The sequence below is a fragment of the Emydura macquarii genome, unplaced genomic scaffold, assembly GCF_026122565.2.
Source record: "Emydura macquarii macquarii isolate MOO-44397 ecotype Brisbane River unplaced genomic scaffold, CSIRO-AGI_Emac_v2 contig_1390, whole genome shotgun sequence".
In the NCBI taxonomy this organism is placed as follows: Eukaryota; Metazoa; Chordata; order Testudines; family Chelidae; genus Emydura; species Emydura macquarii.
The window spans coordinates 13,978,945-14,089,064 of NW_027131527.1; the positions used below are offsets into that span (position 1 = coordinate 13,978,945).

The 110,120-nt window shown below is 43.0% G+C and overlaps 1 protein-coding gene across 1 annotated transcript; it reads right to left on the reverse strand.

The window, feature by feature from the left end:
* Positions 1-6,041: 6,041 nt before the first annotated feature.
* ADAMTS14 (ADAM metallopeptidase with thrombospondin type 1 motif 14) lies at positions 6,042-108,972 on the reverse strand. The gene is made up of 22 exons (XM_067552955.1): positions 108,891-108,972; positions 107,145-107,566; positions 87,373-87,529; positions 82,501-82,697; positions 56,259-56,342; positions 48,603-48,759; positions 39,771-39,876; positions 34,069-34,212; positions 32,328-32,460; positions 31,524-31,637; positions 27,549-27,697; positions 25,893-26,068; positions 24,361-24,494; positions 23,361-23,484; positions 21,110-21,193; positions 17,737-17,900; positions 16,548-16,713; positions 13,600-13,732; positions 12,677-12,884; positions 11,485-11,614; positions 9,589-9,699; positions 6,042-7,287 (listed from the first exon to the last, which is right to left on the reverse strand). Exons 1-22 carry the CDS (start codon positions 108,970-108,972, stop codon positions 6,665-6,667), a joined length of 3,798 nt encoding a protein of 1,265 aa, XP_067409056.1. The 3' UTR covers positions 6,042-6,664.
* Between the last annotated feature and the right edge of the window lie 1,148 nt (positions 108,973-110,120).

Sequence of the window (110,120 nt, forward strand, 5' to 3'; positions counted from 1 at the left end):
AAGCCATGTTAGCAGGTGGTGTGGCAGCCTCGGTTAAAACAGGGCCAGATAACATGGCTTCAGTTGTGTAAGCCTGGGTCTTGATGGGGCTCTCCAATCGTGTTAAGCCAAGTTGAATGAGCGAACCCACTTCTTGTGCAGCAAAGCAGAGCCCTGATAATTAAACTATTCAGAGAACAGCGATAGAACTGCAGTGAGTTACAAATACACTTGGATTCCATCCAGCAATTCCAGTGACATCCTAATCTGAGAGTGGAGGTCATGATCTGTCCATGAGGTGGGATTTCCTGGTGTTTGCATTGCTACACATTTATAACTAGGATAAACCATACTTACTACTCCAAAATAGTAGCTCAAAACCACTTGGAGCAGTTTCTCTGGCCCTTTAACTAGCATGGGCCCTTAGAAATGGTAGTCTGTTTGAATGAAGCCATCCCCGTTTTGCTCAATGAACAGAGGGACGCATGTCTCACTGCACAGAAACTATGAAACATAATTAAAAACAAACATTGTAATAGTGGGTCAGACTGCATGAACCAAGCAGGCTTGTCTGGTTTTTAGGAAATGTAGTTATTACAGCCGTTTCAGTATGCTTGCTAATTTGTAAGTGTGTGTGTTTGTGTGTTTCTTGGGTCACTCTCATTTACTGAATAGAAATGCTGCCAAAATGTCTCTAAGATTTCCTGGGATCCAGCCAGGTGTGCGTCTGTGTGTGTTTTGTTGAAGTTAAATAAAGAAATGAAATACTGTTCTTCTTAAAGCCTGAATTAACTGATACTGCCTGTGATTTATATCCCAGCCAGACGGGTGGACCAGATGTGGGGAAAGGATTATTGAACACAGTCCCCAAATGATGGAAATATGAACAAGGCTCATTCTTTGGATGTTACACTCCACTGCTCCAGACTCAGTAGTATTGTATACTCACTTTAAACAGGTGCAAGGCAGTGGAGAAAGAGGCCCATGCAAGGGCCTCAAAATGCTCTACAAACTAGTGCAATGGGCCTCTGCACTTGGCATTTTACTTCATCTAACAATGGGACTTTTTCCTTCATTTTTTTTTTAAATAACCGTTGTCCCCTTATCATTCTTCCTGAACCCAGAATAAAATCGACTTCCTGCCTGTTCCTTCCCTCTTGCATAACATGCAGTGAGCTACAATTTGGGACTACTGCCCATGACCCCTAGTACTGCGCAACCCACTTAATAACCACACAAAGGTTGCATTACTCACATGGTATATTTCCCCCCTGCCCTCAAAAATAAACCAACAGAAAAAGATGGGGATCTTGTGTGGACTTTTTACATTGTTAAAGAGTTTCAAAAAAACCCAACAACAAAATTAATAAATATTAAAAAGCTCTGAATCTTATATGTACAAAACTTTATACATCAGAACACTGGACAAGGTTACATCACAGGAATGATTTGATGTGTTCATCAGCCCAGGAGTAGATGGGAAACCATCCCAACTTCCAGCTCTACTCACCGTTAGGTATCAGCTGCAACAGACAATCTTCTTGTTGGTGGGAGTGGTGGGGGTAAGGGGAGGCACATCTTCACTGCAGTGGGATGGATTGTTTACAAGACTTGGCCCATACACAGTCATTAGCTGGTGTGTCACAGGTACCTCCCTACGCAAGGCCTCTAAACTGTACCTCCTTCATATACATTTTTGAGTCTCGTTGTGCCCAGCTATGGTGCTGACTAGTGTTTTCTCTGGCTTTGCAAACCAGGTTTGTATTAGGACCTCACCAACATCAAACAAATGCCCAACTCACTATCGATCTGTCTCCACTAAGCATTTTCGGGACATCAGGCGTATGACCTGTTTTGTTGTTTTGTTTGTCCTTGCAATGTTGATACTTTTGCAGAACTGTCTGGGTACAGCCACAATCTGTCTCATAACCGTCGTTGTACCGATGGGTTCCCCAGGACCCTTTGAAGCACCATCCTATAGTGCTCGGGAATGTTGCAGGGGCTGAGGGCTTTGGGGTAATTTCCAAATGTGACGCACTGCACTGTGGAACGTAGGTGGCAGGAACGGGTGAATTGGTGTAACTGCTAAGCCTATAGCTTCCTGCTCACAATAGGGACTGCGCTCATTCGGTCAGACCTGAGACAAAAACTTGCTCCCAGATGCTGCAATGCAAACTTGTGCAACACCTAGGACAGCTGTTGTGTGTGGTGTGCAAGGGCCTGCAGGTGTGCAGCTATCTGGAGACGTCCCAGCCAGTGACTGTTAGCAATCTTTTTTTTAATGCTTGATGTAAACATGGCTGGGTGTGGGGCAAAGGGCAAATGTGTTGAACCAGCCTGAGAGAAAAGTTTTGCATCATGAGGAGAAAAGCTAAAGAACCTACTATGTTCATTTTAATCCCAACAGTGTATTAAATTGCCAAGGGCCACAGAACTAGCAGGAGAAATATGTTACCGTCTCCACCAGGGAACAGTTCCCTCCTCTCAGCTTTTCCCTGTGGATTCAAAGTAACTGTAGCAAATATGGCCTACAAGTTACCAGTTCACCTTAGGACTTTGGCGCTGCTCCAGTGAGTCATCACAATTATGTACAATGTTGCGATGCATAATTTATATTACTTAGGTGCTATATTTATATAAGGTGTCAAAGCCACATCCTGATCTCAGGGCTGTCAGTTTGACTCCACTTATGATAGGTTTCCAGACCTTACCCATGTTGGTGCACTAGGAGTAGTTGCTGGGGAGTGGAGAATTGCTCCTACCACACCCCAAACTCTGCAGAGGCTGGGGCTGAAGTGGAGTGATGGTGTTTTGGCACTATTCAGCCGTCTCACAGTACTGACCGGGGATGACTGCTGGCTACAGACAGTCATTGTGGAGGGCGATGCAGCATTTCCCAACCCATTCCTCCCAGTGGGTGTTGCCATCAAGGTAACATACACTGGGAGATATCAGCTTCAGGTTAGAGTCTGAGGGTATGTCTACACTGCCATGGCGGCAGGGAGCGATGAAAGCAGCATCAGTTGAGTGGGTCTATGTAGACCCGCTCAGTCGATGGGAGAGCATTCTCTGGTCAACTCATTAGTCCACCTCCCCGAAAGGCGGAAGGCATCTGCCGTCGAAGCAGCGCCGTGAAGATGCTGTCGTAGGTCAATGGGAGATACGCAAGTTACGTTATGTCGACCGCTGCCGCCAGCGTAGACCAGCCCTGAGAAAAGAATGCTCCTTCAAGAGTAAACAACACACAAAACGAAGGATTATCTTTGGCATAATAAATAAACGCTGATGCTCAATCATCACCATATTTAAATTAGGGGGACAAGCCACTATTGTTGTGTGCAGTTTGCAGTAAGAAGAAGTCTAAGGGCCAAATTCTGATTTGTTACACTAACATAAAAATCTGGCGTAATGCCAATAAAATCAGTGAGGTTATGCCAGACTTACGTGAGTGAAGCTGTTGGCAGAATGGGGCCTGACATCTGCAGCAAACCTAGGAAAGGGTCCGTAACGGTTCCAGAATCCTGCATGCCTCTATCACAGACATCCTATTACTGCCTTTCCTTACGTCTGGTGTTAGTTTTAAGAATGCTCGTTTGTTACATTCTGGTAAGGGGTCTGGGACGGTCCATGACTGAAATTGCACTGGCTACCTGGATTAAATGTACCTTTGTAAGCCAGTCAGGTTTCTGCTTTATAACTAAGCCTGTTTGATACACTGGTATAGCTCAGGGCTGAGAAAGTACTTCTGAGGGACAGTGGGTCACAAGCAGTTCGCATTCAGGGATTAGTTGATCTGATCTCCAACAGCCTCAAATTCCTTACAACAGAAACGAACCAGCTGCGACAGACCAGGCAGACGTTACTGATACAGCATGCACAGTGTACTAGGCACTCTGTACATGGCTTCCCTTTCTTGGGCTAAGTCCCTAACACCACACTGGCCTTTAAATACTTAATGTAGCCTTCAGAAGCTGGAACTCTTAGTTCCATGCCTGTCAGTGACCTCATCTCAGACCCAAAACCTGTGAGCATCCCAGCTACCCCTCCCCTCTCTCGGACTGAGAGAGGTAATTCCCTACCCACCTTGTCAGTCACATGTGGGGGTGCAGAGAGTCGCTACCAACCCAGACACTCAGCATTTTTTGCCCTTGGCTAGAATGTCACGGCAAACCTTCCAATGCGGAAGGTTAAAAAAAAGAAAAATGTAAGAGTCAGTAAAGAGAGAACCATTTTTCACTGCTCCCCATTCCTTCCAAAAGGCCCCAAAAGATTCTGTTAGTTTAACAAATTATTGGGTTTTTTGAGTGTTTCTTCCCCTTTTGTCACTCTGCTGTATATACACTGCATTCATATTATATAGTCCCTCCTCTTGCAAACACATCATTAAAAATTAAAGTCTTAAAAGCACTAACCAACAATATATGGTTATGAACTGGGTTAAACCATGTTAAGGTTTGAGTTAAAGCCTCATTGAAACTGACATATGAGTGTGCCTTCCACTTAAGATAGCTGTGAGACAGTTACGGGACCCCACTTGAAACAAGGCCGAAGAGAGCTCACCCAGGAGTTTTGGATTGTCTATGTAGCAGGAGAGGAAGAACACACAGACAAGAACAAAGAGAGAGGCATGCAGAAAGCCAAGCAACAGCCAGTCAGCCCAGAGTGACCCTGGAAAAAGCTAGTGAGAAAAAGCTTTTGGGTCTGTTGGCCAAAGAAGCTTAGGGCTGTGAGCGAAGAAACTGCTCCTTTCACTCTTGGTTCCTCCTGCATTCAGAGAAACAGGGACTTTGTACATTCCTTGTAAATAAACAAGATTGTATCGAAGAAAACACCAGACTACATCAATTGCTACTTCCAAATCCCTAGGGCCCTGAAATTTGACTAGCTGCTCGAGTCAAAAAGGGGCAACAATATCTTTCTATTCACAGCATCAGTTTGAGGCCAGTGAGCATCCTGGTCTCTGACACAAGAGGAAGATTAGCTAGGACCCACCCCTTCAAGATGCTACGAAGGGCTGACCTTCCTCAGCAGCCCAGTCAAGAGGAGGTCTGACTCTCAGCCTTTCACATGAGGTGGACCTGATGCTTACTGAACTCTGAACACTCCTTAATTCCATGGGGCTTGCAGTCCAGTCTGAGGGAATACCACAAATCAGCTGACTCAACTCTGCACCAGACACAACTATAGGGGCGCAATCCTGCTCCCACTGAAGGCAGCAGGAAATTTTCACACTGATTTCAGTGGGAGCAAACGCAAGCCCACAATGAACATGGATTTCAGAAAAATGTTATATTTTTGTGAACAGATGTGCAGCTGGACTCATGTCCCAATACCCATCTGCCAAGCGTGGCCTCTCCTTCAAACCTTCCTTCAAATCCACCTATTCCAGCCATCCTTCCCACCTCGTTCTCATTTGCAATGATCAATCACCTGCCTTTGCCTGAACTGCTGTCTTGTCTTATTTGTGTCCATCTTGTCCAAATTAGGCCTGGCTCCTGCAAAGTACCGAACACCAGCTGCCATCTCCTGAGAGTCCTCAACTCCCACTGAAGTCAGCCCCTCTCAGGAGAGGTTCAGCACCTTGCCTGACTGGGCTTAATCCTGCTCGGGGGAGTTTTAGGAGAGAAGCACACCCCCCCACACACACAGCCAACATTTCAAATGAAGGGAAGTGCATTGTGGGAGCCACATTTCGCTAACCAAACTGTTCTATGCAGAGGCTGCTCCTCTCAGGACCTTCAGAGCAACACATTTCTTCCACAAACAGAGGAATTTGCAACATATTTATATATGGAATTCCCTGATTTTCTCTGCAGTTAAGTCCACCCTCCTTCCCCCACTTCTCCATCTTTCTCCGGTGACTGACCTTCCAATTGTCTCACTAAATAGGGCCTCCAGAAACAAACACAGGCTGCCAGCCTTGGAAGAATACCCTACGCAGCTGGAGAGAAGTTGTGAGTGTGGTGTGGCCCAAGGACCAGATACCCCCTCCCAAAGGACACCCCACCAGCTCTACCTTCCCCCTCCCAGCTGGGTCAGGATGCTGACAGCTCCTCCCCCTACCCTGCTTCCAAAACTGGGTCTCCCCATCCCACACGTAGGGAGTACAAGTCAATCTGGCTTGCTGTTCCCCTGCCCCCTGCACTGCACTTCACTGAGGTTAAGAGTAGAAAATCTGTTTTCAGCACCATTTCCAACAGGATTTTGGAGTCCACGCGGTCCTTGCCACGTGGGTAACAGGTAAGTGAGGACTGAGCTGAGGAGCAAAGGTCCTGTCTGTTGCTTTTTGTTTTATTGCTTGAAAAATCTCTTTGTAGCACCTTGGAAGGAAATGCCCGATTGATTGAAGCCACACTCTGAGGTAACCAGGTGTGGGCTACACAAGCTGTGTACACTCAGCCACTGTTTGTGGTTTCTTTGCAACAAAGTGGCCATTGCTGTTTCTTCCTTTTGTTTGTTCCTTTGATTTGATCCTTTTTTTTTTTTTTTTTTTTTGTTATTTCAGTAAAGAATTTTTTAAAAGTGCCACTGCTGAAAAGTCATAAAAAATGAAGCCTTTTTTTTTTTTTCGGTAGCCTTCTGTTTGGTTTTTAAATCTGTGTCTCATCAGTTTCCAAAAGTGGCTCGGGAACTTGGCTGCTCTGCCCATGTAAACCGTCGACAAGAGACACCTTGGGAAAATGTTTCATGTCACAACAGGGGAGGAGGTCCTGAGACTGTTCCCCAGCTGCTTGGATCCCGTACTGTGCCTTCTCCATCGGGTTACACCCTGGAAGGGAACAGAGGAATCGCTTTCACTGTGTGCACCAGCAGAAGGCTTGTTCGTGGCGGGAGAGAACCACTGAAAGGCCATGCTGCCCCAGAATTCCCCAGAACTCTGCCCTGCTGCAGCCTGCTGGCTAGGAGGTAGTAGTCTTGATGTGTCAACTTGTGAAGTTGGAGTGCTCCGAGACTGGCTGTCAGCAATAGCCCAAGAGGTTCCATGGGCAGCTGAACCCTCTGTGCTGGACAGCGGGGCATGTGCAGCCTGGGATGCATCTGTCTCTTTGTCAGCTGTGCTTTGTATCCTATGTGGGCGGTGCCGGGCTGTAGGATGAAAGGGCAGTGGTGTGATTGGGCTGGGAAAGAGAATCCCCTCCTGAGTTCCAGTCTCTGAAGCACCTTGGTCTACGCTGGGTGGCACGCTGGTGGCAGAGACCTTTTTGCCACAGGACTCACAGCAGAGTTTGTTGTAGCCAGGGATGGAGCAGTAGCGCGCAAGAACTTCCATCTGGCAGAATATGGACTTGTCCCCAAGGCATGGCTCTTCTGTGACAAGGACATTCATAAAGAAGATAGTGAGTGTAACCTGGACATACTATATTAATGTGCATAACATACAATCCAAAATCACTGCATACATGGATTTCAAATGATCCCATCAAGCCGCTGTCAGAGTAAAATAGTGTGACATCATGTCTCGCATTGGCCAAATTTCAAATTCAAGGTTTGGTTTAAGCATCCAAAACTGCGAACACTCCTCTGATCGTCTCTGATCTGTCGATCCTGTGAGAATAGACTTTCTACTTTCAGGCACATCTGAAGCACTCAGCTCCCCAGAGGAAGGTGTTTAATAGAAGTACCAAAATATTATTTATTATTATTATTATTATTAGAAAAAGTGTGCCATACCAAAGGTACAGCTTGCTTCTCTGCAGTATTTTGGTACTCTCCCTTCCTAACAAAATCAAGATGTGCAGAGCTGCACGCGTGTTTTCTTAAATGAACCAAAATGGTGAAATGTTAGGCCCAGGGGATTAGCAATAGGATGTAGGTAGGACCTTTTACCTTGAGGACACCAGTTCAAAAAAAAGAAGGCATTTCAGAGGAAGTTTATAGACTACAGATGCAGCCACATAAACACTGCTACAATTGTCACTACAAACTAACATAACTGGATGACTCCATGGTTTTAATTGTATTAGATGAAGTTAGCACTGAGTGGTAGGAGCTGGATTCACATCGCTGGAGAAATCCATCCACGCACAGGACGGAAGAAGTACAATCAACAGCAGTGGAAGCTCTCCCATGCTAATAGGCCTTGACACTGCTAGGGAAGAATCATCTTTAGGAATGAGACACTAATTAACGAGTCCAGGCTCAATGCAAAGCCCAGTGAAATCAATGGAAGTCATTCTAAGAGCTTTGGATCAGGCCCTTAATCCTTCTCATGTCTACTTCTTTGGCACCCTGATATGGCAAGGTACTTCAGAACATGCATAATTTTTAGCATGTTGTAAGTCCCATTGACTTGAATGGAATTACTCGGTATGCATGTGTTAAATGCCTTGCCAAACTGGGGCCTGGGACAGGGACTTTGTCTTCTTCACATCTACACAAGAATCTAGCTTACTTTTGTCAGTAAGAGATAAAAATGACAAGAAAGTCATTTCTTAGAATTATATAGTGATGTCGACATTTGCCCACTAACAGAATGATAATATCAGTTTAATCCAGAGAGGCCATCATATAACAACTTTCTGCCACTACCTACCTATGTCAGATTTGAACTAACTTAAAAAGTTAAAAATTCCCTGTCCATGAAGCTATCCTGTTTCCTAACAACACACAAACTCTAAGATTAGGAAAAGGCACTCTGACCCAGCTTGTTACTGCTCTTTGTACCACCCCAAGGACATCAAAAATAATGACAATATTCACAAAGGACAGAAGAAAATAATGAAGGGGAAAAAAAGCATTGGTCAAAAAATACTGGGGTTTGTGCATCTGTGTGAGACAGAGAAATGTATTACAAGGGATCCTTTTAAATGCACATTCCAAAAGTGAGCAAATGACACTTCCTATCCATAATGGGAAAGGTCCAGAAGCAATGACTCTGCTTTCCCTTGCAGTGTCTGTGAGGCAAGAGACAGAAACCAAATTGGTGTTTGCCATATGGATGTGCCAGCCACTGGACAGTGTCAGTCTAGGAGCCTAAAAGAACACTGAGATGAACATGAAAGGGAAGAAATTACAGAAAAAAAGTAAGTAGTGCCCAACTTCTTTATAAACAAAGACACCGTGGCCATAATGACAGAGGAACTGAACTACATGTCCGCACCTTCCTATGTAATAGGAAAATCCTGGCAACTGAATATCAAAGGTCACTAGATGGCACCCTAATTTCAGGGTTAAATACAAAAGTGAAACTGTACTTGTTTAACTGTCAAGGGAAAAACTCAGAAGAGGGAGAGTGGCAGGGAAAGAAATGGGGCAGGGAAACTAAAACACTTGAACAGAATAAGTGGTAGCAGTCTAACCTTGATCTCACTAAGCATGAAATAAGGAGATGGTGGAGCAATTCCCAGAGCACCCATCTTAGTACAGTAGCACTTGACACCTTCAGATTGCAACCAAGATAAGCTAAGCTTCTGGTGTCCATTATGGGGCATTAACCTTTTGATTCCCCTTTGAAAAAGTCTCCACGAGCCTTCAAAAAATGGTGTCCTCCATTAAGTTATTTCCACTTCAGTCACAGAAGAGGAAGAGATCAGCTTGTAAACGTTTAATAGCAGAATCCCAAAGAGACTTCTGCTCCAAGAGACAAACTTAAGGGGAGGAGAAACTTACTTGAAGATAGCTTGTTAACAGGATTTTTGGGCCCATCCTGGGGCACCCACTGTACTTTTGGAGTCACATGATCACTGGTGTCTGCGTTTGCTGCAATACTTGGTAGCTTTCCTGTATGTAGATCAAGGTAAAAAAGTTTAGTCATAAAGATCAGCCAGAGAGGCATTTCTTAAAGAATTTGAGACTAGATCATAGAATCATAGAATATTAGGGTTGGAAGGGACCTCAGGAGGTCATCTAGTCCAACCCCCTGCTCAAAGCAGGACTAACCTCAGCTATATCATCCCAGCCAGGGCTTTGTCAAGCCTCAGCTTAAAAACCTCTAAGGATGGAGATTCCACCACCTCCCTAGGTAACCCATTCCAGTGCTTCACCACCCTCCTAGTAAAAAACTTTTTCCTAATGTCCAACCTAGACCTCCCGCCCTGCAACTTGAGACCGTTGCTCCTTGTTCTGTCATCTGCCACCACCGAGAACAGCCTAGCCCCATCCTCCCTGGAACCCCCTTTCAGGTAGTTAAAGGCCGCTATCAAATCCCCCCTCACTCTTCTCTTTTGCAGACTAAACAAGCCCAGTTCCCTCAGCCTCTCCTCATAAGTCCTGTGCTCCAGCCCCCTAATCATTTTGGTTGCCCTCCGCTGCACTCTCTCCAACTTGTCCACATCCTTTTTGTAGTGGGGGGCCCAAAACTGGACACAATATTCTAAATGCGGCCTCACCAATGCCGAATAGAGGGGAATAATCACTTCCCGTGACCTGCTGGCAATGCCCCTCCTAATGCAGCCCAATATGCCATTAGCCTTCTTGACAACCAGGGCACACTGCTGACTCATATCCAGCTTTTTATCCACTGTTACCCCCAGGTCCTTTTCTGCAGAGCTGCTGCCCAGCTCGTTGGTCCCCAGTCTATAGCTGTGCATGGGATTCTTCCTTCCTAAGTGGAGGACTCTGCACTTGTCCTTGCTGAACCTCATTAGATTTCTTTTGGCCCAATCCTCCAGTTTGTTTAGGTCATTCTGTATCCTATCCCTACCTTGCAGGGTATCTACCACTCCCCCCAGCTTAGTGTCGTCCGCAAACTAGATGTGGCATGGAGGGTTCCCTGCAGTAGCCTTTGTCTTCTAGAGACACAAGACATGATTTTTCAAAGTAATAAGGGTTTTTGGGTGCCTCAAATTTTTGAATGAGCCACTTTAAAAAGGAACCTGATTTTCTGAGAGCAGGTGCTTTCTGAAAATTAGGTCCCTGTAAGGAATCTTAGCTTGGGCATCCAAAAACTGAGGCATCCAAAAACACTGTTAAAAATCTTGGCCAAGGATTAAAATCAATTTGATGGTCTCTCCTTAAATCATCTATTATTCATGTCATGAAAACATCAGAAATTTTTACACAATCCCTGATCCTAAAGAAAGGACGAAGACTGGAAAGGCAAGGAGTGCTGTACATTTCGGCAATGATATTCTGTCTGTTAATATTTTTCCCTGCTGATCCTCTAGTTCACTTTTCGCTATGTTGCCATCATTACATTTAACATTCCCCTGAAGTAGATGGTAGAACAGGGCTTATTGACTAGTAGTTAGCAGCACAGCACAGGTCCTCTACCAAGACAGTAACAGCAGCTGTTCTAAATTGAAGCGAACCGGAATATGTGAATACCTGAATACTTCTAAGGAAGTGGATTTTCAGGAACAACCTGAATCCTTAACTTATAGCTTGTAACACCTTCTTCTGCTCCTCAGCATGTAAACTACGCCCATTTCCATAGCCTTACACATCAGTAGAATAGATCTAAGTGCAAAGGGGTCCCACTTGTCCCACATCACTGACCATGTCTCAATTTGACTCCATGACTGACTCTAGAAGAGTCTGCTCCAGTGACATTTCAGCTCCTCTCACCTGGGCACGCTGCCATTTTGCAGACTTGGACAGTCTCTGGTTTCTCACCCTCACATTGCCCAATGCTATTGTCATTGGCCCTGCACACCACCTGACGCTGCTGGATGCCTTCTCCACAGCTGACTGAGCACTGTGTCAAACCACCAAGGAGGGAAAAAAATACACCTGTCAGTGACGGGGAAAAGCAGGGATGGAGACACGGTAATGCACCTCATGCTATAAAGGGCTTCAAAAAGAACGGTGTGTGTGTGTGTGTGTGGTGTGTGTAAGACTATGTATATAAATACACACAAATTAGTATTCAAACCAATGCATAGAGATCTCCCCGGCTCTGGTGAACCTTGTCCCCTTGGCTAGATACTGCTAAACCTTCTAAGTCAGGATGACTTTCATCCCTATATCATAAAGGTACTTCTGGAGATGAAATGTTTGGCTTCTCAAGTGCACCGAAGTGAATTAAATACCAAGTATTTTCCCCTAGCATTGATACCACTGGCCACCCATTATAATTGCCTCCCTATTCCCCCATCCCTACTCTGCCACTATTGACTTAGCTTTCTTCTGGGATGGACAGGGGCATTACCTTGGCCTCATACATACCCGTCTCCCTCTAAAGGGACTGCATGGAAAGCTACTTTTCTCTTGTCTTCCTACAAACCCAAACAATAATGTCACCTGCTGTCTATGCCATTATCTAGTTCACTGTAGAATTCATTTGCTATCTAGGTGACTTGCATTAACACACAGCAAATCTGTTACTCCCACAGGTCTCGTTCTCCAGGGCCTGATCCAAAGCACAAGGAATTCAATGAACATCTTTCTATTGACTTCACTGGGCTTTGGATCAGGCCCTTAGAATAAAATGTATCTCCCTAGAACATTACAGTGGGTGTGCTGTGTAAAAACATCCTCCTGACTGTGAAAACCTACTCAGGTCCATCAGACTAAGGGAGGTTTCAGTGCTAAACCCCCAGCTACTCAGCATGGCCACGTGACGAGCAATCACCAAAGATTGGTGGCTTTTCTTTGGCAGTGAAGCAGATCCTTTTGCAAGCCAGCAGAGTGCCGAGATGTATGATAATCATGCTTTCTGGAGTTTTTGAATCAGGTAGCAACCCAATTACAGATCTTTGCAATAAAAGCTTTACTATGTCCCAACATCGTATGCATTGCAGAACCTGGGCTAACTCACCTGGGACCAGGCTCCTGTCCTCCATTGGGCTGGACAAGGTAAGCGGCTGCAGGGCCTGCGTGTGTCAGGTCGCTCTCCTGTGCAGTATTTGGTGTGCACCGTCTGGTTCGTGCCATTCAGGAGGTGCTGGACACACTCCACCACCCTTATCTGAACTCCTAGCTTGCCACAGGACTTGCTGCAGGCTCCCCACTCCTCTGCCATCCAGCTGAATCATTAAAATATGATCAATCAATAAAATCAACATGTTAAGGGGGAGAACATTTGGACTTTTTCAGATTCCGATTGGCTTATCTTTCTGCAGCTCTGAGATCAAAGATGTACAGTCCTTGGAAGAGACTTGGCAGCTCATATTCTCAGCTGTAGCATATTCTCCAGATTAAGGAGCAGGTCCTCAGCAAGTGTAACTCAAGATAACTCCACTGAATTCAGTGGAGCTATTTGGTCTACAGAAGCTGAGACTCTGTCTCTAAAAGAGCCTTACAGTTGGGTTTTGTGCTGATCTAATGCGTTGGACTCCAGTAGGCCAAACAATGGAAAGTTTGTCTTGGTCCCTCTATGACAGCCTGCATAACCCATCAGGAATGGTTATGCTTTATATGATTTAAGTCATGGTCAGTTCTCAGATGTGTCCCTCCCTTATTTGGACAGTACTGAATCATCAAGATTTTATCCTTTTGTATTTTTCCAGGATGGGGGTGGCATCGGGGGGGGGGGGGGGTGACGTAAAAGAAAAGAACTTGCACTTCCCTCCACCTCTTTGACTTGGGAGGGAAGAGGGAGAAAGGCTTCCTCATGCGAGCTATGGCACCAACAGCAATAACAGAAAATGACCAGAGCCTCCTGCCTTAACCCTGAGCACCTTCATGCAGGCACAGCAGACAGAGCAAGAGGGTGTCAGGATCGTAGGGGGGAGAACTCACATTGGCTGGGAGCACTCCTGCAGGTTACATCGCCTCCGGATCGGCTTGGGTTTCTTGCCATTATCACAGAAGTTCCGATGCACCATCCGGTTATCGCTTTTCCTCCGACAGCCATACTTGGTGTACTGGATGCCTGAAGGAAACACAGAAAGAAAAATACACAGAGAGTAAGGAAATCACCAGGGTACACACGACTTGGTTTAGAACTCCACTTCATGACCATCAGTTGGATCCTCCTAACTAGCTCCTCTTGCTTTTCTGCTATGACATTTGCACTCAAACCATGGAGTTCAGAATTCCCACAAGGATCTATAATGCAGCCAGACAATAATTCCTCTAGTCTTGGCTGTACACACACAAAGACATCAAATATATTTGCAGTCAGCAGAGAGGTGATGGGGAGTCTCAGTCTGGAACACCCCCCTCATTCCCATATTCCTGCCTGACCCTGGGGGTTGCTGGCTGCTATGCAGCCAATGGGTAATGTCACATCACCTCTGGAAAACTAGGACCAGATCCCTGACTGCATCAAAGTTCTGCTCAGACACAGTGTGACTGTGCAAGGGAATAGCTCTAATTCAGACCACTGCCATAAGGTCCCTCAGGGATCACGAAGTGGATTTAGTGGGCCAGCCCCTAAGCTCTAGTGCATTTTGTCGCTGTAAGTGAAAAGAGTTTGCTGGGCCTCAGTTTTGAGCTTACTGCCCCTGATGGAAAAGAAAAGAATCTACATCACAAGAGAGCCCCAAAATGTCGTTAGAATTTGGCAAACTGGTCACACATGCTTGGAAAAAGAGCAGGTCTGGGCTAAGCTAGCATGAAGCATGAGCTGCCCATCTCTCTAGAGGGTGATCACTCCATGTCAGGATTGTGTTCATTGGTGGAGTAAGTATAAGAGAAGATCATATTGCAGCAGCTTATATCTAAAACAAGGATTTCAGTCCCTAAACCTTCCCAAGTGCCAATATTTATTCCCCCCCACTCCAAAAAAAAAAAAAAATCACAGTTACAGGGAAATGAGAACAAGCTGGAGCCATCAGATCTGCACTGACTTTTTAAAACTGATTTGTTTATTTAAATGGTCTGGATAGAGTTTAAATTTATTTGCTCAATATTTATTATGATTTCACTGCCTTGAAATGGGAGCTGTGAAGATTTAGTAACTCGTACAAGTGTGGATGGAGTCTTATCCATTCATTTTCATAACAAGCACCCCGGAACCTGCACTCAGACACACACACTTCCTGTCTCTCAGTGTAGGGAATGACCCAGGTACTGGAGAGAACAAACCAGCAATGACAGATGGAAGTGTTACTGGGTCTTACAGGTCTTTCCATCTCTAATTTCTATATGTTGCTATGTTTAGGCCCTTCCCCAAATCTGTGAGAATAATAGCGAGATGATTCTCATTTATGTAGTGCCTGGGTCTGTACATTTAAGCGAAAGCTACAGAAACCTGACTTAAAGATTCATGATCACATTTCCAGAGAGCCTCTTTAACTGAGCTCACAAAAATTGCTAGTGCGCCATGTGATTGTGCAAAACCCATATCTGCACATAGAAAATGGCACCTGTGCGCACAATTACCTATTCTGTGTGCACAAAAGATACCCACTCAAACTTCTGCAGGTCTAATTAGAAAAGAATGTTGAAAAATATGATATTGCACATTTGGAGTGGAGCTGTGCCAGAGAATGAGCTGCAATAATTACAAGGGTCTTTGTAATTGTCATGGGGTGCCCCTAGGGTGCCTCCAGCATCGTGCCACAGCATATCACGTGCACATGCATTTTCCCTTACAGTAGATCTCAGAAATAGTCCACAGAGACTTTCCAAGTATACTTAGACTTTACGGGGTTAGTTTATTACCAAATAAAGCCCTGTGCACATAAACCATAACAACAGTCCCACCACCGTAATCCAGAATTCCCCAGCACAGTCCAAACAGTACATTCAGTCTCCAAGCCCCAGTAGTCTAGTACGGCCCATCATCTCTCACCATGCTCAGGCTCTCTGGTACAGCTCACCATGCTCTATGGCTCCGGTGTGTCTCACCACACCCACGCCCACGTCCCCACCCCCCAGCCCTTAGCGCTCTTCTGCTCTCCAGCATCAGTGCTCTGGCTCAGAGAGCTAGCAGCCATCTCTCTCTGCTGCCCGCAGCCGTTTCCAGCCTTCTCTGGCAAAGATGGAAACTCTCTAGCTGAGGAAGGTCAGAAGGCTACCCCCTCCATTGGCTTCCTAGCCCTCAGCCATTTTCAGCCTCCCAGCACTGGCTCTCTGACTCAGGAAGTTCAGCAAACTATTCCTTTCCCTGACTCCCTGACAATTCCTCCGTCTTTCCAGGCAGGGCCTGTACATCTTTCCATTCTGCAGCTTTCCCTGGAGACCTTCTCCAGTCTCCTGATCTCGGACAGCTTTCACTTCCTGATCCCCTGACTGACCCAGTCTGTTTTCAGGCTCTCCCGCTTATATGGCCCAGGTCCCATCTCTTAAAATCCAATTAGGAAGCAGCTGACAGGTCACAAGTGAATTGGACTCTCCCCTGCCCCCATTCAAAAAAACCTCCTAAAGGGGACAATTTCCCTGTAACACTCAAATTACCATCTGGTAAATCCCAGGTTCTAAGAAGCCACAGAAATCTTAAGCAAATGGGAGCATCAGAGGATACATCAAACCACACTCAGAAATAAAGCCATATCTGAGAGTAATGCCAAAGGAAGTTAGATTCTCTCCCCAAGCGTGCTGGAATGTAAAGCTTGGAATTGCTAAAGAATAGAGAATTAGATAATTAGAGGTATATGGATATCTAGAACCCAGAGGTCTACAAGAGTCCAAAATCCCAGAGTCCAAAAAGGATTCATACTGTCCTACAGGTCCAAAAAATCTGACAGTGACATACATGTGACTATATTACAGCTTAACAGACATATAAAAGAGAAAAAGACCTCCTCCGCAAGCCTTTGAGCACTGAGACCAGCTCTTGAGGGCCCACTCATAGGAATCCGTCTCTTCAAGAAGGACATTGTTGTTTCCAATCACTGGCAGTAGGTCTTCATGGATAATGTACTTATACATCAGGCTGCTTTTGGACTCATCTTCCTGTGGGATAACCTGGGATCAGAGAAAGAACAAAGACAGTACAGAGGGAGCAAGGAAGAGAGAAAGAGAATGTGATTGTGAAAAGGGTGAGGGGGGAAGGAGGAGAGGAATTAAAAAAGAGGAAGCAAACAATGAGCATGTAGATACATCACATAAAAAGAAAGAAGAAGAAAGTAACAAGAAAGAAATTAAACAATTACCATAGGTAGAAAAAACTTTTAGTTAATATGAAGAACTCTTGATCCATTCAAAAGATTTCAATTAATCTAAAATGCGGGAAGGACTCTAGAATACTCACAGAATATGTGCTGTACTGGACCACACATCCAGAAAATGCTCATGACACATCAAAATATTATGCTCAAACTCTAGACTTCATACTCCAGAACTTTCTCCCTTATCTGCATAAATGGGAACCTTTACTATAACTATAGACATACAAGGAGGCATAGAAGGGTGGTTTTGTGATACTCTATACCAAAAAGTGAACATGTATTCCAAGAGATTGCGGGGGCATGGAGGATGAACTTTTCTTCCATGGAGGCATGGGGAATCTAGATGTTTAACTCCCATTAATGCTGGTATAAGCCAGAACAGGGTGTGTATTAGTAGGCTATGGCTGTATGCCTTGATACATTGTCAGATACAAGGCCAAAAACATTCAGGCACCTGAGAAGTGCATCCATAGTCTATTCCTGCACATCCTGTGGTATCTTATTGCTATTAGATTAGGACTAGTTAATTTCACTTTTTTAACAACTTTTAAGATTTTTATGGGATTTACGCCATATATCCTTCTACTATGAAATTCCTCCACTCCATTCTACATTATATAAGTAGGGTGACCAGATGTCCCAATTTTACAGGGATATTTGTGGCTTTTTCTTATATAGGCACCCATTATCACCAACCACTGTCCCAATTTTTCACACTTGCTAGCTAGTGCCCTTATGTAACAGTGATTGCACTGTGCTCTGCTTTAGTGAATGATGCGTAAACCATCACATCTCCAGAGTACAAGCCAGTGTGACTCACCAGTACACTGATCCCTTCATGCAGGGGCCCATCGGTTTTCAAGCTCTCCTTCCCATTCTCAACTGTGTATTCCCACTCCAAGCCCATCTCAATGAAGGTTTTGCTTTTGGCTTCCTTGCCCTTGGCATTAAAGATGAAGTTTCCAGTAGCTTGATTCTTAACAGCTGGAAAAAGAAGTTCACAAAGTAATTTTCCCCTGTCAATGTTCTTTAGGGACAGAAGAATGACTTGTGAGCATAATGCATAGGAATTTAACTGACCAAAAGAAATCCCTAAGGATGGGAATTGTATGGTAAATCTTCACGGTGAAAATATTCCCCATTACAGAACAGATATTCATAAAAAGATCTCAGAATTCAGACTCAGCTGGTTGGTCTTCTGAAAGTCTGGCCATAAGTGTCACAGCAGGAGCTGCTGGGAGCTGAGCAATTTGGAAAATCTGGTTCTTATTTAGGTACCAAAATAGGAGCTCAGCACCTGAAAATCTGGCCCGACATATTAACAATTGATTACTATTGACTGTAAGCAAAGCAAGTCCTATTAGCCTTTTGATTGTGGGCTAATCATCTGCCAGAAAGGCTAAAGTAACTTTATTCAAGGATGAGACTGGAGGCCTGCACTGTGCCATGTGTTAATGCACTAAATCTTTTACCGAAAAACATCTGGGTTCAAACAGTAGTTTAAATGGCAAGTGAAATGGATTTACCCATCTCACAAACTGACCATTTAGGGCTATGTCTACACTAGAGAGCTTACAGTGGCACCGCTATACCGATGCAGCTGCGCCACTCTTAAGATCTCTTGTGTAGCCACTCTATGCCAACGGGAGGGACACAATTAAAGCACCCCTGACAAGCGGTGGTAACTCTGTTGGTGTAGATGCTGTCCTTCTGACACAGCGCTGTCCACACCAGTGCTTCTGTTGGTGTAACTTATGTCACTCAGGGTGTTTTTTCACACCCCTGAGCAACGTAAGTTATACCAGCAAAAGTGGTAGTGTAGACATAGCCTAAGACAACACCCCTGGGAATCTCTATGCAGGGAGGCCCAAAAAAGATACAGAAGATGTGTTGTACATCAAGAGTGAGGTACATTGGCAGAGCTGTGCAGGGCCCAGGACTGGAATAGCCTGCGTACTGCTGGTTGGAACTGAGGCCCATTGGCAGAGGCCTCAGGCCAGAATATTAGGGGACACATAGGCAGAGGAAAGTGTCCCTTTTTATCCCTTCTTAAGAAAATACATCCCTGTGGGGTTCTGTCTCTGTGGCGCAGAGAACAGGGCAGTGAGCAGCTGCTCATGGAAGAGCATGGATACATCCCATTGAATGGACAGGCATGTGCCTGTAGGATTGGTGATGAAGAAAGGGGGTCTTGGCAGGGAATAACCTTTTAAATGTGTAAACTCTGGTGACCAAGCTCTCCATTGCACCCCTCCGGCCTGAATCTCTTATTTCCCCACCCTGTAAGAGAGTCAAACCCCTTCCATCCCGCCTCCCAATTGTTTCAGGGTCCCCCTGCTTTCCTAACATTAATGTCTCTAAACAGTCAGTCTGGTCTGACTGTGTTGCTGACGTACCAATCCCCCTGACATTCCAGCTCATCCTTTGAATTAATCGTCTTCTGAGCAGAAAGAAAACACACAGACACATACACACCGTTCCTATGTCTGAAAGAGATTTGGCTCCAACACCCAGCCCTCTGAGAATATACCTCACACAGAGAAGCATTGTGTGAGTTCTCAGCACGGGATCACACAGGCATAGCTCTACTTGCCAGCTTCACTGCAAGGTTGTCTAAGAAGGATTTTGGAGACAGCAGGAAAAGGTGAGCTGCAAATTGAGATGGAAGAGGTAGGGGAACAGCTACCCCCATCTTAACTCCTTGGTAATTCTCAAGTGATTTCTCTCTCTCTCTCTCTCTCTCTCTCTCTCTCTCTCTCACACACACACACACACACACACACACACACACACACACACACACGCACACACACAGACGCGCACACACACACACACACACACAGAGAGAGAGAGAGAGAGAGAGAGAGAGTCAGTCAAACATGTTTTTAAGTAGAGCAGAATATGAGAAATAGAAGGATCACTCTACTGAAAATTTTAAGGGCCAGAATGTTGGCCCCGCTGTGCCTCCCCGGGCCATGCTCTAGCTGCGCAAAGGGGCTGTAAATCTGGCTTAACCAGATACACAGGCTTCCCGTAGCATGGAGAAATCCTCAAATGGCCTATGACCAGCACAGCAGCTCCTATGCTATCTCCTATGCTGCTGGTATAGGCAGGCATGGCCAGGGAGTTGCTATGTGTAGCCAATCCACAGCTGTTGTAAGCAGGGCCGTATTATCCATTAGGCACAACAGGCACAGTGCCTAGGGCCTACGAAACTTTCAGGGCCTACAAAAAAAAAATTGTATATATAATTTTTTTTTTTAAACTATTTATTAATAGCTTAAAATCAAATTAATTATTTCGGTTGGGGGGCCTACGAAGGTAAGTGTGCCTAGGCCCTACAAAGGTCTTAAAACAGCCCTGGTTGTAAGGTCCCTTGGGAGTCATTGCCAGACAGCGCAGCTTAGAACAGCCAGGAGGATGTTCTTAGATGCACCTCAGGACAGGCTTGGCATCCAGCAACCACAGGACTGGGTGAGGTGGGATGGGTATTAAGTTTGCCCCTTAACATCCTTCCCTTCTGAAACTGTGCTAGGCTCAGAAGGCCCCGTCCCAAGGATCTGGCCATAGGACTCTACATTTTCTTCTTTTTCAGCTAAATGTTAGTGCTCATGGAAGTGAAGAAATTAGACCATTGGCTAGCACCAACCATGAAGAAAGGCAAATGTTGTACAAATGTACAGATTCTTTGGCCTCCTGCCCCCAGCTCTGCCAACATACCTCAGTTCTGACATGGAACGTACCTTGTTGTTCCACTCCTGTCTCCCCACCCACCCCAGTTCTGCCAATGCAGTTCAATTCTTCTCCATCCTCTGCTATTCTGTTCCTGGGCCCCTCCTAACCAGCAACTACTAGACACACAGAATTAGGCTTAATTGTCTGGTAGTTTCATGATAAGAAAAAACTGTCCTTCCTTGACTTCAGTGCAATAAAGTGGGCTGAGAGTTACTCATTTCACTGCGATCTGGGTGATAAATCAGCCTTTTGCACTTGTTTCCCATTTTGTCCCTGCACCTGAATATTTTGCATGTGCAACTGCCCCTTTGCACTTCCATGCACATTTTGAAAGTGCGACTAACACATCTATTTTAGATAACCTGAGCCTTAAAGTTTCTTTGATTAAACAACAATAGGTAAAACTGACTAACACCCAGTCCCTGAGCCTGTCTGTGCTCTGGCTGTTCAGTACTCACCAATGCTATGGGAGGCCGGCTCCATCTCTTCTATCTGAATGTATCTGGCCCCAGCTGGAATCTCAAACATTTTCAAAACACCGACTGAAAATGACACAAAAGTAAAGCATTCTCAAAACTGAGAGCAAAACAGTTGTTTGAATTCTGTGGAACACTCCCACTAGGTTTTGAAGCCACGGGATTCTTCTGTGAGAGAAAGGAAATGGAGAAGAGCTTTTTGGTGGGTGCTTTTACCTTGTGCTTTTGCTGCTGATAAAAGACTGGTTTATATAACTCTGCTTGTAAGATCAGCCCCAATCCAATTCTACAGATCATAAATATAGTGAAGCAGTAGGAGGCAGTTTACTGAGTTAACAGGAAATCTGTGTTTTTGTTAACAATGGGTAAAACTCAAAAAATCCAGTGATTCAATTCAGATAATCATCCAAAAATATGGATTCTTATCTAGCACGTATATGAACATGAGCTGTTTCCCCTCCATTTCCCCTCTGTTTCCCCTCCATTTCCTCTCCTGAAACCTCCTCAAGACTTGCCTAACAGTCTCCTGACTCCCCTTCTTCTCCCTACATCTTACTTCAATCAGAGTCTTCCAGCTTCCTATCATTTTCTTTCTGATGATCCAACCCCTGCAAAAGCATTGCACGATCCTTCTCATCTCCTGGTCAGGTTCCCAGCATTCTGTGGCTACCCCTTCACTATTCCTTCCTCCAATCACATCCCTCCCTGCTTGCAACACCACCTCTCTCTAGAAAGGCTCTTGCCTTTCTACCACTTTGTTCTACTCCTAACCCCTATGAGAGGTTAGGCAAATAGATAGACATTATTTTCATATAGATTGCTAACGATACTGTCATATCTTGACTACTCTTATGCAAAGCGATGCCCCCAGCAAAGCTCTCTATCCTTTCTCACTTCCTTTGCAGTGTCTTACTTGAGGAGTCGGATTCCAAGTGGCATCAGTGAGATCCCACCCATCTGCTAGCAAAACACCTGTATGACGACGTATGTCTTGCAAAATGCACTGAGGTTGGTCAGCTTGTGGGTTCAGGCTGATCGACAACACAAGCAAGCTCCATACCCATCACAAGGTATGCCCTGGACTCTATCAGCTAAATGAAGCGGCCACATGTGGGCACAGACAGGGACACAGTAGCTTGGCTTTGTAGATGAGGACCACAACCTTGAACTCGACAGGCAACCGGGGCCTGATCCAAGCCCCACTGAAGTCAATAGGACTTCTTCCACTGATTTCTATGGGCTTTGGATCAGGCCCCTGGTGCAAAGGGAAAAGCAGAGGTTTGATATGATTGTGCCAGTTTGTCCGATTCGGCAGGTAATCCACCATGTGCTGTAAGAACTGAAACTTCTAGGTAGTCTTCTCCAACAGTGCAATTCATTGCTCTAGTCTGGTGATGGCAATAGCTTAAAGCATCATAAATAGCCAGATAACAGATAGGCACAAAGTAACAGATACCATAAATAAGCTGTTGAAATTAACAAATAAATGACTGGGATCTTGCTCAATCAACAGAAGACCAAGCACAGTTGGGAGCTATCACTTTGGCAGTGACAGCGGGCCACAACCAGCATAGCGCCAATGAAGTCAGTAAAGAAATGTTACCTGATGACCATCACATCTGAGCACACAACTAGCACCTGGACATTGAATTTCTGGGCTTTAATATTGTTTGCCAAAGGTCTGCAGAGTAAGACAAAGGTCTAGTTTTCTTCTTTTTATTTATTTTTTATTTCAAAATGCAAAACCTATATATAATTAATAGCCTGGTAAGTAACGGGCAATTGGTCAGGAGCAACATAAGCACGCATTCTGAGCCTATGGGTACGCTTCTGGCTAGTAAAACATGGCCTTCATTTCAGCGGCAATATCACTCTGTCTTTCTGTTCTGTGTTTGTACGGTGCCTATCGCCATGAGGTCCTCGTCAATAACTAGGCCTCCTAGACATCATTGTAATACAGATAAATACTACTACCTCCTACTGATGATAAACTATGAGATGTAGTTATACTTATATCTGTAGGGCCAAATTCTGATTTCAGCAACACTAGTGTAAATCTGTAGTAATTCCAATGGACTTCAGTACAGATACTCTAAAATAGGTTTCCACAGGCAGAATTAAGAGTAAGTTTTAGCCCACAGATTAATTATATTGGTTATGTGCAAAGGTGTATTAAAGAAATCACTTCCAAAATATGGAATACTCTTCTCCTACTCCAGGGCCATACTCTCACCTGGCTGCTTTGGGGACTTGATGAAAGTCCCTTTCACTGTCCGGCAGTGGGAATTGTCACCTCCGCAAACACCGCACTTGTCATCCTGCTTCAAAGAGCCAATTTCCTTGTCACATCCAGCATGCTGTCACCAAAGAGGAAGAGAAAGAGGTTTTAAAAAGTCACATATGTAGAGCCTCAAAATGCTTGGTAGGCATCACACTTCATCACTAATCCTGGGCTTTAGTCACCCTCCAGACTTGCAGCAGTATAACTTCAGTGCAGATGTGTATGGCAGGTGAGGATGGTAGTGACTTTCCAGCACAAGCCCTCACAAAACTCTGCCAGCTGCTGAATCATTGTCACTAGCAGTCACTCATCATGACAAGTGGGGAGATAGATCTGATATCATATGCCCTACTTTTTTTACAGTGGCAAGGAGCTTTTAGGCTGATGTAAGTCTTCAGGGTTGTCCTGTTTCAAGTCTCTGCTCCACTTGACCACCTCCTGGTAGCTCTAAGTTTCCCTACTTCCCTCAGGAGGAGTCCACAGGGGTGAACTGTGCAGATTTTAAGGCCAATTTTGGATTGAAGTCTTAGCCTATCCACCAGTATAAGCAGCCACTCCTCAATGGGCACCCTTGGTTCTCTGTTCATGAAAACAGCGTGACATAATAAAACACAACCTGGAGGAAAGTATTTAATGGGCTCCCCCACACTGCATGTGGAATGCACATGAATTACCTCCTACACACACAGAGCCTCTCTCGTTGTGAGTGCCAGGGAAGCCTAGGTATGTGACAGCACACCTGAACCTTTCCTTTACTTAATCTTCACACAGTGCTCCAGTTTAGAAAGGAATTTTAGACTCCTATGGAAAAGTCTATGAAAAACGTAAAACGTTTAAGATTCCACTGACTCCAGAAATGTGCATGCTTGCTTTCTTGCTCTCTCTCTCTCTCATGTGCATAGAGGACAGGCAAACATGGCCAGCCAGACCCAATGTTCAGTTACGTACGTACCACACAGTCCCCCCGGACACAGACGCTGTATTGGTCTCTGTAGCTGCATCTGGTACCATCATGAACCACCTGGTTCATGAACACGACATCTCCTGTTTCCTCAGACTGACAAATCAGCTCACACTTCTGAGCCTCTGCCGCAAAGGAAACATTGAAAAACCCATGTTCATGGAAACACAATGGAGTCAATAAAAGATACAAAACTATCTTAATAAGAGGAACTTGCTACTTTGAATTATAATATTCTCAAGTCCCATTCCCTTCTTGTCTCTAATTCCCGCTTACATTTGCCATTCGGTACTCTATATTCTCTTACAATAAACCCAGGGAGGTGGATGTTACCACAACATATTAAGATCTGACTCTGGCAGAGCCAGCAAAATGAAGTGATCTCAGAATGACATGACTGGGCAAGCTATTTTCATACTAAAATGATTGTCTATGTAAGGAAAACAGCAAATTCTGCCGGCAGATACGCATATGCAATCCCATTGATTCCCATGGGTATGGACATGCTCGCAACTGCAAACCTCACCGAGTCAGCTGGCACTACAGAATCACTTGATAATTCAATGAGAGTCGTGCATCTCTGAGGACAGAATTTGCCCCACATTGTCTATAAATACTACATATCATCTATCTGTGTAAACTAAGCAACACAGCTTTATGAAATGTTTTAAAACAGGGACAAAAAACAATCTAAAATAGTGCAGACAGATACATTTATTGCTTAAAACAGCAGATTCTCCTATATCAAAGCTCCCCTTGGTGAAAGAAAGTGGGGGAGATATCAGAGCACTGGTTATAGCTCCCTCATTCTGTTGGCTTATCTGCACTCTCTCCAGTCCTGATGTAAGTGAGAGCAACTTACAGGCTGCATTCATGAACACCAGTGGCGCATGGTCTCTATACATCTGAAAATCAGTTTTGCTACTCTTCCTTGCCTGGAACTAGGTCCAGAGGTCTTTATTTCCCCTGCAATTATTGACAATATCACATATAATAAAAAGAGCATTTCCTGTTGTTTTTAGATGCGTGTGGTGTCCTTAGCACTTGCAATGGAAACCCTCAGCATAGGCCTTTATAGGTAAGGGACCCCGAAGGACTGGTTGTGGAATATGGAGCTTTTCACTCCTGGTCTTTGAAGAGCATTGAGATCATACAAGTGTGAAAGATATCACATAAACCAATTCAATTTTTTGCTCTTTAAATGACACTTCAGTGGGATACTTTGATAGCGTCATAGCAAAATGGAAGGCACAATCATGTACACCAGAGGAGCCACTATAGCAGGCAAACAGTGGCAGCAGTGTCATTCCAATGCAAGGAAAAAATATATACAGGTCACAAGTTGTGGTAATTCAGGACCAATCCCAGAACTGCCCAAAGAAACAGCTCTCCCCATTGCTACACTAGCCTATCCAATCTCTTCTGACTGGTCCCCAGTGTATTTACACAGCCCACAAAGCAAATGGAAGTCCAGTCAATGGCTATCCTAGCACGGCCTGGCAGGATGGGCTATCTCCACTCACCTTCATGGTGCTCATAAGGAAGCCAGGTGTGTTTGGAGTTCTGGTGGGTATAGTAAGAGTTACGCTTAGAACACTGCTGGGCACGGAAATCTTCGTAGGGTCCGCGACACTCTTCAGTATTGCAGACCTGGTACTCATAAATGGCACCTGGACAATGGCGCCCACCATAGGCTGGACTAGAAAATAAATAGGTGGATAAAGAATTTTGAAAGTATTTCAGAAACTCAAACCTGATGCAGCACAGTTCTACTTGGGATTGTGTGTGAGGGAGGCTTTCACGACTGCCTCTCTGAAGCATGGGTAGAGCCCTGCATGGATGCGCATATGTGCATCCGCATCCGATCCGCAAGAATAAACTCCTATCCAACCCACAATCCGCACTACCCTTTTAGATGCATCAGCGTCTGCACCACCAATCAGCCCCTCTGCCACCAAACAGTTGTTCAGCCTAACAGCTTATTAGCTGTTCAACCCGGCTGCCGTCTATCAGCTTATCAGCTGTTCTGGCAGTGCCCGGGGGCTGGCAGCTGCTCCAGCCCTGCCCCAGAAGTCCCGGAAAGTCAATCCGAGACCTCCATGACCATCCGATCCACAAAATGCAAAAAATGGTCCATGAATAAAATCCGGATATCCGCATATTTGCAGGGCTCTAAGCATGGGGTATTCTAGTAAAATAGCACAAGGCCCCAGGAAATCTTTAATTGTAGCAATACTGTCTCAAGTCTCCATGAAAGCTTTTTTCTCTTCACTTGACTGACTTTCCCATAGTCTAGTCCAGACTACCATTATGTTAAAGGACAAACATACAAACGTGCATAGAAAGACTTATTTATATTTTGTTAGTCATTTAAAGCACCAAAGTAACAGTGAAAGCTGATGAGCCTCCAATTAACACCTATCACCATCAACGTTGTGCTCCTCTGAGAGTACACGTGAGCACACTTGGCTCATGGGATAGGATTCTTGTCCCTGTTTGCATATAAGATCAATGAAGTGGTACAAAGTGCATGTGCATCGCCATAACTGCTAACTGCTATCACCAGCTCACTGAGTCAAGAATCGGGATGTGTCTCTTTGGAGCCCATCTGCTTTGACAGTGCTTCTTTAATGTCAGTGCTCCTCTGGATTACAGGAAGATGCCCAGATCAGTTTGATTACGTCAAGCTTCAGTCCTATTAGGTGCATGTGGAAAGAAGGAGTTAAATGAACTGTAGCTCGGCATTTAAATTTAGGGATTACACCTGGGATTTTCAAAGGAGCCTAAGGGAGTAGGATACACAAGTCCAATGGGAGTTAGGAGCTTAATTCCGTTAGGCTTTTTGTTGACAGTCCCACCCTACATATCTGACCATAAGAGATGCCCATGATTTATAGCACCAAACTGAGCTTAGTGTCCCAAGCTACAGAATGGATGGACAAGCATATCCCTAAAGCTTGCTAGGCTCTGGGAAGGAGCGTTCCCTGTAATGCTCTGACACTCAGTGCTGTGGTGCTTAAGGACACCCCTTCCTCTCTCTAGCTTACTCAACTGTCCAGAACAACACTCTCTCCTTCCTTGTGACTGAGCCACTGGAGGGAGGAGGAGGAGGAGTTCCTCGTTCTCTGCCAGTTCCAATACAGCAAGGACTATGAGAATTAGCAGAAGGCCAAACTTACGGTGGGTTGTTGCAGTTCCTGCTGCGGGAGCGCACCCCACCCCCACATGTCCTGGAGCAGGAGCCAAATTTGGACCAGGAACTCCAGCTGCCATCCTGGCTGTAAGGCTGCTCTGACGTCTTCCAGATGCAGTGACCCTTGAAACACCACTGGAACAGGAGAAGAGACAGGAGTTACCTGAACACTTGCCTCTTCATAACTGTCCAGTGTTAGTGAGGAGAGCGGTTCTATAGCCACAGGAGCACCCGGCTTTACAACATGGTTTGGAATCTGGTTCTCCCGCTCCCATTGGTCAGATGGACATGGCGGACAGTGGTGATTGTGAAGTCACAAACCTTAAAGTAATAAAGAAAGATCTCAGGGGGCCTGGGTGGAACAATGGATTAATGATTAGCCTGTCACCTCCGGAGATCCAAATTCAATCCCTGACAAAGGTCACCAGTGAAAGTGAGCTGGGTTTGGTGGATTTCATCCTAGTTTCCATTTGCTTACATCACATTGGGTAAAACTTAATCTCTGCTCAGAAGAGGGCTAGGAATAGATTGGCAGGGTTCATTGCAGAGGTACAGCTCTGTGTGTCCCAAGACTGATGCCATAAAGGACATCACATATCAGGGTGCAGGTGCATCTCCAGAGCTTACACAGTATTTGCCTCTGTTATGCTTCATTCTCACTAATGCAACAAACTTCTCAGTTTCACAAACACAAAATTCCATAACAAATTTTGTAACAAAAATCTCACATAAAACAGAGATTAGTCTCCACAAAAATTGCCAGGGCCCAGAATCTCAGCTACAGCCAGACAGCACACAGCTCAGTTCAGAAAAGGGCACGAAGGCTGCCCTAAGTTACAATTGCCAGTGGTCCTAAGGGCTCATCCAGCACCAGGGGAATTGGAGGAATACAGAGATGTCCTACCCCTGTCTCCTTTCTCTCAGCCATACCCCTCACGCTGGCACCCCAAGGCTGGGCGGCTGCAGCTGGAGGATATCCCATGGCTGGCTTGCTAACTGTGGGCCCAGATTCCAACCATGGACTGGCACGAAGTGACTGCATGGTACCCCAAGACCTGAGCCATGGTGTTGGTTGACTTTGGTTTTGGGCTTGGTGCGCTGCATCTAATTATTGCTGACCGTAGGGTGTATCCCACTGATCCTGCGGCGTGAACGGCACTTGTCCCACAACTTCGCCTTTAAGCAACCCAAACCTGTGGCTTTGCCACAAGTGCATAGAATTACTCTGTGGCCAGGACTAATGGTCTATAGTGCTTCAGAGGAACCCTGTCAAGCAGTTTAAACTCAACATTTGCCTTTCCTTAGAACTGTTACAAACTGATGAAGAATATCCTCTTGTTTGTAAATACAATACGGCCAAATCCTCAGCTGGGGTAAAACGGCATAATTCAGCTGAAGTCAATATAATGATTTACACCAGCTGAGGATCTTGCATCTGATTTGGTTTTGGGGGGCTTTTTGTTTTGTTTTGTTTGTTTTAAATCATCACTTTGTATCCGAGAACCTGAAATGACAATGGCCCCTATTTATTCATGACACTAACATAACGTTTGCCCCACCGCTATAGAGACAGAGGCAGAATTTGCAGGAGGCCAACTTAAAGTTTTTTTACCCACGAATACACAAACTTTGCTAGAAGTTGTTGAATTTACAACTCACATCACTGGAGGATTCATCTGCAAGAGATGCCCTTCAAGATCCTTTCTTATGTCAGCTGGTTTTTGGGTTCATGGATTGGCTTTCCCTCAACTGTTAACTTGTACTCTGTCCAGACACCCCAGCATGCACTGCACTGACGATGTCAATAACCCCTGTCATTAGCACTGCAGTCTGCATATGGGGCAGGATAAGTGTTTGCATTCAATATTCAGCCGCTTTTTACATTTTCTGGATTTTTACTTTGAGTTCTGTAGGATATTAAATAAGAATATTCAGCCAAAACATAAAGCGCTTCCCTAGCCCTTCTGCAGGCAAAACTCTTGTTGAAATCAGTGGGAATTTTGCTACAGTAAAAAAATGGAGTATGAATTTCAGTATCTGGTCCTTTAAGGAGAAAACATTATTTTGAATAGAAAATGACTTGCCTTATCTCAAAGGCATTTGGTAACTTCTAATAAAGTTGGCTTGCTTCTTGATAAAGCATGTCCAAAATTATTTGCCAAACTGAAAAGATCCCAATTAATAGGAAAAGAAGTGTTGGGGGCAATAAAATATGGACAATATATAAAACAATTAAAACTAATATGCATTTTTGCAGGATTGGCTAGACTGGGAACCAGAAGACCTGGGTTCTATTCCCAGTTCTTCACTAAACAGTTGTGTGACCTTAGGCAAGTCACGTCACCTCTGTTTCCTCTGCCACCGTTTGTCTTTCCTATCTATTTAGACTGTATTCTTCTCAGGCAAGGACTGTCTCTTACTCTGTATCTGTAAAGCACCTGACACAATGGGCCCCTGATCTCAGCTGAGGCATCTAGATGCTACTGTAATAATAACAAATAATCTGATACATTGCACAGCCTTTCACATCTGGTCAGCCAGTTCGAATCCAGCTCAGGCAGAAACAGGGCGCTGTCTCTTCAAGGGCCTTTTTTGAAATGGGTTGGTCATCTCAGTCCAGATCAGAGTGGACAAGGATTCGCAGCACAAAACTACCACCACCACCACTGGCATTAATTGGACCCTTTTTAGCAGTCACAGGAGAGAGGAAGGGAAATGAACATTCACCTCTAGAAGCGATAGCTTGTGGTCAGGGTTGAGAAACACTGGCAGGACGATATCCCAGCTACCCATGTTATGCTTGTTGTGTGGATAAACCAAGGACCTCATTCTCCAGATGTTTCAGTTTGGCACCTTTCACCACCATTATATGTAACATGCACAAACACATTAACAACCTAATTTTAGACGTTCTAGGCAGGGCTCATTTAAGCACAGGCCACTCAATAAGGCATCATCTTCAGTGAGATCACTGTGATTTATTCTAAGTTATTAGAAATTGTTCATTATTTTAAACATATCCACCCACTGGGAAAAGATTTCATTCTCAAATGTTGGTACAGTGTGGAATAAGAAGCTTAATCCACAACATCTGAACATTTTATATCCCAATTCACCTCTTAAAAGAAGTCTATTTGGCGGGCAGCCTCTCCAAAATGCAAAGTTTTCTGCTGCCATTACCTCTGGGACTTCATGTCTGAATAAGAACTGAGTCCCACACAATCCAGCTGCTCTTCTGGCTGACTGGCACTTGCATACTGTGGTAACGAGCATTACAGGAAATCCTGAAGTAGACAGATCCTGTTATGAAGTCATAATCCTGAATTTATGACATCACAGTCTGTTACCATGGCATTAACTGTAACATCATAAAGTTATCAAGCAGTGCAGCTTCACCTGAGAACCAAGTAGCAGGAGCAGATGGTCTGTAAGGAAGAAAAGCCCTTGTCTGAACATAGAGATATTGGATAATTAGGGAAAAAACCAATAATAACTGCACTTCTTTAAGTGAGGAAAATGTTGAAAGCCACATAAGTGAAAACGATTGAGTTGTTATAAAATAATCCTTAGCATGGAAGCCTCTCTCAAAGACTCACTGTTGTTTCTAAAGGAATGGGCCAGTCCAGTCCTTGTAAATAAAACATATGGTATAGAGCAGATATAAAAAAGAGATATGTTTTTCAAGATGCAAAACTATGCATGAGATTACACTTCTTCTTTTCCTGGCCTGTAATTTAAACATGACTTACAAACAATTTTCGTACAGAGTACAGTGTACGTTGTGTGTGCTTGGATCTGTGTGAGTCAGTGTGTATGTAAATATCTGTTCATGTATCAGTGCATTTGCATGCCTCAGCATGTATGTGCATGTACATTTTTGAATGTAGCATTATGACCAGGGCCATGTCTACTTCCCAGCAACAGTGAATCCAGCCTGTGTCCTGCCCACTACCACAGGTACCTTGCCTGATGAACATTCAGTCCCATCCAAGGGGGGCCCTTTCTTGGTTTTGCAGAAGTAAGGGTTATCTGGATGGCTGCACCACAGCTGCTTGCAAGGGTCAAAGGTTCTGAACTGTGAAGCAAACAAGAGCCCTTCTGTTATTTTAATGGGTAGATAGTTGAACGGCTTCATCCACTCCCAACCCTGAAATTATGAGCACGTAAGAGAAAGAGCAGGTAGAGTAAGAACTCTGAGCCTGTCCCACTGCAGACTCAGATACAAGGGAGGCAGGGAGCAACTTCATGAAATTAGTTTTGAAGAGGAGCTGAGAGTGTCTCTTGTTTCAAATAGCTGTTTTCAACCACTTGGACCCCTCCCCTCTCTCCTCCAAGCTGAGCATGGACAATCCTAGTTCCTTTGTTTTGAAGATTCCTTTCTAACCCCCAGTCCAGAAATTTATTGCCGCTCTTCCATCAGGGCAAACAGAAGATGCAGGGTGCTATCACTTCTGAGGCAATCTGTTGAACGGGAGGGAAAGGAAAAGGCTAGAGCCAGTCCCTCCACCCTAATCTTTCTGGGAACCAAATAAGCCTAATAAACCATACCAGACAATGACCAGAGACACTACAAGATGCTACCAAACCCAAGACTACTTCACACTTGGCCCAGCTCATAAAATCTGTGACAGGTAACCACTACAGGACTGCTAAGCAAAACCCCCTCTGTTTCCTTAGCACTCTCTATCACTGAGGGGACTTCTTTTCATTCTGCAGCAAGACAAAGAGGAAAAATCCAGACCCTATGAATAGGAGCAATACTCACAGCTGTGCACGTTTTGTAACCCACACCGAAGTCAAAGCGGCACTGTTCATCCATAGAGTAATTGATTCCCGGGAGCTCTGGTAACTTGGGCCATTCGTGCTCAAAGGGATCGTCTAGCAGGCAGTCATAGGAACTGCAGTGACATCAGGAAAAACCAAAGTTGGGGTAAATTTTGCAAAATTTACTCTTTCCCCACACCTTTCTTCTTCTTTATTGTTTTGTGGTTTTACATCTCTATTCCTGACCCCTCCCCCCCGTTAAGACATCTTTATTCTCCCCCACAACCCTTACAACAGCCACCACCACCATGTGCAATTTTCCATCAGCTAGGAGAGGACGATGTATGGCCTCCACCAAAGCCACTTCACAGACTGGGAGTGGCACCGTCATAGAAAAAATGTGTCTCTGCTACAACAGCGCTGATGGTGTCCATCATCACCCGTGGACAATTCCTCCCTTGGAGTTAAAAATAGCAAGTTCACAACCAGGTGTCTAACTGTCACTGTCAAGGAAAAACTCTATGTCAGCCATAGGTGCTGTTGTCACAACACATTCAATGTGGTCATAAGATTCCAGTCCAGGATTTATTGCTACTTCCCCTGCCCAAGACATTGGTTGCCCAATGCAACCAAATCCTGGCTAGATTCAGCTGGTTATAAATCTGTCCCTCTTGTAATTCTTCTTATATTTTCCTTCAAACAAATGCACAATTTATTGCTGTGTTACACTTTTCTGCAAGATGCAAAATATTGGCCAAGCTAAAGGTGAGGCTGGGGCATTGCAGGTAGAAACATGTGAACTGCTCAACTCAAACTGCAAAAGCACTTAACATCAGTTTGGATATGTCCTCAAAAGAGCAATTCACTTGAATTTTGTGTGCCCGTCCATGTGAAAAAACCCTCCGTTGAAACTTTTTGCAAACTTCAGCTTCAGTGAAATCTGCATTTTTTCAGACTACCATTTGCACAGTCCTTTGAGTAGGAGCCTGATTTGTTAAGACAGGTCACATGGAGGAGGTCACATATTTTTCTATTGTGTTTCTGAATGGCTAATCCTATCCCAGGTGATCCTAAGTGTCAGTTTAGCAAAAGTCACTTTCATACAAACATTTGTCAATGAAGACATTATCTTTGGAAAGACACAGGGGCTCTCCCTCCAATATGTTTTTTAATGTATTGAATATGGCAGGGGTAGTCAATAGGCAGAACACAGGCCAAATCTGGACCACCAGATGCTTTTGAACAGACCCTGAAGTCTTTTTATTTACTTATTATCATTATTGTTATTTTTTATTATTTTCTCTGGAGTCTGGACCTTGACTATACCTTGACCAAGAAATTTGGACCTTGACAAAAATAATCGACTAGCCCTGCAGTATGGTACATTCTGAGCTTGTTCAGCATTGGTCATCAGTCCACAGCACAAAATTAACACAGGCTTGCCAGTGGAATTCATTATATCACTTAAAGAAGGGAGCATTAACATGGAAGCTAAAGCAAGCACTATCTTTCAAGGGCTGGGTTCAGAGATCAGAGTTAAGGCCCTAAGAGAAAGTTTATATTGTGTCCGTTGCACAAGGTCCTTTTTGGTTTTGCTTTCCTTTCTAATATGTACCTTTGCAATAGGAATGTGTCCATTCTCATTCTTTCATGCATACACGCTAGTCCGTACAAATGCATGCGATCATGTGTTTGTACAGCAAAATGGCTAGTCTAAATCATAGTTGTTGAAATTGACCTACTGTATGTATCGGTTCAGCTCCTGCTTGCTGCATCGGGACCAGTGGTAACGGTGGAAGGCAGCTTGCACCAGTGGTGCCATAATGCTCCCCATGTTGGTCTCATCTGCACACCGGTTCCCCTGGCCATCATGTTCCATACCTAACCTGTTAAAAAAGCCTGTGAGTTGTGTTCCAAAGGGACATGCCAGATAGACAATTATCAGTAGCATTTTGAATATGAACATTTCCTGTAAAAGCCTCTATTTAACTGGATGAGGAAGGAGGCATATTCACTGTCTCTCTTACACTGGCTGGAACAATAGCTGCCACCTTTCCAGCATTCCATGCACTTCCAGCACCAGTCAGAGTGCAGGGCTGCACAGAGACAGAGCAAGAATAAAATGCAAGGACCTGAACTTACCAACTATGGATATTAGAACTATGAGTTGGCCTCTTGGGTATGGCCCAGGCTCAACACAGTGGCATAAGAAAACTCTTTGTGCAAAACAGGAACTTGTAGAAGAGGCATCTACATTTCTCACAACCGAGAGCCTTAGTAGTGATGTGCTAGAATTTCAAGGGTTGCAGACGCTACAGGTCCCAGCAGACAGTGCTCCATTTTGATCCTAGCAGCCCCTTCTCAGTTAAATAGGGAGCATTTTTTGATGGAACATGTGCTCTCTGCCTGCTACACACCAACTGTAAACACGAGCACAGGCACAGACCTTGTTGCAGAACTTTATTGGGCACATTTGACCTGTGGGCTTCAGTTTGGGCATTTTTCCTTTAAAGGAACTTGAGTCAACGATGTCTTAACTTCACCAGATTTATTTTCTCTCTCTCTTCCTCTCCCCATTCTTTCCCAGAGCTGCTCTTACTTCCCTTTTCCCAAACTGTGACAGGGTGCTGAGCAAAGACGGCTAAGTCAGCCCCCTGTCACGACAGCTCCCATTTAGGGAGGTAAATGGGAGCTGGCTGGAGAAAAACAGCACTTAAGTAGAGAATCAGACACAGCTGCCAGTCCAAGTAGCCTGGGACTGCATAAAGTGCTGAGAGGAAGGAAGCCAGGGGAGGGAGCCAGGGATTGGAAGCAGAGCGGTGGTGCTGCGTCCCTCCTGGATGCACATGCTAGAAAGCAAGCGGTGTATGGGAAAGAGTGGTGGGAGCACAACTTGTAAATAAACCTGCGCCAGTAGTTATTGAAGCAGAGGTCTCCAACTGACTTTGTGAACACACCAGAAGCAGAAGCAGGGTAGGCTCGGTGATGCCCTGCTACAAAGACCTTTCTGTATCTATATCTATAATGATTTTTGTGAGTTTAAGACAGTTTCTTCACAGCTGTTCAATGTCTTTTTGTGGTATCCAGTGCCATCATACAATGTATATGTCTGATTCACAACCACTGACTCTGAGGAGACGCAAGGTCAAAGACGTTGCTGCCTTGGACCGCTGCAATGTTTCACAGAAATTTACTGTAAACTAAAATTCATCCTTGCTTCTTCAAGGAACAGCTGTGGGTACCTCTCCAAAGTCATCTGGCTTCATACCAATATTTTATATTTATTAATGGTCTTAAGTGCCTAAACTGTGTTTCCTATTTGTGACTCGATTCACAGTTAACATCATGAAAGAAATTCTGCATCTGTACTAACTGCCATTGGTTTAGTGAGCATACTGAGACCTGCTGATTAGGTTGCATTTCTTTGGTGGAAGCATGTTTTTGATGGACACACAAAGGAACTCAAGGACAGAAGGAAACTAAGTGACTCTACAGGTGGTGTATCCAAAGGTCACACCAAGTGGGCAAAAAAAAAAAATCCAGTCCAGGCTCTTCACTCTTTTATTCCTGGTGAATAAAAAGTGCAATGCAGATTTTTTTACTCATCAATGTTCTTCACTGGACTAGATTTTTCTGCCCACTTGAAAAAGAGTCTAGGGGACACCACCAGAATCATAGCTGCTCCCTAGGCAGAGAACTTCTCAACCATTGTGAGTGTGAGTGGACACTCTGAATTGTAAGACTGTCAACTCAGTTTCAAAACCAGCTGGCTACGTCTCAGTTCCCTTCTTTTCTCTAGAGATTGTTTCATATCCCTTTGAAATTCTTCTAAGGGGAAAAAAAAGCCCTCAGTACAAGCCCGCCACTATCCCACTGGCAGCTGTACATTAGTTTCTGTCATATGGTTTACAGTGTTAGTGAGTCACCAGTTACTTGTTTGCATTAGGGTTAGCAATTACTGTGGACATAGTCTCCTGTATCAGGCACACTATAGTGATGCCAGAGCGACACTTTAGTTAAGCTTGCGTCATGACATCTGTTTAAAGGTCGACCTTTCTAAATCCTCTAAAATCGACGTGCTTAACTGGATTTCTCTGAAATGTGGTGTGCCTTAGAAGGGTGCAGGGTGACCCAAATTTGGAGTCATTTGAGACAGAGCTTTCGGAGATGTTACCTTTTCAGGCATCCCCTGAAAAAATTGCCATTAAAAAAAATGCTCCTGAACAGAGTTTTTTTTGCCCAGAGATAGCGATCAAACTATTGATGAGCTATGGGTCAAAATGGTCTCATTCTGTTCAGTTTTACCCAACGTGGTGCATGACATTCACCAAATTTTTGAGGGACCCAAACTAAGAACAACATTTAACTGCACATGAACCAATACAGAAAACAGCTACTGCATTTCCATTCCCAACATTTTATGTGCTTTAAAGCTCGACTTTGTAAGTGCTCTAAAATGTGAATGATTACTTGGATTGCTTTGAAATTTGGTATGCCTGCTGGGGCTGTGGGGTGACAGCAGTGATCCAAATTTGGGATCAATTGACCAAGAGGTTTCCGAGTTACATGCCCCTGGTTTCCTTCTGCTACTTTGTACTGTTAAACGGTATTAATGGGTCATCATGACTCATGACAGAATGAATCACAGACGTCTTGACTGATGTGATTTCATCCTGCTATTAACATAACTAAGGATAAGTCTACATTACAAAATTAAGTTAACCTAAGTTATGTCGACGTACAGCCACCGCAGTAATTGAATCAGTTTTACACGTCCACACTCCTTGTGTCAACAGTGTGCATCCCCACCAGGAACACCTGCACTGATTTAACTGCCAGAGTGGGACATTGTGGGACGGTTTCTAAAAGGCGGCAACAGTGTATGTAAGCCATGCAGTGTCTACATGGACAGTGCGTTGACCTAACTACATTGACTTAAGCACTACGCCTCTCACGGAGGTGGATTTATTAAGTGGATGTAGTGGGAGTGTTACATTGGTGGGAGCTGCATTTTAGTATAGACACTTACAGAGTTTGGTGGACGTAAACTGTTTTACGTCGACCTAACTCTGTAGTGTAGACCAGGCCTAAGAATAAGTTAATCACAACCTCCCACCTAATAAACACAAAAGGAGTTTTAAAGTGAGTGGCTGGAACTTACTACAATTGTGAGTCATGGGCGGCAATTCTAGTTCTAGGCCTATGAATGTTTCATGGGAGAGGGGAGTTTCGGGGTGGGGGAATAAGGGGAGAAGAGGTTGGAGATGTGGCAAGGGGAGGAGTGTTTTGGCGAGGGAGACACAAGGGGAAGGAGAGAGGTTGGGGGTTCAGGTGAGGGAGGTGTGAAAACCTCCAGCTCTGCCAGTGCACCCCAACTCCATGCACCTGCAGCTCTGCCAATGCATCCCAACCTTCCTGCACCCCAACTACCTTCAGCTCCAGCCCTCTCGGTGCACCCCAAACCTTCCTGCACTCCCATGTCTGCCAGAGCACCCCAACCCCTGCATCCTCTGTCCTGCCAGTGCACCCCAACCACCCACACAGTTCTGGTAGAGCACCCCAAACCCTCCTCACTCCCAACCTTGCTGGTGCCCCCCAACCTCCCTGCATCCCAATGGAGAGGGGTTGCAGCTGTGGAGGGCTTGGGCAATGAGGACGGGCGATAGGCAAGTCTTGGATTGGTTGTCTAAGAAAATCTGTATCTTTCTAGCCCCTGTGGGGCAGGGGAGAGGGTGGCTACTTCCTGATCTTGGGTCAGATTGATGTGTTTCCAAAGACACTAGTACAGAGATTTGGAACTGACAGCACAGGTACCTGGACCACTGAGGGAAAAGAAATGCACGTGCTGGTAGGGTTACCAACGTGGACTCTAAGTGACCCTCGGAACATAAGGTTGTTGAAATCTGCAGGAGAACAAGTATGCCAGGACAGGGGGATTGCTGACTACAGGCTGATTTGGCTCTGTATACAAACTGCAGGACAGGATATGTACAACTGCCTAAATGACTCAACCCTTTCCAATAAGATATCTTGCCCTGTTCAACAAACTAGGAAACTCAATGACAAAAAAACCTACATTAATGCAGAGTTAAGGTTGCTTGGTGGTATGTCATCTCCTTGCAGAATGCTGACTTGAGAAAACCTCAAATTTCTGAAAACCAGAAAATGCAGTGTTAAAATTGTCCAGGCAACTTAACTCACTGATTACCCCTGCACCTGCACCTGGAGTGTATGTAAACAATTCCCATTAGCTATTTCCAGCTTCAGGAAAACAGAGGGAAGGTGGCATGGCGAAACCTTTTTTTAAAAATTTTATCCTCTAACAGTGTTAGATGGAATCCTGTGAGTGACAGTTAATAGATATATAAAGAAGGTGAAGAGCTTGACATTTCACCAACTCTGGGGTTGGCAACGTAAAAGTATGTGTGTTAATGGGGAATATTGGCAAATTTCTGAAAGATGGCAGAGTCCAGACTGCATAAGCCACCTTCACTCTGCATTTCCTGGTTTTCAGAAGTTTGAGTTTTGCACATGTCAGCATTCTGCAAGGAGATGACATACCACCAACTATCTTAACTCTGCATTAATATGGGGGGGGGGTGTTGCCATTGAATATATATACAATTCCCATTAGTGTTGCTGGGAAGAACAGAAGAACAGAAACTAGAGATAGAAGAGGCCTATTCTCATCAAGATTGCTCACTTCAGTATTTTACAGAGTGTTTGTCCAGTCTAGTTTGAAAATACTCAAGCAATTGGGTGTTCTATCACTTTGTGCAGCGTCTAGTGGTTCTCACTGTTTGGAATATTTCCTTCTGTTCACACCAAATATTGCTATAGTTGATTCCATCCGACGATTCCATCTTATAGCCCTTTGAATTACTCTATACCCTACTGCGAGGCTGCTGTACCCAGAGGAGAAGCAGGCAGACAACTTGCTGGTGCTTGTACATACCAGAATATGTTTGGGAATTAAAGGTCTTTGAAGGTTGTGGTTTATATCTATACATTAGTAGTAGGTGAGATTTTATGTTTCTGCCCAGTTTAGAGCACCTTCACCTACAATTCATGTTTAGAAACAAAACACAACATCCAAAGGCATTCAATTTCTAGTTTCATTCTGGTACCAAGGTGACAGATTCTAAGATGTGTAGACTGTAAATTCTACTGCAGAGATTGCCTTTCAGTTGCTCATGGGACTTACTATACTACAAAGTGATTTATTCACTCCTGTATTTGCCAGTTTTAGCAGCCGTGTCATAGTAACTTGGAGGGCCATTATTATCACATCGGGACTTCTCATACATCAGCAAGTCCACTGCATACATCAGTGCTGAGCCTGGGGGACTAAACACCCTTCTGAGCCACCATGCAATGATGTGGGGGAGGGAGGGGGGCAGAAATAAATAAAACATCCAACTGACTGTCTCCTACAATGACTTACACATGGCCAGTCTCATGGGCAACCACGAATGCTGAGGAGAATCCATCCTCATGGTTGAGAGTGCAACTGCGTAGAGGATGGCACATACCCGTGACGGGAGCATAACCTGGAGTGAGACAGAAGACAAAGCAAGAGAAGGGTGAGTGCGTTTATGAGAAGGGAAAAATCACAAGCTAAAGCCGTTCCAAATGTATTTCATGCCCAGCTCCCTGCTGAGGACATGGACTCCACAGCTGCCTGGGAATATAAATGAAGCCTATCAGATGTTCCACTGGCTCATATCTCATGGAGGCAAACAAGCTTGGAGAATATTAGAATTACACACTGTTTTGAACCTAACGCCTTGCCACCTGCAATAACTGTGTTGCATTCATTCCTGGCTCATTCTCACACTAAGGGAACAGAGAACATAGTCTGTGTCTTCAACAAATGCACCAGAAACTGCTATAATCCAACAGCCACCTGTTCAGATGGATTAAAAACATATTTGACAGCCTCCTTCCCCCTTTCTGCACCTATTCACATCTCTAACTGCATGTCTGTCTTGCCAGCTCATTCTCAGATTTATCTCATAGTGGTTTCCTATGTAATTTTCCACAGAAACGTGTTGGGCTAGGTGGCAGAAGGGACCACTCATGGTTTACAAAGTCTTTCACCCTAGGATTGCTGTTTTGACTCTGGCCCAATCCGCAGCTGCTGAAAACTGAAATAATGTGATGGCTGTTTGAACATCTATGTAAAACGGGCTAGCAGTCTCAGCCCCGTTTATAGTAGAGAGATGGACACCAATTGACAATCTCATCAGAAAAAGACTTAATCAGCCTGGAAGCCAATTTACCTTCACAGCTTTTCCAGGTCAAGGAGGCGGATGGTGAGGAGCAGCCTGCGCCCTGCTGCTGTCAGGGCAATGGATATACAAGGGATGGTCTATCTGGCAACTTTCAACAGCACTAAATCAAAAAAAAATCCCTCTGACCCTGAAATGCTCCCTGGCATTTTTACCTCCTGGCAAAATCAAGAGGGCAACACATCTGGCTGGTGACAAAAGGGGAAACCAAACACTACCAAAAAAGAAACTTAAGCCAAGGAGCTGACCAAATAGTTCAACCGGTAATGCTGTTGGTCCGTACCCATTGGGGCAAGAACATGGTTTCCAGTGAGGTCATCTTAGTTTCCAGTGCCAAGAACAGGCTAATATTACATTTACATACCCAAACATTCCTAATATTTTCCATTCCATAATGGTAATGGATCTTGACTAACCAGACTGCATGTGCAGAACGGCACCACTGTTCAGTTTAACCCCATCTCCTCCTACAGGCAGCAAACGACTGTACAGATTCTATGTCAACATTGGTGGCTGCCACTTTCTTAGCCATTGGCAATAAGCACCCAACGCAGCAGATGGTTTTGATTGTTCTGAAGACATTCACTATAAAACAGGCCACGAGAAAGCACGCCAACACGGACAGCAGTTCCTTAAGGGGTGAACTTTTGGGCTGATGAAAGGGAATGATAGAATGGATGAGAGGTTAGCATAATGTGTAATCAGTACATCTTTGTGCTAATCTGCAACACCCCTGAATCTTCATATAGCTGTGCCAGTACAGCACGTGTATCCTGACCTGAAGATCTCCACTATATATATCCTGGTGCTCTTCTGAGCAGAGATTACAAAGATGCCAAATTATGTGGTTGTTTTATGATATGGACAAATATCCACTAGGAAGTGGAATTGGAGGAGGAAGGAGGAAAGGACATGCACTTACCCAGTACACTATCCCTCGATCAAGTCAAGTGCAGTGGGTCAGCTTTGCATACTGAAGCAGAGTCAATTCCAAACAGATTCAGCAATGTCTCATTTTTCAATGTTCGGTTTATTTTTTCATACTTTGTTTCTGCCCAACTCAATTCAAGCTTCTCCATCTTCTAGAATGAACTCTTTGAAATATATGTCTTTCAAAAGACCCTTGTTGACATTCAGGAAAAGGCAGCTAGTGAAGGAAAGGCTTATCAGTCTGACAGAGGTTTGGCCAGATCATCCTGTACCACTCTGTCACCGGGCATATTTTGGACAGTCAGGATATTAAAGGAAGTCTAAGTGGATTATCAATGGAGCTGAGCTACTAATTAGCAGGACATGGGAATTTGGTGGCGATGTTCTCACAAACATCCATGTCCCCTGGGTGCCATGGAGAGGATAATTAGGTGTGGGAGAACAGTTCAGATGGAAATTTGAACCCATCAGAATCAGTCCCATTCATACGTGACAAAGGAACTCAAACATATGAAAGTCTGGGTTCAACAGCTTTTGCATATTGTCACAGCCTGATCATGTTTGCCTAGCAGTGATCTGTCAGCACAATGCCAGCCCAGAAGAGCCTGCCCTCCAGAAGACGGGGCAGGGAAGGTCTCTGTGTATGGGCATGCAGCCAGCTAAGTACCCCCCTGAATGCATGGAGCCTGTCCCCACGTCTGCTTTCCATGCAGCTCATTCCTACACTCCGGAAACTGGTTCTTAGACTATCTTGAAAAGTTAGTATTTTAAAGCACATGGGCTTGCTACAATGGCACTGAAGAGCCAGGAAATGTGCATAGAAACACTGAGAAAATTCTGAATGGCCAGATTTATTACTGTGATCTCTAATCTACTGTCGCTTCCATGTGTAGTCATTTTAGGCCCAAACCTGTTCCCACTAAAATCAATCAATGGTCAAGGCTAGTAATTAATCAGTGCAACTGACCTTACCAGGAGCAGGCGTGCTAGAACATGTGCTCTAACGATTGTTTCAGCCTGACTGACTCCCTAGAACATGTCTGGTTTCCCTATTTTGAACACTGACACTACACTGAGGCTGCTTTTCCAGGAAGCTTGTGACTGCAATGACCTCTCTGCACTATGTATCTTTCAGGCCATTTGTTCCACAGAAACCCAGCGGTAGTGGAACTAATATTAATTACTCTGGAACAGGGTGGAGAGGGGAAGGATGTGAGTCGACTTAAACTACTTCATAAACTCAATGAATGAATGTGTGGGATCAGCGCTTTGTACAGCTGGCCAAGGATGATAAATTAAAGCAAAAGTAAACAGTTTCCTGAGGACTCCTCCCAAATGAAGGTCCTGAACACACCATGGCCACCCAGATAGGACTGAACACCTGAGGTAAAGGCAGTTGTTAAGAAAAGTGGAGTTCAATCAAATCACTGTGTACTTCTTTACATTTTTGCTCCCTGTCTGTGTGTTTACCTCATGCTACAAGAAGCTTCCAAAACCAGCAACCATGTTCCAGTGTTCCTATAGTACTGGGAAGTCAAGTAAGGCAGTCAAATAGGAAAACACGAAACTGGACAAGACATGACTTCTCAGCTCCTTGTAAACAGGGATTTCAAGGAGGTAAATAAGCAGGGTCCCTTCCAGGGACCTTATGGAAAAGCAGGTTGAGCGAGCCATAGAAGCTACATACTTGGAGCGAGGGCCAAAGGTGTAATACAGCTCTGAGTGCTCCATGGTTGGTAACCTAGCAGCCACTGTTGTTAAGCAGGGATTTGGGACAGTGAAAAGAGAAGCTTCCCTGAAACAGTCTGAAGGAAGCAGCTCAAAAACTGAGCCACATGGAGCCGAGAAGAGACTAGGGAAAAGGAGAGGAGGGAAGAACGACAAGAGCTCATGGTGTCTTATTGGGCTGTGCTGGGTCAGATACAGCCAGTCATGGCCACGCTGCTGGACACATAGGCATCACTGCACTACAATCCGAAGCCATTAAAGAGAAATCAGATAGTGGAAGGTGGGGAGCAGGACAGGCGCTAGCAGGGCTTTGAGGTCAACAAAGGGGCTACATAGCTGGCCAGTATCCAGCAGTCTCCTAAACAGCTGATTCCGAACCATTCCTTAAGAAGGAGAGTTCAATAATTGTACAGATAGGCATCAGTCTATCAAATGACTACTCCTGACTTTCAGTCACTTCTATTTTAGCACCATAAGGGTGCAAATGCAGAGAAACCCTATGGCCAACCCTGGTAGCTGCCTCTAAGTCTAGATCAGTAGTGTGCACATCTGAAATGCATGCACACACACACAATGTGTGCCATGTTATGTATGTTTATTGAGAGACTGGGTTGAGTACTATTTGGTGAATATGTTATTTTGCAATTTCATCAGTTTTCAACAAATAATTTTTAATGATATTCGGCCAGCTCAGTAACCAGTCAAATACTACTCAACAATTAAATTATTTGCTAAAAAAATCCCAAGCAATTTTAAGTGAATAATTTGTTTGAATATTTTTTCTGACATTCAGCCAACTGTACTTAGAAACAGAATATATATTTTCTATAGAGCGCGATTGTTCTGGAATTTTCAAAGGATCATAAGTTTCTTAAAATACAAATGTTCTTATTTTTCAAACCAAGCTAAGTCAATAGCCCTATAACAAGGCAATCTCCATGCCACGCTCTTAACAATGTAGCCTTCTTCAGTCAGTTGCACACATACAAAAAGGGAAATTACTCCCTTGGAAAGCATATTGCAGAAAGGGATCTGGGGAGGTCATAGGGATCACAAGCTAAATATGAGTTAACAGCATTACACTGTTGCAAAACAAGCAAACATCATTCTGTGATGCATGGGCAGAAGTGTTGTAAGCAAGACAGGAGAAGTAATTCTTCTGCTCTACTGCATGCTGATTAGGCCTCAACTGGAGTATTGTGTCCAGTTCTGGTTGCCACATTTCAGGAAAGATGTGAACAAATTGGAGAAAGTCCAGAGAAGAGCAACAAAAATGTTTAAAGGTCTAGAAAACATGACTTACGAGGGAAGATTGAAAATATTGGGTTTGTTTAGTCTGGAGAAGAGAAGACTGAGGGGAGACATGATAACAGTTTTAATTTCAAGTGCATAAAAGATTGTTACAAGGAGGAGGGAGAAAAATTGTTCTCCTTAACCTCTCAGGATAGGACAAGAAGCAAGAGGTTTAAATTGCAGAAAGGGCGGTTTAGATTGGACATTAGGAAAAAGTTCCTGAATTGTCAGGGTAGTTAAGCACTGGAATAAATTGCCTAGAGAGGCTGTGGAATCTCCATCATTGGGGATTTTTAAGAGCAGGTTAGACAAACACCTGTCAGGGATGATTTATAATGCTTGGTCCTGCCATAAACGCAGGGAACTGAACTAGATGACCTTGTGAGGTCCCTTCCAGACCTACGATTCTATAATTCTAAGTATGGTTAGAATTTTTTAACGTGGGAAATATGTATTCACCCTCTCCAAAATTAAATGGCTAAAGGGATTTTATTCAAACACAAACTTTCAGACAAAAACCAAAAAATATTCAGAAAAAGACCAATGTGCAATTGTTGACAGCTTAACCAAATCATCTGCTCTAGGTGAGGTGGTGGTCAAACAGCAAGCAAGGTGTGACAGGCTGAATGAAGAAAAAGACAGAGAATAATGCTGAAAGTATAAGAATCCCATTGTATGAGGCACACCTTAAATATTGTGTTCCATTCTGGTCAAACCATTTAAATAAGTACATAGAAAAGGCCCCAAGAGGGACAAAAAATGATTAAAGCCATGGAAAGTTTTTCTATGACAGATTGAATAGATTTTGTTTAAAGTCCAACACTGAATGTACTGAATTTCAAAACAACTAGCAAAAACACACAGAAACTAACAGCAAAAAATGTTGTAAGTACATCAGAAGCAGGAAGCCTGCCAAACAATCAGTGGGGCCACTGGATAATCGAGGTAATAAGGAGCACTTAAGGAAGACAAAGCCATTGCAGACAAGCTAAATTCTTTGCATCCATCTTCACTGCAGAGGATGTGAGGGAGTTTCCCACACCTGAGCCATTCTTTTTAGGTGATAAATCTGAGGAATTGTCCCAGACTGAGGTGTAAATAGAGGAGGTTTTGTAACAAATCGATAAATTAAATAGTAATAAGTCACCCGGACTACATGGCATTCACCTAAGAATTCTGAAGGAACTCAAAAGGTGGTCAGCCATCATGGCCACCAGTTCGCTAACCTGCTGGGCAGAAGTAATGGCCACCAAAAAAATTACCTTCATGGAAAGGAGAGTAAGTTAGCAAGTGTCCAGAGGCTCAAAGGGCGGTTTGGTGAGGGTTGAGAGGACGAGGTTAAGGTCCCAGGGAGGGGTGGGTTTACAGACTGAGGGAAAAGTGTTGAGAAGGCCATGAAGGAAACGTATGGTGGTTGGGGGGGAGAAGGCCGAGAAGCCATCAATAGGAGGGAGGAAGGCACGGAGTGCTGCCAGATGGACTCAAATGGAGGAGTGGGCAAGGCCTGAGGGTCGCAGGTGGAGAAGATGATCTAGAATAGTAGAATTGGAAATAGGGTCTAGTGGAAAGTGTTGATGGGACGCCCATGCTGTGAAGCATCTCCATTTAGCCTGATAGCATATTCTGTGGATGGTTGTCTGCTATGCGAGAGGATGTCATGTACAGGTGATGAACACGCATTGTCTATGTGAGATCCCCATCCAAATTTCATGACGTTAGATGAAGTGGTTCTGGATTGGGGTATTGGATCCAACTAACTAAGTTGGTTTGGGAGGAGGGGAATACGAGCTGGAGAGTGAACAGAGAGGTGGAGGAGGTCCGTAAACCAGTATCGGTGAATCCAAAAGGGGGCAACAAGGATGAGGACTGCCCAGTCTCACCTCACCTTGCGAAAGACCTGTGGGAGGAATAGTATGAGTAGGAAGGTGTAATGGTATTTGGGTGTCCACAGGAGAAGAAGCATGTCGCCTTGAGAGCCCTTGCCCAGAGCACCTGTGGAGCAGAAGAGGAGAAGCTTGTGATTGCCCACAGTTGCAAAGAGGTCCCAGAGGAGGGTTCTCCAGTGGCAGAAGATGTTGCAGAGAGTGGGGTTATGGAGTTCCCACTCATGGTTGTTGTGAAAGGAGCGGCTGAGAATGTCTGCATGGATACTATCATTACCCAGAAGGGGGATGGCATGGAGCGTGATCCCACACCTGAGGCAACAGGCAACAGGGAGTGGCCTAGGCGTCACATGTAGGCTGCCACTAATGTGAAGACCTTCATGAAAATTCAGGGATCCTTAGCTATTCCAAATGGGAGGACCCAGAAGTGATAGTGTGAATGTCCCACTGTGACGTTGGCATCTAGGGGAGCCATGCTGAGGTAGCTTAAACAGGGCAAAACAGCAAAGAATGGATCAGGCAGGCCCCTAAATACTGGTGGGTTTTTCTTCCATAAGCTATACCAAGCCAGAATCAAACAGCTTCTGATCACCTCATTGAATATTCAGAAGATAAAACTATGGTTTCCTTAAAGCCACTCAGTTTGGGCTAAAGAAGCAGGAAGCTAACTAATACTAATACTAACCTATTGACTATTAAGAACTATATACGAAGACTTAAACAGTATTATCTGGATAAGCTGGCTACACAGCAAGGAAGAACGAGGAGGACAAGAGGGTTCTGACTCTGATCATGCGGCGGTAAGAGGGAACTGAAGGGGCATTGACCTGCGCAGCCTCATAGGATCTCGGGTGCACCATGTGGCCGACATATGATGACAGACAATACTACAAATAGTTACAGCTCCAGAACATGGTGCACATGCGCGCCCACATCTGGAATCCACATAGGGACCAGCACTCAAAGAAGAAGAAGAAAGAGATCTTGGAGTCATTGTTGATAGTTCTCTGAAAACATCTACTCAATGTACAGCAACAGTAAAAACACCTAACAGAATGTTAGAAACCAACAGGAAAGTAATAGATATGACAGTAAATATCATAATGCCACTATATAAATTCATGGTATGCTCACATTTGTATACTGTGTGAAGTTCTGGTCATCCCATCTCAAAAAAGATATATTAGAATTGGAAAAGGTACAGAGAAAGGCAACAAAAATGATTAGGGGAATGGAACAGCTTCTATATGAGGAGAGATTAAAAAGACTGGGACTGATCAGCTTGGAAAAGAGATGTCTATAAAATCATGAATGGTGTGGAGAAAGTGAATAAGGAAGTGTTATTTACCCCTTCCCATAACACAAGACAGGGGTCACCCAATTAAATTAACAGGACAGCAGGTTTAAAACAAACATAAGGAAGTACTTTTTCACACAACACACAGTCAACCTGTTTAACTCATTGCCAGGAGATGTTATGAAGGCCAAAAGAACGGTGTTCAAAAATGAATTACACAAATTCATGGAGGATAGGTGCATCTATGGCTATTAGCCACGATGATTAGGGATGCAACCAGAGATGATGACCAGTACCTGCCGACAGTGGTGGAGCAGAGTGAGGGCAACCAGCTTCAGCAGTGTTACGGAGCATGGGAGCATGTTCAGTACAAGCCAAGCAACAAATCTGCGGGGGCACATGACCCCAAAAACCCCTACATGTCACCTCTGAATGCAACTCCGTGCTCTGCATGTCCCTTAGCCTCTGACTGCCAGATGCTGGGACTGGACAACAGGGGATGGATCTCTTGATAACTACCTTGTTCTGTTCATTCCCTCTGAAGCACCTGGTATTGGCAATTATTGGAAGACAGGACATTGTGCTAACTGGACCATTGGTCTGACCCAGTATGGTGTTTCTTATGCACAGAGCAATGGTTACCTTTTTTCAGGTCAGGTTAATACCTCCAAGGGATGCAATTTTGTCTTTTCTCCATTACTTTGATTGATTTTTATAACTTTTTCCAAAACCTTCCTGGACAGTAACCTCAGCTTGTAGGCGCACAGATGGTGTCAGCAGTAAATCCCTTCCAATTGCTGGTTTTCCCCCATGACCAGCAAACTACATATACCTGATTGAGATTAATACAGTACCTTGCATACCTGCAGGACCAAAATCTTGCCTGGTGAGGAATACAGCATGGTCATGGTATTCAGCATGGTCTGGGTCCGAGCGCTGCTGAGAATGGGCCCAGCGGCAGACCTGCTCCAAGCTCCGAGATGGGTTTCCCCGCTCTATCAGGCTGACTGACTGGGGTTAAAAAAAAGGAAGGAGTGGTATTATTGAGAGACAATAAACCTGTCTAGAATTTTGGAGTAGGTGGTAAGGAAGATCTCCAGATAGAGTTTCCGTAACATTTACCATAAAATTATAGTATTTTACATTTCAAAGAATCATAATTTAAGGCAAGAGGGGACCACCAGATCATCTAGTCTGACCTCCTTTACATCACAGGCCACAAAACACCACCCTGCACCTGCACATTAAACCCAACAGCTGAAATTAGACAACCCTCAGGAGTGCCGCAGGGAGACAATAGGCGGGACCAAGGTGCACCAGTGCCCAAAGCCCCTCAAATGGCAGGGAACTGATGAAGATGTACCCAGATGGCAAGTGACCTGCATCCCACGCTGCAGAGGAAGGGAAACAAACCCCAAGATCACTGCCAATCTGACCTGGGGGGAAATTCCTTCCCAACCCTACAAATGGTGATCAGTTAGACCCTGAGCATGTTAGCAAGAACAGCCAGCCAAGCAGAGAGAGAAAATACTTGGTGCCACCTCAGACCCCTGTCCCACTCTTCCCAGTGTCCCATCTCCAGTCATGGCCATATCTGCTGCTTCAGAGGAAGGAGACAAAAAAAACAAAAAAACCCAGACACATTGGGTGGAAAGACTCTTCCTTGCACACCACCTTGCATCTGAACCCCGCACCCCACCCCTCCAAAATTAAAGACATGCAGCATCCCCAGGAATGGAGGCTGTCTAGAACACAGTGAACAGTATAGCAGTATGGGGAGGGGTAATGTTGGACAAAGACTCCAAGGTAAGTGCCTAATCTTATGAAAATACAGGCAAGATCTTCGTACACAGCAAAAAGGACCTTGATTTTTAAGATCTTGTTCAGATGAACCATACACAGTAAACTGCATGGAACTCAATGTATTGTAGAAGGATGAAGGGCTGAGTCAGCCCTGTCAGGATTGCAACCTGTGGCTTCTAATTCACAACTCGACACTTAGACATTAAGCTATCCTGTGCCAACGTAAAGGTACTGCAGGCCTGTAAAAGGCTAGCAGCTCCCAATTGCTCACATTGCTTCTTGAGAGCAGAGCATAAAAAGAAGGGGAAACTGCATCTAAGAGGAAGGTTGTGTCTTTTCCACTTCTGGCTGACTAAAGCCTCTGAGAACTATTGCCCTGTAATTTTTACTTGATTTGCTTTTTGTATGTGTGACTGGTAGATTATAAACCTTGAAGAAACGGCCTGAAAAAGGACTAATACTTGGAGCTTTGTTTTCATTTTCTGACTAGTGAAACTGCTCACTAGTTTACACATCCCTTCCCGCATAGGGACCTGTGCCCAGATTTTTAAAGGATTTAGGTGTTGCTCTGCTCAGCACTGCAAGGCCTATGTGACATCCACATGGCATGCAGGGCCACTGCACTACCCCTACAACTCCACACAAGGGGAATGCACAGACAATCACAGCCACATATACACTGATCTGTGAGAGCCACGGTTGGTATATGTGTTTGTGAAATGAAAATGACTGTTCTTTCCCTTCAAAAGTTCTTTTCCCTGTACTTATAAAGTTTCTTTCAGTTATAAATATGGCTGTTTGCATGGGTTGGAATAAAGGTCTATTTATGGATACTTAATTCATCTTTATTAATTCACAGCATGGCTGGGGCTGACATCATTCAGCTGCATATGATAATAGCAATAGGTGCATTTGCAATGTTACTACACATATAGCACTCATTACAAGATTCATACCATGGTGCAAAAAAACAATGCCAGGCAGAGCACATTACAGCAACACACATTACTGTGGCTCACTATTAAAATGGCCTTTCAAAGCCTCCCTGCATCGTACAGCTCCCCGTTGATCTTTTCTTACAGCCCTGATATCTGGCTGCTCTGCCCTCTACCCCGGTGGAAACTTTTCCCTCTTTGCTTCACAGATATTATGAAGCACAGAGCAGGCAGCTAAAATATCCATTTGGATATCTTTTCCACTGGTCTAATCTTGTGAGTAGACAGCGTCAGCAGCCTTTCAAACAGCCAAAGGCACATTCAACAGTCATTCTGCACCTGCTAAGCCTATAGTTGAAGCGCTCCTTGTTGCTGTTGAAGTGACTGGTATACAGGAGTAATGGGAGCCATGAGAGTAAGTGGTAGGCTGGGTCTCCCAGGATCACTATTGTAATTTCAACATCCCCAGTAGTAATCCTCTGGTCTGGAAAGAAAGTCCCTGTTTGCAGCTTTCCATACAGGCCTATGTTCTTAAAGATGCGTGAGTCATGTACCTTCCCTGACCACCCTGCTCTGATGTCAGTAAAACGTCCCTGATGATCCACCAGCACTTGCAATATCACAGAAAAGTAGCCCTTTCTATCGATGTACTCTGTGGCAACGTGGTCTGGTGCCAAAATAGGGATATGCATGCCTTCTATTGACCCACTGCAATTCAGGAACTACATTTCTGCAAAACCATCCACTATGTCCTGCACATTGCCTAGAGTCACAGTCCTTTGTAGCAGGATCAATTAATGGCCCTGAACACTTGCAACACCCAACAGTCCAAATTCATTCCCGACTAATCGGTAGAAATCTGGCATTACAAGCTTCTACACAGTGATTGCCACTTGATTCTCCACTGTCAGTGCAGCTCTCGTTTTGGTATCCTTGCATCACAGTGCTAGGGCAAATTCTGCACACAGTTCCAGGAAGATGGCTTTGTGCATCCGAAAGTTCTGTAGCCACTGCTCATCATGCCATACCTGCATAACGATTTGAACCCACTGGTCAGTTCTGGTTTCTCGAGCCCAGAACCGGCATTCCACTGTTGGCAGCTGCTCCATGAATGCCAAAAACAACCTTGAATTATTTCTTTCTATGTCCCACAGCAAGCTAGCCTCCAAGGAATCATCATCTTCCCTGTGGCTCCTCTGGTGGCTCTGCAAATACTGCAGGATCAGGCACGTTGTGCTTGCAATGTTTGTCATAACTGTTCAGAGCTGTGCAGAATCCATGCTTCTCCCAGAGATGGCGGACGCGCAGGTTTGTGGGTCTTTTGAAAAGAGGTGCAAAACATTATAGGATGCAGATAAAATCACAGGATGGAGAAAACTGCATCATGGAATGTTGAAACCATGTTCCCAGTCAGCCCTGCACAATTTGTTTGCCCCCAAGAGGCACTACAAACCCTTCCCAAAACACCTTGCGCTAGATGGCAGCAAGTTGCACACTGGGATAACTACTCACAATGCACTGCTCTCTGCATTGTTGCAAGTGCTGGTAGTGAAGACACATACTGCTGGCAAGGAGCATAGTGTGGACATGCAAAAGCAATTTAATTACTGCGGTGGCTGTACGTCAACATAACTCAGGTGGACTTAATTTTGTAGTGTAGACTGGCCCTTAGATAGCTAAGTCTGTGACTTAGAAGGCTAAGTCATTTAAGAAAATGAGCTGCAGCTGACTAAATTTTTTAGGCCTGGCAACACTGAGCAGAGGAATGCCTAAATAAATTTAAAAATCTAGGCCCTGAAGATACCCTCATAGAAATCAGGGTTTGAGATGCTCAGTGACTCAGTTAAAGCAGTTTCCTTGATTTTATTTTTTTTCTTGCCCAAGTAAATGATTTATTGGGGAAACCAATTTTGCAAAATCTCCATAACAATATACTTATCACAAATGCCTGTATTCTTACAGTACCACTGCTTTGCAAACAGCTCCATAGACTTCCCTGGTTATTAGCTAGCTAATGAAGTGGAACAGCTTTCAGAATATAAGAAATATAGCTTTTTCTGTAATTTCACTTTTTGTTTAAGTTTTTATCCTGCAAAGTGCAGATCAGGGGGCAGAAACACTAGGGGACTGTCTTGCAATTCTTGGGACAGGTGGAAGCTTTACCATTAGTGATAAAGAAATAGTACTACACACATTTAAGCTGTGCCACGTTATCAGCCAAGGGCTATGTGAGGAGTCCAGTAGCAAAAGTTCACTACTGAGTGATTAAGCTTTTCCTGAGACTCGCATTCAAACATCTGGGCATTGCCTCCTTGTCATCTCCTGAACACAACCAACAATGTATCTTGAGGAATCAAACAGGCTTCCACAAAGCAGCGATTTAGGAGGCTAAATCACCCAAAATTAAGTCCTGAGGTTTTCCACACCACTGTGACCCTAGGCACCCCTTTATTCACACCCTACACACTACTGCAATGATATTCGTACAAAATATACTTTGTGAGGTATAATATGAAAGCTAACAACATGCTGGTTATTAATGTCATTGCAAAATGCATGTGTTAACAGTATATGTGAAGTCATGAATTCCCTCCAGATGATGTAATTAGAACACGTTTAAGACTAGACAGCCTAGCCTTGGTGAAGGTGATAAACAGATCTGTCCTAGACAAAGGAATGTGCGTTTACCTCAATTTACATATTATCAGTAAACAAAGACATTAAGGTAAAACCAGCGGAAGTTATCCTGTTCCTGAGCTCAAGAGAGACAGAATGAACATAGCTCTTCCACACCAGAGAGACACAGAAGACTGAATTCCCAGGAAGCTTTCCTGACTTATAAGACCAAAACATTTCTTTGGGGATATATATAGACATATATATAAGGAACAGAGAGAGAGAGAGACTTCATCTATATCCTTCACCTTAAAAGACAAGAACCAAGTCATTTGATCTCTGTGATGTGTCCTGGCCTGGCCAGTCCAGCCAGCAAAAGCTGGAAAGGAGACAGTGTGTGAGAGAAACCATCTTGAACAAAGACTATATCATGCTAGATTAAGTTTTAGTTTTTTAGATGCGTGTTTTCACTTTTATTTCCTTGTAACCATCTCTACCTTTATCCCTTTTACTTGGTATCACTTAATCCATGATACTTTTGCCAATAAATGTGTTTTGCTTTCATTATAATTCATGAGTCCTAAGTACAGTAAGCTGTGTGCCTCTACGCAAGCTAACCAGGTGGAGTGTTTTACTGTCTCTGTAAAGGCAGACAGCCTAAACACTTTCTCTGGGAGGATCCAGTGAGAGGGACTGGTCCCTGCAGTAGGACGATTTGGGGGCAAATTTGCGGCTGAGAAGATACTATGCTCAGCCTGCAAGGAGTAACTAGTTTGGGCAAAGCCAGGGTGAGGCTTGAGAACTGCTGGCTAGCTGTTGCGGGTCAGAGCTCCGAACCAAAGCTGTACAGTCAGGTTTACAAGGCAGACAGCAACTGAATCTTACCAGCCTGGGTGAACTCCAAAACATCACACCCACCATCTCCAAATTCTTGGCTGTCACCTTCTGCTTTTAACTCCCTTGCAACTTCAGTATATCATCACCAAGTAGAGGCAAGCATTAAGCCTTTAGCTGAGAAGCCAGACACTCCATCTCCTTCCTCAAATGGAAATGATCTTCTGTTGTCAACTGCCTGGGGGTACTTGCCACACTGTGGCTGCCTCAATCTTTTCCTCATATACCCAGGAAACGGTGCTCACCATCTCAGGAGGGATGCAGTTTCTGCTCACCAAGAATATTTCTGTAGTACTCAGATATTTACCAGGAAATGCTGGTGATCTGTATCTGCTGCAGCTCATAACATCTCTGTTTGCTTCAGTCCAGCAGTAGGGCTATACACAGACAGAAAAACCCTTCCATCGATGTAGGCTGCGTCTAGGTTGCAGAACTATGGCAACACAGCTATGCCAACATAGCTATGCTGGTCGGGCAGACATTCCATTTGACTCCTTAAATGTGTTAAAGGTGTTCAAAACCTCAGAGAATGCATTTTGTTAGAATCCTCACAACACTTCATGCTTATGCTATACATTATAGCACATTTAATGAGAGGATCTCAGTGCTCACATCAGCTGACCAGCCCTGTGATTTAAGTATTATATTTACAGATTGGTAAACAGGCACAGAGTGGTCTAAGATCACACAGCAAGTAAGTGACAAAATCAGGATTTGAATCCATGAGACTTGACTCCCACTCACTAGGAGGCAATGTTGTCCAGTGGACAGAGCAGCAAACTAAGCCTGACTCTAGTCCTGGCCCTGACACTGATTCACTGTGTGACCTGGGCAGTTCACCTAACCTATCTGTGCTTTGATTTCCCCATTTGTAAAATAGGAATTAAAACAGCTATCTGATGGACTGTTGTAAGGATTAGTTAACACTTATCCCATGCGTTGGAGAGGTGAATCACAAGGCCTCAATTTGGGAAAGCATTTCATTAAGTCTGTATGTCCATCCCCATTCAAGATAGCATGTGCTTCACTGGCATTCAATGGGACTTGAGCATATGCCTAAGTGCTGTCCAGAATAGCAACATTTTTCTGAATTGGGGCTTATGTAAGTGCTAATTATTACTGTCATTAGACAGTAAACCACATTGTTGCTGTGCACTTAATTCCCTGCTAAAGGACAAGAGGTGAGTATTGTGCCTTGGCTCTTTCTACAGACAACTACACACACACCCTCCATGTTGCTCTTTGTCTTGGTGAAGAGCTCAAAACAAGTTATAGTGATAGCAAAACAAATGGCCAACTCCACAGAACCAGTCCAAAAAGCTGCTTCTCCTCTGCACAGTGGTGTGACAGAAAATCCCTGCAACCAAAAATTAACCTCGGCTAACCAAATAAGATGTTAATTACTGAGAGATTAACCCTCCTGCCCTACCCCATCCCAAGCCAGCTCAGAGCTGTAGTCAGCAGCAGTGGTGAGGGGGGAGGGTAAGAGCTCTCAATCAAAAACACAGGGGTACTGTAGGGCTGAGATGTCCTCATGTCTGCCTTCTATAGAAGGAAAATCTTTGGAGTCTAGGAATTTCAGCAAGTCTCACGTGAAACTGAGAGAGATTCAAGATAGTTTTGTTTCAGTTTGGCAAAGCCACAGCATGTGACGGCTGCTTAAAGAGGGAATGGAACTCTGGCAATATTTCGTGTTGAACAGAAACCTATTTGCCTTTCACACTTTAGCAAAAGATCGAAAATAGCTCTTCATAGCAGGGAACTCGCCTTACTCTCTTTCTAAAGCACTGTGCGAACTTACAGCACTGTACTGCATAAGTTATTTTGAACAAGAATAATTGTATCTGCATTTAAAGTAAAGCATTTGCTCCTTTGTTTTTCCATCCTAGCAGGTCCTGTGCTGAAGTTACAATGGTGATTGCTGACTTTGTGAGATCCCAGTCATTTCTATGGCAACAGATTTTGATATTACACACATATGCACAGAGGACTGGTTCAAGGAGAAGCTTGGCTGTGAGGGAGAGGATTTCTAATTCAAACACTAATATATAACTAGACTGAAAAAACCTGAGTCATCTCCCCAGACATACACACCAGTTGGAAAGCAGTGGGTGCAGACAGACAGGAAAGTTAGCTGAGGTGTTGTTTTTATAGACATAACCCAATCTGGAAGCCCATTGCATCCCTCAGTCCAAGTCTGAGCATACTGTGTATTGTGACCCCCTAGACAGCATCTTCTGCTTACTCCACCCCTATATTTACCTGTCTGTATCCCACCATGATCATTCTGACCAGGACAATATTAATGTGAACCCCCAGGGACTCATCATGGTAAATTTCATCCACCTATGGAGAAAAACAAAATAGAAAATAAAGTTAAAAACAACCCCAGCTATTTAAAAAAAAAAAAAAAAAAAAAAAAGCAAATGGCTTTTGAAATCCCCTTCCTAGAACAACAGGTAAATCTCTCCAGATTCTGTGACAGTACAGAGGGATCTGCTAGCTTTCTTCATGTGACAATGATCCACTGCACCCATTTAGATCAATAAAGAGGAGGTACTGTCAGACAACGTTTTTAAAAAGCAATTTCATGTTTTGTCTCTCTTGCAATTGTCTTTTGAAAATAACACTTCTAGTAACTGCTGATCCCTGTACAGATGGAGCTGGTATGAGGAGCAGTATCTTGCTGAAGGTTCGCTGAAGGTTCATCAGCTTGTTAACCTCTTTTATCCCATGGGACTATTTGGTCATAGTCCAGAGATTTCCTGCTGACTGATACCTCAAGGATATATTCCAGCCTTGTGTGACAGAGTAGCATGTTCTTTAATTTCCAAATACTGAATACAGCAGTGCCAGCTGTACTCCTCTTTCCCCTCACATGACTGCCAGTATATTAACTAGGTCTTTGTTCTGAGCTCCTATGCCTACATATATACAGATTGCTATTTGAGGTAGTAGTTCTCGTTTGGGGGAAGGATTCCAGTTCAGGGAATGCAGTGTAACAGCCTTTTATTTAGCAGGTATTTCTGTGCATGGCTTTAATTACCTGCATTTGAAATCCCGCTTTGGGAACACAACGCAGTCAACCTGCAAAGCAGTGGTTCCCAGGACTAGCCCAAGATCAAATAGCACCCCAGGCGAGAAGTGACTTTGGTGCCCCCCCTCCATTTGTTAAGCTGTTGAATATCTTGTTTTTTATTGCACTTGTAGCCCATTTCACAGAACACCTGAAACCTTTTACTTCAAACCTTCTATTTTCCCTTTTGTTGCTAAAAACAAAAACAACACCCCAAACCTGGCACCCCCTGCAAACCCGGCACCCCAGGTGGTCACCTGGGTCTCCTGCCCCTAAATCTGTCCCTGGTGGTTCCCTCTCCAAAAGGGCCTGGTTGCTAACTCCTTGAAGGAAAAAGGCATTGTACTTGTTAAGCAGTGAGTAATACCAGCCCACTATTGGGGGTGTAGGCCCAGAAAGGAGACACCTCATATCACTCTCAACTGAAGGAGACAAAAACAGTATGGATGTGCTACTATCCAAGCATGCTGGATTCAGGCCCTTGTCCATGCTAGGGGCGGTCAAGGATTATGCAGAGTCTGGAAAGTTTTGTAAGTCCAGCAATTCAACTGGGTGGATTGACCAGTTAGTGCTTTAGAATGTGCATTATTGCTTTGATACATCACTGCCCTACCCCATCCAAAAGCATTTCACACCCATCCCCCATGGCAAAAAATCAGGAAGAACCTCTGATAAGAAGATTTCAGAGTCTCTCTTCCAGCACAGCATCCTGTGCTGTTTTGGGTTTTGCTGGCAAAATTGTCTTTCTGCCACTGCCAAAAGATCCTATCCGGGGTTATTTCTGAGGGGCAGTTGACAGAAATGTCCCACGCACACCATAGTATAATACAAAGGAAACTTGCTAGACTGCAGATGTGATTGCAGCCCCTCTCTCTCTCACCTCCCCCCTACAGTATACAAGCCCCTTCCTCGCCCTCTCCTTGAACAAAGCAGGCTGAATTCAATCTGTTCCAACTCACTCCCTGAGGTCTCACCAGACCACCTTCTCTCTCCTCCCAGTGCTTCGCCCCTCCCTTCCTTTCTCATATTTGCTACGCATTCATCTTATGAAGTCCTCTAGTTCGGGATGGGAACTTACATGCCTCACGTGAGCAGGAAATGGTTAAAATAATCTTCCCTTGCTTCATTTGAAGAAAAACATTTTGAAGTAAAACCAACGGCAGGATGACAAGGGTAGAATATCCTTCCTTTCCGGGGCGCCTATCACATAACCCACATTAAAATGCCTTTCATTTCTGGAACATAGTGGGCTGATTGTCTCCACAGAGGGCAAGAGACAGACTCTCTTCAAAAGATGTAACACCAAATAAATATTTAAACACACAAACACACACATCTACACACACACTGTTTGAACAGTCTCCATAGCGACATTTAAACATAGCCCCAAAGCCAAGCCTAACCCTACTTCCCCTCCTTTCCTCACTCCTATTCTGAGTTACAAGGTCATGCCTGGCCAGGTGCAGAGTTAGTGTCTTTCTTCTTTTTAATAAATGATCCATTTTTAAAAAGCAAAATTTCCAAATGATTAGGTGCTTTGCTGTCTGATGACATCACTGTATCGTCAACAGACTCCAGAACAGCTACATTTCCCATGGCAATTGCATCAACCTCAGATCATCCTGCAATGAGTGGTTGCCACCAGTGAAGAGTCTGAATTCATCCAGTGGAAGAAAATGTTTCATGTACTAACATCCTCACATTTTATGGCGAAAAATGACATTTCGGTGAGAGGTACATGATTTTATTAAGCTGAGTGAATTAGTATTCTGAAAGTCCACATCAGTTATGATAGCTTGTTAAATCTGACCTACCAATTCACATGCCAAGAAGGAATCCAAATGAAAAGACAATATATTTTAAAAGGCCAGGATCTCCTTAGGAAGCATAAGGTAGAATATCTCAACATTTGTAGTTAAAGGAAACCTGCAAATAAAAAAAAAATGGGTTTGTTGCCTTTTCTTCCCCCTTTCTAGGATGTATAAAGGAGGCCTGCAATGGTATTTCCCAGTGCTTAATTTGTAATATAAGAGATGCCAGGGCTCAAGCAATTAGGTACTGGGGCTTAAGCAATTGTTTTACTTTCACAATGGATGTGGCAAGCCCAGAGGTGCTAGGGCCATGAACTGCTAAGCCTAGAGGTGCCAACAAATTAAGCACTGGGTTTCCCCATCAGCTTCAAAAAACGTTTCCTTCCACATATTTTTAAAAGCAGCTCTTGTCTACCCTGTTTTTCCTGGAAGACCCTATGGACAGCTTGAGAATTAATAGGATCATGACATTACATATACCACGCAGGTGAAAACTGATGGAATGAGGGGAAGTTATTTTTATTCAGATTGTTTAGAACTATTTGTTTAGAGGTTTTGTTTGTTTCACTCCTATGTGCTATAAAACAGCCAGAAGAAAATATCTGTTTCTTAAAATGTAATACCCAGCATCTTACAGTTAAAGTTTAATAAAGGTCTCAAAACATACCAGATGCCGCCAACAAAAACAGAGAGGAAATGACATGACATTCTTTAAATTTCTAAGGTAAATACAAGCAGGAAATAATTTTTTTTTTTTTAAATCAGCCAAGACTTTCAAAAGTTACGAGTGATTTTGGGTATCTCGTTTTTTGGGTGCCCAACTTGAGACACATTAAAAGAATCTAATATTCAGACATTGCTGAGCAGTGCCTCTCCTCTGTTCTGATAATCAGGCCCCTGTAAATTGTCTCAGATTGTGCACCAAAAAATCACTAGTCACTTTTAAAGATCTTGGCCCTCAAACTTCCATTATACTTCATGGAGAAAGGGACAAAACCAAAGTTTATTCTTTGCAGGTCATCTTTAAGAGGGACAAATCCAGTGTCTGAATTCTTACTGCTACTCCCAGTGGTCCTTGCCTTCCATAATTCAAGGAAGGCTTTTCTTTCACTATTTCACCAAGCTATAGGGACAGCTTTAGGGGCACAGGAAATAGTTCACTGAAGTAGAAAAGAGCATTGACATGTGCAGGTACTCTGTATGCTTATTTATCTCATGAAATAATCTATATGTGGTAGATTTCATCAATTTATTACCTGGCCCAACAAAAATTATCATGAAGCTCAAGTTTTGCAGATCTCAGAGGGCTGGGTCTGAAGATTTTTTTTAAAACCTTGCTACTGCTATTCTCCCCAGTAGCCTATTTGTTCTTTCTTTTGAAGGCTATTGGAGAGTCGTACAGCAAGGAGCTACCCAGAATGAAATTTTAGACTAATGCACATGCATCCCAGTACAATTTCTCTAATATACTATTGGCTTCTGGGAGATGTAGTTAATCCAAACCAACTATCCTGGTGGAAACATAAAGGGAGCTGTCTGAAAAGTTAGAGAATATAGTCTGAAATACTGAAAATGCTCTTTAAAATGTTGTCGTTAATGAAGTCAGCCACTGAGCAAAACACTTGCACAGATGCCAAGAAAGTTAGTCTGTGCGTGCAGCTCCAGTGACAAAATATATACAAATGCAAGAGAGACATCTGTGGCCCTTACCCATCCGCAAAACAGATGTGAATTTGGCAGCAAAACTGGTCCATAAAATATTTTGATTTTTAAAACATCAGACTTGCCTTTTTCAAATGCTGATCAGGTTAGCCTTGCTATGGATGGGGGCACACAGCTGGAGTGGGGGTAGGAAAGGTTCCAAAGCTGTTAGAGTTCTTTGCAAGTTCCACAGTCTCCCAACTAAAGTACAAAAGCCAGAGTCCTCTCATCTTCTCCTTCAGATTTAAGCAAAAGGTTTAAACTGGGTTGCCAACTATCAGGAAATATATTTCAAACTGACTGTCAGTAACAGTCAGTAAAAAAATGTACAGTATACCAGTAAAAATAGTAAGCTAATTTAAATATTTTCCTTATTTCATCCAAAAGAGAAATATTTTTCCTTTACTCTTTCATAAATTTCCAGACTATAAGAATATTTTAAATATGTAATCCAGATTTATGAGACTTTTCTCTTTTGATGGCTAAAATTGTGGACTCTCTAAAAATTCAGACAGATGTTGTATGAATCCAGAATTGCAATTTTCCAGACTACACGAATACTTTTTAATGTATGGAATCTAGAATTGATACATTTATTTTGCGTTTGAAATGGCATCAGTAAAAAAGCTGGAGTGTAAGTCAATTTTGAATACAATACAACCTTGCTAGTTCTCTCCAATGATTAATAAAACCCCTGAGAATTACTGATGTATGCAAAGGAGTCATTTAAGCCCTGATCCTGCAACTTGCTGTACACAGGCAGACACAATTAAAGTCAATGGGACTCCTATGCACTCAGCAGTCTGGCCACATGCAACAAGCTGCAAGTTGCCTAAGACATTTAGGGCCTAGTCCTGCAGCTCTTGCTCACACACGTGTTGTTTCAGCGCTTCCTGTGAGACTGACTACTCATGTGAGCAGTGTTTGCACAAGTGGGTCCTTATTCAGCAAGTGCAGTAAGCAAGCAAACAAGCCAAACAAAACAGCAAGGATAATACATCACAAAATGTTCTCTGATAATGTATTCAGCAAATGTAGTTCAGTAGAGCTGTGGTAATATTTCATAGCATATTAGTAAGCATTTTGAAGTATATTTTGTAAAAATAATGAAATCTTATTAGTAATTACTTGCTTAACCTTTCTTATTGGAAAAAGAAAGCTTGGTTCTCTGAGGGTAACAAGTAGTTATCTATTCACCTTGGTATTTCTAGCATATTCATCACCGTAATATCTAAGCACCAAGATCTGAGTGTCTGTTTGAGAGCAGTTCTATCCTGAGCAACACAGTGATCCAAACTGCACTAGCTACTTACAGACATGGAAAATATCCTGGCACTGGGAAGTAGAAGAGAACTGGATTGAGTATGACACATTTCATACTAAATTAATATATATCTCAAATGTGTTTCACAAAGCAATGAACTCAAATTTGATCTTAGAAGTGCAGTGCCTATGGGCAATTGTCGTCGCCATTACCGGCTCAGAAATAAATTGTGTAAAAAGTAGGACAACTGGAAACCATTTTACTGAGAGGGAATTTTATCCCTACTCTTTTTTTAAAGGAATGTTTTGGGATCTTAAACCCCCACCTTGATAGCTATCTATGTGCAGAAGCAACTTCAGTCTAAAGTCAACTCCAGATGACTGCTGCTCTAACAGAGCATCAGCTAGTAGTGCCTACCTTTTATGTACATAGGTGCTAAAGCAGAAATCTAATTTTCTACCACCAGATAGAGATCAGGGTAGTATCTACACCAGAGGTGTCAAACTCATTTGCTATGGCAGGCCAGATTTGAATTAAATGTACTTCAAGTGGGCCATACATACCATAAATCAAAATACTAGGCACAACCATTTTTATGTACTATTATATTTTATTTGCTAGATATCGGCGATATACAAACTGCAGTAAATTCACTTTTACAACTACTACTATTTTACGATTAAAAGAATCGATCAATGATTAAGAATTATAGTACTGTGCAATGCCCCAAGACCACACTGTCCCTCTCCCGCCTTTTGGAGCGTTGTGTCTCGTGCACACAGCGTTCCACGCGCTGCCGCCGGAGTACACAGATCTCGTGGCAGCATGTGACGCCGCAACATCTCACAGCGTTGTACCTTCTGGAGGCTGGACCAAAACGGTTGGTGGGCCGTATCTGGCCCACGGGCTGGATGTTTGACACCACTAATCTACACAGCACATTAGTACGAAAATAAAAGACCCATAACTAATAGATAGATATACTGGAACACACTCAAGTCTGCACTGAGTCGAAAAGCAGAGCAGCTCCTGCTGACTGGAATTTGCTGTGCACTTGTTTCTAGGAGGAAGTCCCAGACTTTTACAGGTTAATTTTTAAAAAACCACGTGGATCAGAATTGCCCAAGGGTACACTGCACAGCATATTTTTAAATCCAGGTTATATAACTGATTGAACAAAATCAAAAGCTTCTGCACTGGCAAGGAGTGCAGGGGGACACTGCTCTCTGATGTGATGAGCCTGACCCCAGCCAGGAAGAGGTTCTAGGAGGAATGCCAGCGCAGCAAGCTCCTCCTGCCCTCGGGCTAACGTGCCTGTTGAGTAGAGGAAAACTGGCAGAGCTTCAAATGCACACCAAACGCCAGCTCCTTTCTGAACCTGACAGCTCTGACCTGAAGTGCCTTAAGAAGCACTTTGGCAGCTTACGCCACCCCCTCAACTGGGCTGGCCTTGGCTGGAGTGCAGGGAGGGAGAGGAGGTTAAGAAAGAGGGCAGGGAAAGGATGGGCTACAAGACTTTGGAAGGGGAGAAGAGCAGAGAAAGAAGGAGGGAGAAATTTGCAACTCGACATCATGAAAAAGTTTAGGCTGAACCAACAAAAACAATCTTCCAGTTTGTGGGAGTCTGTTTCTCTACAACACGTGAAATAAATGCCTTCCTTTGTCTCCACAACTCAAAGATGATTTATCCTTTGCCACATACACTTATGATTTTAACTTGGACTGAAGCTGAAGGGGGCAGAAGGCGGGGAAGGGGGTGGGAAGAATCCTTGACCAGGAGATGCTGTTATTCTCTCCTTTCTAATCAATGGGAGAGATACAGTTACACACACACTGGAATAGACTGGAACACGCTCAAGCCTGCACTGAGTAGAAAAGCAGAGCGGCTACTGCTGATTGAAATTTGCTGTGCACTTGTTTCTAGGAGCAAGCCCCAGAGAATATTTCCATTGCCATGTGAGGAGAATTAAGTGAATGGCATGACTCTTCGTGCCCTCTGCTGTTACCATTAGCTAGTCAAAGTCTTAAAAGAAAATCCCTCTGTGCAAATACCTGCTCAGCAAAAGGATCTGTTAGAGGGAGCAGACTACATGAAAACCGTTGGTGTAAAACTCTTATTATCAAGCTTATCAAGTAATTTATATATCTAGCCCTCATACTGCTTTGATGAGGAATATCTTCCAAACCCAACATGTCTATTTAATAAACAAATCTATCACCAACATTATTTTTTAAATCCCACAGTCTATCTATGATTTAGGTGCCCAACAGCAAGAAAAAGCAATTGGTATGACCCTGAGTGGCTGCACAGCAATTGGTAACATCAAAACTCCTAGGTCTGTGCTGACGTGGTGGATGATGCTGGTGCAGTAGACCAAGGAAGTGAACATTAAAATACTGCATACGATCTCTCCTGTTCGGCACTTGATTAACTTGCTAGTTCCATCAGATCCATTCTGAAGCTGGCTAGTTCTGGAGGTGAACCTTAAAATTCTGCTGTATACCATGAAGAAGCATTCTGATGCTCCCAATTCACAACAAGTATTTTCCCAAATACAGCACGTGTCACTAACATGTGATCATGGCAAGGGGCACTAGAGGTCTGCATGACCACAACAACCCAAATTTGAACTTTCTAGACTTCACTATCTTTGAGCAGTGACTTGACCAAAAAAACAGAACTTTCTAAATGAGCAAAATAACTGACATTTCAAAATCCCAGATCTCAGATTCAGCTTGGTGAGTTTATCTCACAGGAACGTCTTCTGCCCCAATGTCCATGCCAATATGGACTTGAGAAGAATATTTTCTCAATCTTTAGGGGTAGGACCAAAAGCACTACTTACTATAATAAGCATACTCAGAGTTAACACTAGATAGCACCTTACATTTTTGAGTGCCACACAAATTAATTTGCTTTCCCAATACTTCTGTGAGCTAGGTAAGTATTATTATCCAGATTTTGCAGATGAGGAAACTGAGGCACAGAGCAATTAAGTGGTTTGTCCAAGACTGCACTGCAAGTCAGATCTTCCTAGCATCTAGCACCAATCTCAATCCACTAGACAATACTGCTTCTCAACAAAACAAGAGCCTCCTATCCAAACCCATAACCCTCTCTGTTAACCACTTTAAAACACACAAAAGAAGTCTGCTTGAAAGTTATGTTATGACCCTTTTACATTGCACGTGGCTATAACCCAGGTGAATGTGCCCACCACAGAACACCCCTAATGTAAAGGAATTCCCTGAGTGGCACAGAGCTGGCATAATGATTCTACATCACACATATTCACAAGATCAGGGGTAGGAAGTATGGCTAAAACGCCACTGTATTTCAGTTATCTGAGGCTGCTCTGATTTACATCAGAGCCAGGAAAGTTCCCAACCAGTCCGAGATTGAGAAAACTGAAAGGTGGTACAAAGCCTCTTTTCTTTTCCCATTCCTCCTATTTTCTGTGAAGATCATAGCTCTTATGGAACCCAAAATCAGGCCCAAGGTTTCCTGTAAAATTAATTTTTGTTCAACCTTCAGTTAAAAACCTAGACTCTTAGATAACTGATTTTTGCTGGTCCCTTTCGGTGTACACCTCATACAGTGAAACTTGTCTATGAACTTTGAAATAAAAATGGTAGCTAATACCTTGGAGCCCTTTACATGCAGCTGGTTGTGCTACTATGATTAACACTGTCCCTGCTGTTTGTAACAAGTCTTTCCAATAGTAAAGTTACTGTATTGATGACTTTGATAGTCATTTTCTGTATTCACTTAGTCATGGCTGAAGATGTGTGCTTGAATAGGAGCCTCCACATCACATTCAGCTAGTTGGCCCTTGAAAGTACTCACAATAATACTTTAGCTTTGATATTATGATCACGGAAACGATTGTGATCCCAGAAATTCATCATTGTGACTGCACTGCAAGATTAGGCAAAAAATAAAAATAGCCTGAGGAGGTTAACATTCTTCATTAAAACACCAATATCTTGCATAAGATTGTCAAGGAAAATTGTACTACATGAAAGGATGAGTGCAAGCCCATTGTTGTAAAGCTTTTCCCCAGTGTGGCAATCCCCTTTCCAGAGTTAGAAACTTCCAATCCTCAGGAAGTTATTTCTCCAGCAAGATTCTTCCAGAGGAAAATCTTTTCTTTTGAACCTAATCTCTGCTTATTTTCCATAATCACCAGATAATCACAAGTTAAAACAAAATAGGTTTGATTTTTCTAAAATCTCTAAATAAGTTTCACTATAGTTCTGTTTTGCTGAGCACTTACAAACAATGAAATGCTTGACAGAATGGGTGGGTGTTAGTCACTCCTCTAGCAGAACTCTGAGCCAGGAGGTTTCCTTAGTAACCCAAAACAATAGGAAAATACTAAGTAACTTTGTATTATCAAGGAAATTCATTGGAAATATCATGCCACCCAGCTTTTCTTAGTAGGTAGATGCAGAGCATTGATGAAAAAACATCAATGGGAAAATTCGTAGGCTGCAGTCTAGTTCCCGAGAAAGAAATCTTTGTCTACATGCCCACCCCAACACACAGAGGTGTAGAAAATGAAACTCTTCTTCCAGCAACTCAGTTTTCCTCTGCAGAAGGCAAAATTCGTGTTACATCTACACCATCTTTGAATCTAATGATATTGGTTCTACTCTGCCTACTGCATCAGTTCGGCAGGTGGATAACATGCCCAGAATTAGTTCTCTGAGCAGAAAGCATATCCACAATTCTTTCTGCAGGCAGAGAGAGAATGCCAGGATTAGCTCTGCAGGCAGCTTTCAGAACCTAGAATGAGAACTAAATCCAATCACCTGAGTGGATGGATCACTTTGCACCTCATCTTCAATTCATTCCTGTGCTCAGTTGAGGAATATAGTACCATTGATTCCTTTCTGGGTAAATACCCTAAATTCTATCACCTGTCAAATCAAATGCTGCAGTGAACACTAAAAACACAAATGAAAAAGGTGTTTAACATCCAAAATCAGAAGCAAACTCAGTGATGACTCCCAAAAATCTAATTGAGGGGCACTTACAGGGAACCAGTGTGGCCTGAAAGTTGGGAGAGATGGGACCTTCTCCCAGATTAGGGGAGAGTGGAAATTCCAATTCCATGGAAGGATTCTGGCTGTGCTTCTTATAATTCTTTGCACCAACCAAAAGGGAGCAGGAGTCTGAAATCTGATAACAGACCAGGGATTGACACTGAGTAGTCCCACAAGGCTCCTAATCTATGCTTGTTCAAAACCGTTACAGAATCAAGCTTTTTACCATGTCTCTCTGTTTTCTTTGTTATAAATTCACACTCTTTTTTCTTTATTTTTCCTTTTCCCTTTGGCTGCAGCTACTGTAGCTCCCCTGCTGCCAATATTTGCTCCTAGCCAATATGGTCTTGTGCCACATCGCACACTTAGGCTTCTCTGCCTGAACGTGGCCGGTTGCTTTGAGTTAGGTTGTATTTTTAGAATATAGTTTTATCTGTTTGAGTTCTCTGTAGGTTCTTGTTGTTCCAGAACCTTTCCTCCAAACCAGAACCTGGATTCAAACCCCAAATCCTCCCTCCAGCTCCTATTCCTTGCTATTCAAGCTTCCTTAAGAGCAGTTTATTAACCAATTGTGCTCCAACCCATAAATGCTAATGTCCATTTATGTAGCCATAGCCAACTATTTTCTGTATTGAGTGCAAGCCCCTTTCTTCTTTTGTGGCCTGGCCTGATATTAAAAATATAAGCGTGAGTGGACAAATGCTGATGGGAACACCATAGGAAAAAGCAAAATGACACCCTTTATGTGACAATGTTCTCCATGAAATCTCCTTAAAGGGATTAAAGATTCATGCACACATACAACAAAAAATCCTCATACAATGAACAGGATGAAGTTCCTGCTCCATTGGGGGAAGGATATGAAGGGGGAAGAAGCCAACAACCTTCCATCCTTTCACCTCCCAGCACGGGCCATTCTCATCCAACCTCCTTTCAGAAATTCAGTTGGATTTAGAGGAATGGCCAAATCCTGCTGCTATGATATGAATCCCAGCGGCAGCCGCAGGCGGTGATGCTGGGGTAAAAGGAGGAAACAACTCCTTTGCATTATTCTTTAATCCTAAATTCACGTTTCCCATGCCTCAGCTTTAGAATCTCAGAGTCCCAGTCTTAATTGGTTAATTCCCTCTTCATGAGCTCAGTGGAATGACAACAGATTGAAAAGCAAAGCTGGGTACAAAACATTTCCTCTTCTCTGTCCCTCAGACAGTGTTGGATGCAGTCTTAATTCCCATCCCCACCATCCCCCCCCCCCCCCCCCATACAGTGCCTCTCTCACACAAACTATATTGTCACTGAAACTGCCAAATTTTGTACTAACATTAATTCTAATATTATCTGCCCCGCAGGCAACAAACTTTACAAAGTAGGAGCTTGATAACAATACAGATAACCAAATATTTATCTCTAGATGACACCATTCTGGACATATATAGGCATTTATACTTAGCTAATTTATCTCAGTTCTATAATCAAGCTTACACTAAGTTTTTGGTTGCAGAAAATGCTTTAAAAAGAGGTTGGTGAGAGAAAGACAACTGTGGGAGAAGAAGTAAATGGGATGAAGATGAGGAAGAGGGATATGTGCTACCAGATATTCCATGCTAATATTCTTGGAGGATCATGCTATAATAAGGTAAGTGAACAACAAATCTAAGTGCACCTGCAATATATCACACATACATATATCTTCGTAAATGAACTACTGAGTGACTGTTCACTTTTCGGTTTGTATAGGAACATAAGATTTGCTAGACTGGATCACCAATGAGAACAATGAGGGCTGCTGGGTGCTCTATTGTAAAACTGGCCCTAATGGTATAATACGTGCATGCACGGAAAATGTAAATGTTAGATATATGGTATCAGCAAAGATGATGAGAGTAATCAAATCTCAAACTTCTGTATGTAAGTTGGTCAATTATCTCTGGGCTCAGAGAGAACATTTCACCTCATATTTGGCACTGCACAATTGTTCAGGGACATTATGGGAGCACTGAGAACAACGGATTCATTCGGTGCTGAGCTCTTTTGAAAATATGATTGACCCATATATAGACTCATAGAAGATGAGCATGACCTATAACAGTCACACAAATCTGTGCTCCTGTTGCAAGAGGCATTTACAGGGCTGAGTTCATATTATCAGAGGTCATAGTTAATACTCATATCTATTTCACAATCCGATACAGTTTAAGGCCGGAAGGGACCATTAGATCATCTAATCTGACCTCCTGTCTATTCTGATTTCTTAATGAGCCACAAAACATCCTGGATTTCTAAGTGTCAGTAGTTGTTCCTTACTCATTTACTACTTTCTCACATGGGGTCTCTAGTGCAAGCCAAACAGGTGGAAAAAATTCATCAAGTTTTCCCTCCAAGTCATCTGATTTTGGAGTACCAGAGTGGTCATCTCTGGCAATTTTAGCTTTTCAGTGGTTAAGTAATTCAACGATTTAAAAAGAAAATCATCCACATTCCCCCAAAAAACATACACATGCACACGCACAAAAATGAATCCATTAGAATAGCATAAAGAGGCAGCCAAATCAGGGGAGATAAGGTGTTTTATCTAACTCCCAAAGCCAAAAAAAAATCTGCCACCCTATTTTTTCCATTATCTGCAACTAAATAAAGTAAATAAGCAAGTGACTGATAATTTGTCAATACGTTTGATCCGAGCATGAATTCATAATAAAGGGGCTGCCTGGTGCAATTTAGTGCAGCCAGAAATGGTCCCCAGTTGGCCACTGGATCATGATAAAGGAGACACTGACAGAACCTTAACAACTGCAGTGCTCTACTGTGCACAACGAACGCCAAGCTGATAACAACGCCCATGTACTATACGTGACACTCTCCCAACTCCTACCTCTGATGGCTCCAGCTACTTCCAAAACCAGGGTTTGGGACACTGGATAATCAGGCCACCTCGTTAATGCCAAATGGTAACTGTTACAGATTGAACCTGGCTCAGTGTGAGAATCTGACAGGAAGGATTTTCCCTCTCTAATCAGATTAAGGTGGCAGGAACCAGTGGGCCCTCCTAATGAGAAGCCAACATGCTCACAAAGAGCAGCCTAAAGTCCCTAAGCAGAGGATCGTGTGGGAAAAGAGCTTTTTTCTTCCCAAGGTCTGAAAAGCCCAGTGCTGAGGAGTTTACGTGGTAAAGGTTCTGAGAGCCTTCTCTCTCTCTCTCCCTCTGTTTGGATTTCCGTCGTGCGGTTTCAGAGCCTCCAGCCTGTTTGTCTTGGAATACATGAGACACTCACTCAACCAGTCATAGCAAATATATTGGGCCAGATTCTCAGTCTGGCTGATACTGGCTGAGATGATGATACTGGCCCTGAGTCACAAGACCACTCTGGCCAGGAGCCACTTCACCAGCCAGCTGAGGAATCCCCTGACCTGAAGAAAACCCCTGCTGGCATAAAGCCAGCATAGCTTATACTAGGTTACACCCTTGTCCCACCCGGAGCAGGGCTGGACAAAAGGGAGCATGGCCCGGGCGTGAGGGTGCCTCTGCACTCCAGCACTCCCCAGCTGCTGTGCAGTGGCCCTCCTGGACAGTTGGCTGCCTGGTGCAATTTAAAGCAGCCCAGCATGGCCCCCCCCAGTTGGCCACAAGATCATGGCTGAATCTTAATTATCCTTGTGCAGCTTTATTATTACAGCTTTATCTGCCTTGAAACAGGACCTGTGTACTTTGATAAATGGACTGGCAGTCTGTCTACTTTCACTGTTTCTTTAGTGAGCGCTTCTGTGTCCTGCGCTAAGGTGACCAGATGTCCTGATTTTATAGGGACAGTCCTGATATTGGGGGCTTTGCCTTAGGTAGAGGTGTCTATTACCCTCCCCCGCAATCCCTTCTTTTCACACTTTCTATCTGGTCTCCCCATCCTGTGCCAAAATGGTGTTTGGAACTTGTAATATAATTACTTCTTGGTGAAAGACACTTGCTAGAGCAATAGGACACGAAGACACCATTTTCCCCTCACCTTAGCAATGGACGTATCTACGACTGTCACAAAAAGCAGTACTGTATCAGGACACCAGCCCTTTTTAGACTAACACCTTCAGGCCCTGCAATTAAAATTAGGTCACTCACTTCAGCAATGAGATTCCAATCAATAACTACTAAGTGGTGCCTCATAGGAAGGAAGAATGGCACTTTACCACCATTACAACCTCCAGAATTAGTAGCTGTTGGAAAAAGAGAGCCTCATGCTGGTAAAGCCACCAGGAATAAAGCACTGCATGTTTATGCACACCTTCCTTACAGAGAGGCTCTTTATATATCACTCATCTCTCTCCCAGCACAAGATAAGGAAAGATATTTTTCCAAAGGAGAAACCAAGGGCATGCTGCAAATCACAAGTTAAATGGATTTGGGAACAGTTTTCCTAAAGAGACGCTCCTCGCATTCCCAATACAAGAATATCAATTCAAAACAAAACAAAACTTCTGAGGGTTCTCAGACAAACCAAGTTCGATAGGAAATGACATGCCCATAACCTTATACTATGGACCTGTCACAACACAAATCACAGGGGCTTCCTGCATTCATCCTCCAATAAAAATATAGTTCCATTTTACTTAAAACAGCTGATGGGCTAAAGGCACAGTGCAACCTGGCTGCTGGTGTTACACTTCCTTTGTTGCACTCTTTTGCCCTGGGTATTCGCATTAGGCATACTACTGCAACCTGGCTGGCTTTTTACTTTGCACTGGTGAAGTGCCATTATCATTATAGCCCAATTATACAAAGGTATAAAATATGAACCACCAGCTTTTGCTGGCCAGGAGGATCAGGATGAAATTTTAAAATAAACTGCATATATATGAATATTGAAAACATGTTTTTGTTTACTTTTGCAAGCTCAACATACTTCCAAATGGGTGAGGACTGGATTAAGCCAGTGTTTATAGACAGCAATGAACATCTTATTCACCAGATGAAACTATAGTTCAACAAGCATTTGTACAACAGTGTTCTTGGAAAAGAGAAAGTGTTCTCCTGTGTCTCTACACAGAGCCACAAAGGTTAGCCAACACCAATTCCATCCCCCCACATGCACTTCTGATGCACTGCTACAGAAGGCAACAACACACGGCTCTCACAAAGCTCTGCAGAAACCCCCCATGCCATGCTCCTGACTGCAGCACCACAAATAAGCATCCAGATATAAATCTTAAGTTTCTCCAGATCCTCTAACAACCAACCAGGTGCAACATCACGGAACAGCGCCCATATACTTCACTCACACAGCAATAGCACCATTCTGAGGGGCTCCCAGTGCTTCTTTGTGTCTGATCTTTGGCTGTGTACTTAGTCTGTAAGCGTCTCAAGGCAGAAGTCCCATCTTTCTTACAGTTCTCAGTTTTCCACAGCGACAGCTCAATTAGCCTTCTCATAGTCTCTTAAAAGGATAGCCTCTCTTGCTTCTTAGCGCAGGTTGTTAACCAAGTGTGACCTCTGGTGGGAAAGGTCTTTGGAACATTTCTCTTGTTGGTCAGACCACAGGTACCCCAGAAAGCTCACTGACTTGCAATAAGGAACTGAGCTCACCCAGAGGTCAAGCATGTTACCTCAGTGCCATGGATCAGTGGCACCAAATTAACAAACTGTGAATGATGGCATTTGGAGTGACAGTTCCCTGATGAGTTGAGCCACGGTAGTATCATCAGTAAGGGAGATGAACACGGTTAACAATACAGCGCCAAAATCCTGGCAAACCGCACTGGTCCAAAGACTCGGCATAATGGACATTAGCACTGAGGGGAGGGGAGTGGTGGGGGGTTGCTCTTCAGTGGCTGAGAATAGCTCATTAATGTGGAAGGGCAGAAGCAGTGGTGGAGAGGCCTTTGACCCTGCAGCAAGCTAAGAATGGCTCCCATGGACAGAAGCAGCAGCAGAACCCTCATCCTCAGCTGGGAATTGCTGGTATAAATAGATGTAATTCTGTTTATATGTTATAAGAAGTACTTCATAGGCTGTGAACTTTCAGAATCAGGATGTGGGCAAAAACTAAAGATCATTTACATCTGAATACACCTCCAAGGGTTGAGTGGGGCCTGACTTCTGGCAATAGGTTTTTCAAAATATTTTTGGCAAATTAGCCCCTAATTTGTTAGTCCCTAACAAAACACCCTGAATAAACGGCCCAGTCCTCCACTGCCATAAAATACCTTGAGATTCTCGAGGTTACGCCACCCTGAGAGCTGTAATGATTCTAAATTTTGCAAACATTTTCTGCTGAGCTTCTGAATTCATTGCTCATCTAACCCCCTGTACCTAAGATATATTTAGATTTTAAAACTCCAGGAGTTTTGGCTCTCCGATGAGCTCACCTCACTCTTTCTAGTTAGTCATACTGCACTCCAGCCTCGCCATGGCCGAGCTACCAGCTCATTAAATCCTCCTTTGTTACTAGCCTGACGGCACACCAGCCAAGCCTCTCCTCCTTAGCCTTTTCTTCAACTAACAGGATTACGGTTCAGGTGTGTGGTCTCGGTCAAGTTGTGATTTACAGATGTTGACATCGCTCTCTTGCGCGCTCCTTCTCAACAAACTCCCATGCATCTACCTATCCCCTGTGTCCTCTGGACCACGAAGCACAGGCTATGCCACTGAAGTGCACATTCCACTAACGTGTTTTCAGTTAAAAAAAAGGAAAACCAGAGAACTGCTGTAGAGGAATGTTAACATCCAGCACACTCTTGGGTTCCCTCCCCAGTGCCATGACAGTCTTGTCAGTGCTACGACCTGTCCTCTCACTCTGGCTGTGCTGGGTAATTTTCATGGCGCCAAATTTGAGGCCCGTTTTTTGGCTCACCAGGTGCATTTTAAAAGCTTTTTCTGTTGGATTAATGTGGTACTTTAGGGAATTACTGCAACAGTATGTAGAAGGGAAGCAAGGCTATCAAGCTGAAGAGGGGGCACCTTGCCCCCACCCGTACACACCCTGTAGCCCATTGTGACATCATGACATGGCAGGGGACTGGCTTGAAGAGAAGGCTTACAGGGGTCACAGGCCATGATGGATAACTAGCGGGAGAGTCCATTAAACTGTGAGTATCGCCCACTGAGTGCAAAAGATGTGTCAGAGCCAGAAGCAAAAACATAAGAAAGGAAAGAAAAGGGCCTCACTCCAAGGAGCTTTTGGTAAACTATTCATTTTGCATATTACCCAAAGGGGTCATGTTTTCCCCTTTTATTGATCTTTTCTTTTAAACTCATTAAACTCACAAATGGGCCCTTTATTTGAAAAGACAGCTGTCCCTCTTTCACTCAGCATAGCATCCTGAACATTCACACAGTGAAAAGCACTCCCTGCTGCGTATAAACCATGAAATGTGTTTGAAAATAAAGCTTTTGATTAAAACTGACAATTCTGAGATTCCCATGCTGTCCCCCAAGCTGAAAAAATGACATAATCTGTGACACCAGCAGTGTGGGGAGAGACCAGTGTCAGAGCATGTAACCCCATCCCTGCCTGATTTCAGATCAATTTAACAAACAAATGAACTTTAGGGGCAAATTTTTGAAGGGGCCTTATCTCAGCCTCTGTTCATGAACACATAAGAGACTTGCATGTACAATTCTTGTGAATGCAAATGATAGGTACATGAAACCCATTTTCTTAGGCAAACTGAATTTTACAAATGTGACAGAGCAAACGAATTGTTACCATGAGTGAGCACACAAACAGAGACAAAGCCAAGGGCCCCCTAATAAATTGACTTTTAATGTTTCAGGGAAATATTAAAAATATTTTAGTCTCATCCAGACTGTCATATACTTTGATATCTCTTCAGGAAGATAATTGCACTCAGCCAACTAAAAAAGGCAATTTTAACTGAAAACGTTATTTTAAAAGATAGTGAAAGCTGCACTGAGGACTCCCCCTTCACTAAACAAACCTCTCAAGACACCACTTTAAAGTACAGTAGAACCTCAAAGATACAAACACCTCGGGAATGGACGTTGCTCGTAGCTCTGAACAAAACATTACGGCACAATACCTTGCAGTCAGTGTCTTCCAGCTGAGGCTGGGAAAGATCTCTGCAAAGGTGGCACCTGGCAGCACTGCCTGGTTTGCAAGCAGCTCCCTGCCCTATTCCTGTTTCTTGCCTGTGGGCTGAACTGGCCTGCATGCTTGGCACTACAAGCCACAGCCTCCAGTTGTCTCTCTCCAAGACTCACCCTGTTCTGTGCACTGCTCGCCGGGCTCCAGGGGCAGCACATGGCAGGGGATTGGTGCCAGCCGGCTGCCAGCAACAGTCCCTCCTCTGCCTCTTGCACTTCCAGATGTGTTGGCAGGATCCAGGAGTGAAGCCACAGGCAAAGCTTGGGCCGCATCGGTGCTCAGGCTGTAGCCCTTTAAAACATCTCCAGAGCATAGTGTGCAGGCAGTAGCTCTCAGCTTTGGACTCTGGCTCCAGCTCCAGGCCAGATTTTGGCTACAATAGTAGCAGCTCAGTAGCTCCCTGTGGCTGACTGCAGCTTCTTTCCTTGGCTTCTTGTCCCCCTGCTAACAGGTGGTGGTGGTGAAAACAGCTTCCCCCTCCCAGTAGGACAGGGTGGCAGGGGGAGCGAAACAGAACCCTTGGCTTACAGAAAACAGTGCAGCTCCCAGGCTGCTTCTGTTCTGCATGCCAACCTTTTAAGTATAAACCTGTATTTGCTTCCACCCCCCTCCCCCTCGCTGCTGTCTGATTGCTTACTTCCGGTTCCCCATGGTGTTTGGTTGACCGGTCAGTTCGTAACTCTGGTGTTCGTATCTTTGAGGTTCTACTGTATCTCCAGTGTCTACAGTAGTTAAAGTCATCTGACCTTTAGTTAAAAAAAAGATAAACATCTTCTGCTCGTCCCTTTGGTGGTCGCTTAAGACAGATCTCATTATAGAATCCTCAGTTTAAATGCAGTGAGAAGCATGCAGACTTTCAGGCAAACTTGGATGTCAAGTTAAAGTTGAAATGCAGAGCTCTTATAAAAGTGTAATAAGCTATGTAAGGTCCCTGGTCAGTTATCTTTGAATGGGCAATTACGCCTTACATGAATTATTTGGAAATCAGATCCTCCCACGTATGCAAAATCTATCAAGATTCAGGATTTCCTCCACAACAGCTGAAGACAACACAGATACGCAGCCTTCTTGAGCATGTCCCAGCTCTGACATCAACAGCTGCTGTGGAGAAATGGAAACCCAAACTCAGGTTTTGGCAGGTAGGTAATGAAGGAACTGGATTTTCACAAACCTGCTTCATCACTCCATTAGCTTCCTTCTCTCTTGCTCTCCTCTTCATACCTTCTTCCATGTTCACCCTCTCCCTCCCATGTGCCTGGAATACCCTTCCTATTCCAGTACACCTCATACCTCTCCTTTTTATTCTTTGAAAAACTAATTTCCCCAGAAAGTTCACAATACTAAACAATACTAGTAAAACACAGCCTCAAACCTTTACTGAAATTTAAAAAAATACAGAATAAAGTGATGTAATAAATAGTGAACACTCCAAGTCCCTGATCCTGCAAACATTTACCCACATTCTTTTAATTTAGTTTAAACTAAGCTCAATGGGATTATTCACGTGCATAAAGTTAAATAAGTACGTAAGTGTTTGCCTGATCAGGGCCTAAGTTATCACTATGTTGAGGGGTTCATAGTGAATTTTTGAGTTTTATCTTTGTCAGGCTATTTACCCTCCAAGCTCTTGGTGCAGGAGCCTCATATTTCTTTGTGTTTGGGCAGTATTGAACAAACCCTTGATGCTTAATAAATAAATCAGGAGAATGCACGAGAATAAGAATTTTCACAGAGTTTGTTTTAAAATTTAAATCTCTCTGTAATTGTATATGTGGGGATGGCAACACTGTTAAATAATAATGCAGGATTGCAATGAGGGATGATAATGCCACTTAGGAAGGCCTATGGAACTGCACTGTACAGGAGGTTCCCGGTAATCTATACACCTTGCCATGAAGCATTACCTAGCATTACCATGAAGCGTTACTATTTCTTTATTGTTTTACTGCTACGCTTTAAAATTCAGACTTCAGAAGGTAAATAGTTATCAGGTGTTTTATGAATTTAGCTGATTGACTCACACTGACATTAATGGGAAACATATAAGTAAATCCTTACATCTCACACTGATTATTTACCCACAGTCTGATTGACACCATAGCTGTGATTTTGGCTGCATTGCAAGTTAATGCTGTTTTCATTTCTACATTTTAAAAAGTCTTCACAGATTTGTCACTTCAGAACTGGTCATGCCTGCATAACACTTTCCATGACCCTGCAGAAAAGAACTGGAACAGGGAGGAGGGGAAAAGGCATGAAAGGAAGAATAGCTGTTTTCATTCTCCAGTTTCAAACTGTACCAGAAGCTACTACTCAGTATATCTCAGTTGGTCCACTTGACATTGCTTGGGAACCCAGTTATGAGAATTAGGGTTTGGAGCACAGATTCCATGTCTCTAGCTTCCAGACACCAAAGCATCCAATGAGAGAGCAGGAAAGACAACAGGTTTAGAAGGAATTTCTCTTCAGGCCCCATCTGGTGCAAGATACTACATCTACTCTGGGACATTTCATCTAGCATGAGACATTCAGCCAGGGAGGGAGGTGAAGACTGAAGGAGGTGCAGGGAGAGACAGAAAGACCTTTGTGAAGACTGCTCATATACGCAGCTATTCAGCGCAAACACTTTGAATGGCTAATAATAAAATAAATACTCGTTGTCCATGTCCTCCGGCTCTTTGGGAATATGCACATTTTGCTTTTTTTTTGTTAATAAATGATTAAAGGAAAACTCCTCTAGGTCAGTGGGGAGGAAAGCTCTGGAGTAGAGTTCAAGGGAAATCGGGAGAGGCTACTCAGAATTGATGGAGGAGAACTGAGGACTGCCAAAGGGAAACATCGAAATGAGAGAGAAGCTCCTGATTTTCATCATGAATAGCTGCTCTTTGAGTGTAATTTTCAAAAGCACCTAAATGACTTAGGAACCTCTGAAAATTGTATCCTTTGTCAATATGATGCAATAATTTAAAAAACTAAACGCAAGAGGCCTTCCTTTGTTCACTGTGGAAGAACAGCTTTCACAACATTTCCTGGGATTTTGGAGACAGTTTTCAGGGAGATGGAGAAGGAGGTGACATTTTTCTCTTTCCCTCTTGGAGATTCTCATTCTGTCTTTGCTGAAGACAATAATGTGAATGAACCCCACACTTTTCCTCTCTTCCCAGGAGGGACCACCTCACCCTTTCTCCCATTCCACTCACCCAACCTCAGTGCCTCTCAGCCAAACAGGTGTTCTGGACAGCAGCCATAGCCCATCAGGTCTCTAACCCCCCCTACAGCCTGTCAAGAGTTCTGCAAAACCCTGAATTATTTATATACTTGCAGAGAAAGCAATACCATTCATGCTAATATCTCCCTGTAATGAAGACAGTTCAGTAGAGCAGGGTTTCCCAACTAGTGTGCTGTCAGGCCCAAACAGGTATGCCGCAGAATGTTTTGAAAAACTACATGTGAGAACAAAAAAACCTTCCCTTGTATTTTAATTAGTGTGGGAGCCACATCACATTCTTTACTTTTGCTCTCCAGGACGAGGTCCCTTTCAAATAGTATGCATGCGTCACATTCCACTCCCCAAAGCGAGGTTAAGGGAGATAAAAAGTAAACAAAGATGACGTGCCCTGATGAGTGCAATGCACTGCAATGAAACTTTGATGATGATGCACATAAAAAAAGACATACAATTCAAGCCTAAGTTTGATATTTACATTTGACTTGGGGTAAAAGCCAGACCAAGCTAGACCCAGAACAGCATTATAATTAATTATATTGCATTTAAAAACAGCGGGAAATGTTACAGACACTTGGGAAGACTATTTTGGGAATGAGAAGAAATGATTAATTATTAATTGCTTGTCATACCAATCTCCCAATACCCATCCCATTCTCAAGTGTGTATCACTTTCTCCACTGAGCATGCTTTTGTCCAGAGTTCTTATATTTAGGTTTAATGTTAGTTTCCACGGTTGAAAATGTTAATTCTGGCACAAAAGACAAATCGCAATCTAATGTTAGTCACCATAGCTGTTTTCATTTTAACCCTATTGGCCTTGTTCTGGATAGGCTCATAAATATACATGAGACAAAATTAAGAGTGGTCTGGAAAGAAAGGAGATGCAAAATTACGCTATTCTCATATGAACTTAACATTATGGGAGTCACATGGTGGTCAGTGTGTTTTTCAAATCTTACAAATCTCAAAAGTTACAGCAGTGAATTTCAAATTTATGACCCAAAAATGGACAAATATTTGAAGAAAAACGATTTTGGCAATTCCACATCTACTTGCAGTGATAAAGCTGAACATAAAACTAAGAAAGTGAAAATGGTGAATTGACAGTTCTGTGAGAGCTATCTGCAATATGGATTTTCATCTACAGGGGACCAGCTTGCCTTCTTTCACAATGCCTCATGTACAGGGAAAAACTCTCAAACCATGCCATGCTGCCAAGTAAATTAAAACGACACCTTACAAGTAAACATTCATCCCTTGCCAAGAAGGACATAATTTTTTTTTAAGCATTTGAGGGATCAGAATGAAAAGCAAACACAACTGATGATAGACTGTGCACCTGTTTCTGACAAAGCGCTGGAAGCAAGCTACATTGTTGCTGAGCTTTAGCAAAGGCAAAAAAGCCACATACATTGCAAAGACATTAATTTGACCAGTAAGTAAATAAATCGTGAGAATAATGTTAGGTGCACATGCAGTCAAGGAAATTGATAAAGTTCTCCTTTCAGATAACACAATAAGTCGCCACACAGATGACCTTGTCAGGTGATATTGAGATGGTGCTCCAAGAAAAATTAAAATCAAATGGAAAATTTGCACTGCAGCTTGATGAATCAACAGATATCAGTGGCCATGCTCAACTCTCGGCTAATGTAAGGTACGTTGACGGAGACAGAATCAAAGAAAATGGTTTGTTTTGCAAAGAATTGCCAGGTCACATGCCTGGAGAGGAAATACTCAGTGTGACAACAGCCTACCATTAGGAAGAACTTTCCTTAAAAAATTTTATCAGTGTTTGCACCAATGGGGCAACCTCTGTGACTGGCAAGTGAAGGGATTTGTAAGCAAGGTCAGGGAATAAACCCCAGATGTGTTGGTGATCCACTGCCTCCCGCACCATGAAGCTCTCATCACCAAAACACTGCCAGAAGAACTGTCTTTAGTCTTGGATGGGGCAGTAAAGATAGTGAATTTTTAAAAATTGCAGCTCTTAAAGTCATGTTTTTTCTCCTTGCAGTGTAAGGAAACAGGAGCGGAGCACCAAAGTTTATTTTTGCAAATTGACATATGCTGACATTCCCGTGGAAAAGTTCTCTCACAGCTGTATGAGCTGAGAGAGGAAATCAAAGTATTCCTAACTTCAGAAAAATCACTGTACACGGACTTGATCACTGATGTGGCATGGTGCACAAAGCTTGCCTGCCTGGCTGTTATACTCTGCCACCTCAATGAACTGAACAGGAAAATACAAGGTAGAAACGAGCATCTTCTCTCCAGCACAGATAAACTGCACAGGTTTAGGTCTAAATCAGTTAGCCCTCTAGTGTGAAAAAGAAAAAGTAGCAAAAGGAACAATAGAAATGTTTCCCTTGGCAAATGCAGCAGATCCTGCTGGCAGTATTTTGGTCAACATCGTTTCTGAGCATTTGGAAAATCTGAAAGAAAAATTTAGTTCATATTTTCCTTCAATTAATATAGAAGATTTTGACTGGATCCAAAATCCTTGGAGTTCCTCTGCAATGCAAAGCGCTAAGAAGGTTACAATAACGGATCAAGGTCAGCTTGCTGAATTAAGAATGGACCACAATTTGAAAATAAAGTTTGATGATACGCCATCGGACTCTTTCTGCTTGAAGGTGGGAGGTGAATATCCTGTAATATCGTATCTCTATTCTGTTGCTATCTCTATTCTGTTTTCAACGACATACCTGTGTGAGGTAAGTTTTTCAAGCCTGACTTACAACAAGAACAAAGACAGCATCTGAGGTCAGTGGAGCAAGAGCTCCGAGTGGCCTTGTCAACATTTCCTCTCAGGATTAAATGACTCTGCGCATCAAGACAAGTTCAGATATCTCATTAAAAGATTTTTTTGGTTATTTATTTTTTATTTGTTTATATAATTTATGGTCGTTCATCACAGACTGTGAATCACAGCGTGCAGCGCTACTCTATTCATCGGAGTGCCATTCCGCGTCAGATAATGTTAGGTTTGGATCTCTGACATGAAGTTTGGCATTTGATGTTGCTCACTTCCAAACCATACAAAAGAAGAATTTCCTCAAAGATGAAAAAGTAAAACCACAAGTCTTGATACATAATAATATCATTAGTTGATGTTTCTTAATAGAAAAGTTGTATCAATTATTTGTTATTCATCATATAATAATTATTTTTATTTCACGTCTTGGTGTGAATGTGTGAGCCAACTGAAAATACTTGTCAGTCTGTACAATAAAGTTAACGATGTTATGCTGTAACATCATTAACTTTGTTGTACATACTGTGAAAGGCAAGGGACCACCCTTGCTTAAACCAAGGCAATAAGAGGGTGAGTTCATTTGGAGACAATATCGTGCTGTGCCTCAAATTAATTAAAGGTATCAAGGTGTGCTGGCAGAGAAAAGCTTGGCAACCACTACAGCAGAGGGACAGTTCACTTGAGATCTCCCCCAGAACTACGCTTTATCTGTACAGGTTAGGAAGCAGTTTTGAGACAATCTGCAGAGACAATGCACATACAGCATGATGCAATAGCACAACTGGGTTACAATGAATTAGCCCTTTTAACCCACAAGAAAACCACAACCACCAATCAATACAGACCAGTTACATTATGGGGGACATTATATAGTAGTATGCCATTTTACAAGGGTTGAGACAGTCACAGAAAAAAGTTTAAAACCGTTTTTACCACATATCCACTTTTCATCATTGCAAATGCTACACTTGTTAATTGTCGAAGACAACTCTTCCTGAGGCTTGTGTTTAAGAACAGTAGATTTGGGACATCACAATAAGTTTTGTGTCAGACGACAGTAATGACAAAATGGTTGGAGAAGACTTCACTCCAGGACCAAGCTGGGAGAGTATCCTTAACTCTGATCCAAATATCCAAGAAAGAGGGGCAAGTTACAGTAAAAATAAATCTGTTTTTTGTACACAGGTCCTTTTGTCTCCTGTCTGAACCCAGTGTGAAAATTCCTCTTCAAAGTCAAGAAAGGAGAAGCAACAGCCTTCATCAGGCAAATGCATCTCCCTTCCAAAGGGCATACTGAAATGTACCTAGATTACTTGATTTATTCATATTCAGAACTCATCCATACTCCAGTGAATAAACTGGCTATAGAACTGCCACTATACAAAATAATACACATGGCATATGTAGACAAAGCAATGCTTTCGATCATAATTATCACTACCAATTTCTACTTGCATCCACTCACTTCCCACAACCTCCCACATCCCTCTCAGGACCATAAACAACAAAAGAAAAGAAAACCTCACTATGTTCATAAGCGTGAGGACGTAATTCTGGACGTGTTCCTTCCCATGGAAACGCACAACTGAATCGTCCACTGCCAGCAAGACCTCAATGTTGTAGTCATCCTTCTTGGCATGGCGTCTCTTCCGGTCCACTTCACCGAGCCGATCTTCAATCAGGTCCAATGAGTTTGGGAGCTCACCCACACTGAAGCTTGGAACTGAAAAGGTGAGAGAAAAGAGGAAAGGGGGAAGGACTTTAAGGTTGCTGCATGCAGCACAATGTCGCTTTAGCAATGTTTTCTGGCTCTACTAACTACATTTATTGTCTGTTTTCTTATGTGCATGTATGTTCATGTATCTGTGTGAATGCCTGCCTGCTCCCTGTATTGATTCATACCCCCACTCAGTGATTAGGGAGGGAGAAGCTGCCAGTATATTGACTATAGGGGAGGAGTCTGTGGACAGAGAACACCGTGTTTGTTTCAGTTCCCAGCCCCTCCTCCGGAAGGTTCTGGAAAGAAAGACAAGGTTTTGTCAGCCTGAGGAGTAAAAAGGTGGCTGGTGGCTGTTTAGCAACAGAGCTGTAGTGTCTGTTCTTTTATTCCTTTAAGGAGAAGGTGCATGTGTGTGTTCCAGTTTTTATTCACTGGGGAACTGGAATGCACTTTTGCTCCAAGGCCCAGAACCAGTCATTTCTAATGTCAGCTTTCTCTGACAATCATGCTTCTCCAAGCCCAGGATTGGGGTCTTATTGAAGTAGGAGCTGTACAATACACATAAGGAGGATCATAGATGTATAGGAGAATGCAGGAAAGCAAAAGGAGATAAGACGAGGTATCAAAGGGAGACAAAAGGAAACAGTTAAGGCCCAGATCCCCAATCTCATGGAAAACAGGCAGTTAAATACTTTTGAGGATCTGGGCCAAAATCCATCAGATGTCATTTCTGGAAGCAGAATCTTTTAGTGGCCACTGAGAGCAGGCATTGCTAACACCAGAAAGGATTAGTTAAGGACTTGGAGCACGTTTTATTTTAAATGTGACTACCCCGGTGGTGAAAGGTACAAGACTAGACATCAAAGGGGTATGACATCCAAGGACACTCATAGTATGGGAAGCAGGAACACTATCAATTCTACCCCCTCACTTTTATCAGCACTAAATTTGCCCTCAAAGTAAAAAATCTGAATACGTGCCCCCAAATTGAGTATTAAGGGTACTCTGAAGACAGTAATAACTTCTAGGGGGAGCTGGGAGATATCTCCATCACCAGGCCTCTTGATAGCCACATGATTCTCTGATACCAGTGCCCTATTTGGGAGCACATCATCTAGTTAAATAAAGCTAGATGACATTAAGAAAATTTCATTGCTCCAAACAGTGAGTCACATAAAGCATCTCTCTCTTCTGATGTAAGAGCTCTGATCTTCACACAGCACATCCTCCAGGAATTTCTGTATTTGCCAATGAGGGGTTCATTTTCAAACAGACAGATGAAGACTGTGAGGCCCAAGCTGTGAAGCTGTGTTTATCTTGATCAAGAACATTAAATATAGCAAAGCAAAAAGCTAAGCTCTCACCACAACTCACCCTTTAGCCCCCGACCCCCATCCTCCCACCTTTAAAATAACTTATCCAGTCACAATGTTTCAAGAAATTCCTTCTCTATTTTTACCCTCTCTCCTTTTTACAGAGCAAGCTTTGACAGACACATCACACATTTGCACCAGAGTTGTCAATCCACTCTTACATGATGTCTTCATTGGCCAGATGCCTGATTACAGTTTAGAATGTGCAGGCAGATGGGTAGATGGGAAAGATCAACAAGAACACAAGTAAGTAAATACAGCCAGCAGGCTTTGCCTCAGATGATGTATTCAATCTTCCTACTGTACAGCCTTTCCCTTTAAAGTGAATTTAGGTCCTGATTGGCAGCTCTGTAGTTCTTTCTATACCCACTACATAGTCAAGAAGCAATGGCGACTTGCAGGGTCTGATTCCTCCTTCCTGTGCACTGTCATTACTAGTGCAAAGTGGAAGTCAACTTGCTACCATTCTGATGTGGTAGTGATTTACATGCATTTTGCAGTAGTGTAAATAATGACACAAGGTGCAGGATAACAGACTCAGACCGACTGGATCCAGATAGGAAACGGTGATTTCTGGATTGCTTCATCAGTCACCTGCGCATTCCAATCCTCCAGCCTCCTCTAAACCAAAACTGGTAACAAAGATGAAAGCTCTACCTCCGACCAACAGTCATTCATCACCTTCTCTTTTCCCCTATTGTTTCATGGCTCTTTGCAATTTTTTTTATTAGCAATACTGAAAGAACTGCTGACATCACATGGGAAGCTTTTAAAATCCCGTTCTCTTCAGAGGTAATTCTGCTTCCAACATATGCTGCATTTTTGGAGTGTTTCTTGATCTCGTTCTTTATTACTGAAGTATATAGGCTAGATAATAGGATCTTTTCTGTGTTAAGATTTCTCTGCTCCTGCTTCTCTTCCATGCTGTGTTTGCAACATCACAGCTCGTGGCTATGGAAATGAGTACATTCAATTAAAATAAAAACCTGCATCTCCACATCTGTCTTCAAATAAAAAAAAACTGCAAAGTTACAAACTGAACCAGCCATTCGAACCTCAACTCATCCTTATCCCAATTCCATTTTGCCCTGGTGTTTTAGCTCATAAGATGTGAGACCGTCTATTTTCTCCTTTCTTCTTGGCCTCTTCTCTTTATCTCAGTGCTACGAGGGGAACAAGTGGCTGACAGCAAAATCAGTTTATTTTAAAGATGTCTCACCTTTTCCTTTTGCCACTAGGAGGAGGGGGAGAGGGATCTGAAATCTGAATCAGAACTCAGTTCCAAATGTTGCAATTATGGATTCTCTGTACAACAGATCAAACCATCAAATTATTTTACTTAAAGGAAAATCTTACAGAAATCACTAAACATGACTAGTACCTTAACCTCATTTCAAACCCTAATGCAGTAACTCTAACAAAGGACCCTCTAACACAACATAAGAACAGCCATACTGGGTCAGACCAATGGTCCATCTAGCCCAGTATCCTGTCTTCCAACACTGGCCAATGCCACATGCTTCAGAGGGAATGAACAGAACAGGTAATCATCAAGTAATCAATGCTGAATGTAAATCTGCCAAGAAGATATTTGCCTCTGTTTAAGTGATCACTCAAGCGATTATTCATCATTTTAAAGACTTTTTTGTTCATTGTTGTTGATAACAATCCATTTGAGAGTTAAAACTGAAACTGGTTCCCTTTTGACAATTCTGTTTCCTTCAACATTTGCACAGGCTGGCTTGTTACTCTAGGATTTCCCAGATGGGGCTGGGCTGTTGGCACTGATTATTTGTTTCTCTCCTTCTCTCACTCTTATTGTTTTTTAAAGAAAAAGAGCAGACTTCTCTGTGAAAAGTTAAATCATAATGACAGGCACCCTGTAAATAAATAGTGTGTGTCGGGGGTGGGAGGGAGAGAGGAGGAGGAGAGAGAATTAAGCAGGCATAATGTAGGCCTAACAGCTAAACGGCATTATTTACATATATTGTCATGAAAATTAAAGTTCTAGAAAAGCAGGTGTAGAAATGGTGGATGGGAGCATCTAAAAGCATATTGAACAAAGCTGACTTGCACCTCCTGCTCCCCTCACCACTCACCCCTTTCTCCACAGCAGCATGGATGGGAAATGCTCATGGTCCTTATTTCTCCACACCCTGGAAATGATGACTCTCCCTGAGGGTAAAAGGCGGGTCTATGGATATTGGAGGCAGGAGGGATCTAGTCTGGGCTCCAGGCAGTTACAAGGATCTCTCATCAGTTTTGCAAATGTAACGGAATGAAAGTGAAACTGATTACAGCCATGAACCAGATAAACTGAGTTATCCCCAGACACCAGCTCCACTGACACACTCAGATAGAGGGATCCTGGGGGAGTTATGCTTAGAACAAAAGACTGGAAATCAGGAGACCTAATTTCTAATCCCATCTCCGACAATTACCCCATGTGTCCTTTAGAAAATCACTTAACTGTAAGTGTAAAAAACCTACTTTACCGGAATACTGTGAAGCTTAATCAGTTACTGTTCATGAAACACCCTGAGAGTTTCAGGCGGAAGGTGCTATAGGAATGCAAAGTATTACCATCATCATTACTGGTTTCTTAAAACTGACTTCCAATAACGGCATCCTTTACAGCAAGATACCAGATTATGATGGAGTACCAGATCTTTCATAGCACTGAAACCCGTTTTGAATTCAAAAACACACCTTATCATACTGAAAAGATTAAATGAACTCAATGACAGCAGACTTCTCCATTTTGATGGTTTATCCAGGGTGAGGAGATTTGGGGTTTTCTCTGCACCCAGTCACCTGCATTTTGATTTTTCTACAGGTAAAACACAAATCATTCCCATTCATCTGAACAAAATTATCCAGCCGATTCATCCCAGGGTATTTTCAGCAGGATTAGGAGACTCTATCTGCCAAATTCTCTGGTGCTTTAGGGCGTAAAGAGGCTATTAAGCTTAACTGGGTTCCAAAGGATTCCGCCAGCAATCCCACTGCCCAGCACAGGTATCATGGGTGAGCAAACAGCATGGCTAGCTGAGATTGCCGACTGCCAGAAAGTTCCCTGGGAGCTGTGGGTAGCCAAACACAATCTAGAGCAGCCAAAGTGGCCTAAGAAGCATCAGGGACAAATATGCACCTAGTTCAGGGAAATACAAAGGTTGCTGAAAGCTCCCCCATCAATCAGATTTTATGCCTTTGCACAGCAGCTCAGCCAGAGCTAAAGAAGCATGTGCATGCAGGGTGCAGTAATGTGCATGTGTTTAAACACACACACACACACAGCGTCCTACCTTCATTATGAAGATCCTTGTGTGATTCTGCTCTTTCCTGTCTGACAGCAGATCTGCGGTAGACAACATGTGCCCTCCCATTTTCTTCCTTCTTCTGCTGCCCCTTCTCTAGGGGCTCAATGAAAAACTCACTACTGTCCGTCCGAATCAGGCCAGCCTAGAATGCATAAAACAGAAAGGGGAAAAGCAAAGAAAGAAAGAAACTATATATACATCCACAGTACTACTAAAAGAGTGCATTAGAGGGAACGTGCAGACATGGAGTGAACAGGAACCCCAGAGTACAAGACCCCCCTCAAAACAGCGTGGACAAGGGCAATTGGCATTAAACTCTTAACACTAGATCACCACTGTTCCCTGCAAAAAAAGAAAAAGGGAGAAAATGCAAAAACCTCATGTGCAACACCCAACTCTTAGAGTAAACTTTGATACTGTATTTAATTAATAAACTACCAACAATGACAGCGAGTGATGGAAACCAGGATAATATGAAGTCAGCAAACTCACTTTACTTATGACTTCAAATTCAAAGGTACACCTTTGCATATGCATTAACCCTCTACCCCTCTTAGACCTCACATTATCTCCAGAGACATTATCACTATTATTGATGGAATTTTTTCCCAGGAAGGGAAATTAACTAATGAGACTACCTGCATAGAAAGATACTACTCAACATCGGTGTGGCAGTATCAGTCCTTTATGGCATAAGTTCTTGGGAACTGGAACCTGTCTTCTATGAATTTTCTCTGAAGAGCCTAGTACACCCATGTGTACCATAAAACAAAATAAAATGCACATCAACAAAGAGAGAACTTTGGTGACATTTTCAGCCGTTTCTACTCAAAAACACTTTTTTATATTCCATTATCATTTACAAAAACCAATATTCACACATTTACCCTAAAGATTGGCATAATCATTATGATACACCTTTGATCCCTTAGACACTTCTCAAAACCATTGTAAGTATCTTTGAAGTATTTGGAGTTGTTCACTCAAAACTGTGAAGAGATTCCCGTTTCAGCCCCAATGGGACAGATTTCCCCTCCTTGTATCCTCCATTGGCTCCCCCTTCTCAATTGTATCAAGTGCAAGCTTGCTATCTTCATCTGTAGCCCCTTTACAATTTAGCCCTGCCCTATCTATTTGATGCATTTTACCATAATGTCAACCCCCACCTGTACTTTATCAACATACTAGTCTCTGTCATCTGCCAGTATGTTGCTTTCTCAAACACCTGCATGTTTCCTCCCGTGCCACTCCTTAAGAGTGGGAAAAACTCTCTGAAAAGATCCACAAAGCCACTACTGTATCCTCCTTCAAATGGCTCCTTAAGAGTACCTCTACCATCATGTCTACAATACAGATGGTCAGTTTAGCCCTCCTCTTATTGTGCAACGACATAGGCTACGGCTATACCGACGGCGGCAAGTTCACCGCCGTCAGATCGATTTCTCTGGATCGACTGAGCGGTCAGTGCAGACCTGCTCAGTTGATCCAGAAATCAACATACTAAGATCAGCTACACAAGTAGCGTAGCGCTGCGTCGAGGGGAATGCTGTTCCCGGAGGCGCAGCACAGTGAAGATGGAGCGCAGAAGAGAAGAGAAGCAGTCGACAGGAGTTACACAAAATTTTTGCATACTTTGCGTAACTCCCATCGACTGCCGCCAAATCTCACAGGTAAGTGTATACAGGGCCATACTCACTTTACTGCTGCCTTGCCCTCCCCAGCTTCTTTGTATCATTCACCTTTTGCATCTTGTTATAACCTAAATCATAAGTTCTTTGAGCAGGGATTGTTCTTCTACTATGTGTCTGTTGGGTGCCTAGTATAATGTAACCCCAATCCTTGATGGTTGCCTTTAGGTGTTACTGCAATACAAAATAATAATTTCCCTTTGTTTTCCATGCCTATTATTCCCCTTACACTAACGTATATAGGAACAACTCCTCTCTTTCCATGAGGGGCTCTCCTTTTCAATCAGTCCAAATAGCAATACTTTATTTGGTAAACTCAAGAGAAGTATCTATTCAAATCAAATTTGTTTTGCAAAACTGACTGACAATTTATCGGAGAGAACAGACTGAGAGGGCATTTTTTAGCTTCTAAATTTCCTTTGACTCTTGACCACCACCCCACATAAAAAGTTCCTCAACTTCTCCCTGATGGAAAAGAGGAATGAAAAAACAATTTCAATTTATACTCCTTCTGTGGTTACAAAATCCCTTTTCTTTTGATCAGTTACAACTGTTTCTATTTAACTCATCCACACTGTGGGATCCATCATCTACCATGAACCCCTGCCTTCAAACTCTAGCAACCCTCCAGAGCCCTCCCCAAATAGGAGATGGTGAGGACTGAGAGGGAAACCAGCCATTCTACCAAATATATTAACTCCTCTCAGAGTTACAAAAAGATCGTCATCTTTGCTCATGAAGCCTTTTGAGATCATTGGATGGAAACCACTTTATAAATACAAAGCATTATGATTAGTATACCTCCCAGACAAGGAAAAGATGTATGAAAAAAACAAATGTTATTAGAAATGTTTTCTGGCTGCCAGCTGTTCTTGGTTTGTATTAAGCTTCCATTAAATTTGCCTTGAAATTGACCAGATCAGTTATGCCCTGAAACTCCAGCTGTCCAGGACCTTAGGCAATCAAAAGGAAATCACACACTAGGGATGCCTGGTTTTAGCAAACACAAGCACAGTGGGCTAGTGGTCACCATGTCCTTATTTCATATCACTTGTACTTCATCCACTGATCAAGAAGAAAGTTCATTCAGAACACACACATCAACAGTGCCCATGGAGAATCAGCAGCAGCACTAAATATTTTTCACAGTTTTAAAAGATTTTTTCCACTTATTGTTAATCAACAGGCTCCTTCAGGAGTTAGAAACTTAACAGTGTCATGTTACCAAAGTTGTTGGCCTCCATCATATACATGTATGCTAATTTGTTCCTGAAGGCTTGCCCATGAATGGTGGGCTGTCCACACTGGCTTATTACTGTATGAATGCCTGTATCGGGCTGAGCATACCGGTTTGTTTTTGTAACACTGCCTATGAGAGCTGGGGCTGTGCATAATGGATTACTGAACTACATCAGTACTAGGCTACTGGAATTTCTTTTCTTTTTTTTTTTTAAAGCGCATTGAGAAGCACCGTCTTTTACAAGAAGTACAAACAAATGACTGGATTTGGGAAACATATTTAGAAGAGACAGGAACGTCAACTCTGGAGCCCTTCCAAGCTTGACTCTGTATTTGATTCCCTTCATATTCATGTATGGGTGTATTCACTGTGGCATTAGCCAGCCTGGCTTGCTTGTACTCCATCAAATTTCCTGCCCCACTTCAGTTTTATTAGCTGCTTAACTCTTTTGGAAACAAGTTTTTCCCCAGGAAAATAAGTCTGTTTAGTTGTTCTAGGATCATACTAATGGCTTTACATACCATTTCTTAGTCCCTTCCCGTTTTACTACAGCTGTACGAAGGTCTTGTTTCAGGCTAATTCCCACAGCTCTGATTAGCCTGATTACAGTTGCAGGCTCTGTTATAATAGCTGGTGGCACTGCCCAGGACAGACTTGATCAATGCTACTCTGACTCCAATCCCTTCTTTCCTCTATGCCTGCTCTCTTTTTTTTTTTCTTCTCTTCAAATTCCCCTCTTCGGTTCTCCTCTGCCCCTATGATGTTATCCTATGAGAAGCTTCTCATTGGATGGTGCCCTTGTGACAGGGGAAGCTTTTTATCTATGTACCTTGTGCTTTTCTTTAACTCCCATCAGCATAGTATGTAAATGTTTTCCATTCATTTTCTTCCTCCCTTTGAACATCTCATTGTTAACAAGAGGAATAGTAGACTCAGTGTTGTCAGCCAATCATTATTCTCCTCTACTTTTCTCTCCTCCTTTTCACGTCTCTTTGTTCCCCCAACTCATTTCCTTTCTCCTTCCTTCAACTCTTACTATTCTCCACTTCCACTTCCTTAATCCCTTTGCATATTATAATCCTATTAACTAAAATGCCTTAATGGTCTTGATTCTTATTATTAAAACTTAAATATTCTTCCTAGCTGTGAAAATTGTGCTTTGAGAGAGACATCACCAATCCAAAGTGGAATAGGACCCCTGCAGTAGTTTACTGCTCATGGAAACGTCCACTGACCATTCAACATTATATTGGGTTGATTTAGTCATGCAGCCCACCCATTACACAAATATCATTCCTTGGGCTTTTTCTTACTTAACTACTTTAAAAATAGAACATTGAACATGCAGATCTTTGCCTCCCCTATAGTCTCTTGTGTTTCCTACACTATTATTGAAGAAGGCTGTGTCTGGACATGAGCTCCTCGCCTTTGCAAGCCAGCTCCTCCTGTTTGATCATGTAGTGAATTCATTACTTTTGAACCATCCTACTGGCCAAGGAGTGCTGAAAGCCACTTATTAATGGGGGACAGTCAATCCAGTTAGGCCCCAAAATAAACCATTCTTTGAAGGAAGAGATATCAATGGAGGATTTTATTATTTTATAGATTTAGGCCTAAATTTTCAAAAGTAACTAATGATTCTGGGTGCCTCAGTTTCTGGGTGCCCAACCTGAGACACCTTAAAGGAACCTGATTTTCTGAGTGTGTGTTCAGTACTTTCTGAAAACCAGACCCCTTTAAGATGTGCACTTGAGCACCCAAAATCACTGCTCACCACCTAGGACCTACCTAGTAATTCTACTGAAAAAATGCTATCTAGAAAATGTAGGCCATGAACACATACACGTATGTGAAAGGGGCACACAGAAGATAGTTGTATAACTGCAGAAACATATGATATACATTGCATATATCATGCAACCTTCAGCTTCACTGCCCTTCCATGTTTCTGGGTAGTACCAGAGCACCACTTTGTGTGTCCACCATCTCAGCTCTGTACCCTGGTTCTCATACACCCAATTATAATGGCACCAGAGGATTACACTGCCAAAAAACACACAGCCATCCTACTCCATTTTTCCTTTAGATTCCTAACAATGTAATAACATTGCACTCACCGATGTTATACTTTTAAAAAACTCTCTACATTTGAAAACTACTTGAAGACATTCCCAACGACAGTGTGAAACATCCTGTAAGAAGGGCTAATGGGAGCTTCTGGCTCCCTCCCATAATACAAAAAGGGACACTTGTCGATATTAAAAGGCCACACATGTAACATGGATACAATACTTTTCATGCAACACATCACCTGGGAAAAATCCTATGAATCAGCATCCTGGGATAACCATAAGTTTAGTCCAGACAAGTGACATTTAATGACCTAGGCCCAGCTCCCCAATGGTAGTCAGGTGCCTAACTTTTAGTGAAATGAATGGTGTCCTATAAATGGAATGTGCTTAACAAGGTGCTAGTGTACACCCTGAAGTTTAGCCATAGCTGTCTCTTTCACTGTATTAAGATCCTTTTCCACCATTCTCAAGTCTTGAAGATATGGAAGTAGCTCCATAATTAATATGGGGAACAAAGTATCTGTCCAGACTATATGGGAGCACCAGGTAACTCCTATTGAAATCAATGGAAGTTAGATGTCTTAATACTTTTGAGGATGTGGGCCCTACTACCTGCTGGACCAGCTATTTGCCTGTACTTAAAAAGCTTGGGTGTGTTGTTTGAATGGTGTATCCTAGCTGAGCATCAAATGAAAATTAGCCTCCATTTCCTATAAATGCCACAAATTGACAAAAGTAATACATGGGTTTGTCTGTCCTACCCATCACTTTGCTAAATTCTCTTCTGACTTCCTTTAGCCGCTTAATAATAATAATAATAATAATAATATTGATTAACAAATAATAATACTCATTTCTATAATTAAAAGTTCCAGAGTTCTGATGAAGTGGGTTGCAGCCCACGAAAGCTTATGCCCACAGAAATTTGTTAGTCTTTAAGGTGCTACAGGACTCTTGTTGTTTTTGCATTTCTATAAGGTTTTTTTGGTATTTACGACGTGCTAATTAACTAAATAATGCTCAAAAGCTGGTTGAAATTTTTTGAACATTTTTTTTATAAAATAATAATTGACTGTTTTTCAAAATTGAAAACTTTCACAAAACCAGTCTGTGTTTTCCTTCTTCAAAGTTTTGTTTGAGATTTTTTTTTTTTTAACAAAAAGTGTAACATGTTAGTTACTGTTTGATGTGGTTATCACATTTTGTTTGTCATTTTTCACATTTTATTTGATATTTTTGGTTTGTCTTGTTTATTTTTTAAAATTCATCTTGCATTGCCAGTTTTGATTAGTCACACAATGTAATTGTTTCAAAATAGATCATTTTGATTTTGAAGGTTTTCAATTTAAAAACAGAAAAAGTTCATTTTTTAAAATTGCTGATTTGAAGAATAAAAAATATTCTGTAAAAGAAATTCCACTGAACTTTTTTTTTGTTTCCAAAAATTAAAAAGTTTTTTTGCTTAACTTTTAGAAATCCCTGGGAAATTTTTGTTGGTGTTTGATCTAATTCTATTTACAATATCCATAAAAGGTAAGTATTTATTATTTTCCCTTTTTTAAAGATGGGTTAATAAAACAGACAGGTTTGAGCTCTGACCCTGTGAACTCTTTCACATATGCTTCACTTAACTCACATGACATGAGTAGTTCCACTGATGTCAATGAAACTCTATGAAGTCAATGGGAATATTAAATTAAGCAGGTGCTTAAGGACTTCACTGAATCAGGCCTTTAGGCACAGATTTTTAAATATATTTAGGTGTTACTGTGCTCAGCATTGCAACACTACCTGATTTAGCAACCTATGTCTCATTTTCAAAAGGGATATAAACATTTAAGAGCCTAAATCCCTAAGTGCCTAAATCTGTTTTAAAATCTTGGCCTTAGTGACTTGAGCAAAGCCACATAGTTAATGAGTGGCAGAGGTTAAAATATGGGAGTATCTGGTTCCCAAAGCATTTCTGCAGTTTTGGAGTTGTGCACACAACTAATTAGTTATGGCCCCCAAAAAGGTCATACTTTCTTGTCAATTAGATACAAAATCCATGATGGCCTTGGACAAAAATTACTCACCTGTGCTTTTTTACACACCTGTGAAGCTAATTTTTGTGGAATAATATTGAGGCAAACAACTCAGTAAAATTCAAAAGAGGATTAGACATTGTGAGCCAGATTTTCAGTCAGATAAATCCAAACTACTGTGCTTGCCTAATTTATGTTTGCAAATCCTTGATGCATGTGTGTAAATCAGTTGCTGACGGTGCTTAATTGTCCATGCATTATGAATAACTGATTATGGTATGCACATAGAAGATTGCCATGTATATGTTAGAAAAGTGCAATAATTCTGACTGCTTCATTTTTTAAAATCTAGTCCTATATGAGAAAATGCTATGAATTTACACTAAGAACAATAAAACATCAAGGGCTTTCAAATCCTTGTGTTTTAGGAAATAAACTGGCAACAGGAAGAAATAATCCCCATTTTCATAAACTACAGTTGCATATTTTTTTAGTAGTGCACTATATGGAGGGGAATTTGCCTTTTTGTGAAGCGTCCAGCATTAGCCAAGGGCAGAGACAGAATACGCAAGTAGTCACTGAGAAGCTTGTATGTTAGTCATGTTGCGTACAGGAACATCTCTCCTTCACAAAAGAGACAATGGTGTGTTTAGCAATTCAAGCAATCCTATTGCCTGAATATTTCTAGGTGCTTTTGATTTTTCTTTTGGAACAAAGTCACAGCTGTACATCTGTTAGTGAAATACTCCAAACCAAATTAAAACAGGAGCCTAATATCATAATTTTATCTGTCCTGATGGACCCAGGACCAACCATTTCAGTGAACTAAATCATGTTTTTCTCTCAGGAATCTTCTTTGCAGAGCACCTCCAGAGTCTAAGCAGCTCAGAGCCAAGACAGATTTGCTTGGCATAAAATCCTGGCAGCTCCAGGACAAGACGACAGCAGGCAATGCTTCAGAAATCATTGCCAATGTCTGCAACCACTGCCAGCTGCCTGTGACCACTGCCAGATGCCTGATACAAGTTAGAGTTTTAGCAGTTTGGGTGAAGAGGGGGAGGTGATTAGATCTTAAACTACTGAAGATTTTGTTAATTATACTTTCAGATATTCACGAACTTCAGAGCTTGCCATATCAATGTAGAAACACTAACAGTTTCAGAGCACAAAAATTCCATTGGCCTTTTGCAACACTGGTGTTCTACTACTACCGGATAAAAGAGGAATATACAGTAAACAGTCCCCCTAGCATACTGTTGTTGTGGGAGGCACAGGGGTATAAATTACAGTTCACTGAGTATTACCTAAGGAAATTACAAAAGAGCATTTTTACCAGCTGGGGATACAGAGTCAATTGTAAAGTCAATAGTGATGCTGAGTAAGCTTCCAATCCATGTATCAAAGTCCAGAATTCCCACTGCAAGCCAAGTGAAACACTAATCACTAATGTGCGCATTTTCTCTATAATCAAAGTATTCTAATAAATAAAAAGTAAAACACCGCAGCATTTTGGGTTCTTGAAAGAGAAGGAGAGCACTAGAAATGTACAACCTTGCCCATTTTAAAACCAGTGTTGCTTTATTTAAATATTTCAGCTATGTAAGAATTAAAATGACACAGCCAAAAAGCTCTCAGATGCAACAACTCTGGGTCAAAATACTTAGCCTGAATCTTTTCAAAAGGTTTACTGGGTCATCAGTGATGCAGTAAGTTTGCCACTTCTAGTCTTGCCCCTACATCTCCACTCCATCCATTGATAGCAGGAGACCCAATAGTAACGCACCATTTTAAGTACCACGCCTGCCGTACTGGACATAGAAAACTACGAGGTGAGTTCCACTCTGCCCCCCCCACCATCTATATATGCAGTGTCAGCATCAGTCACCTTCTGTTTTTCTCCTTGCTCCTGATAGCTTTAGGCTATGGCTACACTGACGGCAGCAAATCGATTTCTCTGGATCGACTGAGTGGTCAGTGCAGACCCTCTCAGTCGATCCAGAAATCGACGTACTAAGACCAGCTACACAAGTAGCGCAGTGCAGTGAAGATGGCGTGCAGAAGAGAAGCTCAGCAGTCGATGGCAGTTACGCAAGTTTTTTGTGTACTTTGCATAACTCCCGTCGACTGCCACCAAATCTCACAGGTAAGTGTAGACAGGGTCTCAGATTCATGTGGGCACTCTGCATACAAGCCTCCTCCCTATCCCTACGTTAGAGCATCATGAGGTAGTTCCAAGGTAAATGCATGAACACCTTTATATCAGAAATCTCTGCCCAAAGGCCCAATCCTCAAGTGTGTGTTAAACCAAATATCATTGTAGGCAATGAGAGCTTTGCCTAAGTAAGGACTTCAGGACTCAGTTCCTATTTATCAGCATCTATGCCTTGAAAAGCGCTTCACTCTGCGTGGGTGTGTGTGCACGCATCAGACAATATGTTCTTCTGACAGGGCTTCATTAAATGAACTTCATTCCATGATGGTGCAATTTGATTTTACTCAGCACCACTTGTAGAGCTCATTTAGCTCTCTGAATACAAAATTACTTTCCATAATCTATTTCTATTGATGTTGTTGTATTTGCCTATCACTCATAGGATACATTCTGCCATCCATCCTCACACTAAGTAGTACCTTATTGCACAAGTAAGCCTGATTACTCACCAAGTAACATACTACTCAATGTAAATAAGGTGGAAGACTATAACCCGCATTCATCAGACAGGCAATTGATCATAAGGAACAAGTTTCAAGTAATTTCCTTTATTCCCTTTGATATTTTCAAAGGTAGGAAAGAATTTCACATTGTTTTGAGTGCCACTCAGCTGCTGGTAAAAATGGCACAACTTGCAGGGGTGCTAATCAGAGCCAATTATAGCCTGATTGACCTGACTGGTAAGTTTTTAAAATACTAACTAGAACTAAATCTGTTTTGGGAAGATGGAAATGTTGTTGCTAATTTAAGAAGCTCACTGTTTTATGCAGCTGGCTGTAGTTCTCAATCAAAGATAATTATCAAAGCAGGGCTTGGCCTAATCAGTCTTTGTGTTGGGATTCCACCATAAACATTAGTAAATATATTTAAAAGTAAACTTATTTCTAACCAGGCTCAACCTTTACAAAGAGTACTGGGGAAGGAGGTTGGAGGACAAGGGTTTTTTTTAATTCTTCACTGATTGTCAGTGTACACTGAAGGACAGTGGAATTCACCGAGCAGGAGAGATGCTTGCCTTCGTAACGGAAGTCAGACAGGCTGGCCTAGAGATGGCCTACTGAATCAAAAGTAAAACTCCCCCACATTAGTGTTTCCTCTATAATCAGTGGGTAAAAGAGGCTCAAACTCCCACAAAAATTCAAGAAATTCTGACACTGAAGTACAGCTAAAAAATAGAAAAAAACAGTTCTTTTTCACCCAGAAATCGATCAGTAAGCTAATCTCTTTGCTACTATACTCCATTGCAGTAGAAGGCAGCATTGTGTTAAGTTGGCAACTACACAGTGGCCCACATTACTGGTAAATAAGCACGGAAGCTGTCTATCTCATGGGGAGCCGATCTCTTGATATGTTTCTAGGGGCCAGATTCTTATACATGTTAGAATAGTGCCTTACTCCAGACATGTTCAACTGAAGTCAATGGGGGTATTCAATTAAAGAAGGGGTATCAGAATCTGGCCCTAAAAAGGGAAAGGATAAACCTGTCACCCTGACTTACGTTCCCTCTTCTGATAAAACAGGTTCTGATGTTTGACAATTGCTGTCATGAGTGCATGATGGCTCTTGCATTTACCTAGAATCAATGAACTCTCTATCCGACCCATCACTTTGGAAAGCGGTATACAATTCCCTAAATATGAAAGGCACTATTCAAACCCAAATTCAGTTCAATAATAAAATTTACTGCACAGATGGTATGTTTCAAATGTGACAATGCATTTACTATATTACAAAATTAATAGCCTTTTTGAAATATGTTATGGCATACTCTGCATCTTAAACAGAACCCATATGTCATAATTCGGGCAGCAGCATAACACACTTGCAGTATATTTTATACATTGTTACATGTGGAATACATTTTATAAAACATAGCAAAGTATGGAATAAATATACCGGAACAAAATTAAGAGATCTTTTTAGCCACTTGGATAACTCTAGACCTGTACATTACTTGCAAGTGAATATGGGCTTGATTCAGCACAATTCTACTAGGTGAAGTCACTGAGAATTGAGGTCTTTATCTGCTCTATTTACCCTGTAGATCCTGTGTCACAAATTCGGGAACATGCTGAGTGGGGATGTGGGATGTGTCTAAATGCTCCTCTTTCAGACTTCAAAGTGGGAGCCAAATTCTCTCCTCAAATTTGTTTGCCTCATTCCCATTAAAGTCAATGGGAGTGGGACACTCATTTATCTTGAGGGTAAAATTTAGTTCTACAGAACTTTGGGTTGAAGCTGAATAATCAGGAAGCAAAAAGATTAGCTTCAAATGAGAAGAGAATTATTGAAATGGGACCCATATGTACATAATTAGTGCACAAATATGTCAGAGAAACATGATTCCCATGCAGACTAAATTTCCTAGCTTCCTCCTCTGACTTGCTCAATCTTTCACAAAGAACAACAGGCTATATAATAAACCCATGACCCTTGCAACCAATCAAATGAAAGCTATGTAGCTATTTTTTTAGCAGATTTAATGCTCATGAAAAGTGAGAAAATAGCACTTGGTTGAGCTTCGCACAATACAGACAAGTACTGCGCAATATTTTTCTGCAATCCTTTGCCAGCACACCTCTGTCTTGATCTTCAACATCTCCTACTGGTCTAGTCCTGGGCTCCCACGCAACCCTGTCTATGCACATCAATCCTGACCTGCAACAACCTTCCTGTTCTAGATATGGGCCCCTCCTTACCAGGAACTGTCAACAGTACAAAAGTGTGCCAAAACGAGCCATGGTTTTGTGATGTCTACAAATAGGAACTATTCTGAACTCACTCTTACTTGTGTCCTCATTTGGAATTTTAATCTAAGTATTGCAGAGGTGAATGTCATGGGAAGAGAATCAGTCCACTAATTAACTTTTCACCCAGATTGGGCCTCATTTTGATCTCACTTACACCACTGCAAATTAGGAGTAACGCTATTCAAGTTTGTCATGTCAACTCTGTGACAAAATTTTCAAATCTGGATGCCTATAGCTAGGTGCAACAATGGGACATGCTGTGGGCTCAACACTTTTGAAAATCAGGCCACCTATTTATATGTCTAAATATGGATTTTGGACCCTAATTTTAAGCACTTGCTAAAAAATCTTGGTCCCAGTTCCCAGTTTTTACACAATAGAATTTATCTGTACATGTTCTTCATTTGAAGTATCACAAAGCACTTAACTTTAGTAACACTATGTGGTACATCTACACCGCAATTAGAGACACACAGCATGGCCACGGCTGGCCTGGGTCAGCTGACTTGGGCTCACGGGGCTCGGGCTGGGGAGCTAACAATTGCAGTGTAGACATGCGGGCTCAGACTGAAGCCCAGGCTCTGAAAACCCGCAAGGGTGCTGGGTCTCAGCAGAGCCCAGGCTCTAGCCAGAGCCCAAACAGTTACACCGCTATTTTTAGTCCTGCATCCTGAGCCCTGTGAGACCGAGACAATCGATCCGGGCTCTGAGCCTCAGTGCCACAGGTTTTTTATTGCAGTATAGATGTACTCTTAGGCTACGTTTACACTGATGGTGGCAAAATCGCCGCCGCCAGATCGATCTTTCAAGATCGATTGGTGAGCGGTCAGTGAGATCCGCTCAATTGATTAGGAAGTCGACTGAGTAAGTCCACCCTCTCAAGTAGCGCAGCCCTGCGTCAATGGGAATGGCTCAGCACAGTGAGAACAGCGCGCAGAAGGGAAGCTGAGCAGTCGACGTCAGTTACGCAAACTACTCTACGTAGTTTGTGTAACTCACGTTGACTGCCGCTGAATCGCGCGGTAAATGTGAACCAGCCCTTAGTGACCAAGAGATCCTGTGTCTGTCACACAAGCTATGCTGAAATGTAGGAGGTCAAAACCCTCTTTTTGAAGTTTATGGATAACTTCTCGTAAAATTAACAACAATTACAGGACATCTGCATAACAAAGGGAAATGCAGACACTGCTTTGGTCAGATTCTCCCCTATTAAAGGGGTATGTGATTATGTATATATTCTTCTAGATTTCCCTATTATTTTACTGCCTACCTTGTAAATAAACACACCCGCCTTTTCTATGCTTAATCATGTTTACAAATAAAGTGTGGTTACGAGCAGAAAAACAACAATAAATATTGCCCTGTAATTCTACCCGTATCTGTCCCCTGAGTGTCTGCTGAATGTCTGAGTTTCATCTACTAAAACCAAACTTTTGTTCCCCTTCAACCTTATAATGCCATTATGGGGAACAGCTCCTCAGCTACTGTAAATTGTCATAGCCCCAATGAAGGGAATGGAGCTATGACAATTTACACCAGTTGAGGATCTGTCCCTACATGCAGAAGAGCAAAACTAGATGCTACTTTGGACAAAAATGTCATCTGATACCCTGAAATTAGTCTCTACTTAGGTCCTGTCTTTCTGACCCTCCTCTCCCAACTGGGAGACACCATGCCCACTCCATGTACTTGGCCTAATGATAGGAAGGAACTTGTTGCTCGGGGCAAGGCTACTTATGTTTTAGCAAGAGAGCAAGAAATGCAATGTAGGGAAAATTAGCAGCCTTTTTCTTCCCAAGGATTCTACTGGAGCTAGAAAGAAAGAAAGAAAATACCAGCAAGATGACATATTTACTTTTTAAAAAATGTAACATCTTGTTTTGATTTAGCTTGGATGACGAGGGGGCACCAAAAAATGTTACAACCCCTGGAGTATGTGATTACTGATGATCTGAAAAGCAGCGTACTACAATTCTACTGATCTCGCTCTGCAAATCAGCAGAACCCAATGAATCCTGCTCTGCAAATCAACAGGTCCCACAGAAACACTGTTTACTGACAATTTTTATGCAATATCTTTGAAGACACAAAATCCGCTATCCATCTACTACAAGAATATTTCTGGACAGTTTGGTGTTTCTTTGGGCTACAAAAAGCATGGGATCCAATTAGCGAAACATGGTAATTAGCCAATGGAAAGAGGCATTTATACTAACACCTCCAACAAGGCCGAGAATTGTTTAACTCACTGGGTCATTGACCATGTGAAGAATGGAAGAAGAAGCTGTTACAGTGGTAAAAGGGAAAAGAAGGAGCACAACTTTCAAGTGGACCATGACAAGAGGAAGAAGAAAAAATCCTCAATGTCAAACAGGAAACATAGATCTCTACTCTCAGGAGTCCGGAAGAGGAGAGTCTCTGGACACCTACCCAACAGCAAAGCAGAGCCGCCCTCCTCTTGATCAAAAACTTAATTCTATCCTCCCAGCCATCATCCCTTTCCTCCAGGTGACCAAAGCTTTGATCACCACACCAACCGTTGCTCCCTACGTGTTATGTCAAACATCTCCAACTCCTTACAGCACACTGAGTTCTGCAGCAAATTGTAATGCAATGGGAAAGGTCCACAAACAATTTTGTATTGAATTCAATGCAGCAAAGACCTTTTTTGAAATTTATTTTTAATATTTAATTCAATACAAAAACATCCATGCAAAAATGGACGTTTTTCCATGCTGCTCTGAAATTTTGAGTTTGTTGCAAAATCCAGCACAATACACGAAGCCCTGCCAATGTGAAATGAATTGGTCATTTAGTCCATTTCTTATGCCTGGCCTGCACACAGATTTTGTACTGATTTAACTATTTTGGTTAGGGCATGATTTTTTAACCAATATAGTTATACCCCTACAAACCCTAGTTTGGATGCAGATACAGAATGATAAGGGTCCCTTATACTGGTTTAGCTTATTACCCTTCCCATACAGGAATAGCTACCCCCGTATAAAGCATCTTTAAATCAGTATAACTACATTCAGACAAGGGGGCATGGTACCACATTAACTATACCAGTACAGTTAAAACAGTACAATTTTTGTGGGCAGGCAAGCCCAAAGTTCAGGAGCATCCACATCACAAACTACCTCCACAATTGGCGCCGAGGGCCTAGAGAATGAATGAACACCCCTGACCTCCTGCAGTGATCTCTCCAGGTCAGAGGTGAAGTATGTTAGTTTCAACTCCACCTGCCTATGCTTAATCTTGTTTATGGAGCAGAGGATTTCAGTCTCCAGGGCTGTCTGCTGGGCAACCTTCACTAGAACTAAATTCATTAACATTTAAAGAAAAGAGGATCTTCATCCCAGGCTACAGATGGATACAAATCCCAGGTTAAGAGAATACAAATATCAAACAGCACAAAGGGCAATCTTAAAAATTTGCACTTTCTGACAAGAAAAATGTGTGTTTTGAAAGATTTTATCATTTCTAGTGGAATCCGTCATTATATACATAGGAAAGCTTGCTGAAATTGGAAGAAACTTCTATTTGCTTTCTTGCAAGCCAGGAGGAGTTCAACTAGTCTAAGGGGCAGAACAGTGATGATGAAATCAGCCAGCTCAAGGAAGCAGTAGGATAAAGTCACCAGAATAACTACAAAGGGTGACTTCAGGTACCCAAAGAGAAACATCACATCAAGACCTGGTGCTATAAACACCTGTTCCTTGGAGCAGCTCATTTTGGAGCATACATTACTCTTGACTTGGGCCTATGTAAAACACAAGAGCTGATTAAGGAGTGGCAGTGAGCGTGGCTGAGCTACCAAAAGTAGTAACCATAATGTAACTATTTGACACCTTCATGGGGACAAAGAGTATCAGATCATTGTGCTTGATTTCAGGTTAAAAAATTAAAATCCATTCATTCAGAATGGAGGTTGCTTAAGGGGTGGTGCTCACTTCCAACCACATGGTGAGATTGTGTTAGCACCGTTACAGTAAAACCCCATTGTTTTAAAAAAAATTAAATTTAAAACCAATTTTTGTTGGATTTTGTTACTAATTTCCAGGCTTTCTCTCAAGTTCCTGGTTGAGGCAGGAGCTGCTTTGATAATGTCTGAGGTCAGTCATCAGAGCAGCCTTCAGGGAAACAGCCAGGCAGAATTCCAGATGGTAGGCTGGGACTCTACGTCTGGCAGGCAAATCTCTCTCCCTCGAAGAGTCCAGCATGAAACTCTTTGGGCTCCTACAAAGAAGCCCTAAACTCCATAGGCGGCTTGGAAGGGCATGTTCTGCCTCCCCAGAAAGGAGAGGAAAGAAGAGCTGACATATACTGGACTGCCAGCTGCTACAATAGTCAGAGGGAAAGCAACCCCCAAGTTAAGGCATGGGGGAAATTACAGATCCAATGGAGTGGGTGCACTGAAAGAGTTTTTTTTTTTTTTTGCATTCTGATTCTAGAATTAGTACTAGTTCTGGTGGAATGGCTCATTGCAACTATAGAGAATACCTCTAAAATCTTCAAGTGTGTCCACTGTACAGGCCAAACTTATGAGCCCTAGCATAAATTACTTAAGTCAGTGTGAGTTTCATGTAGTTTCAGGTACTTTTTGAAAAACAATATGGATTTTCCTATATTGAGGCTAACAAAATCACAAGTTCGGCAAAATAAGCAACACCATAGTTTTGCTTAAGAAAATCTGAAAATACAAGTATCTCCCAGAATAAACAAACAAACAAATAAAGCAAAAAAGCAAGGGGAAGCTATAGTGAAAAGGCAAAGTATAAGGATATATTCCAGCTAAAAAGTATCTTTTAACAGATGGAATTATAGCCCAAGTGATACCATGAGAAAATAACAAACAGTGGCGTGTGGAATAAGAAGTAAATGAAGTCAGAGGAAATTTGAAGGGCAAATATCCAAAGATGTAATAAGTAATACATTCTCCAAGTGTATCAAAATTAGGACGCCTGTGGGAATATCAGCTGGGTGCCTAAGGTACAAAGAAGTGATGACAGAATTCAAATATTTAAATACTGTAGCAATAAATTAGCAATATTAGATGTGATTCACCTACCAGTTCTGAAGAAATTAAAGTCTGAAAATAGCTGAGCTATTAACAAAAACATGTGAGTCATCGGCTAAAAAGTTACTGTAGTTCATTAAAGAAAAGGAGGGCAGCAATATAATTCCTATTTTTCAAAAGGTGTTTAATGTGATCTCAGGAATTCTGTAGATCACTGAACCTTAATTCAGTAGCAGGAAACATAGCAGAGAAATTCCTTGGAAATAAAATCATAAAGCAAAAGGAGTATAATTTGATATGAACCAGCCCCGCTCTTGAAAGAACAAGTGTCACTGCAATGGTCCATTAGAATTTTTCAAAAGAGTTAACAGAATAGTGTCTAAAAGGGAACCAGTGAATACAAAACATTTAGGCTTTCAGTTTTTTGTGAATGATGCTTCTCACAAGAGATTACTAAGGCCATTTAGGGCTGAATGGGAGTTACAAATGCTCCAGCATGTGCTCAGCCCTTCTCAGGATCAGGCCCTTCGACTGGGAAGTCTTCAACTTAGGCTTTGATCCTACAATGGGCTCCACGTGGATGGTCTCATGAGCCCACACAGAGCTCATTACAGAATCTATAATGGTGAGTTCCTCAGCTCAGGGACTTTTTCTTCATACCTGTCTGTGAAGTGCCTAGCATGTGTACTGTTGGAGCAATACAAAAACATTTGTGGTGATAACCACCACCACCACCACCACCACGGAAAGAAAGTGAAAAGTCCTGTTATGGATTAAAAATTGGGTTAAGAGATGGAAAGCAAAGAGTAAAATTAATGGCCCATTCTGAATGTGCAAAGTGACTACTCCTAAGCTGACCCAGGGATCAGAATCAGGACCGGCATAGTTCAATATACAGCATTTATTAGCAACCTTGAAAAGCAGACGACCACTGAGGTGACAGATTTTGCTATAAACGGAATGAACACAATTCAGATTAGTCAAGATTAGAGATGATTTTGCGGAAAGATCGCTCCCCCTCCATTGCATATCATGATCAGAAAGGAACCAAAGGTATGCTTATTACATAGCTTGGGCCCGGAAGCATGGAAGGAGCAGACTGGGCAACACAGCACACTCTCCTGCCCCTGAGCTCAGAGAAGTCCCTTCTTAGTAACAACATCCAGTCGGCACCTTCTTATAATCATCCAAGAATGCTGTCAACAAGAACTGCAGCAGAGTTGGGAAGCAGCAGTCCTCCATGGCAAATCCCCCCCTGGGATTTCCATTAGATTTGGAGTGGATTTGCTAGCCAAAGAAGAGCAACTAAAGCTATTAGAGATATATGGATGATTTAGAGTAAGAAATTATCAAAACATTTAGCAATGTTTCATTTGGGAAAATAATAGTATGAGGAAATCTCCCAGAGCATATAAAATAATGGGTAGTAGAGAATGCTTTTTTACGTAGTCCTTTTTGCACTTTCCCATCAAACAAGGAAAGGGATCACTCAATAAAATTAAAAGTTAACTGAAGAAAACTAAGTTCAAAGAAAATATTTAATGTGCAATTTACTATCAAGCTGTGTTACTCCCTGCTACAAGACAGCAAGTCTGTTCCGTTCCAGACGTGGTTGCAATATAGTGGTGATTCAGATGATTCTATATTGTTTAAATACACAGCTATACATATATATTTTATAAACCACTCTGGAGTCTTACCCTTACATTATCCCATCGTAAGACATTATTATTATATTAACTTAGTAAGATTCTAAAGTTATAGGAACAAAAATGGTGCCTGTAGTTACACTGACTAGGACGAAGGTAACAAAGGCTGACAACCCTCATGCGTCAGGGCATAAGATAGGAGAAGAGACACCTTGCACCAACATTGACACCTTGGCCAATTAAACAATGCTGAGGGGTTCGAAAGAGAGTCTAATCCTACCCTCCTTGGCCAGAAGATCACCGCAGGAAAGCAAAATAAGAGGACATCTAGGCAGTGAGAGATGGATGCAAAAGGCAGGGGAAACAGAAATCCTCAGGGCAGAACCCTTTCGAGGAAAATAATAGACTGCAGCCAACTAAGAGAAAACTAATTTGTGGCAATGAGCCAGTGAATGGCAAGCTGCTGCAGGTGGTCAACCTACTACCCAATAACATAGTTAATTGGATCTGTAGTTCATGTCTCAAGAGGTACCCATGCACAGGGCATCACAATTCAAAATCTAATGACGCAAGCAGAGTTGGCCAAAAGGTTCCTGGCCTCAGCATTCAAAAGTGGAGAGCAAGTTTCTAGGAAAGCCTGGCACTGATGTCTGCTGAAAGAAAAGAGCCAGCAGGGTTAACATACATGGAAAAATGCCTCCGTGGCTTTTACGTTTCCTTCTGTACTAGAAATAACCTCACATGATAGACCTGGTCATGTATTTTTGGCAGCAGGATGAGCACTGAGGACATATTGGAAGCAGACAGGATATTCAGGGCAGGAGCAGAGCACTGCAAATAAGCAATCAGCATCTTCCAGTTATACTTTTTAGATAGAAGGTTTAATTTTAGCAACAAACCAATAACACCAAACTTGCTATAGGCCTCTCTGGTCATTCCTTGGGATGCCAGCAAAGAGGTATTGGAAGCTCTGAAGCGAGTTGCTTCAATACGCAGCCAAAATTAAATAATCAATCATACACAGACAGTAAAAGTTAAATAATGAGACAAGAAGAGAAAGGGGGAACATCTGAAAAAGGGTGAACTGCCTTCTGCTTACCAGTCCATCACAGTTACTGATGGCCACAGTGGCACCAGGCATGCCTGAGACATCCCCAGTGAAGACGCACTCCTGCTGGAGGGGCTCTCGGAATAGCTCTTGAAAATCCTCCTGCCATTCAACAGAGGCTCCGGGCGGCACAAGCCGACGGTTGGGCTTCAGGCGGAGATGCAGTTCCTTCCCAAAGACGGTGACGTTGAAGTATAACAAGTGATTCCCAGCTCTGCCTTCGTGCAGTGACTCATCCAAGATGCTGCGGGCCACCCTGTGCCGAGCAGAGCGTGGGGTGGAAGGATGGCTGGCTTCGGCACAGCCTGCCGCCACTGAGCCAGATACTATGTGCGAGAGGAACCGTCCCTGGCAATCTGCACTGAAGGGCACAATCACACCATATTCACTGAGCTTTCCAGACAGGAGGTGCTCTAATGGAAATAAATACAGATAGAAAGACTTCAATACATTCAAAGCAAAGAGCAATCCTTTGCAAATGCGTCATGAAAAGAGTTTCTCCACAGTACTATATGTTAATTTCCATATGCATCAGGAATTACATTGCCATTTCTCCATTGGATTTTTCTTGTTAAATTATATAAACATGTTTAAGACAATAAACGTTATCCCTCTTATAAAGTCCTGTTTATTCTGTGTCTACTTCGTATTTTTAAATCAGCGGGCACATCAAATGTAGCAGAATAAACTCATCCTGACATGCACTTATGCCTCTTGCATACCCAACTAACACCAAGCATGCAAACTATTTATTGTTTAGCTTCCATCTAACATTACTTCTCAAAAATAAGGAATCCCATTAAAATAAAACTATGTCAGCATCATCATAATTTTAGAAAGGGTTTGCAATGGACTCCAAGTAGGCTGTATGCCTCCTTATTGCAATTTCCTAACACAATTGACACAGCCTGGTTACAGCCAGTTGCATAAAAATACACCTGTCAAAACAAACACACCTAACAGCCTAAAACACTCAAACCGCCTAAATCAGAGAAGACAAAAAATAACTAGCTGGACATGCAGACAAATAGAAATTACCAGGATACAATGACTCTAACATTTTCAAGTCAAATATAGAAATGTATCTTTTTAATTGGCATGTTATTGCACAGATTTGACACACCACACACCCACACTAAGTAAATATAGCCCGGCAAAAATAACATGGGATACCAAAAGGTAACCTGCGCTTTCAGTGAGACTGATGACTGAATGCAGAGCCTACACTCAAACTTTTAGGCAATTGTACTTTTCCCAGGCACACTTAAATGCCCACAAAAATTGCTTTGCAAATGTGACAAAAGGCTGGCGCTTGTAATACAAAGTGTGGTGATTTCAGTTTGAGCCTTTGATTTCCACTCCCTGCCCCCATCCCCAGAGTGTAAATAAGACCTAGGTGAGGTTTTTATGTAAAGAAAGTATTTTTCTGCCCTTTCTGGCCATTGGGAAAAATGCTAAATTCCCACCAGTTTAAATAACTGAAAGCCTACAACTAGTTAAAAGGAAGGAAAGTTGGAGGGACAGATGAACAGACAGATAGATTCACACTGGAGCCAGGAGAAAAAATGTTTAACTCTCTTCTGTGCGCTCCCATTGCAGCCCTGTGGGAACGGTGCCTGTGAATCTCCCTTTCTTTCTCTGACCTCATTGATTTAGGTGATGTCTGAATGGGATGAAAGGACCTTTAGGTTAAAAGTAAAAACCAACTCAATCCACGAGTCAAGGGAACCCTCCTACCTTCGGTTTTTGCTGCCCTCCCAGTAGCAAAGCAGTAGTGGAGAGGAAACAAGCAAGACAGCATCACACACAGATAATCCATTTGCTGCTTGCGAAGCGTTTTCTCGTGGCTCTCTCAGAAAACAAGCGCACACGGGAGCTGCTGCTCTCCAAAGGGAGATGGGGTGAAGTTTCTTCCCCTCTGCTTCCTGCGGCTCCAGCGGGAAGCCGGGATCTGGGGAGTTCAGCGATGCGCCCTCCTCTCGGAGTGCGGCAGGCTGTCAGATGCGGAGACACACGCAGAGCAGGAGCCGGTCCTGCTGGTCCCCGCCGCCCAGGGCACAAGCTAGACGGGCCCCCATGGATCTGGCGATGCAAAGTGGGGAGGAGGGAGGAGACGCGGGCTGGGAGGCGGCCGCTGCCGCGGCTCGGTGCAGTGCTGGTGCCAGCTGGGGGGTCCGCGCAGTGACGCCGGCGTGTGTGTGTCAGGCAGGCTGCAGAGTCCCGGGGAGGTGGGGGGCAGCGAGGGCCTCTCCTGGGGGAGGCACAGAGAGGAGCTGGGGGAGGTCCATTGCACGTGGCGCTTTCAGCATTGCTACAGCTGCCATTACCCAGGCTGAGTGCCTGCAGACTGGAGAGGCTGGGGAGCCCCCAGCCACAGATTATGTGGCCCTCAGCAGGCTGCTGCTTGCGAGGGAGGACCCGCGCCTCTGGGCACTGCATGGCTTGTGGTCGCATATTGCAGCCCTGGAGCAGGGTGGTCTTGTTGGTGGGTCCCTCTTACAGGGACAGCCCAAGGTACAGAGTCTTCAGCAGACACGAACAGGGGGAGGCAGGCCCCTACTCTGCTCAGTGCACTTGGACCTGCTGAGGTTTTGTTACAAACTAAGGAAATTCCCAGGTGGGGCCATAAGCAGCCCCTAGTTCTTGGAGCCCATTAGCAGCACAGGATGGACAGGCAGCAGTGTTCAGATCCTGCTGGCCACGTGTTATTAGGCAGATACAGGCACCTCCAGCCCATGACAGGGTTACTGGAGTAGCAGATAGGGGAAGGCAGGAGCCATGATCTATCCTGATTTTAGAAATGCTTTTGAGCAGTCCCACATGAATGATATTCTCATAAACAAACTAGGGAAACCTGGCCTCGATGAAATTACTTTAAGGTGCACATGCAACTGATTGAAGAAGGACCAAAATTAAGAAGTAGTTATGGACGGTTTGTTGTGCAACTGGGAGGCATGTCTAGTGGAT

What these genes read in the sequence shown, in the direction of transcription:
- ADAMTS14 (XM_067552955.1), bottom strand. Translation starts at nt 108,972, where the DNA reads ATGGATTATCTGTGTGTGATGCTGTCTTGCTTGTTTCCTCTCCACTAC. An exon ending in TCAGTAACTGTGATGGACTG is followed by an intron (nt 87,530 to 107,144) that starts GTAAGCAGAAGG and finishes TATGCATTCTAG; the next exon opens with GCTGGCCTGATTCGGACGGA. An exon ending in GCCCATGAGACTGGCCATGT is followed by an intron (nt 34,213 to 39,770) that starts GTAAGTCATTGT and finishes CTTTTTTAACAG; the next exon opens with GTTAGGTATGGAACATGATG.